Raw genomic sequence first — 142,930 nt, forward strand, 5'->3', positions numbered from 1 at the left:
CATTTGCGGAGATCTCTGAAGGTATGCCACTGTATTTGGCACCAAACTGTTAGCGAAATATCCTAAAAGTCATGGAAGTTTCAAGGAGGAGCTGCTGCAGATGAGACTCGTCCTTGCACATTCCCCCAACACCTCGTTGCCTGTGTTACAAATCAACCAGTCTTTACGTTAAGTGGTGACCGCCGGATGAAAACGTTGGTGGTTGCTGGTACAGAAATACGTCTCGTCTGCAACAGATTTTTTTAAACACAAATGCAGCTGAATATTGTATGATGACAACCCCAAAAAAGACACCAAAGACAAATTGGAGCAAGCATCAACCAGTTCCGTAAAACACCTCTTATGGATTAACTAGCATTTAATGTTGACTGGTGACCATTGGTTGATATTGTACGCTGAAATGTCTGCTACGTCTACTACTCCAATCAGTTTTCTCATTATAATAAGAGATATTAATTGTTTTCAACAGCTCCGGTAATCAATCAAATGCCGTTGACTGTTAAATTTGGCTTATGGTTACCCAAAAAAGACGTCGGACAGAGAAATTTGAAGTACGTTCTGCCAGTTTACAGAGAACACAGAAAGCACCTTTTACACAAACTTACACAAACTCTTCTGCTTTTCCAACAGTTTTCTTAACTCCAGTAATCCCCAATGATTTCGACTGACAGTCCGCAGTTCCGTCAGAACCGTTCGAGATTCTAGCTAGCTAGTTTTTATGTTATGTTGTTGTTACTACCAGCAATCACCACAACACTTTCAGCCAGTGGTTGCCAGTGAAGTAGTAGATCTGTATCACCAGTTCAGTGTATGGTTTGGGATTTGGTTTGGGTCTGCCTCTGACTGGAAGCACCCAACAAAACGTCTCAGAGAGGCTCCAGATTAGTTGTCTAGGCATGGCCGTCGTCAAATTCGCTCTGGTCTTCAAACCAACACACCGACTACAGGAATCAACTGTTCAATTACCATCTGATAAAATCCAGATCTTGACAGGCACCATTGTTACAAACATGCAACAAATCACTAAGTTCATCTGGCCTCAACCTTTTTCAGTCTCCAATGCTGTAATGAACATCAACCGTCAACTGTTTGTCCGTCCATTTTTTTCTTCTTCAGTATTTTTAATTTAATAACAACAACAACAATATGCGCTTGTGCAACAGTCTAACTGCAACTCTGTAACCTTGTTGGTCATGCTTGGTCATTTTGTAATGTTTTTGCTCGTGGTTTGAACACAGCCTTACGAGATAATAGTATTTACTTAATCTGTGAATGGCCGTACTGTTTTGGGTCATCTGCGTGTAGCGCAGGGAATAAAAGGACTCTTCACACTCAGTCAGAGGTTTCTGTTTCAGCCATTACAGTCGAAATGTGAATATATTAAAGGGGAACTACCGTTTTTTACAACCTTGACCTTATTTCTGACATAAAATATGATCGTTTACTCACCCATATAAGTTTGGTGTCATTTGTAGTCATTCGGGAGATATTTAGATTCACGTATATCCATATAGTGAGAGTGACTGGGGCACCATAACGCATTATCTGCCGCGAAACTCTATCATTTCACCAATATTTTATTCCCCGTCGAGTCCAGAGTAATCTGTTATCATCATCCGGGGTCTGTAGATTGACCTACTAACCTCTGACCTGAACAGGTAACTCTGGACTCAACGGGGAATAGCACTAGCGTGTCATAACAAAATATTGGTGAAATGAACGAGTTTCGTGGCAGATAATACGTTACTTAGAGGCTGCGTTTCGGTGCCCCATTCACTCCCACTATATGGATATATGCGGAACTAATCATCTTACGAACGACTCCAAATTACACCAAGGTTATATGGGTGAGTAAACGATCGTATTTTATGCCAGAAATAAGGTCCAGGTTGTAAAAAACGGTAGTTACCCTTTAAAGGTGCCGCTGTGGATGTTTTCTTCATATCATCCAAACTCACCAAACACGCAGACATCCTGGCATTTCTGCCACAGAACCAGGACTGCTCGCGGAGGTACTGGCTCAGAGGGAAGCCACACATACTGTGCAAACACTCTGTAGAGGGGACACACAGAGGTAACAGACGTATATTAATTGATTGGTTGATTAGTTGGGGCTTATTAAGTTTAAAAAAAAATTGCAGGGTGTATGAATTTTAAATATTTGCCAGCGAACCAAGTTAGCAGGGGGAGAATATCCTGATTCGATCCATAGCAATCTGTTTCACTGAAATACCAGCAGTCAGTTAAGCTTAGTTGAGCACAGATGTTCAACGTATGGAGAAACAGCAGGCCTAGCGTGACCATAATATTCACTATGGTTTAGGTGAGTCTCACAAACATCTTGTAAGATATTAAGTTTTAGAGATGCTGCAGTTGATACCTTTCGGAGAGCCGGGACATCTGTTTCCTTCTATTGTGCTAAGCTAAGCTAACCATCTCTTGGCAGTAGCTTTATATGAAGACAAAAAATATCCCTGCAGGAATAAAAACACAAAAGAATCTCCCAAAATGTCACACTTTTCCTGTTTTTCTGACTGTAAAATAAATTGGAATTGGTGACCTCGGACTATTATTGCAAGGAAAGGTGAGTTATTTTAACACAAACATACACGGATTCCCTGTGGGAGGGTACTGAGTGTGACAGCTAGGCATCCTTTTTATGTCATTTCTGAAAGGGTCAGTGACTAAGGCCAAGGCACGGTGAATCCGTAGGGATGCTGTCAAAGGAAGCACTAATAACATGTGCAGCTGTGGGCTCTCGCAGACTGCTCCGGACACGTTAGCGGACGGGGTCAGCGTCCCTTCTGTCCGGCACACGGATGCTGACAGGCACCGTGACTACGTAGCAGCTAAATTTGTCCAACATGTGAAATGGTCATGTAAATGCAATGAAATGTCTGGACAGGAACACAGGTTTGGGATGATAGGTACTAGTGAACAACGCACTTCAGGACTAAATGAGCATATGTATGACTAAGTTCTGCAACAAAGCTTTTCAGCTCTTCAGTTCCTTTTTTTTAGGGTGAGGCAGGACACCACGAGAGCTGGCCTGTTGCCCAGACTGCACTGTAAGACCAACAGGGGAGCGAATGTGTGTGCAAGTGCAAGCGAAGGCCTTTCGTTCGCTTCTCTGAGCGATCAGGTTCGAGAAACGAGCGCGGAAAGGACTGGTTTCAATCAGCCGTCATGATATCATCTGCCGCTCTTGGCTGACTCCGAGGCGGCCCGCAATGACGCGAGTGTCGAAGGTCGCGCCGTTAACAAGGGATGACGCGATGACGCGTCGGCCGCTCTCTTCGCAGATGCGCAGAGGCCACGGTCACAGCATGAGGACACATGTAGACCATTTCATACCTCATAAACCGCGGAGCTAGAAGGGATATCTGAAACAGGGGATGGTTTTCTGCGCACGATCCTGCGATTTGGCACCTGCACTAAGGGCCGAGCCATTTCTGCTTAGACGTCCAAAGTTATGAGTGAAGATGAAATACTACACACACCCTGCAGAATAATAAAGGTCAAAATAACTCTCATTTCAGAGGCTTTAAGCAGCCATCCTAAATCCATGAATTCACTGTAATGACTCTACCAGGGGCTTTCTGGGCTCAAGCTGATCTCCAGAGGGGTAAACTCGTCCAAGTCTCTAGACTCTTCATGGAATATTTGACTTGTTTACTATAAAATATGATTATAAGCATTTATGTGGGAAGATGACAGAACCATTCAGATAACATCAGAGCAGTGAGGAGGTGTCTGATGTGAGTGATTAAGAAAGAGAGAGAAAAACAGCCTGTGAGCTTTAGAGAGCTTTAGAGAGCACTGTATCTCCGAGTGTGTCGTTACCCTGTCCGGCGGGGTCAAACTCCTCAGACAGCAGGTGATAGCAGCAGCCCACGCTGCAGACTGCCGACAGCTCCGGTTTAGCCGCAAACATCCTCAGGGTGCTGGGAGCCAGGTCGCCGCACGTGTGCAGGCCGACCATGACCGCATCCTGGAGGCGTCCCGCGGCGAAAAGGGGAGAGCAGAAGAAGAGGCGTCGGGGTGAAGGGGTGGAGATCGATGGTGAAATTTATTGATGGTGACGTGCTGCAGATTTGGCGTCGCATTCACAACCCACACTCGCTCCAGTAATTCAAACTCCAGCCGCTCTGGCATGCTTGTAATTTTAGGAGCTGCTGTGGGAATCTTTGCTACTATACCGTACAGCTGCACCAACACACACCTCATTTACTTCCCAAATTTACTTCTTTTTCTTTTGGATTTGCTTACCTCTAACTCGCAGATGAGCTCTCGCAGCTCAGTTTCAGCAGTAACGTAAGATGTGAGCGGTGAGTACACGGCGCTGTCGGTTTTGTTCTGAGCTTTCCTCTCCAGGTTCTCCCTCTTCCTCCTCTCCCTCTCCTCAGCACTGAGCTGACTTGGGGGAACTCTGGGGGATGTAGGCTGTATCACATCCTCTGACAGGGCGCTAAGGAAGAGCTCCTCTGTTTCTGGAGTTTGCTCTGAATTTTCCCCTTCCACTGACGAGCTAATTAACACCTTCTCCTCCTCCTGGGATCCTGCTCCATCAACACGTAAAACATCTTCATCTACATTCAGCCCAGGTTTTAGTTCTACTGACTCCTCCTGAGAGGGATGCGTGTTCTCTCCTCGTGTCCTTGCAGCTTTGGTGTGTTTCTGGTACGCCCTGCTGAACTTCTTTAGCTTCCTGTTCCTCTCCTGAGCGCCATGGGTGTTAGTGCTGGAGGAGTCAATGCCATAGACCCGAAGGCCGTACTGAAGAGACAGAAAGGAGCTCAGGTAGCCTTTCCCTGAGCCCACGTCTATCACCTGGGGAAAAAAATGCAAGTTTAACGTTTTTGCAAGCAGATATGAACAAGAATAATCCAAATACTTAAAAATCTACCTGTCTGACTCCACAATGCTGGGCCAAACAGGCCACGACCTCCGACATGGACAGGACTTCATGGGATTTCTTAGAGTTCATGAACTCATCTGGGTCCAGCTCAGCACCTGGGTTACACGGAACAATGTGCATCAGGTCCCAAATCAATCCCATGACAGCACAGAGTTACGGTCAGGATTTTAGATGGACAATCCTTGACTGGTTTCCTACTCTCAGCATGCGTTCATTCTCTCCTACCTAACGCCGCTGGTGGAGCGCCAGAGTCGGACCCGTTCCCTCTGAGCTCCTGCAGTAGCTCATCCCTGCTCATGCAGACTCCAAGGCCGGGGAGAGAGTGGGCCTTGGCTGCCTGCAGAAGTTCATGAGTATCAACCAGCCGGTTTGTATCACTGCAAAACCCGTACGTGTTCCCGGACTGTTCTGTTGAAGAAGACAGATGTAGACATATTATGTAGACATATTAAGAGAAGTTGCACGAGAAGTTTATAGAAGATCCTAGCAATTTACACATTCATTCAAATTAGGCCACGACTGTTTTTTTTTTTTCAGACATGAAGACAGCTTTGCTCCAAGTACATATTTCTAATCTAATTTCACCATTGTTGATAATACAATTTAGAGAAAAAAGAAACAATAAACTCATTGTCACACTCACACTTCAATGGAACTACATTGGAACAACATTTGAACCCTATGAAAATATAATTCATGGGATTAGAGGTAATTGAAACAACATTTTCCATTAATCTTTCGATTTGGAAATGTTGTATTTATAAATGTGCCTAATTACTTAATTAATAGCTCTGTTGTTTAGAAAAGCAGCAAATGTTTACCTAAAAAAACACCACATATAATCGTTTTCAATGTATTTTTTGATTGACTAATTGATTAATCGACTGGCAGTTAGTTTTTCTGACAACTAAAAAGTTGTTGTAAAAAATAAATCTCTAATAATAATAATAATAATAATAAATAATAACAATAATAAAAGTTTGCCGTTTTATTTTTATTTTTTTTGTTCGCTGTCATCACACCAAGTGTATTTACCGGGTCCTTTGTGCTGCGGCTCCCTCTGCCGGTCGCTATGGGAACTCACGGCTGACAGCACCTCCTCTGGAGTCACGGCCACGAACCGTTTCCACACGTCCTGAGTGTAAAACTCCACAGTGTGAGCGTTGGCGATGGTTAGAGTCGCAGACAGAAACCGCTTGACTTCATCTATCTGTCGTTGAATTTCTGCGAGGCTGTGTGAGGAGGATTTCATGTTAAAAGGCGCTTTAAAGAGGCACCTGAGTGAAGCATGTAGGTCTCCTGATGGTGATGCACGCCAGGCATTAATAGTCGATAATACTTCTCGATGACTTAAAAAAAAATCACGTATTTTATTTATTTATTCATTATAAAATAAGCGTTACATTCATACAATGCTACACTTGCTCACCCATTATAAAGAACATAGCTAATTATGGTTTTTAACACTTTAAATTATTAATTAAATTATTTTGACCATGTTTTAAAATACGAGCTGATGTGTGCAGATGTCTGTTCTATATTAATTTAAAAATACCCTTGTATCAGGTGAAATTTACAGACTCTGATATGAATATATACTGTATAAGTTTATTTTTTTATTGTATTTTTTTCTTAGTTTTTATTGTTATTTATATTTTCAATCTGTGTATAGCCGCTGTTGGAGTCAGTGAAGCCTAATTTCATTCAAATGTGCACTGCTGGTGTATATCTTTGAATGACAATTCAAATTAAAAACAATAATGATTAAAAAAAAATAAAAAATCTAAGACCCGATTTTCTATTGTCGACCTTTCACGTCTGTTTATTTCTACGTCATCAACCGGCGCCTGGGAAAGGAAACGACATGCTGCTGTTGAGTCTCGCAAGAAAGTTGTAAACATTGCACGTTTCCCGATAGGACTGAGAGCTGAAATGGCACCGACAGATCAAAAAATGAAGAATAAAAAGTTTACAGCCAAAGGTGGCAACTTGAAGAGACCACAAAACACCGCACAAGGTGTAAAAAAGAAGAGGAAATGGGTCCCTGACCACCAGGTGTTCGAAGGCAGCATTAAGGAAGGTAGGGATTTTTGTCTGCTCATACACATAAGCTGCTGTTAAAGGACTAAAGACCAGTTTGTCTAGCTGTATAGAGAAAAATAAGCAAAACTTGGGAAGTCTGTGTACAAATGTATGCCATTTTTTTTTGTCTAGACAAACATTAATGTGCCTTCTTAAACCATTTTATACTTGCCTGCTAAGAAATCTATATAAATTATCCATCTATTAATTTTACTAAATAAACTATCAGCTTTCACCTTTGTTTAATGTGCCTTTATCTTCTGTCTCAGGTCAAGGATTTGCTTTGAAGAGGAAGCAGAAAGTCAAATATGAGTACAACAAACTGCTGCGGAAAGAGAGGAAGAAGAGTAATAATAATAATAATAACCCAAGTGAGTCCAAACTGCTGTACAAAGAGGAGTATCCGGAACACCTCAGACATCTGTACGTGGCGGAGGCAGAGAAGCTTAGGAACGAAGTCTGGACCAACAGAGTGAACAGGAGCAAGATGAGAATGAAAGGGCAGGGGAGAGAGGCGGCCGAAAATGACGATGATGAAGTTGATGATGCAGCACAGCGGACTGGAGCGGGCGATGAGGAAGTCAGCGGTGAATCTGAGCTGAAGGAGTCTGTGTCTGGGGACGCAGAGCCATCAGAAACTAAAGATAAAGAAAGGTGATTATATATAAGTTGTAGCTTTATTCTGGATATTAGTAATCAGCTGTGCATTTCAAACAGTTCGGGAAGCACTAAGTGAGTCTGCTTCAATATGTTTTTTACTCAGCCTTCCAATAAGCAACCGCATGAAGAAAAAAATGCAGAAGAAGACGTCCTACCAGAAGACGAAAGAGGAGTTTGAGAGAATCAAAGAAAAGCAACAACGGAAGAAAGAGGTGATGTGCTTCTTTTAAAAAAGGTCAAAAAAAAAAAAATATATATATATATATATATCAGGATGGAAATCTGTCTTTTGCTGACACCCTCTCTTGTTAATGTTGCCCTTCCAGGAGTACCTGAAGAGCAAGCAGCAGAGAGAAGAAGCCATTCAGAAGTACAAGCAGAAAAAAATGGAGACATTTCAGATGCTGAGCAAAAAGACCAAGAAAGGACAGCCCAATCTGAACCTTCAGATGGAGTATTTGCTTCAAAAGATCCAAAGAACTGACAAATGAATCCTCCTCAGATGCCCTAGCGTGCTATGTAAACCCAGCTGAGGACTGTTGCTCCATCCCCAGGTCAACTGAAAGTTGTTTTGACAGATCGGTAGTGTTTCATTCCGGAAAACTGCTGCGACTGATTTTAATCTCAGACCACAAGATGGCATTGTAAGATATGGAGACATGGGAGAATGTGGCACTGTATTTTTATGAATAAATGTATTATATCCTGCAAAGTGTTGTTATTTTAAAACGGGCACTTTTAGCTAATTCCCATGATGCAAAATTAACCTGGGTTAAGTGATAAAACGTTATGCTTTTATTAGCGAATAAAACTGAATTTGCATACAAATGACGTAATAAATTCTGAAAATGTCACTTTATAGTTTCTAATTAAACTCCTACAACGGTACAAACACATTCAAGGTGTTGGAGGGGGGGTCTGCTGTCGTCACAGCTGCAGACGGTGTAAACCTGTTGCATGCGTGCAGCTCGCATAAAGAGTTCAATCTGCAGCCCAGTGTGAAGCAGCGGGTGGACCCGGGCTGAAAAGCCTCAGGCCGCTTCCTCATGACATCACATGGTTGCAGAATGACTCGTCTAGCATTCATCTGTGAGGCAAGACTTCCTAAACACGGCGCGGCTGCCGCTCTGCTGATGCTGAGGGAGGACAAAGGCTACAGTTTTGTGTTCACGCTGAAGGTAAGACCTTTCCTTCTCTTTTCGTTGCCTTCAGTGCATCTTGTAGAAGATTGGGAAGATCAATTTGCTATAATTAATGTCGGCAAAGGAAGGCTCAACACTTTTCTTAAAGGGTAAAAATGTCTTTAAGTGGGCAAAAGCTTACATGAGCTCATAGTTAAAGGTAATTGACGTCATATTTTTAATTTTTAAAACTGACAAAGAAACAACCTTTCCCTGAATGAAAGCACATCTCACACTTAAAGATCACTCATCTATATCATATTTCTTTTTCATATTTCAAAAACCTCTGACAAGGCAAACTGCAATCGAGCTCCTAACGTTTTGCAAACAAAACCCTGCTTGAGGCACAAAGTTGGGATGAACATCGCTGGGCAGAGAGGCTGCACTATACAGTCATGAATTCATCTCTCGGTAATGGCCGCTGCAGTCTTGCAGGCATTACGCCGTCATGTGTTCGGTGTGGCTGGGTATTAAGATAATCCTTTACACTGTGTTTACATACCTCTGCGAGATATTAGAAAAGGGAAGTACTGTGGAGCAAGTGTTGCTTTAACCTCTTGCGTAACTTTTCTTAAAAAAAAAAAAACTCTCAGGGTTTTTTAGCACGAGGGTTAACCCTTGTGTTTGTTCTGCTTGTATTCTTAGGAACCCATTATCAGTTTTGGGTATTCATACGCCGCCGAGTTATCAGCCGTCATCTGATGCTGCTTCCTGCCTCTGTCGTCATGCCGACTGTCAGGGCCCGAGAGAACAGGGTGCAAGGCCAGTGAGGAGGAGGAGGAGGAGGAGGATCTCACCCCACGGCTGACACTGAAGTACACGCTACGTGTCTCACAAAAGGAGTTATGGAGGAAGAGGAGGGCAGGGTGAATGGCTTCGGAGTGAACCCAGGGAGGAGGGGATCAGACTGGGGTCGCATCGCCCTGCTGGACAAGACCAAGGAGTTCTTCCAGACTTGCGATGTGGAGGGGAAAGGCTTCATCACCCGCACTGATATGAGGGTTAGAGGCTTTCACTTTTGTAGTCTTCAGGCTAATTGGGGGTCCTACAGTAGTTTTTAGTCAATGCAATAACAGCTTTAGCAATCAAGCGATTATTTGATCCAATAAATGTCAGAAAACATTAAAACATGTCAGAAGTTCTTCAAAATTCTTAATTTTCTCCGTCTGAACAACATTTCTAAACCAAAATCTATTCTTTTTACTATTATATATAACAACTTATTATGGAAAAAAGAAGAGACTTTTTATATTTTTGTGGCAAAACCCAACAATTCTTCCTTCTGGTACTTGTTAATAAAATAGCAGACTAATTAGTTCGCCAGTAGTGCCAGTTTTATGTGGTTAATATTTCATTTAAACTAGTGGAGAGGTTTGTTTTTCCCGACCACACTCTTTAACGTCTCTTCTCGTCTGTGAATGCATTAAGCCTCGGCTAAGGAGAACAATGGGTCATAAGGACTCGCTTTTACCTGCGCCACAATTCAGTGCCCCGTGGGGCCGTAATAACGGTGAATAGCCGGCAGGAAACACTTAGTGTCGCGGCTCTCGCTCAATTCTACGATTTTACTTTACATTACCATTGTTAAAGACCTACTCTGTGCACTTGAACAGCCACAGAAGAGGAGAAACAGCGCCTTTGATGGAAATGTTTAGGAGTGTGATTTGGCTCACGCACGTATACATCATTTTCAAAAGCAGGAACAATACACACAATCATGTCTGAGCTGCGTCGTTAATTAGGTAGCTGTGAGCTTTTTTTTTTGTTTGTTTTCTGCATTGATGGTTTCCAAGAAAAGCGGTGTACAGTGAAGCAGCCACTTGCTGTTTATTCGGTGCAAGCTGTCTTTGAGTTATAATAATAATACAGATGTGACAGATCTAAGGCTTATCATGTGACACGTACTTATTTGGCTACAAGTACATTCTGCCGTACTTTCTCAACCCGGCCAGACAGTTCAGCTCTTTGCAGCAGCTTTTTGAAGTGTTTATATGTTTCTCCTCGCAGAGGCTTCACAGAGAGCTGCCTCTGTCTGCAGAGGAGCTGGAGGATGTGTTTGACTCCCTGGATACAGACCGCACTGGTTACCTCACACTGGAGGCCTTCTCCTCTGGATTCAGTAGGTCTCCAGTCTTGCTTTGAAATCCTAAAGCCATATTTGGCATATTCTTTGTCAAACTGACAATATTGTTTCCATGAATAATAATGCATGCTTTAGCCATGTTTTGAACTGAAAGCCTATATATGCTAACGGCCAGGCTATGTGATTTCAGCTAAACAAAGGCCACGCTGGCTGCAAGTGAATTTACGTTTTTAATAATTATGTCTAAAAATTTATGTATGATGGTGTTACAAGTAGGAAGGAGTTGTAAAGTAACTAATTGACTCAGTAATATAAGTTAGAGTAGCTGAACATTAGCCACCATATGCTACTAGTCATATGGGGGGGGAGTAATGCCACATTTCCACCACATGAACTTAGCACAGGAACTAGGAACTAGGAACTTTTGGAGTTAATCAGAGGAATACCATGGCAGCTCTAAATTAACTCTAAATTAAGTTCTGGAGAAATTAGTTCCTGCTAAGGGCTAGTACTTTTCTAAAGTACAAGAACTTTGGGGGTGGAGTTTGCAGAGCTGAACGTTTCTGATCGGTAAAGTACTCCCAGCATTTTGGACCTGTTGCCATGAGTTCTTCTCACTCAGTAGTCTCTGCAATAGCTTATAAAATTTATGAGCATACTTTTTATAACTTAGCCTCCTTCATGTTTACTGTTGTTATAGCGCCACTAGCTTAAATAGCGCTATTGTTGTTGCGTAGTCTTCAGCTATAAGTGCCACCTATGGGACTACAGTGGAGCAAGATGTTGTTGCAAAAATGAAAGGAACTAAAAAGGTTCGTTCCTTTTAGAAAAGAGTTCCTGGGACTAAAAGTTCCTGGGACCAAAAGGTACAGGTTCATTTGGTGGAAAAGTGGCTTCAGGCTAATGTTTCCATTTTACTGCTCATGAATTCAATCTTACATTTGTATGTAGAACGCGTTGTTTCTTCTTTCAAAGGTTACATATTCTCACTCTAAAATGATCTGCATGCCACTCTCCTGTGTTATTTAGTAGGATTTTTCCACTAGCTAAAGTGTAAAGATGGCAGAATGATGCCACCCATCTATGCTCCCACCACGGTTGGGTGTATTTCAGGTCAGTTCCTGCACGGCCGGAGATTCTCTGTGACTGATGACCAAAATCAGGCCCCTGGGCCTACCTGCAGGGCCAAGGAAGCCCTTTATCAGAGCCAGTGGGAGGCCAAGCTGTCGGTTGAAGATGAGGAGGAGCGTCATTTCTGTATGCTGCTAGAAAGCCTGGGAGCCAGTAATGTGTTTGAAGAGTGAGTGTGATCATCAGTTATGATTCAGGTCTCACACGGGGGAGATAATTTGATGATTTAATTCCCCCCTATTTGGGTCTTTTTTTCCCCAGCCCGGGCGAGGTGCGCAGTCTTTGGGCGCAGCTCAGACGAGATGAGCCTCACCTCCTGTCAAATTTTGAGGAGTTTCTGGCGAGGGTCACGCACCAAATCAAAGAAGCCCACGAGGAAAAGAAAGAGATGGAGAGCGCCCTCCAGAGGTAGGTGACGTTTTAATCCTAACAACCTTTGCGTTTAAGCGCGAAAATGGTGGACTGGAGAAAGTGACGCCCGGAATATGAAGGCAAAACATGAACAGGGATTAGGAAACTGTGTTTACTTAACGTTGAAACAGTGAGTGTTTATCCTGGATTAAAAAGGCCACATTTCTCAATTGGTTCCCACGCTTAAAACATATAAGTCCTCCACTTTTTTTTACCATAAAGCAACTATTCTTCTGTCTCATTAGCCACCGAAAGAATCGTAACAGCGGGCGTTGTGTGTCTTCATGTCCACATGCCATACGTGTTTGCATGGATTTACCTGTAATTCTCTATAGGCCAACGCCTTTATCCGTGTCAAATGACCACTAATCTCTGGAGGCACACTGACATCTGACCATGTTCTGGTGATAGGGAAACAAACAAATGCTTAGCCAAAAAGGAAATACACTATATCTTCAGTATATTATGCAGAGCAACATGCTTGATAATTACTGTGAATATGTAAAACTGCAGATTAACAAAACATAAGCATCACCGGGATGCAGGTTTACCCCACAGCGCTGCCTGGTACTGTGTAACAGCTTGTTATTCCTTTAGACTTTACTAATTGGCTGCTGGGGTCTTAACAATTGTCAGAGGGAATATAAATACCACTCGTCTGATAATGAAGCCCCGCCGCTGTTTGTGTGAGCGTTCCGAGTACTTACATGTACAGCAATTGCACAAACGAGAGAGAAACAGCATGGCCATGAGCTCAGTCTAGACAACAAGGTTGCTCTGTTTGCAGATGTTGTTTCTCGCTCACGTGTCTCTCGCGGATTTGGACATTAACGTGACACTGTTCCTCGGTGCAGGAAGGCCGCGACGCACGACAGCGAGATCCGGCATTTGTACGAGGAGATGGAGGCGCAGATCAAAAACGAGAAAGACAGGTTGATACTGAAGGTAAAAGGAACTCAAACATGGACAAAACGCAACAAGGTCACAAGACAATCATGAAACTTTTTAAAGCAAATTTACTAATTTTAATTTAAGCTATATTTCATAAAGAACCATCACAGCAGATTAGGACTTTAAAAACATATCATGATATATAAGGAATTGTCATACAGTCAATTAAGCCTCCATGCATTATATAAAAGCTGTAAAATCATGTTTAGAAGTGTAAGAACATATATAATTTATGGTGTGTAATGAATATTTTTATACTTTAAGTATATTTTTAAGTATATTTTGCCTCTCCACCCACTTTCCAGGTCATTTAGACCTCAGATTATTTAACAACTCTTCCTTAAGTAGACACTCAACCACCAAGAAGAAGATGATTTTCTTTTAAGCAGTTCAAAAAGTGTTGGTTTCGTGTATCTGCAGGCGCTTTTCCGGCCTTAATCATGTGCCTCTACTTAAACCGGTGACCTTTAACCTTTTTTTTTTCTCCTTGCGCACATGCAGGACTCTGAGCGTCTTCAGTCTCGCAGCCACAACCTGGAGCACCAGCTGTTTTCTAAGGAGAGGGAGCTGGATCAGCTTTTCCAGAAGCAGAAACGAGTGAGTTCATACGTACAACACGTTTGACGCTGTATGTGCTGCCGTATTTAAAAAAACAAATATAATATTGTGCAGACAACTAGATCCATTAGAAAAAAAAAAAGTCCACATAACTGTGTAAAAGTGGTATTAGATGTGTCACGGGGGAGGAGATTTAAACAGCACTCACCCTGCTCCGCGTCCCCCCGTAGATATCCTGTAAGTACACTCACCCGGCTTTAGTGCATTTTCCTTCCTGTGACTCTCATTCCTCTCCAGTTAGAGCTCCAGTGCCGCGAGCTGAGCAGCGAGAGGCAGGAGAGCCATGTGGAGAACGTCAAGCTGAAAATGACCAACGACGAGCTGTCCCGAGCGCTGGAGTGCACCAGCCAGGAGCTGGCGCTGGCCCAGGAGCAGCTGGCCATGCTGCAGGAGGAGGCGGCGCGGCTTCATCAGGAGAAGGAGATGTAGGTATATGCACACTCGTTTATGTGTTTATAGGGAATTATACAACGTTCACTTTGCTGTCAATTTATCTTTTATTCAGGGAAATGTACAGAGTCACTGAAGGGCTGCAGAGGGAGAAGCAAAGCCTCATGAAGCAGCTTGATCTCCTCAGGTATGATGAGGATCTCCCATGAGAACCCTGTTCAAACTCGGGTAGTAGTTTGATTTGTTTGGGTTCTGGTTCAGTTTACATTCACCTTTCTTTATATTTCTTCTAAATCTTTTCCAGAGAGATGAACAAACATTTGAAGGATGAGCGGGACATATGCTCCGGTGTCGTAAGTAGATTCTGTTTTACGATCTGAAGTGGCAGTGAAGTGGCGTCCATTGCGCCGTTATGAGACTCATGCGTAACGTGTCCTCTTTGTCTAAACAAGCCTCGAACCTCACTCAGAAAGAAGCAGAAGCAGAGGACGGGCCTCGCGAACATATTCGACGACGCCAGCCAGCCGACAAAAAGGTGATTCACTCATCGTCCCCGATACTCTTTTAACTCAGTCTTGTCAGATCGTTGCTGATGTGAGGAAAAACAGAGGATATCTGATTTTATACACTCTAGAAATGAACTAAAGTAATGTTTTAGTTTAGTTGAGATGATCAGAAACCTTTGAGGGCTTCGGCCTCCTAATTTTTTTCATCAAGTGAATTGATCCGATATATCCTCTGTTTCTCCTCTGTTCCCCCCAAGAGCCCCACTGTTGGTGGACGGGTCCTACCAGTCTCTGGAGGCCTTGCCCATAGAGCACCTTCAAATCGTGTTTGTTGCTTCCTCCTCCTGTAGTGAAGACGAAAGCACCACTTCTGCGTCCAAACCGGCCGCATGTATACAACGCCCTTCGGCGAAGAAGAACCTAGCCAACGGTTACGCCAGCCCGGCGCCAACTAAAGTGCTCGACGTGAAGGCGAGGGCCAAAAAGGCGCCCGTTAAAATGGCCACCGCCAAGAGGGTGACGGGGAAAACCAGAGAAAGATCAAGGAAAGTGGAAATTGAGAAGAAAGCCGGGGAAGAAGAGGACGGATTGGATGCCCCGCCGGATGGATGGCCTCTCCGGCGAGTCATCTCCATCGAGGAGGACCACCTGCCGCACCTGCTTCAAGGCGGACCGCAGCCCTTACTGCACCAGCTCAGCGAGGAGGAGGACGAGGAAGACGAGGAAGGAGAAGAAGCACCTCAGAGTGACATTGAATCTAGTGTTGTCACGGCTCCTGACCTCCCTGCTGCACGGCCATCCAGTCAGCTCTCAGTCTCGGCAGAAGCTCCTCCTGCGAGGAAATCCCGCTTTACCCGGGCGAAGAAGACACCATTGTCTTCACGGGGACAGCCTGTCGGGAAGGAGACCCAGCAAGTATGTCCCCAGCTTCAAGGGCTCAATATCTTTTTAATAAACAGATAAATCTGATATATGTCTTCTGCTGTTCTCATGTTTTATGTCGAAAGGCAAAAGAAGGAGCATTGTTTGCCCCAGACCGTCTCTTCAAGGTGGTCCTGGTTGGAAACTCCAGCGTAGGCAAGACGTCCCTGCTTCGCTCCTTCTGTGAGGGCCGTTTCCACCCCTCCACCACTGCAACTGTGGGTGAGAAGAGAGGCGTTGGCGCTGCGTTGTACAGTAACGTTTCAGGGGCAGATCCGAACGGCGTGTGTGTGTGTGTGTGTTTGCTGATGCTAGCGCAGGAGATCGGAGGGTGACTTAGCATCACATGAAAGGGCTTCTGAAGTCACACTGCCTGTTCAAGAGCCCTGGCACACATTGTACATCAGATTATGTCACTTCTGATGAATTTTTTCTCCTTCCTTTCATCTTTCCCAATCCTCATTTGGTCTTTGTTATCACCGTCTCCCTCCTTCCCCTCCCCCATTTGCTCCTCAGCTGGAGCAGTAACACACTCAGTCCCCCCCAGTGGTCATTCCTGTCATTGCTCATCTGTCCTCTGACATAAAATAAGAAAAACAGTCAAATCTAACTTAAATTATTTCATTTAAACGTTTAAAATACACAAGCATGTTTCCGATCAGGCATCGACTACAGCGTGAAGACGTTAACCTTGGACAACATGCAGGTAGCCATGCAGCTTTGGGACACTGCAGGTCAAGAAAGGTGCGTAACTTCAAGATACCTGCAATACCTTTGCAAGTTCACTAATAAACCACTTTTCAATTTAAATAATGAAAACCTTTAATAATTATTGTTATAGAAACCATGGAGGAGGATTAGAGTCACTGTAAAATATCTGATTTATGACTGTGAATTACTTTATTTTCATAATTCTGACCATTCACAGAATTGTTACATTTTGTCGTATAATTCCGACATTCTTTAAGAATATTGTAGAATTCTCAACACTGTAGTCAAGGAAAAGAACTGGAGGACAAATATTTAAGAAAAAAGTTCAGAATTCAGATTTTGCCGCCAAAACTGACGTTGAACATTTTGGCGGATTGTTGAAATATTGTTTTTGTTTGTCCCCCCCCCCCGAATACTGTCAAAGTTAAAAAACACAAACAAAAAAAACATTCGAAAAAAAAGGAAAAAAGTTGAGAATTTCCTCTAACCTCTTTTTCTCTGAACTATTAAAAAAACAGAGAAAAAAGTATTTTCACACTAAAGAATTCTTACATTACAGACAGAAGTAAGACATTTTTTACTCAGGACTTCGACTTCATTCACATAATCGTAAGAATAAAATTAATATATAATACGTACTGTAGTCTTTGTGCTTTCCCTTGTACAACACAGCGTATTTCTATGAACTCAAACATGATATAATGAGTAGATTTGACGCACATGTAATTTACCCAAAACATTTATTAGCGTGAACTTACTATTATTTACTGAGGAACACTTGGCATAAAGTCTACTAACAGTCGCATCATCAACACAGGTACCGCAGCATAACCAAGCAGTTCTTCCGCAAGGCAGACGGCGTGGTGGTGATGTACGATGTCACGGTGGAGGAGAGCTTCAAGGCTGTGCAGCCCTGGCTCACCAATGTCCAGGTCTGAAATCTTGACCTCTGAAGACCTTGCTTGGTTTATTTGTTGAGCTCTCACCCTTTGTTTTAAATTTTATGTTAGTCTAACGTTGATATAATTCATAAATCCATTTAACCCGGGCTTTCTTCTCTCAGGAAGCAGCAGGTGAAGGGATCCCCATTCTCTTGCTGGGCAACAAAATGGACATGGATGAGGACAGGGATGTGTCATTTAAAGATGCAGAGCAGCTGGCTTATGTAAGACTAAATTCTAGTTAATTTATGACTGATCTGGTGTTTTTTATGTGCTTTTATTGCTTCTTGCTTGATTGAGTTCAGTCTAAATAAATAAATAAAAAAGAATATGGTTGTTTCAGGACTCTCAATTTAACTTTATTTCTGACATTTTTCCGAAGAACCACCAGAGTATTTGACTCGTCTTTGTGTGCATATCCCGTGTAGGACAACAAGGTGATGTTCTTTGAGGTCAGCGCCTACACGGGGAAGAACGTGACGGAGTCCCTGACGCACCTGGCCAGGTAAGGCGACGGGCCGCAGAGCACCGGTGCCGCTAATTGCTGTCAGCTCACGTCGCATCCTCTCGTCTCTGTTTCTGTCTTTCCTCAGAGTGTTAATGGAGCAGGAGGACAGAGTGAGAGACACCACAGTCATCCTCACTGCTCAGCCTGTCAAGAAGAAAGCCTGCTGCAAGTGAAGAAACCCTGACTGGAAAAAAAATATATATATATCAAAACAAGGTATCAATTTAATGATATCTGGAACATCTTTTGGATGGTGGACATTTACAGTGTTTGAAGGAAAATGCAGAATCAGTATTGGATTTGTGTAAAAACCTAATTTTGTCTTCATTGTGGCCCAGAAGGGCAGCGCATGTTTAGGGCGACATAAAGAACTATAAAGCCAAACCTTTATAACTAGACCTACGGATGTTTTTATGATTTCATCCTCTTTACGTGGTTATTCCTTGGCCACTGTCTTGGCTTCTTCTGTCCATGCATTCTGCTACCTTGACCGCCTTATAATCACTTTCATCTTGCCATCAGTTCAAGCAAAGAAATCTCAACGTCAGTGGTTGCGTAATATGGAGTATTACCTCAAACTATTCTGATTCCTATTGCCTTCAATTTGGATTGAGTTTTACGGGGTTATCGTGAATGGCGCCCTCTTATGGTATAACATTTTCTCAAACATCGGAGTTCACGAGTTGAGACTTTTGAAGTTATCAGAAAAGGCAGAGGTGGATGGTAAGTGAATGTTGATATTCCCAATAGCCTCCATCTTGTGTCTTTCCTAAATTAGATTACCGTGTTATTGTTAGCTCGCTAAACTAACTTGCTAAAGTTATCTAGCAGCTGCGTTCTCATGGCTCAGGGCCGATGTTACCACTTGAAAGTACGACATTAAAGCGGCAAAATGTCCACTTACGAGTTATAAGTGCCACAAGAGGGCGCCATTGACATTTACACTACTGTTGATCGCAATAAACATGATCCCGTTTGAAGGCAGCGTTATTTTGAGATGAGGTTATTTCTAAAACAATGTGACAAAGCTCATATCAGTGGGGATGTGTTAGCTAGACATTAGTAGCTTGTCTAAAGCAAAAACAATGTTCTGAACCACTTCCTGTAAATAATGCTGTGTCTCTATATCACAGTCTATGAAAATCTAAATAAAAATCTTCTGTATTATAATTAGTTTGATAAACCCAAGAGCAAAATCATCAATACATTGTAGCTTTTTCATAACTGAAAGTTAGCTGCCTAGTGTTGATTTCCCTGTATTTGTGTATCACGTAGTACAAAAAATGAATAATGTAATTTTAAATGAAAATCACGTGAGAAAAATCTGATTCTGTGACATTTTATTCTCCATTTCTTTTTTCACGTTCTTTGCTCTTTTCTCTGAATTAACGTGGTACGTGACGTATTGCATCTGTGTTTGTTACAGTTCTGAGGCATTGTTCTGTTTCACTCTGGCACCAAAGAACAGCTGTTTCCTAATTATTGTTAATTAAAGAAATAAATACATTTCACATCTTTCTGAAATCAATGAACAGGGGGAAAAAAAAGACGTCTCACATGCAGCTAGTAAATAATTAAATAAAACACTATTAATTACTGTACGTCGTTCTACACACTTATGCCATAAACAAATCACTAAAAGAAAAATAGATAATGACTGCGCTGTGACCCTCTCAGCCTCATACACATCAAGGTTGTTCAATTAGCACTCAACAATGTAAAGACTCATTAATGCTATGTCGGTTCAAAAATAATTCCCAGAATCTGGTGACAAATCAAGTTCACGTAGGATGTTACGTTCTACGATGTGCCGGTCGCGTCGGCGGCACTAGAGCTGATGGTTGCTTCCCTATTTTGATGACATCACTTAGATGCTGGCTCGTCGGCATCCAGTCAGATGCGTCGGTTTTTGCCCTCTCTGGCCGGCCGCAAGTGCTCGTTGGAGAGCCTGCGCCCTCCCCCTCTCTGGTTGCGTCCCGGAGGGGCTGAGGGTCGGTGCGCACCAGGGCCTCGTTCTTGTTCCTAACGCATTTTGTAGTCGTGGGAAATGGCGGCCTCGCACAGCTGCCCCTTGAAGTCGAGCTCGAGGGTGAACTCCAGGTCACGCTACGGTAGATACATAGACAAATTAGAACAGGAAATGTCCGTTTTGTATAAAATTTAAAAGTGTGAAAACAACAGTTTCTCCTCACTGGAACTTCCGACAGCTTGGTATTTGCGCTAAGCCAACAGGCTGCTATTTGTGCAGACTAAATCCTCTCATGGCTCTCTTCCCTAAATGTCACTTTAAGTGAAGTTGTTGATGCAGGACACATTTCGAATTTAATATTTAAACTGTTTTCTTGCCACTCTAAGGATCTGATTTGCTCCTCCACGACAGTTTAAAACCTAAACTCCAGAAGATTCGAGCCTTACCACGTTCTTCTCATTGGGTCTGACAGCGACACTGCCGAAGATCTCCTCTCCCTTCTTGACAGTTAAGTAGTCCTCTAAATAAAACACTGTCTGCTTCCAGTGTGTGCTGGGAGCATCTGGAGCTGAAGATAAGACGGGTAGAGGTGAAGGGAAAAGTGAAAGGGGATAAAGAAAGAAAGAGGAGAGAAGACACCAGGAGGAAAAAAACAAAAAAACATGAGGTGAGTTGAAATATTTACAGAGGAGCTTGGATGGGCGCTGAACCGCTTTGGGCATGTTAACGTGGAAGAAATCTTAACAGCAAAGCGGCAGAGAGTGTCTCGCCCGTTGGGAGAACCACAGAGGCAGATAGAGAGAGAACTCCCACAATGATGCTCAGCCTCAGGCCCGGCAGACGCAGCCAAACATAGAACCTCCTCTACACAATATTACGTAAGCGCCGGATGCACGAATGTATTAACATTAGCTTACATAACAGCTCGGCTAGTCTCCCTGCAATAGGTGTTCTCAAGCCCACGTTTGAAAGTGCTCGGCGATTGCGTCGGTGCAAGCGGTGGTTTGGCTCGTGCGAGACCAGCAGAGTGTAGCCAAGAGCTGAGAGGGTGAAATGAAGGGGTTTCTCTTTAAAAGAGACTGATTTTACAGCTCGCAGTGGCTGCAGGGCGGACATTGTTTCTTCTAAATGGTGCATGGATTTTCTTCTTTGTGATGGATGTTGCGTACCAGGCAGGGGTTCTGTGTTTCTGTCTCTTTCTCTCCTCCCCTCTCTGTTTCTGTAGGTGTTAATTCCACAACTGGCTACCACCTGGGAAGTCTGGTCCCGCCTGTCGATTGGTTGGGACGCCCCAAGATTGTCCAATCACTACTCAGGGCCTACTTGAAAAGGGACCCAGCTGGAGCATCCAACCTTTGCTCTTTGCTGCTGCTCTCTGCCATTTACTTTGATTTCTGTTACTTGCCTTATTAGTTATTAAAATGTGTGGACCTGTGAGCTCTGTTTAAATAAGTTGTGGTGGAAGGTGCAGGCTATAGGTGAAATTGGGGTACCTTCTTCGTACCCTTTTTGTAGATTTGATAGTTAGGCCTTTTGTTTGTTGCTTTCAACTTATTTGGCACAGCCATGTGGCCCAATACCTCCCCACTGCGTATGCTTCAAGCAATTTTCAGTTAATTTTTATTTTGGTTTTGACTGAAACCTGTGAAGTTTGCCTTTACATCCCGACTTTACTTCATTGGTTTTCATGTGTTCGTCCGTAAATTCTCCTTGAACCACCTACAGACGTTAAAGCATTGCCCAAAATTTTGATTTCATTTATTCAGATTTTGAGATTTTAACCTTATTGGACACAATTCCTTTCATTGAAAGTAATAAAAAACAGAAGTTGTGTGAATTATCGAATGAAATGTGGACAAAGTTATAGAAAGGAAATGTTTCTTATGTGGATTTTGAAGACTACTAAAATTCCCTTAGTTTCCAAAAGTATTATTGCATCTACTCTTCCATATTTTATAGATTAGATTTTAGATTTTAAAAGTTTAGTTTTTTTACAGGGAGTTTAGCAGATATTTTATTCATGTGAATCAAAGTGAATAAATACTAACTAGGATTTCTCTATTCTGTTGGAAGTTTGGATCCATTTGAGGGTTGAGGAGGTAACATCAGAGACACTTTAAAAAATAAGTGAGAACATTTCTCATCTAAAAAAAGAAAAACCACTGTCCCAGCCTCACCGGTGGAGAAGCCAGTCTTCTTGTGACATTTGGTGAACTCTATGTTGAAATAAGTGACCAGAGCGTGGACGTAATCGTTGCGCTGGATCTGCAGACAGAAGGCGGAGGTGAAGGACAGGTCCTCTGGCTTCACAGTGTAGATGTCCACTTCCTGGAAAATGAATAAATAAAAAAAAATAAGGTTCCTGTTGCCGTGCTTTATTTGGTGAAGCTGATATTTTATTCATATTTTGCATTTTGATGCTGGAATGGAGGCACGGTGATGTACAATCACAGCCATAACTTGTCACCGCCGCTTGTGATGTGTATGTCGATCGCTTCTTGATTATTCACCATGATTATTGTGCATGCGCAAGTGTGTGAAAGCCCACAGGTTGAATCACGGCTGGCAAACGGAGCCTGCTCGCAGTACACATGCTGTGTGGGTGTCCTCCCTCCAGTCTGCAAGGGAGGGAGGCTGTGAGCATGCATGTGTGTGTGTTATATCAAGCACTGGCTTATGGCTGCAACCACAGATTTAAGTATGACTTTTTGTTACCAGCTTGACAACGCAGCGAGTCCAAAATAGAAGAGGAGCTGGTGTGTTTCTGCCCTGCATGTAGATGATGCCCTATTAAAAAGGAGCGATTTTACACCGCAACCTGTTCATCTCGCCACAGTTCACTCGGCCATGTGGCGTCAGCACGACAGATTGTGATTTAACACCTCTGTCCTTTCCAGTGATATCAGACCAGAATCATACACAGCGAACTGTAGGAGCACAGCGGGGAAAAAATAAAAAAGCCGCTGGGAGGGATTGTGTAATTTTAGCATGCAAGGAATGACTGGCGGTTCGAATTAAGGCGGGGTGAGGCGGCCGGTGGCGAGGGGGGGAAAAGAGAAGGATGAGCCCCGAACGCAGACGTGTGACAGAGTGAGAATTAATTTCCAGACGAGCATGTCAGTAACTAACGAGCGAGCGAGCGGACGGGCGGGCCCTCCATCCTTACACATAAATCACCTTTCTGAACACAAAAGGAGGGCCGCCCGCTTATCTAAGCGGCGGAGCGCCCGTTTCACTCCCACTGGTGACTCGGCCTTGTGTGTGACATTTCGCACATCACACGGCGGGAGACACGGAGCGAGGCCCCCCTGTTCGCTCAAGACTAGTGAGGCGTGACATTGAGAATGTGACCGGCGATGATGAAAGGAAAGAAGCGATTAAGGAGAAGAGAGAGAGAGACGGGGACGAGAATATGAGATAAGGGGGGGGAAAAGGGAATGGAGATACTCAACGTGGAAAGGGACATGATATAAAGCAGAGAAGGGAATGAAAAGAAAGGTAAATGTAGAAGGAAGCTATCTCTGAATGCTGTCATCCTCTCTTCGAGCAGCTGTTGTGTCTTCAAGAGTGGAAAAAGAGCTGGAGACTATTACAGCACTGTTAAGTACTGGAAAATAGTCTCAGTCGACAGGCTTTCTGGTGCATAAATTCCGCTAAGAGCTCGGGGGCTAGGAAGCCTGGCCTCTCCTTAATTATTCTGATCAGTTGGTCTACAGCAGGGGTGTCAAACATACGGTCCGTGGGACAAAACCGTCCCACCAGAGGGTCTAATCTGGAGAGTTACATAGAAGACAGCAATTTCTCAATAAAATTGGCATCTATTCCTAATTTCTCCACCATGGGTCGGGCTGTTTTAGTAAGAGTTGTCATTCTTATCCCATTCTTATATCATAGGGTTTAATATGACGTCGGCCCACCCTTTGCAGATATAACAGCTTCAACTCTTCTGGGAAGGCTTTCCACAAGGTTTTATGGGAATTTTTGACCATTCTTCCTGAAGTGCATTTTGTGAGGTCCGACACTGATGTTGGACAAGAAGTTCCTAGCCTGAGGTCAGGACTCTGTGCAGGCAAGTTCTTCCTCACCAAACTCGCTCGTCCGTGTCTTTATGGACCTTGCTTTGTGCACTGGTGCGCAGTCATGTTGGAACAGGAAGGGGCCGTACCCAAACTGTTCCCACAAAGTTAAGGAGCATTGAATTGTCCAAAATCTCTTGGTATGCCGAAGCATTCAGAGTTCCTTTCACCGGGACTAAGGGGTCGAGCCCAGCTCCTGAAAACCAACCCCACAACATAATCCCTCCTCCACCAAACTTCACACTTGGCACAGTGCAGTCGGACAAGTACCGTTCTCCTGGCAACCGCCAAACCAAGATTCGTCCATCAGTTTGCCAGATGGAGAAGCGTCTCCACTGCTCTAGAGTCCGGTGGCGGCGTGCTGTACACCACTTTGCATTGCTCACCCATGGAAACCCATTCCACGAAGCTCTCTACGCAGTGTTCTTGAGCTGATCTGAAGGCCACATGAAGTTTGGATGTCTGTAGCGACTGACTCTGCAGAAAGTTGGTGACCTCTACGCACTAGTGAATACTTTTGGCAGTATAGTGTATTTATAGGTTATTATGTTACTGATCCCCAAACTACAATGAGTTTGACACCCCTTAGTCTCCAGTTCATTCATGCTAGATGATCACGTTGTTGTGAAGACGTCTCATGTGCGCCCTTTGAACTTTGTCCAGGCAATGAGAGAGATTTTTCTCACTGGCTTGTTCTGCCAACAATTCATTGTGAAGATGGGACCAGTGATGAGGTTGTGTTCTTTCTTTCTCGCAAGACGAGATGCACAAATTAAATACGACGGACAAACCCTCTCGGATCTCCTCTCTGACCCAAGCCACCTCAGCTACAGACTGTTTACACTCCTGCCGTCTGGCCGGTGGTTACAGAGCAGCCGGACTCTTCAAGCCAGCAGGCTACTGAACATAAGCGCGTTTTAATGCATTAAATGATAAGGAAATACAGACTAACCTTAAGGAGGCAGGCGTTGGTCACCACCTGTTTGGGATCCACCACATCCACCAGAGGCTCTTTGATGGCCACATTCCGAATGCAACTCATGTCGAACCCGTACACATTCTCCCACCCTGCGCAGACAAAAGCGCAAAACTGATTTTCACTTCTTGAATTTTCATGCACTTTTGCAAAAGCTCTGTTCTCTCTCTCGCTGCCAAGCTGTCAGCACAGGAAAAAGGCAGCGGAGAAAATAAAACAGAGCTCTTTAACATCGCCAGGGAGACTCACGCTGTCTTTCTGACTATCCTGGCCCTTCAGGGAGAAAGACAAGACCTCCCGAAAATAAACCCCAGCCTCCTCCACTGTGTCTGGCAACCTTTATTATTATTATATATTTTTTTTTATACTTTGGGCTGAAAACACACCAAACAAGCCTTCCCTCCCCCATTCCCTCTGTCCATCCACTCCACCTTGTTTTGTCAGGGGTCCAAACACTAAGTCTGCATGATGAGAAGGTGGAATGTGCCACCGACGCAGAGAAACTAAAAATAAAAGTGTGAGGGTTTGGGCAGACTGAAATCTTTTGGGATTTGTGTGAAAGAATGTACTTCTACAGTATGTGCATGTGTAGATGTAATAAAGCGGAGAATGATACCTGTGCAGTAGAAGGAAACTCAACAGCAGGTATTGACCCAGATTCGATGCCAACGTAAGCACAAGTGTGACTGGCACCTTTTAATATCGGTGCCTTGATCTGGATCACAAGGTTAAGCTCAGCTCTCCAGCTGTGATAGTTATTTGAACACAGGGAGCAGCGGAGGTACCGTAGAGTAAAGGTAACACAGGGGTTTCATCATTTTGATACTACTTTTTAAGTTTTATCTTTTAGTTATAAGTGCTTTTTATTAGTTTACACTCTACGTCAGTAACGTTGCTAGCTTACCTAGACAGTTCAACCACTTCCGTATATCAGCTGCAAGTCAAAATCTACTTATCAAGTTACTGTGAACATTCACAAACCCAAACTTTTCAGGTTATTTTTGCTGAAGAAACCATGTCAGATTAAGAGTTGACAAGCACATGACCTTTGTATTAATGATTTCTCATTGTCCCTGACACACACCAGCTGTCTGTGACTTACAAATGGCCAAAAAGGCTCTTTCATAGTTCCTCCAGCTGTTAGAGAAAGTGCACCTTAACTTTAGAAGTTAGAGTAGGTAATTTTCCAGCATAAAAGGAACCTTTAGTGACACAAGGGCACCGTGATCTAGACATCAAGAGTAAGCCGAGTGGATGCAGGACCAGCATGCTAAACAACACCTTAAAAGAAACGGACTACTAGCCTGTATGATTTCTGAGGTTTTATGTCACACTGAACAACTCTAAGCGATGCTGCCATGCCAACCAGCAGCAAGCTTTTACATCAGCGCTCCTATTGAAAACCAAAAAAGAGAAAGCCAGTAAAGATGCGCAGTCCTCCCTATTGGTGTGAAAGCGCCAATTAAAGAAATTAAAGTTCCTCTTGAAATGAATGTGTAATATAATGCGTGGCTAAAAGTTTTATGGCCTGCCGTATCACAGTTTAGTTCTGTCTCAGATACAGATAGCAGCTATAATAAGTACGTATGATAGGTGCTCAGCAAGGAAGAAGTAGCTGGTAATTGGCTATAAGAAGTTGAAGAGACTACGATTTCCTTTAGCGGTTGGTGGAGACCAAAATTAAGCTAAAACAAGCGTGAATATTAAGATTTACATGATCATAGGCAGTTCTGCTGCCTCCAAGTGGCCAAAGTACTAATGAGTTAGGGTTTATGAACTTTGTACTCAAGATTAAAAAGTGATGTTGCATTTTACTTAGAGAAGAGACGGAGAGAGAAGAAGCGGATTGAGCAAATCTTCCTGAATTACTTACAATGAATCTTAAAGTCCTTGTACTGCCGGTCTTCAATGGCTACCACGTAGAGAGCCGCTCTGTCGGGGAACATCAGGCCTCCAGGTTTCTGAAAACAAGAAATAGTTCAGCTACACACACACACACACCAAAAGGCCATCCATCATCTTTATGGTTCACACACCTGGCATGTAATATAAGATCACATGTGGCGAGTTTAAAGCCTGCCGAGGTTAGAAACCAGATCATTCATGTATGACCCTAGCATCTGGGCAGCAGACACATAAAAGTGCGAGTACAGTAAATCCTCTAATTCATCACTGTCTGGTCTGTTTATATGTCAAATGCCTTATTTGTCCAGGCAGTCTCACACACACACACAGAAACACACATAAATCCCCGGCCTAACTCCACAAGCCTAAACCCAGCAGCAGCACCGTCGTACCAGCCACTTGTCCCGGGCGAAGATGACCGTGTTGAGCATGGACTCGTAGAAGAGGCAGTAGCCCATCCACTCGGAGATGATGATGTCCACCTTCTCCACGGGCAGCTCCACCTCCTCCACCTTGCCCTTGAAGATGGTAATGACTGGGCAGCCACAAAACAGCAGGCGACAAATTACTTCACAGCGGCTTCATCACATTAATGCAAGTCGGACAACAGCTCTGTTCTCAGACGACATCGCTCAGATGCCTCGGGATTGCTGTAACTTAATGCAGCTTAATTAATGTTGGTGCCTCACTTTTTGTTATGCATGCATCTCGCTTGTTTTCTGTTTGTTTGTGACCACGTTGACCCGTGATTTAAGGACATAAAGAGATTATTTTGGAAATGGAAGACTTTCAAAGTAAAAGAGGAAGTTCTGCAACTGAAATAAACTGTACTTTATCTGTAATTAGTTAGGATAAGTTATAATACTGCATTTATTTTATTCATTTTAAAGTTTTGGAAGCAAATGAACTTTGAAGGGAAAAACTGTGGTATAAGCTCTGCAAGTTTCTGAACTGTCCCAACTATGACAGGTTAAACCTGAAGTCCTTTTCAGACCAGCTACTGTAGTTTAGACCCATGAATGTCTCACCAGACTCCATTGACAAAAACAGTGATTTTACGGCGGAGACCAAGGGACGACTATATACTGCCACAACGCGTCAACTAAATTGTGTTGTTTTGTGATTTTGGCACGCTAAAATGTCAGTTCGGATACAACTTGACCCGTTGATCATACAGTGGTCGACCAACATCAGTGAATGTTGGTGGGAGTCATGAAGCCGCCAGGCTCCATTGACAAATACACTAATTTTACTTTGCAGAGAACAAAGTTGCTTGTTGGTCAATTACTGTATGATATTACTGTGTGATCTATCAATGGGTCAAGTTGGATCCGAACTAACATTTTAATGTGACAAAATCACAAAACAACACAATTTAGTTGACACGTCGTGGCAGAAGTCGTCCCTTGGTCTGCGCCGTAAAATCGCTGGTTTTGTCAGTGGAGTCTGGTGGCTTTGAAGGGAGCAGAGATCAACGTAACATCTTCAGTTCCCGGTCAGAAAAGGTGCTGGCTTCTGTTCGGTTTGCAGACCACGATCTATTGTAGGTGATAGATGGACTACGAATAAGCATATGGTATGACCCTGCTTCAGATATCAAATAACTTCATGTTTTAACAAAAAGCAAACTAGCACTGTATCGAATCTGCTTGGATACTTAATATTATCTGTCGTCGTTACTCTGTGAATTATCACGTCCTGCTGAGATCATCGGCTCAACGCCTGAAGCATAAATATAGAAGAAGAAATTAAAACCGGCCTAATGTCAAACGAGCAGGTTACGAAACCCGCCATCTGCTGCCAGTCCTCCATCTGTGAAGTTCAGGGTGGCATTTTACAATGGTAATCAGCCCCGTGGAGGGAATTCTGATTGATGGCAAAGATTGTGGTTATCTGACATCAGAGGCGAGCCGCCAGTTAACCGCCGGAGCCGTGACTAACATTGTCAAGTGTGAAGGTAATGATGGAAATATGCAGATTGTTCGCGCCACCTCCAACCCACAAGTCTTCTGCAGTGCGCTGGCTTTAAAGGCACACACACACACACATATATAAGTATATAAACTGTATATAGCACTAATGGAAAACCACTTACCATTGTGCAGGTGATTGGACTTGATGATCTTCTCTGAATATTCAGATATGCTTGAACATTCGATCTGAGGGTTGAGAGGAGGAAACTCACGTTGAGATGTCTTCTGAACTTGGAACTGTTGAGTGTTTGTTGCAATAATTTAAACTGGCTAAATCGTTTCATACGTTTTAATCGGTTCAAAATACCGAAAATAACCGGCAAGGTCATGACCTTTGAGGTAATGGCGAGAGGACGGGTCTAATCAAACCCTGCTAATCCCTCTAAATACTAATGTCCCTTGTGGTGCACCTCAGACCTCATGTCCCATGAAAACTAATACATCATTTTGCTCGGCCTTCCGTACGTCTAATACAGTCTATAAATCATACATCACTGTGGGAGACACTTCTGGTAACCTGGCTTACAGGCTTTCTCTTAAGATGTCTCTTGCAGATGGTCTGTGAGATATCACCAGTTTCTGGACTTACACCAGCCCTCAAGATATTAATACGTTATCTCAAGAAGAAAAAAAAAGGCCACGCATGAGAGCTAATGAGACAGCAGAGATCTGATTTTAATTTGAACCATCGGCTCGGGGCGCAGCTGTCCTCTCTCTCTCTCTTTTTCTCACAGAGCTTTAGACAAAAAGTATTTGTTTTTGCGGGGCGAGGGCGTATCCGTTCGTCTCACCCCATAGACGTGCTTGGCGCCGGCGTTGGCGGCGAACATGGAAAGGATCCCCGTGCCGCTGCCAACATCCAGGACGATCTTATCTTTGAACACGTGCTTGTTGTGGTACATGGCGTTCCGGTAGGTCAGCGTCCTCACCTCGTCTTTCAGCATCTCCTGCGCGAGAGACAAAAGAGGCGACAGCTGTGATGCAGGACCTAGAGAGCAGCTTCATTCACTGGCACGCTCAAAGGAATACATAATAATCGTATGTAATGGATGTAATGATGCTTGTGCAAGTTGCTCGTGAATACATTTATTTATTTTTTTTGACATTCAATTAGGCAGAGGAGGCTGCACCGTATTTAGGCCAGAAGCCTCGGCGACAGCGGCGGGGCTCCTTGAAATAGACAGGAGTACAACACAAAGCCTCCGGGGACCGCCTGGTATCCGTCTCCCTGAGCCCAGTCACACGCGCCGCTTTTCCCTTCTTTTATATCTCGGCGCTCTTCTCTAATCAGGACGCCCTCTTTGTCTGCGAGCAGGCAAAAAAGCTGACCCACATGCTAAATATGGACGCTATTTAAAAAGGTCTATATGTCCCGAAACTTTTCCACCACCTTGCCTTCGCGCATCAAGGTCATTAGTTAGGCTGTAGCTCTAGTAGGACACTGTGGGTGGCTGTGACAGTGGACTGTTACATGCATCAGGACAGATTACTCCATATCTTTGTTACTCTTAAAATCTGTTTGGTAGGTGTAATTGAGAATAAGTTGGACTTTTGTATTGTTATTTTAAACTTGATTTCCATGGATCACTTCTTTTGACATATCCTGCTGCCAGAGAGTCAAACCAACAGGGTATCACCATGCATCTGGCGTCTAACCCCAGCCCGTCCTGCCTACCTCATGGATGCCAAAGTGGGCATAGGAGTCGAAGTAGTAGTCCCGTGATGTCATTTCCTCCGGGCTGATGAACTTGGCGATCTTGCCTCGGCCGGGACAGGTGGCCAGGGCCGCTACGTGGGGCGTGTGGGGGACGCAGGGCACATGGTGGCTAGTAGGCACTGGTTTGGGCAGGGGGGAGGGCTGGGCAGACTGAGAGAAGGGGGACATGACAGGCTGCTGCTGCCGCTGTTGAGCATGGAAAAGGGGGAGAGTTTGCAGCAGGATTTAGACACGGTGAATAACAAAGTACAGTAAATTACAGTTTTGGAGTGAGCGGACGTGCCCTTCTGCTAATGCCGGGATTACAGAGTAATGATTAAATGCAAGCCGAGAGGCAGACACATGATAAGCTGGGGGAGAAAAACGACGATGCTGAGATACTGCACACTCAGGGAAGAGCCGGCGAAAGGTGCAGTTCCGTTTCAGCACCAAGGACAGCGGACACAATCTTCATGCGTCCATGCATGCACATGTCACTTAACATAAATGCACATCTCCCCCATGCATTCGCTCTATTCTTGCAACTGCATGCTTAGATCAGACCCGAAATTCTGCAGGACGCTGCACTTTCTTTCCAACATTTACTCTAAACGGCGAGACAAGGTTGAGACAAATAAAGACATGCATGATACTCAGGTCATATGCGTTGGCACCGTGAGATTAAGCACACTGACAGTGCCCCGGTTCCGCTAGTACCGGGCGCAGGACATCGCAAGGTCCCTACCTCCGAGCTGTCCGCCTCCGCCATCTTCCGCCGTAGCAGCAAACAACGCGACGAATGCCTCAGTCCCATGAGAGCCGACGAGATTTAGGCTACAACTCCTTTTTTTTTTTTTTTTTAAGTGATCCGAAATCCTAACAGAAAATAAAATAACACTCAACTAAAGACTGCATACGGAGCAGAGCGGGGGACACGCGAAGGTGAAAGTCATACTAAGAATCGCACTTTCCACCCAATTAGGTTGAAATCCATTCCCTCCGAAAAGTTGTTAAATGGACTAACGCGAGGCGAAACGTTCGGTTATCCATACTGTAAATGTGATACAGGTTGTTGAAGTGGGAGGACTCGCTGTGCCAGGGAAGTCTATTGGCTGGAGAGCGTACGCTGCGACTGGAAGGTTGTAGGTTTGATGCCAGCAGGAGTCAATCTGTCCATTAACACCCGCGCAAAGCTTAGGTTTCTGGGTAAGAGGAAGGACACGACCAAATAATTTATAAAAAAAATAAGGCATCCAGTTGCGCACAAGAAACAAAACTCCACAAAAAAAATGCTTCTTTCTCTTCCACTTCAGCGCTTGCAAAGACTTGACATCTTTTTTGTTTGTTTGTTTTTTCACTCCGACACGATCCCCATCTCCCGTTTTGCGCCGAGGAAACTCCTTAATCCCAGTTCGGGAGAAAGTTAAAGAGGGCTCGATTCAAACGAAGTGCGAGTGCGCACCGGCGTGCCGTTACGCACGAACCCTGCGGATGGCGTGCCGCGAACGGTGTCACAGAAAGGAATACATCTGCGCTTCCCAAAGACAGAGTGCCTTCTTACAACAAGAGAAGAAGAGCCCACGCTCTCGGGAGAACAGTGAGCTTGTCAGACGCTTGCTTTACATAACGCGGTTGTCTCATTTTGTGTAGGGGAAGAAAAAAAATATCTACCTACTTGCAATGTATTTTTTTATCCAGTGTTAAATAAAGCATGTAAAGTATTTCTTACTTTTCACTGCGATACACATACATGTTTTAATGAAGTGTATATGTGCAGTTTTAACTATACAGCATCTTAGAATGGAGCTCAGCCTATCAGAATCAAGGACCGTGCGTTCTAGAATTATATAAGAACCAATGAGCTTCAGGGCGACTCTATGGTCATGTTCTAATAGTTGATATTGTTAATTAAAATGAGTATTTATTCTTTTTTTTCCCACCAGAAAGCAATCTGTGTCAGGCTACAGTATCTTCTGTGAGACATGTTGAGTCCAATTAAAAATACAAAATGAAAAACTGAAAAAAAGAGCAAAACCGACACAGATCAGCAGAGGACAAAAAGTAATTAATGTATGAAACCTTGTGTAGGGCAGATTAATATTCTACAGTAGACATGGTATGGGAAATGTGAAAGCTGTGTTTATGTAGTGATAAATGGCACGTTGTTGGGTAAAAAGAATCGGCATGCGGGGCTCAAACGGCACACTTTTTACAACATTATACTAGACAAAGTGACAAGCATGAGGCTGGATGCCAAACCAGTGGTGGAACAGTGGTCTGGAACCCCTCCACTGGGAACTGATTGTGCTCTGGCAATAACCTGCCAATCAAATCATTTGGGTGGGCTTTATGCAGTGACAGACAGATGGCCAACAGCAACATACATGACCTAGGTGAAGTTAAATTAGTTCTCAACAAATTCTCGGTTGAAACACAACCCATAATGAAATCCAAATGGTTATGCCAGGCTAGATAAGCATTGTATTTGGCTAGTTTATACTTTGCAGTATTACTACTAAGCTAGTTCATTCATTCATTCATTTTCTTCAACTGTTTGTCCTCAGGAGGTTCGCGGATGGGGCTGGAGCCTATATCCCAGCTGTCAATAGGTGAGAGGCGGGGTATACCCTGGACAGGTCACCAGACTATCGCAGGGCTAACACTAACACTTACGGTCAATTTAGAATCACCAATCACACTCACGGAGATTGTGACATTTTGCATTACACTTACAATTTTGATAAATGAAACACATTTTCTCATCAGTCTTTCTGTATTTATACTTTTGTAAATCAAAATCAAATCCTCCTGCTAACTTTAAAGCTACAGTTCAGAAAGTATGTCTCCCCCTTCTGGCCGTCAGAGTAATTACACAAATATTACTGACGCACGCTCGCGATGTGCGTACAGTTTACAGTTGCCTCTCTTGTTTCAGTGTTCTCCGACAAGAAAAAGACCATCCAGTGGTGAGACGGTGAATTCGTAGAAGCGTAGCTACATTTGTAACTCTGGTTTCTCTGATACAGTTACCTAGTTGCAGTAGCCTACTTTGTCTCTTCAGCAGTTGCTCCCCTCTTCAGCTCTGGTAAACAGCTAAAATACACCGCTACAAGTGCCAGATTCGAAACGCGAAAATAATGGCCTGGCACTGATGAGCTCAATCTGCACTGTATATGAATCAGTTTGCAAAGGGCTCGAATATAATGAGTGTTATATTATATGTATATATTAAGATTTGTAATTAGACTTCCATGGTCACTTTGTGCTTTTCCTGCAACTCTATTCTCTTCATCACTTCGCTTTCACCCTTTATTTAGTATTAGGACCCTGTTGAAGCTGTATCATTACAAACACTTAGGTACCTTTCAGTCTTTCTCCATACCGGTCAGCGAAAGTGACAGCAGGCGCATTTCATCGGCGGCGAAAGTCAAAATACCCACCGTGCCATTAGTGACTGTGGAGTGGCTCGAAGCGCAACAGGCTTTGAATGAGAGCAGCATGGTTGGCCTTTTTCCTGGAGCTTTCCAATGTTCGCTGCCCTCTCCTGGCGCTGTTCAGGTCTTCCTTTTACAGCACCGGGGAGCACTTCCACTCCTATTTTTCATCAGCCTCATGTAGGGCTGACCCCTTTCTTTTCATTCTCCACTTGATTACACAGCTGGCTAGTGAAAGAAAGAAAAATGTGGGATTTCTGATCTATATTCTCTTCATCTAAGAAATAGTTTAATGCAATATTCACCATAGTATGTTACATTCATAGTGCTTTCGTCTTAGGAAACGACAGGATGTTTGATTCCCGTACCTGCTGCTCTATGTCTCTTTCAGTGCTAATTCATCTTGTAATATGTCAAAGGATTCAGTAGTAGCGAAAACTGGCTCGGGTCCCACTAATGAAAGACAAAACATGATGAAACACACAAGGTTTTTTGTCATCGGTGAGCTTCATAAGTGGTGCTCAAGAACGTCGGCCCACTCATCACACTCCAGGATAAATGTGTGCATCCACTTTATCGCACACACATGCACGAATCAGTGTGGGGGCAGGAGCGCATAGGCAGGACTCGGGAATGAAAGCAGTGGGCAGGCTGCTATTGATTGACTTGCAGGCCTCGCTAAGCTGTTAACGTGACAAAGACGTGTGAAGCTGATGCTCTGCTGAGATCCATCATAAACCTAAATTGCTGAAAGCTGCTAGCAGCCAGTGTCCTGACGAATTTTAAGCTGTGGCCGTATATAGTTAGATGCGTTTCATCTTGTCCTGTCTTTCCGGAGGTCGAGGCCCCACCTGTAGCCCGTAACCAGTATACAAAAAAGGTCAGAGCTGTCTCTATTTCATGTTCGACCAGACTGTCGTTGCCAGACCCCTCTTCTACACTGTGGTGTGCTGGGGAGGCCTTCCCCCTCACCGGCTCTCAGTACGTATTAGGACTGATTTTAAGATCTTTGTGTTTCCATGCAAATAACGTAACTCTGCTGTTATGTTCATTTCTCAGGAGCTGCAAAAATGCTCCTGGCCCAACTTGACCCGGGACATGTTCAATTACCTAAAAGTGTGTTTATATCTCATTATTAGCTCCATTACTAAACATTTTCAATCAATATTTAGTGCAATGGCGTTCTTTGCCTCTTCACAGATCATGGCTCAATGAGGATAAAAAAATTAAAAATTTAAGAAAAAGCTTGTTCAAATTTTAATTTTAATGTACACTGGAGAAACCTACATATCATTTATTTATTTATTTATTTATTTAATTTATTTTATATTTATGTATTCGTGTTTCCTGTCTGGTTTTACGGTTCTTGCAGCTCTGAATGAAAGGCACGTCGGTCATCCTTTGCTATCCTTAAATGAAACTTAGACCAAAGTTCAATAAGGAAGATCTGGCCCCTTCACGATCTTTTCCTCCTCCTAATGGAGGCCTGTCGCTCTGCTTCCGTATTTCTTTAATTTTCCCGCGCTGTCAAAATCAGTCGGTCCTCAGTTACTACGTCACTGCTTTGGTCCAATGAACAGATCAGGTCCAACAGCACCATCTACTGGTGAAAAGCGCAAACACTGTCAGGACACGCCCCTCCACACTGACAAGCAGCAAACCAGTTAGTGAGCTGACCGTGTGAAGCTGCTTGGACTTTCTGTGTGTTTCCCTAATTATGTGTGCGCTCTTGAGGAAATGTAAGTGCTTTCTACTTCTTAGTTATGGATAATTTGATCATTATTGCAGTTAGTGTTGTTATAGGGAAGTATATTGTGTGAGTTTGAGTTAGCTAAGTAGCCTGTGTCTCAGGAGTAGTTAGCTCTGCTTCTTGCTAGCACTGCTGCTAAATGTGAGGGCATAAATAGTGTGATGAATATTTGTTTGTTCCACTACTACTTTTACACCTCTGTTGTTGTTGTATTATGCAAGTAGTTTGCGCATAAGTGAGGGATATTACTGGTGAACCGTAACTTTCTGTACTCATATGGCAGCTTATTCAGGAATGTTTATTTGATTTAACTGCTGAATACTACACTGAGCATTTTTTATAATACAGTTTATTGCCTTTCTTTTTCTCAGTTATGTTAAAGCCCATCAACCTTCATTAAAGACGACAAATTAGATCTCTCAAGTGCCTTGATTCTCTAACCGGAATCATAGTCCATGATGCACCGCCTCAACCAGCCATCCTTTCACAGAGGCTCGCCCTCAAACAGAACTATTTGCCCGCCTTCTCCCAGCCAATCGCATTACACAATAATATATCATCAGAGGGACTGAACCAATACTTTTACTTTAACCACACTTTACTAAAACTAGTTTTACTTGTTTTGCATGCAGTTTTATTTGTAATAGAGCATTTTTTCAAGGCCGCAATGGACTTGGCGAAATTTGACAAGTCCAAACCCATGGACATCACCGGACTTGATATCTTCTCCAAGAATGTGGTAAATGATGGCTAAGAGAAGAAGCTTAAGTCAATTTCACTACTAAGCTACTGCGTTTTAGTCATGTTAGATTTTAGGGAGTGATGTCAAACTATTAGCACTTATGACTTAGAAATGATAGAGCTAATGATAAGAAAACTAGTCAGTTTATTCAAATGACACATCAAAGCACCCAAGAAACCAAACAAAACAAAGAATTTACAAGCGTGTGTCTTTTCTCCCAGTTATCCCCTTTCTGTTCATCGTAAACAGGACATCAAATCATGTGATTACACTTTACAGACAAAAACCTCTCCCATTGATCTCAATGTGCATAAAAAAGCAGCAACATATCTTGGTAAATTTGAACTACAATACTTGTACAATACTGGCAACTTTAATCTGTGTAATACAACATGATTTGACAATATTTCTGCACCTCATTGGTATCAAAAATACATTTCCATTAAAGTACATTATAAAATCAAGTCACCACTGATGATAATGCAATGTTACACTTGTCAGATCTCTTAGGGATGCAGTGATACGGAATATCCGTCTGATGCGGCGTTCAGGCACTTTGACTGTGTCCCCTAAAAGTTTTTAGTGGTACATGCTCAGTTTACTTTGTTGAGTGATCTGAAGTCAACAACCCAGATGTGGTATTGGAAAACCCAGAATATCTATCCATGAAAAAATAAGCAAATTTTATTACTTAGATGACATTTCAGAGGCGGTGCTGAGAGTAGTAATGAAGATCAGGTTTAATTTCTTTGTGAGCTCTAGAGGAGGACCAAAATAATCTAGTTAGTTTGAGGTACAGGTGTTATGATGAGGGGGGCAGAATTTAATCCATTCTCGACGTCCTGAGGGCAAAAGTATGGATAAAGTTTCTCTGTAAAGTGTTGGCTTTTGAACGAGTAGATGTGCGATCCAGAATCCGCATTATAGAAAGAAACCAATCCTTTATCATGGTCCACGAAGATGCCGACTATTTGAAGCTTCTCTTTCATATTGACTATAACATGTGGACTTTCACCTGCAAAATATGAATCGTCTAACCCAAAGATCCAGTAACCATCTGACACTGATAGCTTTGTATCTCCCTTTCTATCCACAGACTCTCTGACTACTCCCACGGCCCACTTAATCTTCTTTTTAACCTGCACCTCAAAGTAAAACTTCCCTCTTGTGAAGCCCTCCTTTGCCAGAACTTCTGGATATAACTCAAATCTCTTTGGATTGTTGGGAAGAGTTTGTTCATCTCCTTTCGCAACCTGTTTTCCATCTTGAGTTATGATAAGTGAGCATTGTGCTGTGTCTGGGTCAAGAGTTAAATCCACTGCATGTTCTCTCATTCTTTTCATTTTGATCTCAGGAATCTTTTGCACAATTTCATCAGTTGTGTGTTTCAACTCAGCTACAGCCCTCCTCACATCCTCAAAAGACACGTTACTCTGAACATTAACATTGGTCCAGTCTTTATCCAGAGGAGAGGACAGGGTTGGGAAGTTCTGGAGAAAACTGTGATGGTCCTCAGACTGCTCCAGCTGCTCCAGCTGACTGCTTCTTCTTTCAAGCTCAGCGACTTCCATCCTCAGTTCTTTGAGAAACCCTTCAGCCTTTTGCTTCGTTGCTTTGTGTCTCTCATCAATCACCTCAACAATCTCAGCCTGGCTTCTCTGAATGTAGGAGATGAAGTCAGAGAACACCTGAACACAGGCTTCTTTCTCTTCCTCAGCTTCTCTCTGGCTGACGTCAAGGGACTTTTCCAGCTCATCTATCTTATCAGATCGTGATTGTATCATCTTTTGGATATCTGTCTTCACTGCATCTTTTTTTACTATCACTGATTCATATTCTTCCTCTACAGAGACAATATCATGATTCTTGTGGTCCGTTTGGAAACATGAGACACAAACACAAGCCTGGTCAGTCCTACAGTACAGTTCTGTCACCTTGTTGTGCTTTTTGCACATCTTGTCATCAAGATCACTCACAGGATCAATTAGCTTGTGGCTCCTAAGACCTGGAACTCTCTGATGAGGCTCAAGGTGGACTTGACAGAAAGACGCCAGACACATCAGGCAAGACTTAACAGCCTTTTCTTTCACATCAGAGCAGATATCACAAAAAACGACAGGGAATCCTGGAAGCTGTGGCTTTGGAGCAGACGATTTGACTTGAATCATCTTTGCAAACTCAGCAGCTAGCTCAGACATGACGGTGTTGACGTGGAGTTCAGGCCTTGAAGAAAATGTTGTTTTGCAGAATGGACACTGGCAAATGGTGTTACTGTCCCAGTACTTGTTGATACAAGCAGTGCAGAAGTTGTGTCCACACGGCGTTGACACTGGCTGGGTAAAGACATCCAGACAGATTGAGCACAGGAACCTCTCCTCTGACAGCAGACTGCTGGCAGTAGCCATATCTGTAAAACAATGACAAAGTAAAAATTCAATCAGAATTCAACTCAGTGTGCAGAACAAACTGTTGTATATTGTATTTTTGTTTTCAGTAGAACCCAGAAAATGAATGCGAGCTTACCTGCAATTTGTAACAGCAGCTCAGAGAATATGGGAGCAAATGAAAGCTACAGTGAAAACGTGTCTCTTCATTTAGTTTCGTTTCAGCATGTTGATGCTGTTGATGGGTGGAACCTCTGCTGCTCCTTTTACTTCCTGGTAGAATTTAACTCTTTCCTCTCCACTGGCACTACAGGTATTTGTAACAATTGCCTTTTCAATTATTAACAATCATCCCTGCAGTCATTTGGTAATTATTATATTGTTATTTTTCTTACATAAGTTATACATGGTATTAATTCCTGACTTTGCAGTTGTAGCAGCTTGTACAGATGAAAGATAAAAGACCTATCTATCTATCTATGGCCCTGAGGGCTTAAACCACTCAGTTTCACAGAAAATACAATGAAACCCTGAAACTTACTTCAAATACACCAAGAATTTTAAATGTTGTCAAGCTGATTATGTTTTTATGTGTTAGCTTGTGTTTTGTTTGTTGTATCCAGAATGAACATAATGCATCGTTTACCTCTTTTACCTCGAATTCATTTTATTTATTTATTTTTTACCTGATATAAATTGATCAATAGACAAAATGAGGGATCACAATTTTTTTTAACGGTTCAGTTTTAAATTGCCGTGCGTCTCTCAAACAGAAGAGCTTACAGGAAGTCAGGATACTTGTAAGTTAGTCAGAAGATGTTTATTTAAGTGACATGTTAAATGCAAAGTGCTCAAGAAACCAGCAAAACGCTGAATTTACAAGCATGGGTCTTTTCTCCCAGTACAGTTCCTTTCTGTACATCATCATTTGGTTGTTTGTCAGAAATCATGTAAGTTTTCAGTAATGATGACACTTTACTGCCTAAAACCTCTCCCAGTGATCACAATGTGCATGATAAAGCAACAACATGTCTTGATACATTTGACCTACATGAGCCTTAGTCATTTCAATACATCAGGATTTGACGATGTTTCTGCAGATCATTGATATCATGCAAAAATTTACATTATATTACATTATACAAGGAAAACCACTGAGCATGAAAAGTTACACTTCACTGCAGCAATTTGAAGGCAATACACTGACACTGATTCTAACAAGTTTTGGACAGAATTGAAAATCAAGTTACAACAGTAATGTCACTATTAAGTTCCTATGTTGGTGCTTGGTATTGGCAACTTGTCAAATATCTGCACTTTCACACAATTTGACAGAAAGTGGTACGGCTACATCCCTCATGTCTATGCACGAAAAAGAAGGTTTTGCAGAGAGTAGTAATAAAGAGCAGGTTTCATTTCTTTGTGACCTCTGGAGGAGGACCAAAATGATCTAGTTAATTTGAGGTACGGGTGTTATGATGAGGGGGGCAGAATTTAATCCACCATAGCTGTGTTGAGGGCAAAAGTATGGATAAACTTTCTCTCTAAAGAGTGGGCCTATGAACGAGTAGATGTGCGATCCAGAATCCACATTATAGAAAGAAATCAATCCTTTACCATGGTCCACCAAGATGCCGACTGTTTCAAGCTCCTCTTTCATATTGACTACAACTTGTGGATTTTCAGATACAAAATATGAACCCTCATATAACTCCAAGGTCCAGTAACCATCGTAAACTGTTCGATCCGTGTCTTCTTTTATATCTACAAACTCTTTGACTACTCCCACAGCCCATTCTGTCTTTTCTTTCACCTGCACCTCAAAGTAAAACTTCCCTCTTGTGAAGCCCTCCTTTGCCAGAACACCTGGATACATCTGAAATCTCTTTGGATTGTTGGGAAGAATTTATTTGTCTCTTGTCGCAACCTGTTTTCCATCTTGACTTATGACAAGTGAGCGGTGTGCTGTGTCTGGGTCAAGAGTTAAATCCACTGCATATTCTCTAATTCCTTTCATTTTGATCTCAGGAATCTTTTGCACAATTTCATCAATTAAGTGTTTCACCTCAGCTACAGCCCTCCTCACTTCTTCAAAAGACACGTTACCCTGAATACCAACGTTGGTCCAGTCTTTATCCAGACAGAAGACATCCAGACAGATGGAGCAGAGGAACCTCTCCTCTGACAGCCGACTGCTGGCAGTAGCAAAATCTGTAAAATGAACCAATTAAAAATTCAACCAGAGTTCAACTCAGTGTGCAGAACAAACTGTTGTGATGGCCCTCAGCCATTTTGTGTTTTGCTGGCCTCTCTGTGTTTCTCCCATCCCAGGTTCTCTCTGCCTGTTTCCTCGAACCTCGTTCAGGGAGATCCACCCCACCTGTAGCTTCATCTATAAAGGCACGTCCTTTCTAAGATGGCGCTCTCTCTCCTTCCTGGATGACTGGTGAACCCAGGCACCCCAGTGTAGTTTTGTTTGTTCGGTTTGGTTGTATTCTATTGGCTCTTTTGATTCCTCATAATTACATACACACCTTGCACATCCAGCACCTTTCATCACAGCACTGATTACTGACCTACACTTAAATCCTGTTCTTTAAATAAATTTACGGTTAATTTATCTGGTCGCTGTGCGGTTTTCCTTCCTTGGTTGTACTCTTGAACGAGTTGGGCATTACACTGTTGACATTGTATTTTTGTTTTCAGTAAAACCCAGAAAATGAAGTAAATCTTACCTGCAATTTGTAACAGTAGATCAGAGAAAATGGGGAGGAAATCAAAGTTACAGTGAAAACGTTTCTCTTCATTCAGTTTCGTTTCGGCATGATGGTGCTGGTGATGGGTGAAACCTCTGCTGCTCCTTTTACTTCCTGGTAGAATGTAGCTCTTTCCTCTCCACTCGCACTACGGGTATTTGTAACAATTACTTTTTTAATTATGAACATGTTATTGGTTCCTGACTTTGGATTTGTAGCAGCTTGTAAAGATAAAAGGTCCTGAGGGCTCAAACCATTCCGTTTCACAGAAAATACAAGAACACCTACACAAGAGCTTCAAACAAAGAAAATACAACCGAACAGCAAAATACGGAAACACAGTGAAAAACTGAAACTTGCTTCAAATACACCAAGAATTTTAAATGTTGTCTCGCTGATTATGTTTTTATGTTTGCTTCTGTTTTGTTTGTTGTCTCCAGAATGAACATAATGCATTGTTTACCTCTTTTACCTCAAATTCTTTTTTTTCTTTTTTTTTTTTACCTGATATAAATTTATCAACAGACGAAATGAGGGATCACATTTTTTTTTAACGGTTCAGTTTTAAATTGCTGTGCGTCTCTCAAACAGAAGAGCTTACAGGAAGTCAGGATACTTGTAAGTCAGTCAGAAGATGATTATTTAAGTGACATTAAATGCAAAGTTATCAAGAAACCAGCAAAACGCTGAATTTACAAGCATGTGTCTTTTCTCCTAGTGCAGTTCCTTTCTGTACACCATCAACAGATCATTTGGTTATTTGTTTGTCATAAATCATGTAATTTTTCAGTAATGATGACACTTTACTGCCTAAAACCTCTCCCAATGATCACACTGTGCCTGATAAAGCAACAACACGTCTTGATACATTTGAATTACATTAACCATAATCATTTCAATACATCAGGATTTGACGATATTTCTGCAGATCATTGATATTGTGCAAAAATTTACATTATAGTACATTATACAAGGAAAACCACTGAGCATGAACAGTTACACTTCACTGCAGCAATTTGAAGGCAATACACTGACATTGATTCTAACCATTTTTGGACAGAATTGAAAGTCAAGTTACAACAGTAATGGCAACTTGTCAAATATCTGCACTTTCACACTATTTGACAGAATGTGGTACGGCTACATCCCTCGTGTCTATGCATGAAAAAGAAGGTTTTGCAGAGAGTAGTAATGAAGAGCAGGTTTCATTTCTTTGTGACCTCCAGAGGAGGACCAAAATGATCTAGTTAATTTGAGGTACGGGTGTTATGATGAGGGGGGCAGAATTTAATCCACCATGGCTGTGTTGAGGGCAAAAGTATGGATAAAGTTTCTCTCTAAAGAGTGGGCCTATGAACGAGTAGATGTGCGATCCAGAATCCACATTATAGAAAGAAATCAATCCTTTACCATGGTTCACCAAGATGCCGACTGTTTCAAGCTCCTCTTTCATATTGACTGCAACTTGTGGATTTTCAGACACAAAATATGAACCCTCATATAACTCCAAGGTCCAGTAACCATCGTAAACTGTTCGATCCGTGTCTTCTTTTATATCTACAAACTCTTTGACTACTCCCACAGCCCATTCTGTCTTTTCTTTCACCTGCACCTCAAAGTAAAACTTCCCTCTTGTGAAGCCCTCCTTTGCCAGAAGATCTGGATACATCTCAAATCTATTTGGATTGTTGGGAAGATTTTGTTCATCTCCTGGAGCAACCTGTTTTCCATCTTGACTTATGACAAGTGAGCTGTCTGCTGTGTCTGGGTCAAGAGTTAAATCCACTGCATATTCTCTAATTCCTTTCATTTTAAACTCAGGAATCGTTTGCACAATTTCACCAAATATGTGTTTTGCCTCAGCTACAGCCCTCCTCACATCCTCAAAAGACATGTTACTCTGAACACTTACGCTGGTCCAGTCTTTATCCAGAGGAGAGGACAAGGTTGGGAAGTTCTGGAGAAAACTGTGATGGTCCTCAGACTGCTCCAGCTGCTCCAGCAGACTGCTTCTTCTTTCAAGCTCAGCGACTTCCATCCTCAGTTCTTTGAGAAACCCTTCAGCCTTTCGCTTCGTTGCTTTGTGTCTCTCTTCAATCACCCTAACAATCTCAGCCTGGCTTCTCTGAATGGAGGAGATGAAGTCAGAGAACACCTGAACACAGGCTTTTTTCTCTTCCTCAGCTTCTCTCTGGCTGACGTCAAGGGACTTTTCCAGCTCATCTATCTTATCAGATCGTGATTGTATCATCGTTTGGATATCTGTCTTCACTGCATCTTTTTTTACTATCACTGATTCATATTCTTCCTCTAGAGAGACAATATCATGTTTCTTGTGCTTAGTTTTAAAACATGAGACACAAACACAAGCCTGGTCAGTCCTACAGTACAGTTCTGTCACCTTGTTGTGCTTTTTGCACATCCTGTCATTGAGATCACTCACAGCAACAATTAACTTGTGGCTCCTAAGACCTGGAATTCCCTGATGAGGCTTGAGGTGGATTTGACAGAAAGACGTCAGACACGTCAGGCAAGACTTAACAGCCTTTTCTTTCATACCAGAGCAGATATCACAGAAAACGACAGGGAATCCTGGACGCTGTGGCTTTGGAGCAGAGGATTCGACTTGAACCATCTTTGCAAACTCAGCAGCTAGCTCAGATATGACGGTGTTGACGTGGAGTTCAGGCCTTGAAGAAAATGTTGTTTTGCAGAATGGACACTGGCAAATGGCGTTACTGTCCCGCTGCTTGACTCTGATTGGGTAAAGACATCCAGACAGATGGAGAACAGGAACCTCTCCTCTGACAGCAGACTGCTGGCAGTAGCAAAATCTGTAAAATTAACCAAGTAAAAATTCAAGCAGAATTCAACTCAGTGTGCAGAACAAACTGTTGTGATGGCCCTCAGCCATTTTGTGTTTTGCTGGCCTCTCTGTGTTTCTCCTGTCCCAGGTTCTCTAAATTACGGTTAATTTATCTGGTCACTGTGCGGTTTTCCTTCCTTGGTTGTGCTCTTGAACGAGTTGGGCATTACACTGTTGACATTGTATTTTTGTTTTCAGTAAAACCCAGAAAATGAAGTAAATCTTACCTGCAATTTATAACAGCAGCTCGGAGAATATAGAACGGAAATCAAAGTTACAGTGAAAACGTTTCTCTTCATTTAGTTTCGTTTTGGCATGATGGTGCTGGTGATGGGTGAAACCTCTGCTGCTCCGTTTACTTCCTGGTAGAATTTAACTATTTCCTCTCCACTCGCACTACGGGTATTTGTAACAATTACTTTTTTAATTATGAACATCTTATTGGTTCCTGACTTTGCAGTTGTAGCAGCTTGTAAAGATAAAAGGTCCTGAGGGCTCAAACCATTCCGTTTCACAGAAAATACAAGAATACCTACACAAGAGCTTCAAACAAAGAAAATATAACCGAACACAGGAACAACACTCGAAATGTAGAAACACAATGAAAAACTGAAACTTGCTTCAAATACACAAAGAATTTTAAATGTTGTCAAGACGATTTTGTTTTTACAGGAAGTCAGGATACTTGTAAGTTAGTCAGAAGATGTTTTCTTTAACTGACATGTTAAATGCAAAGTGCTCAAGAAACCAGCAAAACGAAGAATTAACAAGCATATGTCTTTTCTCCGAGTACAGTTCCTTTCTGTACACCATCAACAGGTCATTTGGTTATTTGTTTGTCATAAATCATGTAATTTTTCAGTAATGATGACACTTTACTACCTTAAACCTCTCCCAATGATCACAATGTGCATGATAAAGCAACAACATGTCTTGATACATTTGAATTTCATTAACCTTAGTCATTTCAATACATCAGGATTTGACGATGTTTCTGCAGATCATCAATATCGTGCAAAAATTTACATTATAGTACATTAAACAAGAAAAACCACTGAGCATGAAAATTTACACTTCACTGCAGCAGTTTGAAGGCAACACACTGACACTGATTCTAACAATTTTTGGACAGAATTAAAAGTCAAGTTACAACAGTAATGTCACTATGTAGTTCTTATAACCCCTTTATTTCACCACATTACCCCCATACTACAGCATCTCCATTGGCTCCCAGTCAAACTCAGAATCGACTTCAAAATCCTTCTGCACACCTTCAAGGCCATCCATAACCTCGCCCCTCCCTATCTGTCAGATCTCCTCCATACTGTCACCCCCTCCCACTCCCTGAGATCCTCCTCCTCTATTCACCTCTCTGTCCCTTCGGCCTGCCTCAGTACCATGGGGAGCAGAGCCTTCAGTTGCTCTGCTCCCCAACTCTGGAACTCACTCCCACCGGACATCCGTAACATTGACTCTTTCCCTCTCTTCAAATCCAGACTCAAAACACAAGTGTTCCAGAAAGCATACTCACTGTGATTGCACTGTTCCATTTTATCCTGTCTTTTTTGTTTGTGTCTTATTGTTCTGTCTTTGTAAAGTGTCCTTGTGTGTCCAGAAAGGCGCTTATAAAAACAATGTATTATTATTATTATCATTATCATTATTATATTGGTGCTTGGTATTGGCAACTTGTCAAATATCTGCACTTTAACACTATTTGACAGAAAGTGGTATCGCTACATCCCTGATGTCTATGCATGAAAGAGAAGGTTCAGCAGAGAATGGTAATAAAGAGAAGGTTTAATTTTTTTGTGACACCTAGAGGAGGACCAAAATGATCTAGTTAGTTTAAGGTATTGGTGTTATGATAAGGGGGGCAGAATTTAATCCACCATTGCGGTACTGAGGGCAAAAGTACGGATAAAGTTTCTCTGTAAAGTGTTGGCCTTTGAATGAGTAGATGTGCGATCCAGAATCCACATTATAGAAAGAAACCACTCCTTTATCATAGTCCACAAAGATGCCGACTGTTTGAAGCATCTCTTTAATTTTGAGTGCAACTTGTGAATTTTCATATGCAAAATATGAACCCTCATCTAACCCAAAGGTCCAGTAACCATCGTAAACTGACATACTGTTTCCCTTTCTATCTACAGACTCTCTGACTACTCCAACAACCCATTCCGTCTTCTTTTTAACCTGCACCTCAAAGTAAAACTTCCCTCCTGTGAAGCCCTCCTTTGCCAGAACTTCTGGATACTTCTCAAATCTCTTTGGATTGTTGGGAAGATTTTGTTTGTCTCCTGGAGCAACCTGTTTTCCATCTTGACTTATGACAAGTGAGCAGTGTGCTGTGTCTGGGTCAAGAGTTAAATCCACTGCATGTTCTCTCATTCTTTTCATTTTGATTTCAGGAATCTTTTGCACAATGTCATCAGTTGTGTGTTTCACCTCAGCTACAGCCCCCCTCACTTCCTTAAAAGACACGTTACTCTGAACACCAACGTTTGTCCAGTCTTTATCCAGAGAAGAGGACAAGGTTGGGAAGTTCTGGAGAAAACTGTGATGGTCCTCAGACTGCTCCAGCTGCTCCAGCTGACTGCTTCTTCTTTCAAGTTCAGCGATTTCCATTCTCAGTTCTTTGAGAAACCCTTCAGCCTTTTGCTTCGTTGCTCTGTGTCTCTCATCAATCACCTCAACAATCTCAGCCTGGCTTCTCTGAATGGAGGAGATGAAGTCAGAGAACACCTGAACACAGGCTTCTTTCTCTTCCTCAGCTTCTCTCTGGCTGACGTCAAGGGACTTTTCAAGCTCATCTATCTTATCAAATCGTGATTGTATCATCTTTTGGATATCTGTCTTCACTGCATCTTTTTTTACTATCACTGATTCATATTCTTCCTCCAGAGGGACAACAGTATGACTTCTGTGTTCAGTTTTTAAACATGAGACACAAACACAAGCCTGGTCAGTCCTACAGTACAGTTCAGTCAACTTGTTGTGCTTTTTGCACATCCTGTCATCAAGATCACTCACAGGATCAATTAGCTTGTGGCTCCTAAGACCTGGAACTCTCTGATGAGGCTCAAGGTGGACTTGACAGAAAGACGTCAGACACATCAAGCAAGACTTAACAGCCTTTTCTTTCGCATCAGAGCAGATATCACAAAAAACAACAGGGAATCCTGGAAGCTGTGGCTTTGTAGCAGAGGATTTGACTTGAACCATTTTTGCAAACTCAGCAGCTAGCTCAGATATGAAGGTGTTGACGTGGAGTTCAGGCCTTGAAGAAAATGTTGTTTTGCAGAATGGACACTGGCAAATGGTGTTACTGTCCCAGTACTTGTTGATACAAGCAGTGCAGAAGTTGTGTCCACACGGCGTTGACACTGGCTGGGTAAAGACATCCAGACAGATGGAGCACAGGAACCTCTCCTCTGACAGCAGACTGCTGGCAGTAGCCATATCTGTAAAACAATGACTAAGAAAAACTTCGATCGGAATTCAACTCAGTGTGCAGAACAAACTGTTGTATATTGTATTTTTGTTTTCAGTAGAACCCAGAAAATGAATGAAATCGTACCTGCAATTTGTAACAGCAGCTCAGAGAAAATAGGGAGCAAATGAAAGTTACAGTGAAAACGTGTCTCTTCATTTAGTTTCGTTTCAGCATGTTGGTGCTGTTGATGGGTGGAACCTCTGCTGCTCCTTTTACTTCCTGGTAGAATTTAACTCTTTCCTCTCCACTCACACTACGGGTATTTGTAACAATCGCCGCTGTTATTTGGTAATTATTATATTGTTACTTTTCTTACATAAGTTATACATTGTAATTGATTCCTGACTTTGCAGTTGTAGCAGCTTGTACATATTAAAGATAAAAGGTCTATCTATTTATCTATCATTCAACTACAGTGGCCCCAATGGCTTAAACCACTCAGTTTCACAGAAAACACAATGAAACCCTGAAACTTCAAATACACCAAGAATTGTAAATGTTGTCAAGCTGATTATGTTTTTATGTGTTAGCTTGTGTTTTGTTTGTTTTCTCCATACTGAGCATAATGCATTAAACAGAAGAGCTTCCAGGAATTAGTCAGAAGATGTTTATTTAAGCGACATGTTAAATGCAAAGTTCTCAAGAAACCAGCAAAACGCAGAATTTACAAGCATGGGTCTTTTCTCCCAGTACGGTTCCTTTCTGTACATCATCAACAGGTCATTTGGTTGTTGGTTGATACATTAGAACCACATTAGCCTTAGTCATTTCAATACATCAGGATTTGACGATATTTCTGCAGATCGTTGATATTGTGCAAAAATTTACATTATAGTACATTATACGAGGAAAACCACTGAGCATGAAAAGTTAAACTTCACTGCAGCAATTTGAAGGCAACACACTGACATTGATTCTAACCATTTTTGGACAGAAATGAAAATCAAGCAACAACAGTAATATCACTATTAAGTTCCTATGTTGGTGCTTGGTATTGGCAACTTGTCAAATATCTTTCACACAATTTTCACAGAAAGTGGTATCGCTACATCCCTCATGTCTATGCACGAAAAAGAAGGTTCTGCAGAGAGTAGTAATAAAGAGCAGGCTTCATTTCTTTGTGACCTCTAGAGGAGGACCAAAATAATCTAGTTAATTTGAGGTACGGGTGTTATGATGAGGGGGGCAGAATTTAATCCACCATAGCTGTGTTGAGGGCAAAAGTATGGATAAAGTTTCTCTCTAAAGAGTGGGCCTATGAACGAGTAGATGTGCGATCCAGAATCCACATTATAGAAAGAAATCAATCCTTTACCATGGTCCACCAAGATGCCGACTGTTTCAAGCTCCTCTTTCATATTGACTGCAACTTGTGGATTTTCAGATACAAAATATGAACCCTCATATAACTCCAAGGTCCAGTAACCATCGTAAACTGTTCGATCCGTGTCTTCTTTTATATCTACAAACTCTTTGACTACTCCCACAGCCCATTCTGTCTTTTCTTTCACCTGCACCTCAAAGTAAAACTTCCCTCTTGTGAAGCCCTCCTTTGCCAGAACACCTGGATACATCTCAAATCTCTTTGGATTGTTGGGAAGAATTTGTTTGTCTCTTGTAGCAACCTGTTTTCCATCTTGACTTATGACAAGTGAGCGGTGTGCTGTGTCTGGGTCAAGAGTTAAATCCACTGCATATTCTCTAGTTCCTTTCATTTTGATCTCAGGAATCTTTTGCACAATTTCATCAACTATGTGTTTCACCTCAGCTACAGCCCTCCTCACTTCCTCAAAAGACACGTTACTCTGAATACCAACGTTGGTCCAGTCTTTATCCAGACAGAAGACATCCAGACAGATGGAGCACAGGAACCTCTCCTCTGACAGCAGACTGCTGGCAGTAGCAAAATCTGTAAAATGAACCAATTAAAAATTCAACCAGAGTTCAACTCAGTGTGCAGAACAAACTGTTGTGATGGCCCTCAGCCATTTTGTGTTTTGCTGGCCTCTCTGTGTTTCTCCCATCCCAGGTTCTCTCTGCCTGTTTCCTCGAACCTCGTTCAGGGAGATCCACCCCACCTGTAGCTTCATCTATAAAGGCACGTCCTTTCTAAAATGGCGCTCTCTCTCCTTCCTGGATGACTGGTGAACCCAGGCACCCCAGTGTAGTTTTGTTTGTTCGGTTTGGTTGTATTCTATTGGCTCTTTTGATTCCTCATAATTACATACACACCTTGCACATCCAGCACCTTTCATCACAGCACTGATTACTGACCTACACTTAAATCCTGTTCTTTAAATAAATTTACGGTTAATTTATCTGGTCGCTGTGTGGTTTTCCTTCCTTGGTTGTACTCTTGAACGAGTTGGGCATTACACTGTTGACATTGTATTTTTGTTTTCAGTAAAACCCAGAAAATGAAGTAAATCTTACCTGCAATTTGTAACAGCAGATCAGAGAAAATGGGGAGGAAATCAAAGTTACAGTGAAAACGTTTCTCTTCATTCAGTTTCGTTTCGGCATGATGGTGCTGGTGATGGGTGAAACCTCTGCTGCTCCTTTTACTTCCTGGTAGAATGTAGCTCTTTCCTCTCCACTCGCACTACGGGTATTTGTAACAATTACTTTTTTAATTATGAACATGTTATTGGTTCCTGACTTTGGATTTGTAGCAGCTTGTAAAGATAAAAGGTCCTGAGGGCTCAAACCATTCCGTTTCACAGAGAATACAAGAACACCTACACAAGAGCTTCAAACAAAGAAAATACAACCGAACAGCAAAATACGGAAACACAATGAAAAACTGAAACTTGCTTCAAATACACCAAGAATTTTAAATGTTGTCTAGCTGATTATGTTTTTGTGTTAGCTTGTGTTTTGTTTGTTGTCTCCAGAATGAACATAATGCATCGTTTACCTCTTTTACCTCGAATTCATTTTTTTTATTTTATTTTTTTACCTGATATAAATTGATCAATAGACGAAATGAGGGATCACAATTTTTTTTAACGGTTCAGTTTTAAATTGGCGTGCGTCTCTCAAACAGAAGAGCTTACAGGAAGTCAGGATACTTGTAAGTTAGTCAGAAGATGTTTATTTAAGTGACATGTTAAATGCAAAGTGCTCAAGAAACCAGCAAAACGCAGAATTTACAAGCATGGGTCTTTTCTCCCAGTACAGTTCCTTTCTGTACATCATCATTTGGTTGTTTGTCAGAAATCATGTAAGTGTTCAGTAATGATGACACTTTACTGCCTAAAACCTCTCCCAGTGATCACAATGTGCATGATAAAGCAACAACATGTCTTGATACATTTGAAATACATTAACCATAATCATTTCAATACATCAGGATTTGACGATATTTCTGCAGATCATCGATATTGTGCAAAAATTTACATTATAGTACATTATACAAGGAAAACCACTGAGCATGAAAAGTTACACTTCACTGCAGCAATTTGAAGGCAATACACTGACACTGATTCTAACAAGTTTTGGACAGAATTGAAAATCAAGTTACAACAGTAATGTCACTATTAAGTTCCTATGTTGGTGCTTGGTATTGGCAACTTGTCAAATATCTGCACTTTCACACAATTTGACAGAAAGTGGTACGGCTACATCCCTCATGTCTATGCACGAAAAAGAAGGTTTTGCAGAGAGTAGTAATAAAGAGCAGGTTTCATTTCTTTGTGACCTCTGGAGGAGGACCAAAATGATCTAGTTAATTTGAGGTACGGGTGTTATGATGAGGGGGGCAGAATTTAATCCACCATAGCTGTGTTGAGGGCAAAAGTATGGATAAACTTTCTCTCTAAAGAGTGGGGCTATGAACGAGTAGATGTGCGATCCAGAATCCACATTATAGAAAGAAATCAATCCTTTACCATGGTCCACCAAGATGCCGACTGTTTCAAGCTCCTCTTTCATATTGACTGCAACTTGTGGATTTTCAGATACAAAATATGAACCCTCATATAACTCCAAGGTCCAGTAACCATCGTAAACTGTTCGATCCGTGTCTTCTTTTATATCTACAAACTCTTTGACTACTCCCACAGCCCATTCTGTCTTTTCTTTCACCTGCACCTCAAAGTAAAACTTCCCTCTTGTGAAGCCCTCCTTTGCCAGAACACCTGGATACATCTCAAATCTATTTGGATTGTTGGGAAGATTTTGTTCATCTCCTGGAGCAACCTGTTTTCCATCTTGACTTATGACAAGTGAGCTGTCTGCTGTGTCTGGGTCAAGAGTTAAATCCACTGCATATTCTCTAATTCCTTTCATTTTAAACTCAGGAATCGTTTGCACAATTTCACCAAATATGTGTTTTGCCTCAGCTACAGCCCTCCTCACATCCTCAAAAGACATGTTACTCTGAACACTAACGCTGGTCCAGTCTTTATCCAGAGGAGAGGACAAGGTTGGGAAGTTCTGGAGAAAACTGTGATGGTCCTCAGATTGCTCCAGCTGCTCCAGCAGACTGCTTCTTCTTTCAAGCTCAGCGACTTCCATCCTCAGTTCTTTGAGAAACCCTTCAGTCTTTTGCTTCGTTGCTTTGTGTCTCTCTTCAATCACCCTAACAATCTCAGCCTGGCTTCTCTGAATGGAGGAGATGAAGTCAGAGAACACCTGAACACAGGCTTTTTTCTCTTCCTCAGCTTCTCTCTGGCTGACGTCAAGGGACTTTTCCAGCTCATCTATCTTATCAGATCGTGATTGTATCAACTTTTGGATATCTGTCTTCACTGCATCTTTTTTTACTATCACTGATTCATATTCTTTCTCTAGAGAGACAATATCATGTTTCTTGTGCTTGGTTTTAAAACATGAGACACAAACACAAGCCTGGTCAGTCCTACAGTACAATTCTGTTACCTTGTTGTGCTTTTTGCACATCCTGTCATTAAGATCACTCACAGCAACAATTAGCTTGTGGCTCCTAAGACCTGGAATTCCCTGATGAGGCTTGAGGTGGATTTGACAGAAAGACGTCAGACACGTCAGGCAAGACTTAACAGCCTTTTCTTTCATACCAGAGCAGATATCACAGAAAACGACAGGGAATCCTGGACGCTGTGGCTTTGGAGCAGAGGATTCGACTTGAACCATCTTTGCAAACTCAGCAGCTAGCTCAAATATGACGGTGTTGACGTGGAGTTCAGGCCTTGAAGAAAATGTTGTTTTGCAGAATGGACACTGGCAAATGGCGTTACTGTCCCGCTGCTTGACTCTGATTGGGTAAAGACATCCAGACAGATGGAGAACAGGAACCTCTCCTCTGACAGCAGACTGCTGGCAGTAGCAAAGTCTGTAAAATGAACCAAGTAAAAATTCAACAAGAATTCAATTCAGTGTGCAGAACAAACTGTTGTGATGGCCCTCAGCCATTTTGTGTTTTGCTGGCCTCTCTGTGTTTCTCCCGTCCCAGGTTCTCTCTGCCTGTTTCCTCGAACCTCGTTCAGGGAGATCCACCCCACCTGTAGCTTCATCTATAAAGGCACGTCCTGTCTAAGATGGCGCTCTCTCTCCTTACTGGATGACTGGTGAACCCAAGCACCCCAGTGTAGTTTTGTTTGTTCGGTTTGGTTGTATTCTATTGGCTCTTTTGATTCCTCATAATTACATACATACCTTGCACATCCAGCACCTTTCATCACACCATTGATTACTGACCTACACTTAAATCCCGTTCTTTAAATAAATTTACAGTTAATTTAACTGGTTACTGTGTGGTTTCCCTTCCTTGGTTGTGCTCTTGAATGAGTTAGGCATTACACTGTTGACATTGTACTTTTGTTTTCAGTAAAACCCAGAAAATTAATGAAATCTTACCTGCAATTTGTAACAGCCGCTCGGAGAATATAGAACGGAAATCAAAGTTACAGTGAAAACGTTTCTCTTCATTTAGTTTCGTTTCGGCATGATGGTGCTGGTGATGGGTGAAACCTCTGCTGCTCCTTTTACTTCCTGGTAGAATTTAACTATTTCCTCTCCACTCGCACTACGGGTATTTGTAACAATTACTTTTTTAATTATGAACATCTTATTGGTTCCTGACTTTGGATTTGTAGCAGCTTGTAAAGATAAAAGGTCCTGAGGGCTCAAACCATTCCGTTTCACAGAAAGTACAAGAACACCTACACAAGAGCTTCAAACAAAGAAAATACAACCGAATACTGGAACAACACGCGAAATACAGAAACACAATGAAAAACTGAAACTTGCCTTAAATACACCAAGAATTTTAAACGTTGTCAAGACGGTTATGTATTTACAGGAAGTGAGGATACTTGTAAGTTAGTCAGAAGATGTTTATTTAAGTGACATGTTAAATGCAAAGTTCTCAAGAAACCAGCAAAACGAAGAATTTACAAGCATGGGTCTTTTCTCCTAGTACAGTTCCTTTCTGTACACCATCAACAGGTCATTTGTTTGTCAGAAATCATGTAAGTTTTCAGTAATGATGACACTTTACTACCTAAAACCTCTCCCAATGATCAGAATGTGCATGATAAAGCAACAACATGTCTTGATACATTTGAAATACATTAACTATAATCATTTCAATACATCAGGATTTGACGATATTTCTGCAGATCATCGATATTGTGCAAAAATTTACATTATAGTACATTATACAAGGAAAACCACTGAACATGAAAAGTTACACTTCACTGCAGCAATTTGAAGGCAGTACACTGACATTGATTCTAACCATTTTTGGACACAACTGAAAATCAAGTTACAACAGTAATGTCACTATTAAGTTCTTATATTGTGCTTGGTATTGGCAACTTGTCAAATATCTGCACTTTCACACCATTTGACAGAAAGTGGTATCACTACATCCCTCATGTCTATGCACGAAAAAGAAGGTTTTGAAGAGAGTAGTAATAAAGGGCAGGTTTCATTTCTTTGTGACCTCTAGAGGAGGACCAAAATTATCTAGTTAATTTGAGGTACGGGTGTTATGATGAGGGGGGCAGAATTTAATCCATCATAGCTGTGTTGAGGGTTAAAGAATGGATAAAGTTTCTCTCTAAAGAGTGGGCCTATGAACGAGTAGATTTGCGATCCAGAATCCACATTATAGAAAGAAATCAATCCATTATCATGGTCCACCAAGATGCCGACTGTTTCAAGCTCTTCTTTCATATTGACTACAACTTGTGGATTTTCAGATACATAATATGAACCCTCATATAACTCCAAGGTCCAGTAACCATCGTAAACTGTTCGATCCATGAATTCTTTTGTATCTGCAAACCCTTTGACTACTCCCACAGCCCATTCTGTCTTTTCTTTCACCTGCACCTCAAAGTAAAACTTCCCTCCTGTGAAGCCCTCCTTTGCCAGAACTTGTGGACACATCTCAAATCTCTCTGAATTGTTGGGAAGATTTTGTTCATCTACTGGAGCAACCTGTTTTCCATCTTGACTTATGACAAGTGACCTGTCTGCTGTGTCTGGGTCAAGAGTTAAATCCACTGCATATTCTCTAATTCCTTTCATTTTAAACTCAGGAATCGGTTGCACAATTTCACCAAATATGTGTTTTGCCTCAGCTACAGCCTTCCTCACATCCTCAAAAGACACGTTACTCTGAACACTTACGCTGGTCCAGTCTTTATCCAGAGGAGAGGACAAGGTTGGGAAGTTCTGGAGAAAACTGTGATGGTCCTCAGACTGCTCCAGCTTTTCCAGCAGACTGCTTCTTCTTTCAAGCTCAGTGATTTCCACCCTCAGTTCTTTGAGAAACCCTTCAGCCTTTCGCTTCGTTGCTTTGTGTCTCTCTTCAATCACCCAAACAATCTCAGCCTGGCTTCTCTGAATGGAGGAGATGAAGTCAGAGAACACCTGAACACAGGCTTTTTTCTCTTCCTCAGCTTCTCTCTGGCTGAGGTCAAGGGACTTTTCAAGCTCATCTACCTTATCAGATCGTGATTGTTTCATTTTTTGGATATCTGTCTTCACTGCATCTTTTTTTACTATCACTGATTCATATTCTTCCTCTAGAGAGACAATATCATGTTTTTTGTGCTTGGTTTTAAAACATGAGACACAAACACAAGCCTGGTCAGTCCTACAGTACAGTTCTGTCACCTTGTTGTGCTTTTTGCACATCCTGTCATTAAGATCACTCACAGCAACAATTAGCTTGTGGCTCCTAAGACCAGGAATTCCCTGATGAGGCTTGAGGTGGATTTGACAGAAAGACGTCAGACACGTCAGGCAAGACTTAACAGCCTTTTCTTTCATACCAGAGCAGATATCACAAAAAACGACAGGGAATCCTGGACGCTGTGGTTTTGGAGCAGAGGATTTGACTTGAACCATCTTTGCAAACTCAGCAGCTAGTTCAGATATGACGGTGTTGACGTGGAGTTCAGGCCTTGAAGAAAATGTTGTTTTGCAGAATGGACACTGGCAAATGGCGTTACTGTCCTGCTGCTTGACACTGATTGGGTAAAGACATCCAGACAGATGGAGCACAGGAACCTCTCCTCTGACAGCAGACTGCTGGCAGTAGCAAAGTCTGTAAAATGAACCAAGTAAAAATTCAACCAGAATTCAACTCAGTGTGCAGAACAAACTGTTGTGATGGCCCTCAGCCATTTTGTGTTTTGCTGGCCTCTCTGTGTTTCTCCCATCCCAGGTTCTCTCTGCCTGTTTCCTCGAACCTCGTTCAGGGAGATCCACCCCACCTGTAGCTTCATCTATAAAGGCACGTCCTTTCTAAGATGGCGCTCTCTCTCTCCTTCCTGGATGACTGGTGAACCCAGGCACCCCAGTGTAGTTTTGTTTGTTCGGTTTGGTTGTATTCTATTGGCTCTTTTGTTTCCTCATAATTACATACACACCTTGCACATCCAGCACCTTTCATCACACCACTGATTACTGACCTACACTTAAATCCCGTTCTTTAAATAAATTTACGGTTAATTTATCTGGTCGCTGTGTGGTTTTCCTTCCTTGGTTGTACTCTTGAACGAGTTGGGCATTATACTGTTGACATTGTGTTTTTGTTTTCAGTAAAACCCAGAAAATGAAGTAAACCTTACCTGCAATTTTTATCAGCAGCTCGGAGAATATAGAACGGACATCAAAGTTACAGTGAAAACGTTTCTCTTCATTTAGTTTCGTTTCGGCATGATGCTGCTGGTGATGGGTGAAACCTCTGCTGCTCCTTTTACTTCCTGGTAGAATTTAACTATTTCCTCTCCACTCGCACTACGGGTATTTGTAACAATTACTTTTTTAATTATGAACATGTTATTGGTTCCTGACTTTGGATTTGTAGCAGCTTGTAAAGATAAAAGGTCCTGAGGGCTCAAACCATTCCGTTTCACAGAAAATAGAAGAACACCTCCACAAGAGCTTCAAACAAAGAAAATACAACCGAACAGCGAAATACGGAAACACAATGAAAAACTGAAACTTCCTTAAAATACACCAAGAATTTTAACAGGAAGTGAGGATACTTAGTCAGAAGATATTTATTTAAGTGACATGTTAATTGCAAAGTTCTCAAGAAACCGGCAAAACAAAGAATTAACAAGCATGGGTCTTTTCTCCTAGTACAGTTCCTTTCTGTACACCATCAACAGATCATTTGGTTATTTGTTTGTCATAAATCATGTAATTTTTTCAGTAATGATGACACTTTACTACCTAAAACCTCTCCCAATGATCACAATGTGCATGATAAAGCAACAACATGTCTTGATATATTTGAATTACATCAACCTTAGTCATTTCAATACATCAGGATTTGACGATGTTTCTACAGATCATCGATATCGTTCAAAAATTTACATTATAGTACATTATACAAGGAAAACCACTGAGCATGAAAAGTTACACTTCACTGCAGCTATTTGAAGCCAAAACACTGACACTGATTCTAACAATTGGACACAATTGAAAGTGAAGTTACAACAGTAATGTCACTATTAAGTTATTATATTGGTGCTTGGTATTGGCAACTTATCAAATATCTGCACTTTCACACTAATTGACAGAAAGTGGTATCGCTACATCCCTCGTGTGTGCATGAAAAGAAGGTTCTGCAGAGAGTAGTAATAAAGAGCAGGTTTCATTTCGTTGTGACCTCTAGAGGACCAAAATAATCTAGTTAGTTTGAGGTACGGGTGTTATGATGAGGGGGGCAGAATTTAATCCACCATTGTGGTACTGAGGGCAGAAGTATGGATAAAGTTTCTCTGTAAAGTGTTGGCCTTGGAAAGAGTAGATGTGCGATCCAGAATCCACATTATAGAAAGAAACCAATCCTTTATCATAGTCCACGAAGATGCCAACTGTTGGAAGCTTCTCTTTCATATTAACTGCAACTGGTGAATTTTCATATGCAAAATATGAACCCTTCTCTAACCCAAAGGTCCAGTAACCATCTGAAACTGACAGACTGTCTCCCTTTCTATCTATGGACTCTCTGACTACTCCAACAACCCAGTGATTTCTTCCTTTAACCTGCAGCTCAAAATAAAACTTCCCTCCTGTGAACCCCTCCTTTGCCAGAACTTCTGGATACTTCTCAAATCTCTTTGGATTGTTGGGAAGAAATTGTCGTTTTCCAGGAACAACCTGTTTTCCATCTTTACTTATGACAAGTGAGCAGTGTGCTGTGTCTGGGTCAAGAGTTAAATCCACTGCATGTTCTCTCATTCGTTTCATTTTGATCTCTCTTTTAATCTTTTGCACAAGACCGTCAACTCTGCATTTCACCTCATCTACAGCCCTCCTCACATCCTCAAAAGACACGTTACTCTGAACACTTACACTGGTCCAGTCTTTATCCAAAGGAGAGGACAAGGTTGGGAAGTTCTGGAGAAACCTGTGATGGTCCTCAGACTGCTCCAGCTGCTCCAGCTGACTGCTTCTTCTTTCAAGCTCAGCAACTTCCATCCTCAGTTCTTTGAGAAACCTTTCAGCCTTTTGCTTCATTACTCTGTACTTCTCGTCAATCACCTCAACAATCTCAGCCTGGCTTCTCTGAATGGAGGAGATGAAGTCAGAGAACACCTGAACACAGGCTTCTTTCTCTTCCTCAGCTTCTCTCTGGCTGACGTCAAGGGACTTTTCCAGCTCATCTATCTTATCAGATCGTGATTGTATCATCTTTTGGATATCTGTCTTCACTGCATCTTTTTTTATGATCACTGATTCATATTCTTCCTCTAGAGGGACAATATCATGACTTCTGTGGTCAGTTTGAAAACATGAGACACAAACACAAGCCTGGTCAGTCCTACAGTACAGTTCTGTTACCTTGTTGTGCTTTTTGCACATCCTGTCATCAAGATCACTCACAGGATCAATTAGCTTGTGGCTCCTAAGAACTGGAACTCTCTGATGAGGCTCAAGGTGGATTTGACAGAAAGACATCAGACACGTCAAGCAAGACATAACAGCCTTTTCTTTCATACCAGAGCAGATATCACAAAAAAAAACAACTAATCCTGGAAGCTGTGGCTTTGGAGCAGAGGCTTCGACTTGAACCATCTTTGCAAACTCAGCAGCTAGCTCAGACATGACGGTGTTGACGTGGAGTTCAGGCCTGGAAGAAAATGTTGTTTTGCAGAATGGACACTGGCAAATGACATTACTGTCCCAGTACTTGTTGATACAAGCAGTGCAGAAGTTGTGTCCACACGGCATTGACACTGGCTGGGTAAAGACATCCAGACAGATGGAGCACAGGAACCTGTCCTCTGACAGCAGACTGCTGGCAGTAGCCATATCTGTAAAACAATAACTAAGTAAAAATTCAATCAGAATTCAACTCGGTGTGCAGAACAAACTGTTGACATTGTATTTTTGTTTTCAGTAAAACCCAGAAATGAATGAAATCTTACCTGCAATTTGTAACAGCAGCTCGGAGAATATAGGACGGAAATAAAAGTTACAGTCAAAACGTTTCTCTTCATTTAGTTTCGTTTTAGCATGATGGTGCTGGTGATGGGTGAAACCTCTGCTGCTCCTTTTACTTCCTGGTAGAATTTAACTACTTCCTCTCCACTCGCACTACGGGTATTTGTAACAATTACTTTTTTAATTATGAACATCTTATTGGTTCCTGACTTTGCAGTTGTAGCAGCTTGTAAAGATAAAAGGTCCTGAGGGCTCAAACCATTCCTTTTCACAGAAAATACAAGAACACCTCCACAAGAGCTTCAAACAAAGAAAATACAACCGAATACTGGAACAACACTCGAAATATAGAAACACAATGAAAAACTGAAACTTGCTTCAAATACACCAAGAATTTTAAATGTTGTCAAGTCGATTATCTTTTTACAGGAAGTCAGGATACTTGTAAGTTAGTCAGAAGATATTTATTTAAGCGACATGTTAAATGCAAAGTGCTCAAGAAACCAGCAAAACAAAGAATTAACAAGCATGGGTCTTTTCTCCTAGTACAGTTCCTTTCTGTACACCATCAACAGGTCATTTGGTTGTTTCAGAAATCATGTAATTTTTCAGTAATGATGACACTTTACTACCTAAAACCTCTCCCAATGATCACAATGTGCATGATAAAGCAACAACATGTCTTGATACATGTGAATTACGTTAGCCTTAGTCATTTCAATACATCAGGATTTGACGATGTTTCTGCAGATCATCGATATTGTGCAAAAATTTACATTATAGTACATTATACAAGGAAAACCACTGAGCATGAAAAGTTACACTTCACTACAGCAATTTGAAGGCAATACACTGACACTGATTCTAACAATTTTTGGACAGAATTGAAAGTCAAGTTACAACAGTAATGTCACTATTTAGTTCTTATACTGGTGCTTCGTATTGGCAACTTGTCAAATATCTGCACTTTCACACTATTTGACAGAGAGTGGTATTGCTATATCCCTCATGTCTATGCATGAAAAAGAAGGTTCTGCGGAGAGTAGTAATAAAGAGCAGGTTTCATTTCTTTGTGCCCTCTAGAGGACCAAAATAATCTAGTTAGTTTGAGGTATTGATGTTATGATGAGGGGGGCAGAATTTAAGCCGTCATTGCTGTGTTGAGGACAAAAGTATGGATAAAGTTTCTCTGTAAAGTGTTGGCCGTGGAAAGAGTAGATGTGCGATCCAGAATCCACATTATAGAAAGAAACTAATCCTTTATCATAGTCAACGAAGATGCCGACTGTTGGAAGCTTCTCTTTCATTTTGACTGCAACTTGAGAATAATTATATGCAAAATATGAACCCTCATCTAACCCAAAGGTCCAGTAACCATCTGAAATTGACAGACTGTCTCCCTTTCTATCTACAGACTCTTTGACTACTCCAACGACCCACTCTGTCTTTTCTTTCACCTGCACCTCAAAGTAAAACTTCCCTCCTGTGAAGCCCTCCTTTGCCAGAACTTCTGGATACTTCTCAAATCTCTTTGGATTGTTGGGAAGAGTTTGTCCTCCTCCTGGAGCAACCTCTTTTCCATCTTTACTTATGACAAGTGATCTGTGTGCTGTGTCTGGATCAAGAGTTAAATCCACTGCATGTTCTCTCATTGTTTTCATTTTGATCTCAGGAATCTTTTGCACAATTTCATCAACTCTGCATTTCACCTCAGCTACAACCCCCCTCACTGTCTTAAAAGACACGTTACTCTTAACACTAACGTTGGTCCAGTGTTTACCCAGAGGAGAGGACAAGGTTGGGAAGTTCTGGAGAAACCTGTGATGGTCCTCAGACTGCTCCAGCTGCTCCAGCTGACTGCTTCTTCTTTCAAGCTCAGCAACTTCCATCCTCAGTTCTTTGAGAAACCCTTCAGCCTTTTGCTTCGTTGCTCTGTGCCTCTCTTCAATCACCTCAACAATCTCAGCCTTGCTTCTCTGAATGGAGGAGATGAAGTCAGAGAACACCTGAACACAGGCTTCTTTCTCTTCTTCAGCTTCTCTCTGGCTGACGTCAAGGGACTTTTCAAGTTCATCTATCTTATCAGATCGTGATTGTATCATCTTTTGGATATTTGCCTTCACTGCATCTTTTTTTACTATCACTGATTCATATTCTTCCTCTAGAGAGACAATATCATGATTCTTGTGATCAGTTTTAAAACATGAGACACAAACACAAGCCTGGTCAGTCCTACAGTACAGTTCTGTCACCTTGTTGTGCTTTTTGCACATCCTGTCATCAAGATCAATCACAGGATCAATTAGCTTGTGGCTCCTAAGAACTGGAACTCTCTGATGAGGCTCAAGGTGGATTTGACAGAAAGACGTCAGACACGTCAGGCAAGACTTAACAGCCTTTTCTTTCACATCAGAGCAGATATCACAAAAAACGACAGGGAATCCTGGACGCTGTGGCTTTGGAGCAGAGGATTCAACTTGAACCATCTTTGCAAACTCAGCAGCTAGCTCAGACATGACGGTGTTGACGTGGAGTTCAGGCCTTGAAGAAAATGTTGTTTTGCAGAATGGACACTGGCAAATGTTGTTACTGTCCCAGTACTTGTTGATACAAGCAGTGCAGAAGTTGTGTCCACACGGCGTTGACACTGGCTGGGTAAAGACATCCAGACAGATGGAGCACAGGAACCTGTCCTCTGACAGCAGACTGCTGGCAGTAGCCATATAACAATGACTAAGTAAAAATTCAATGAGAATTCAACTCAGTGTGCGGAACAAACTGTTGACATTGAAAATGTTTTTGTTAATAGTTATATTAGTGACAAGAAATCCATAAAGTGAAGTAAATCTTACCTGCAATTTGTGACAGCAGCTCAGAGAAAGTAGAGAGGATACACCTGAAAAGGTGTCTCTTCACTGAGTTTCATTTCAGCTTGTTGACGTTGTTAAAGGGTGTAACCTGTGCTTATTGCTTTATTATTATGCACTTCCTGGTAGAATTTAACTCTTTCAACTCCATTCACACTGTATAATTAACATTTTACCTGACCCTACAACAAATGAAATAAATGCTCACACGTTGATTACAATTCATCTGTTAAATCAGACACCTCTATGCTTATGTAGACAATTGCATATTACTTTGAGATTGACAATTATTTTATTTTTTTAATCCAGCTTTTATCCAGTTTCCTAACACCGTCCAAAACATGCCTCTCGTCCAATGACAGCTGGGATAGGGTCCAGACCCCCCTGCGATCCTCCAGAGGACAGGCAGCTACAGAAAACCAATGAATGAATGAATCTGGCTTCAGTCAACTCTCCTCAAATTCCTCACATTTCTTTTTTCTGAAATGGTCAATTGATGCTGTGTCTGTGGCCCAGAATGCCTGTACACAGATTGTACTGTTAGAGGGGAAGACTTCATCCCAAGAATTCACTGTAAGAATAGCGTCTTGGTTAGGGAAATTCTCTGGCTCTCTTTTAATATAACTGATATATAATCGGTTAATTCAGGCTTTTCCTGATCCGTCAAGCACAAGTAGCGAAGGATTCCTGCACTCGTCCGCCATCTAAACTGTGCTGCAGATATCACTCTTGTTATCATCTCTCCTTAACTCTGTCAGCCTAGCACTGTGCTACAACGCTGAAGAGGCCAGTCTGTCATTTGGCTTCCAGGTGAGTCTGACCACAAGAGGTCAGGCACAACAAGCATCTGAGTGGCTCAAACTGAGAGCTGTCCTGAGAGTTGAACCGCCACATAAAACTACACACGCTAAAATAGTATAGTTTCCTTACAGTACAGTTAAACCATTGTAATAATTTTCTCCTTTCTGCACAAATGGCTCACATCCAAGCAAACAGGTGTTAAAACTTGGCAAACACAACGCAGAGTCAAATCTGAAGTTTCTTTGTTTCTATTTTTACACACACACCTCGTATGCCTTTGCCACGCACTCCAGCGCACGACGTGTTTGCTTTCCCCTTCACCAGCTTGTATTTGACACGCACGCTCGGTCATGCCCTGCTCCCACTCCCCACCCCCCAATGTGGGAGAAAGAATTAGAGAGCCTAGCGGGGTACAAAAGCGGCGAGAGGCGATAAACTAACTCCAGGAGAATGAGACTGGACATAGAGGCACTGGCTGGGCATAGAAAGTAGCTGGCTTTAGGGAGAAGCTCACACTGCACGTGCACTCTATGAGAAAATGATGCTCCGAATTCCTAGATACATAGCTATCATATCCTGTTTTTGTTTTTTTTTGCTAATGCTCTGGTTAGATGACATCTGCTTAGGGAAAACCTGACTAGATGGAGGAAATCCACTGCTAAGTAATGATGATTTTTCAGTAGACTGTCCACTGGAGAGGCCTGCAGCCATCATCCACTCCTAATAGCTTGCATATTGAATTACCGAGGTGGAAAAAGAGGCAAAAACAAGAATTATTACTACATAAAAAACAAATCACTGACCACATTGATTGGGCAGAGGTGCTTTTTCTTTCACAAACTTCTTTCCCAAATAAATGTCAGCCCGTCGGGCAAAGTCTCCTGTGCGTTTATTGATCATTTTTGCAAGCAAACCTTTGCATGCGGGTTTGAAGCTAAGTTCACAGTAAGCCGTGCTTTTTTTCTTCTTTATCTTTGTTTGTTAGTGTACTCCTCATTGGGAAATTCTTCAGGGTGTATGTGTAACCTAGGTTATTGGCTCAGTGTGTTCCAGCCTATCTTGTGGTGGAGGGTGGCAGCAGCTCCATTTACTCCATTTACTAGTGCAGCCTTCACGGACTGTCAGAAATATAACAACTGAGCCTATTAATTCAATACTGTAGTAATAAAGCTTAGATTTATGGAGGTTATAGTATTAAGCATTTGTTAATTTTAGTTAGTGGGCTAGGCTAGTGTTTTTTTTTCGATTGATGCGCAAAAATTTTTCTATAGCTGTATGACCGATTTCATGTAAGCTTTCCTTTTATTTCTGAGCAAACTCGAAAATACGAGCTGCACCCAAAGGCACCACCCTCGCTAACTGACAGAGGGACAGCCCGAAAGCAACAAGCTTGACTGGACAAAACGCCCACTGCTGCAGCTGCAGCGCCATACACTCTTGATTTAACAGGAATAGCTGGATATTTTTTTCAGCAGTAAACGTCGGTCTGGTGAGTATTTTGTCTGCGATGAGACAAAATAGTTAGTTTGTCGATGTAGCCGTAGCATAATCTGGTTTAACTTTGCCCTGCGCATCAGCGACGCAGGTGAAGGGATGTTTGTTTTTCAGGATGCTCGGGTACACTCCGCATCCTGAGGAAGGGACGGCTAGAAAGTTTGGCTTAAACCGTAAAAGGCACGTGTTGACTTTTATTTATGGGTAGATTGTGCAAGCGAAGGAGTCCAAAATGTCCGAGGCAGGAAATGTCCCAGAAGAAACCATGTTAGTAGTGAACTGTCGTTTTCCAGACACTGTATCTGGACATACATAATAAAGATGTCATTAAAGAGCATGGAGAGGCCTTGTTAGCGAACAGTTATTTTAACAGGAGGTTGCAAGCCAGTATAATAATTTGTTTAAATGCTTTTTGGGTGATAAAACGTCTCTAAATGATTGTGTCAGGTATTAGTTGTCAGCATCAGTTTGACCTTCTGGAAACGACACCAAAATTTACATTTGGTCCTTATGATATCCCAATTTATTAAATACAAACAAACAAACAAACAAACAAAAATAGGAATAAACTGTCAGCTAAATGAATTTGGATACTGTAAAAAATGGAAAATGTTAGGTAAAAGTATGGATAAATTGTTGGCTAACAGTTAAAGCTAAAGTGTTAAAGCTAGAATTAGGAATAACCGTTGTAAACCGTTGGATAATTATCAGTTAAAGGTTTAGCTAGCATTTTAAACTGTTAGCTAGGAGCGGCTACACAGCAACTTCAAAGTACGTAGAAACAATTAAGATACTGTTAGCTCAAATGCAGGATAGAAAATAGTAAATGTTAGCTAAAAGTATTAAACAGTTGAATTATTAAATAAAAATACGCCTGGAGTAGAAATTAGTAGCAAAAGATATGAGAATGTGAACATGTCAGCTAAAATTATAGGAGCAAATATTTGGCTAAAACTGCCAGACCTTGTTAAAAGTGGATAAACAGCCAAAAGAAAGAAATACTCAGACAGGTGGTTAATTGTTTGCCAAGAGTACCTATGAACAAATACATTTTTAGACAAAACATAAAGGATATACACTGCTTAAAAGTGCCAGAATCTGAAAAGACTAGGTAGAAATATAAATAAACAATTCCAAAGGGTTAGCCGAAAGCACTATGGATAAACTGTGGAACTTATTTGTTTAAAGTATGGCTAACAGTTGGAAATGTTAGCTAAAGCTGGACAAAATAGCAACTTTAAAGTAGTTAGCTAAAAGTTTGAATAAACAGTTGAAACTGTTAGCTAAAATTAGCAACAAACTAGCCTGGAAGCAAGAAAAACTTCCACAACCACAATCTTTCCTTTTTTTTTTTGTGATGGAAAGTTTTTCTCTGTAACAGCAGATTAACTTTTGAAACTTTAGGCTAAACATGAACAAACCGCTGCAAAACTAGCTAAAAGTATGACTACACAAATTTAAAAGGTTTAGCCAAAATACTACGGATAAACTGTCGAATTCTTTTGTTAAAAGTATGGCTAACAGTTGGAAATGTTAGTTAGATGTGGACAAAAAAAGCAAGTTGAAAGTATGTAGAAATAAGTAGCTAAAAGATTGAATAAACAGTTAAAATTATTAGCTAAAGGTACAGCTAACTGTTGAAATTATTAGCTAAAGTTAGCAACAAACTAGCCTCGACGCCAGATAAATTTTCCTGCACACAATCTTTTTTCTTTTTTTTTGGTAGTAGAAGGTTTTTCTCTGTAACAGCAGATAAATGGTTGAAATTGTTAGCTAAAAGTGGACATAAAGCTGCTAAACTGGCTGAAAGTATGAATACAGATTTGGAAAATGTTATGAAAAAATCTGTATGTCAAAGCTTGGGCAAATAAAGTTTTTCTCATGGAAAGAAACAATTCACATCTTTCCGACAGACTCAATACCTGCACTGTTTCCTTTTGTGATATCCACTGAAGGGCTACCTTGACCTGCCGTGTAGATCAATTTTATGGATCTGAAGCGCTTCCCACCCCACGGCCTTTTATTTACAGAACAGAAGCTGTACGCTCAATTAATGATTCAGAGAGTTTATGGTCTGTTCAGGGCTATGAATAATTTAAAGAGGTGGTTTGTGATATAACAAGAGGACATTTTAATCTGGACTGCATCACTAAACAGCTAGTAAGATGCACTCCGGGACAGAGCTAGCAGATGGAGTCTCGGTTAGAAAATATTCAGAAGTAAAAGTTGCAGTGTAGCGACAGAAATGTGACTTCAGCTCGTTAGTGTGATCCAAGCGTCTTCAGCTATACCCAGAGGCTCTTTGACGTTGCCACTTGATAACTACTGCGTGATCAGAAGGGAGCTGGGAGAGGGTGCAACTTGGAGGTGTACAAAAAGTACTTTCACCCGCTGTGAGACAAATTTTATGCAGAGCTGTCAAATGTCATTGATTAGCTGTAACTAATTTGGACTGGAATTTCATTTATTTTTTTTCTCCCATTGGATAAAAACCATGGCATTTGGGTTGCACTCGTATATGAGAATTAGAAAGTTTGTTTTCCACACTTTCAATTCAGCCAGGTTGTCAAATGTTCCTCATTTAATTTGTCATGTACACCAATCAGGCATAACATTATGACCACTGACAGGGGAAGTGAATAACACTGGACATCTTGTGGCAATACAGTGTTCTGCTGGGAAACTTTTGGACCTGACATTCATTTGGATGTTACTTAGACATGTACCACCCACCCAGACCAAACCAGGAACCCCCACCTCATATCAATGACTGCGTTTAATGCCTAACTTGTTCAACGGAGCGAGGTGGAAAACCAGCGTCATGTAGCTTTTCCGCAACAGATTTGAATACATAAGCATTTCTGTGTTTTCTGCCATCTAAACACGTCCTTATGTTTAGTTCTTTCATTACTTTAAGGGAAAATTCTGTCTCTTCGTCGCTCCAAAAGTGAGAAGTTCTCGTTGCCGCCATGTTGTTTGTATATCTTGTGCTTCACTTGGCGTCACTCGTGCCTGCGCAGACAGTGGGCAGCCATCAGAAATCGGGATAAGGTGTATACATGCTCCAGTATCCCGGCTTCTATCGGAGTACTCCAGGTAGCAAAACCGGGTTTCTTGAAATCGGGAAATGAGCATATCCCGATTTCTGAATTCGGGATATGGTGTTTACATGGACAAACACAAAAACGGGATACTTCAAAAACCCGATCAAAATCGGGATACTAAAGACCATGTAAACATGGTCAATGACACTCTTTGATGGCAGCAGCCATCCCCAGCAGGATGCAGCCTGACACACACACACAACAATAGTTTAGGAACAACTAAAAAAAAAACATGAAAAACAGCAAAAGGTGTTGACCTGGCCTCCAAATTCACTAGATCCCAAACTGATCAAGTATCTATGGGATACCCATAGGCCCCAAAGGACCCCACTAACAACAACTTGTTGCCAGACACCACAGGACATGTATTAGGCCGGTGGTGAAGATGATGTTATGCCTGATCGCTGTATTCATGTATTTATTGGCATGTGTTGAGAACTACTACTTTCTTTTGCATTGAAGAGAACATGTCTGCCCTTTTCAGGAAAGAAGATGTCGGCGGTCTATAAAGATGACCAGGAAGACTGGCTGACCGTGTGTCTCAAGTACCTGCTCTTTGTTTTCAACTTCCTCTTTTGGGTAAGTGGCAAGTAAGCAGTTATCTTTTTAGATAGACCTCTAGATCAAAGGGTCATTGTACAAATGCCAGTCTGACGAGGAAGAAATATGAGGCAGAACTACCATTGAGCAACGTATGAAACTCCCACTGTTCTTTGTGTGTGAACAAATGGATTAGGTATAAAATGAAGAGTTTCAAATTTGCTTGCGTGTAAACATGAAGACAATAAAGATGCAGAAGAACAGAACATTTTTTTCTTAGTCAAGTTTCATCTAGTGAAATCCCAATTTTTTAAAATGCTCGTTTAAAGCTTCAGGTTGAAAGACCTTCAGCGACGCAGAATATTCTAAGTCTAAAAAAGCTGCGGTATGGACTCAGCCCAAAGTGAGTCATAGATTATTTAGAGCCTGTCAGCATACGACGGGGAAGAGTGTATCAAACCTGCTCGCTGGCACAACACAGTGTTACTGCAGTTTGTTACTAAAGCCATCCATGGGCTCACCTAAAAACATTTTCAAAGATGGAGAGACAGACCTGTTTGTGTGTGTGTGTGTGTGTGTGTGTGGGGGGGGGGGAAAGGGTAAAAGGATAAGAACAGGGATCAAGCTTTATCTTTTAGGCTTATCGCTGACATCGCTCGAGGAAACATTGGATTCTTCTCCTTTGTGGGCCACTGGCTCTCATCTATATTTTCCTCACAGCGTTTTTTTCATACTTGTGATTTTTGTCCACATACTGTGGTACACTATTTTGGCAGCACATCGTGTCTGTGACCCCCTGCTATCGTCAGAATTAGTTTCCTACAATATTGATAATGTGCCGTGTCTGGACTCTGCTTCGATTTGGACTGGCTCCAGATTGACTTGTTTATGTGTTGTGTGTCTTCGAGTGACGTAAATCAAATCTTTCTCTTGCTGAATATGGATTTGGGGTCTACACTTTGTTCTTCATTCTCAGTAGCATATGCCAACCTGCATCTCAGTGGGCCCCCGTTTATACCTAAGCCTTGCCTCCTTTGTTGGGCATGAGTTGCCGCGAATAAGGCGAGCTTGCTTTTGAAGGAAAGGGATGGGAGGATGAAGGGGAGAGACTTCTCAGAGGCATTTCCTATTTGTTCGCCTGTGTGACTCACGAGATGGGAAGAACAGATCTGCGCGTCACCCTGGTTCAGTTATTCAGGAAGTGGCCATTATGCCCCAAATTGACCTGTGAAGTTCCAATGCTGCAGCGACTGTTATTCTTCATACTTTGCATGTTTTCCTTTCTATTTCCTGTTTTTACTTTCTACCACTTTCATCGCACCCTTCCACCCTGCTCTTATGTTATTGGTTTTTATGTTTGATTCATCTAATTGGATTGAACGCACTTCCTGTTTGTAACTTCATGCCAAGAAAAAGATCTATACTTGTCTGGTTTGTGCTACTGTTTTCTTTTTTTTTTTTTGTTTGTCTTCCCTTCAGAATTAAACTGCAATGACACAGTGCCTTGATCATGTTTTATTTCGCTGCTCAGGGTATCCACACCTCCACCTTTCCCGTTTCATGACTCATCCTTTTACTTTTCCATTTGCTACGCTCGCATCATTTCTCTTTACCTTTATACTCTTGATATATTCTTCATGTCTTATTTTCCCAGGTGGGTGGAGTTGCTGTTTTGGGCGTTGGAATCTGGACGCTGTTGGAGAAGAGCGACTACTTGAGTCTGCTGGCTTCCAGCACCTTTGCCGTCTCAGCGTATATCCTCATCCTGGCAGGCGGCCTGGTGGTGGTTACGGGGTTTCTGGGCTGCTGTGCTGTCATCCGGGAGCAGAGAAGCTGTCTATCCACGGTGAGACGGGAGAGACGGGAGACGCAGACTGGGGGGTTCTGCTGAGATTTCTGTCTATGTTTGTAGCTGTAAATGTGTGGGTAGGTCGTATAGTACTGAAGTATAGCTTACAAATGTGATCTTTTACAAAACATTATATTCTGTTAGCTCACATGCTTACTAGTAAACGAGTGAATGAGTGTAGTTTACTCTGAGAATCTGAAAAAGCCTAAATGCAGGTCAAAGTTAATCCTAAAGATGGTATTTTATTGTATTATTTGACAGGGAAAAGTAGACACAGCCATGACATGTTGGGAGATGGAGCAGTAATGACATGCAGTAAAACTCTGTCTGCCCAGGAGATGAATATATAGCAGCACTGTAAATCAATGGTTCAAATCAGTTTTATTTATATGGCGTCGATAACAGACGCTGGTAACAAAAAAACTCACTTTTAACTGGAAGAAACTATGAGGCACACCGGTCAAAGACACATAAAAATGGGACAGAGGAGAAGAGACTAGCAGAAGGAAGTAAATTAATTCATACATGCATCTGGATAAAGCCCATGTGCTGCATATGTACATGATACACACAGGGGTACATGATACTAGGAGATGCATAACGCATGGGAGTTTGATCATGGGACAGTGGCCACAGCGACAGAAGCCCGCATTTTTATTGGGAAGCTGACGATTTCTCTATTTCTTAATTTTCTTAACGACATTGTTGCAAAAAATGTTTGTGTTTTAACATTTAGTATTGACTTAGACTTTAATCATCCACAAGGGAAATGCTTGGTCACAGTAGCTTAGTTGCACATAAAAAACACAAGTAGAGAAAGTAAAAAGAAAGATTAAATACAAGTGAAATCAAGTGAAATCTAATAAACATAGTATAAGCAAAAAAATTACAGAATTAGCATATGAACAAATGTACAAGAAATAGAGACGGAAGAATATATGTTATATACATAAGAATGATAATAAGGTGCAGTAGTGTGCATTAACATGGAGTTATCTGTAGCAGAAAAGGTGAGTTGTTGTGAAGTTGGATAGAGCAGTAAGGTATGAATGAAGTCCTGAAGTGGGAGCAGAGCTGAATCAGTCTGTTGGAGAATGAGCTCCGCTGTCTGGAGTAGTGGATGAGATGGATTGTCCATAATGGAGAGCAGTTTGTCCAGTGTCCTCCTGTCTCTCACTGAGACAAACGTCTCCCAACTCGCTGCCAAAACTCTTGTCGTCATTGACGGGAGTCAATGATGACCATAGAGCTGCAAATTAGGAATGCTCCCTGAATATGTAAAGAGGATTTATGAAGAGTAATAGGTTAGAGTTTTGCTAAGTTACACATTTAAAATACTGCTGAGCCAAACTGTCACAGGTTATGTAATAATACCAGACTACTGGCCACAGACTGTCATGTCTACACGGAGAGTCTAGATGCTCTCCGACACGTACGCCAAAGTTTGATTTCTCTGCGTAACTACACAACACCTATCCAGCGACATAACACGGAACTCATCCCGTGCTAACCCTGGTCCAAGGTCTATCACCGGCTGCTGACAAATGGCTCCGACAGGGCCCTTACTGTCCTCATTATTTTACAGAGACGGGGCCCAGTGGGAAAGAAGCAGGCGGGAGGTGAACGTTCTCTGCCGCAGGACTATTTATAGGTCTGTCTATCTGCTGCTGATGGATGGAGCAATAGGAGAGAGAGGGAGAGAGAGAGAGAGAGAGAGTAAGGGGCTTGCAGGAGTGAAGAGGTGAATGTGTAGATCTGGATCCAGAATCTGTGGTGCAGTTTGGTTTTAATACAAACTGCATTGTTGTGCTATTTATAGTTAGTTTGGGAGACCGGTGGTACGTGTGCAAAAGAAGCAGTGAAGTTTTGTGTTTTGTGTGGGCCGACAGAGAGTGTTTTTATTTTATTTATTTATCTCTAACCATGAGATACAAAGCAGCCTGCATTTCTTCATGATACAATTACTGTTATAACTGCGGGAAAAGAAGGGAACATCTGTTTAAGGGTGTTATAAAAAAAAAAAAAAAAAACATGTTTTCACCGAGTTCATCGCTTCCCCGCAGCTGTTTGTTACCATTTCTTTGTTTGGTGTATGGTGCAGGTTGGGTAGTAGCATCTGTCTCTGTATAATGGTTTTCGAGTGAAGCAGAACTGGCGCTGTGGTCACACTGTTGTATCCCGCTCTCTGACAGCTGGCCCTAATTAGTTATGTGTGTGTGCGTGTATTGCTTCGTTTGTGATGATTGTGGTATATGAGGCACTTCACCAACAATGGAAAGTTTGTCCCGTAGCTTTGATCGTGCTCATTCTGCAACAGCCTACCTGAGCTCTGTAAGTGTGTGGGCAGTCTGTTTGCTGCACAGTTTACATAACTATGCTCTGCATCTCAATACGTACAGTTCTTGTCATTAAGGATAAATCTGACAATTGTAGTTTTTATCGTTAGCTCCTCAAGGCTGGATTTTGTATTCCTAATTTACCTGAGGAATACAAACAAAGGTTTACTCGGCGGTAATGGCAGTATTTAAACCACCTTAATTCAGGTTTGTTTGTTTTTTTTTGTTTTTTTTTTTGCCAAGACGTCTTTTTGAATTCAATTATGATGCTTTCAAGCAGTGTGGAGAGCTCGGTGAAAGATCCCCGGGGGAAATCTGATTCTGCAGCCTGTCAAATTGCTTTCTGCTTGTCTCATTTCGTGCAGCATTGCCATCTGTGTTAGAAGTGACAGATGCGGCGCGGTGGCAGTTGATGGAAGTTTTATATCGGGCCGACGCAAGCGCGAGTAACTTGAGTTAGCAGCGAGCAGTTCGCCAGTATTGATTCCCTTCATGTTTCTCGTCCACAGTATTTCTTCTTCCTGCTGCTGATATTCTTGATTGAGCTCGTGGCTGGAGTGCTGGCCTATGTGTACTATCAGAGGGTAAGTGATCCCTGCTTGTTATCTACTTGAGATCCAGGCTGCCAAAACAAGAGTCAATTCTCACTGCAATTAAACTTTTTAAATAACAGTTCAGACTTTAAGTGTCAATCCTTGTATTTGAAGACGGTGTCAAAAACTTCTATCTATTTCTTCTATTGAAATATTCTTAAAGTTAAGACGCTCTCTTTTACCGAGAGTTTTACCAAGAGTTTTACCGAGAGGCGGTTTGAGTTTTATAGATTATGTTTTTGCCCTCTGGCTGTGCGTTGAAGAGCAGCTCCTTCAGCAAAATAGCTAAAGCTCTGTTGCGAAGAAAAGTTTGAAAATGCTCAGTTGCCAAGATGGCACTAAAGAAATAAGGCAAATGCTATAAATAAACTAGTACTTGACATTTATCACGTCTTTTCCGCTCACTTTGACTTGAATACATTTTCCTAGTGCACTGAGGCTTCTGCTGATGGCTAGCTAGCAATTGTCGGTAGCTGCGTTTAGCTTTACCTCTCAGGGCAACAGATGATTCTATATTAAGGGAGACTCTATGATTCTGAGCTCTCTCTCTTCTGTTGAGTGGCTGAAATTAAAACGGCATCCTCCCACAGAAAGGGTTCATGCAAGCCTCTGCACCTGGATAGTGCTTTTCTACATTTGGAGCACTTAAAGCACTTTCCAGTGTTTCTCTTTTTCCATTCACACACAAACCAATGACAGAAGCTGCCTCGCGAGGTGCAAGTTCAGTGTCTTGCCCAAGGACAGCCTTGGGTCATCCAGTGATTGAACCACCAACCCCGCGAGTGGTAGTCGACACGTTCAGACGCCTGAGCCACAGCTGCCCACAAGTTAAAAGTGAACGACGGCTAAAATCAGAAAAAGAAACCCTTTGGTTAAGAAGTTTTTATGTAACTATTAAATTGTTTACAAAATGTTGCATAAAAACCGTTGAATCAGTCACGTAGGTGGGTGCCTGCGCCAGTGCCGAAAGTTGGATGATGACAAAATTAACGAGACGTCCAAGCTGAACTGCGAGAGAGCGCGTGGGATTGTACAGGCCGCTTTTAAAGCAGCCTGGGGTGAGTCTCCTCTGACGACTTGGCTGTCTGGAGTGTGTCGAACACGCAGGCCCCAGCATCTTGTTATCTCGTAAATATCTGCCTGTCAGTCAGCCAGGGCTCAAAAGAACACCGTGTTATCTGCAGGTAAGCTCTGGGATTTATTCTAACAGGATAGAATCACTTTAAAGATAAGAGTTCTCCTCCCCTCTGTGTTTCTTGTCGCCTTTTGTGTAATGTCTACACACACATCAAAAGCTATATTTAGAGTCTTTTCAATCGCAGCACTCTTGAGATGTGAGCTACCCACCTATCATGCCCTAATCCTCCCACTCACTTCAGGACTCACCTTTATAGTCTGTACTCTTGCGATTTATTTATTTATTTATTGTTCTCTGTGTACTGGCTATGTTCCCCGTGTGATAATAAATTAGGCAGCGTGTGGTGTGGTTACAAAATAGATTTTGTTCTCTCCAAAGAATGATGTTCCTCCCCTCACTTCTCCCACCGTCTCAAACACACCATTTGTCACTGTGTACATCTGCTGTCACTCCGTTTGCTCCTGTTTCCTAGCTGAGTGAGGAGCTGAAGCTGCATCTCAACCAGACTATGACGGAGAACTACGCTCAGCCGGGGAGGGAGTCCATCACATTAGCTGTGGACAGACTGCAGCAGGATGTATGGAATGAATTTACACAGATCTGAGATTATATAGTGGTAACCTCAGCATGCATGGCAGCATACTTGTTATAAATGTATTTCTCATTAGCCAGTCTGCAGTAAATAGTTTGAGATGTTGTAGAATAAAGCGCTCATTGCTCTATGTATCCCATCTGGATTTACACAAAGCATTGTTCCAGAAATGACAAGTAAAATAGCCAAAGCTTAAGTAGACCCTGAGAGGAAAAGGATGTTTGCAGAATATTAATGTTAAGAATAAACTTCTCTTGCAGTTATTATGACACATGAAACCAAACGTGTCCCATTCATCTCTTTCCTCTCCAGTTCAAATGCTGTGGCAGCAACAACTCCCATGACTGGATGCTGAGCGTGTACATTACCTCAAAGCAGGCTGAAGGCAGGGTGGTGCCTGACAGCTGCTGTAAGACCATCACCCCTCACTGTGGCAGGAGGGACCACCCCTCAAACATCTACAAGGTGGAGGTCAGTGGACTGCACGCTTTTGGAAAACCGCTAAATGTCAACGATCATGTTCAGACAGGTCTGTTTTGGATTTTTCGAAAGTGGTTTCTTGATGAATAGGACCGTGGATAGATTGCCCGTGTCTGGATCCAATAACTGCACTTGAACACGCTGCAGGTGGCAGTAGTCTCTATTTGTAATTTAGAAGAAACCAGAAGAGGTCGTTTTAGCTGGGAGGCTAGGAGCTACAAACTGTACAGAGCTGGCATTCACTGAATCTTGGTGATAAGTGGTTTATTCGTTCTAGATGATCATGTTGTTGTGAAAATATTTGTGTATTTGAATATCTCGATGAGATAAAGATATACACCGATCAGCCACAACATTAAAACCGCTGACAGGAGAAGTTAATAACATTTAACTAAAAAAAAATCATGAAGAACAGCACAAGGTGTTGACCTGGCCTCCAAATTCACTAGATCCCAAACTGATCAAGTATCTTGTTCTGCACATGTGGGATGCCCATGTTGTGGATGAAAACAAGTCATCACACACCTGTACTGTATGTCTGTACAGGAGGAGTAGTACATTTATACCATAGACACAAACACGGTGCAGCCCTATTCTGCACATTAATGATGATGTTCAGAATAGGAAGATGCCACCTTTTACTGTTCCCTTTGATCTCTGCAGATTTATGTCACACCGACTTCATTCATTCAGCAGCTTGTGTCAGACGTTGTTGTTCAAAAACGGTGTCACGGTCCTTGTTCTTTTTTTAGATACCATTTGTGAAACTAAATTATTAGACACTGAATAAGTTCCACTGTGTTTTGGGGCTAAAATATTCACCGGACTGGCTGGACTTGCCGACAGACAAGCAATATCACTTGAGTACCTTTGACGCTTCATGTCTCAAAATAAAATGGAGAGAAAGCACTGGAAAACAAAAACATTGTAGTCTGAAACGTTTGCGCTCTCTGGAAATGAATAAAAGATGAGCTTTTGAACGCTTATCCGCGCTGCACAGGGGACGTTTTCCACCTCCTCGTGTCAAACCTCTCAGTTCCCCCTCTTATCGCTCACAATGCACCGCCTGCGTCATGTGGAAAGGCACGAACATGAAGAAGTATCCTGAGAATTAGGGAAAAATATCACACGCCGTGGATGATAAAGGTATCCCTCGTAGGGTTAGAATGAAAATCTAAAATATCTTCTGTCATTTTTTTTGTTATCTCCATCTCTTTCCGTGGAGTGATGAAACAGGAAGAGGAACGTGGGGTTAAAACGGTCTGGAAAGCTTGATCCTATCGAGTATAATAAACATTTCCTGCAGGATGTGTTCTTGTTTACTACAGCAGTTTAGATGTTAGTTAGCCGTGCAGAAGTGCAGACAAAGCAACATTTTTAAAAGTGTCTTTATCTGTTCAATAATATGATTCTCAATTTTCTCTCTGCAGGGTGGTTGCATCACTAAGCTGGAACAGTTCCTGGCGGACCACCTGCTGGTTATTGGTGCTGTAGGGATTGGCGTGGCCTGTCTGCAGGTAAGGAAAATATAATGTGTATTTCAGATGGAGGTTGAAGAAGCAGAATACTCCATGCTTTATTTAAGCCCAGTAATTATTTCATAAAAAAACGAGGGACTGCTTTTATCTTTGTGAATGAAATGCTGCCCTGAGCTGAACACAACCTCACAAAACCCAGACAGCTGGGTTTTAATCTTTCCATTACTGAAAATTTCAGCGTGGCAGGTCAGCAACCTCTAAATGGACACTTCTTTTCATCTCACTCTCGTCTCTCTGTCTTCATTATCTGATTTTGTTCATTCCTGTCATTTGATTTGTTCCATTCTGAGACGTACTCAAGCTTTTAAGCCTTGCAGAGCCTAAGGAGGCATACGTTGGTGCTTTTTAGCGATTCCGTGCAGACTCGCTGTGCTTGTAAATTAACTCGAGGGAAACCTGACACAAAACAAACCTGCACTGCTTCTTTTTCAATGGTGTTTGTTACACCGATAGGCCCTACAGTGCTCACCGTTTTTTTTTTGCGTGCTGCTCAGTTTCAGTCAGGAAACTGACGAGAAAGGCAGAATTACTCTGCCGTAATTATCGAGACTTGCAGCAGCAAAAGATGAGAGAGAGATGACCGGTCACGTAATCTCGGCATTAGCTGGTGCTGTGATGTCAAAATGGTCTTTCATCCTCAAATGATCAGAAGGGACTGAATATATAAAATGAGATGTTGAATGACAAATGTTTTTTGAGCCTGTTTAGTGTAATTTTATAATCTAACCAAATGTCTTTTTGTACTGTAGGCTTACTTTATGTCTTCTCTCTCATTAGCTTAAATGTTTGCGTTCTTTCTTGTCTGTAATATGTGTCATACTGACTGAACTTGTGTGTCTGTGTGTTTAAATACATGTTAGACTAGATGTAGTTTTTGTCTATAGATCTGCAGCATTAACTCTATTTATTGTGTTTTGTGTACCACACTAATCTGTCTGCGGTGCATTGTACTCTGTGTCTTTACCTGTGTGTTTGGTGTCACTGTAGCTGGCCGGGGCACTCTTGACAGCCTGCTTTATCTATCTGCTCTATAAAGAAGAGGAAGAGGACTTTGGTGCATTGTAATTTGGGTCTAGAGCACCTTGGTGGTTTAATCTAAAGAAGGTTGGAGGGCATTGTGGATTTTTTTCTTTTCTTTTTTTTAAACGCATATTCGTGCTTGTGTGACTGGCCGCTTTGTGCTAAACGTGACATCCGCAGCGTGCATGTGTACGGAACGAACGTATGCGACGAAGCATGCGGCTGCTCGGCTTTGGCTGTATATCACAGCTTGCTGCTATGCATGTGGAAAGGATGTGCCGACTTGAGAAAGGTCAACGCATCTTGAGAGTGGCTTGAATAATCACGTCTGAACCACTTAAGCGCAGCGCTGTTGTTCACGAGAGCCATGATGTGTATATTTAAACAGCACTGCTTCATTATGTGAAGCTGACAAGAAAAGGGAAAAGGCTGCAACGCTCGCTGTATATCTCCACCAAGATGGTATGTAGGTGGTGTGATGTGCACTTTTAGGTTATTCTATTTTATTTTTAGAAAAGTTGGAGGCAAGATTAATTATCTAACTTTGATGGATTTGTTTTTTTTCCCTAAATTAATGAAATAGACAGAATAGGTAATGCATAAGCATTAGTGTTGTTGCTATAGTAACTTGAAATCTAATAAAAGACGAGGTGACTATGCCCAGAAATACAGTTAAATATACGCTGTTCATGTTTGTATTATTATTTTTTTAACACAGTTACATGATTGCGTTTCAGCATCTTCTAAAATTGGGCTTCAAGGAAACAAATTTTTTTTCCTCATCTTTCCACCTCATATTATTCAGTCATATACCGGGCTTCTGCATATCTGTCACTGGAAGTCGGGAAGTAAGGAGACGAGCTGAAAGTTGCTTGAAGAGAGACTGTGAGGAGTCGGTGCACAATGCTGACTTCGCTTGGCTTCCTCATCGAGCTTTTAGAGACTCAAAGATGGAATCTGGGCTCTTGCCTGTTTCCATATCCATCATCAAGCCTGGCGGGCTCAGCGGCTTCAGTTAATATCTGTTCTGGCTGCTCTTACTTTTGTTTTTGGATCTTTTCTATAGTCATGAGTAGCAGAGCTTCTGTAAAGTAGCTTTTACAATCTTGTGGATTCCTTATGGTTCTGAACACATGCGCTCAACACAATGTCAAGAGATTAGAGCATCGGATCAAAAGATCAGTTTTAAGACATTTTTTAACACAGATTCCACAAATTTTCTGTGCAAAAACTATTTTTATCCAGCACACGAGTCAACTTTTTATTGAGAAAGCTGCTGCAACTATCTAGAAGGGAATGCAGTCTGCATTTGTGAAATTGACAACACATAATTATACATATTAGTATCTGTGCATGAATCTGCTTGTTCACCCCACACCCAGCTCCATTTTGTCTCTGTTTATGCAAGTCTGTGTGCACACATGCTGCTGCAGTATACCGACTGCTTGACTCCCGACGTCCCCATAGTAACCAGCAACGTCCTTTCCAGCAGCCTCTAACCCCCCCCCACCTCATCACCTTTAACCCTCCTCTACCCCGCAGTCAATAGCATTCAAGCTTCCTGCAGCCTTCCATGGTGACTGAACGGCACCCTTTGACCCCAACGCTTCCTGTTTTCAGATCTGTGGGATGGTGTTCACCTGCTGCTTGTACAGAAGGATCAAGATGGACCCTTACTGATGCCCCAAACACTCCACTTTCAACATGCAGTTGGAACCTGAGCTGCTGACACATACCTTCAACCTCTGAGTCTTGAATTCTGATCTGATCACCAAGTGTACACACACAGTACACGTTCCCGGCCTCTGACATTACAGTTCCAGTCAAACAGCTGTAACTCAGATTTAGGTATTTTCTGATACCAGGACTTAAAAAAGGAAACTACAAAATTCATGTTGCATTGTTCACAACTAATGAGGATGCATATTGATTTGCCATCTTTTCAATGTGCAGATTTATGTAGGAGGGTTTTCCTGACCTAAGGGCACCGTGTACACTTCTGTTACTGTTAATGAAGAAAGGTGATTCGTGGTTGTGTCTTTGGTAAACACAATGTGCCTCTTTCAAAGCTCTACCGGTAAATAATCATGTATTAAGCCTGTGCCTGAAACCTTTAAAGGGAGCTGACGATACACTGTGACCAACTGCAGCAAATGAAATGGGCTATCTTTATATTTGTAGTCATGGCTTTATCCCTGACAACAGCACTACATGTCGAAATGTGTGACTAATCAAATGTAACTGAATATTATGGCATTTAAGGAAAGTCATTTTCTGTAATGGCTCCTAGATCTATGGCTGTATAACTCCACCTAGTGGTCGACACGGGTACTTTACCACATCACGTGTCGTACTTCAACTGCACTGTTATTCTGACAGTCATGGCACCCAGATTTCTCTGCACGTGTGAGACTAAGAAACACACATTTCAGATGATATTTTGAACGTTTAGATATTTCTTGAGTTTCACTTGAGTTTTGTTCTCTACAGTAAAGAAAATGACCATTCTGAGCCAAAAAAAAGAGTAAGGGACCATGTTGTCATCCCATCTATCACTTGCCAATCCTTTTTTTCCCCCCCTCCTTTATCCACCATAGTCTTGAATGTGTAGAGTGTCGACGCCATTGCCAAGAATTTGTTCTCTCGATTTGCATTTTCTCTGATTGACGTCCACAAGAAGGGTGCTAATGTATGTGGCTGGTTGTTGATGAAAGTATGGTAGAACTATGGCATGTGCTCCAACTACTGAGTGTTGTATCCCAAATATTGATGTCATAAATAAATGTTTAAATATTGTTGCATTAAGAAACGTTGCTTTGTATTAAAGAAAATCAAATAATTAGCCTATTTAGTTCATGAGATGACAACGGGGGGCATCTCATGTCTGTTCATGCGGCCACAGTGACAGTTTTGAATCATCCAAGGGATCCAAGGAATGTGTCAGCTTTGGTGGTTGACCACTAGAGGGAGACAAAGGTTTTCCAGTTGCAGTACTATGCACCATCTCAAATAATCCTGCTGCTTTGCTGAGGTCATTATTGACAGTGCAACAGAAAGCTACCAAACTGCAACTAACATTTGAATATAAACCTCACGTATGTCGTTTATTAATCAGTTGTATAACAAAATCCTTCTCTGATACTTGCCATATTCATTGAGCTATTGGATTCATGTTAAATTATGTATCGCTAAACTGCTCCTCAAATCTAGTTTGTTCTAAAACGTTGCTTGGTCCCACAATGAGGTGATGTGTGCTGGAGAGACTGTTAGTGTTATCATGTATCGTGTGGGCTTCAGTAGGTGGATGCTGTGAAAGCACTTGTTACGTGTGGGGTCTCCCACAATCCCACATCGGAAAATCTCCCGGTTTCAACCACATTTCCCTCTTGTTGTGCAGCTCTGTGTGGTTTGTTGAGGAAAAGTCTCCGTATATTAAACACATTGCCGTACAGATGCGCGTTGCTGCTTGTGCCATATTGCTGCCATATGACCTATTTGTCTTTGAAGCACAACTTTTGCCTTTGTTTCACCCGCTCCAGATTTACTTACAAGACGCTGTGTCGGTTCAGAGCGATTTATCTTTGTCACCCATTTAGAAGGAGAAAAAAAAAAATGGGGAAAAGTTTTTAAAGCGTTTGGATGTCGTCCAACATTTTGCCTTCAGCGAGCCTATAGAGTCTGTCAGTCCCTTTGTCTTCATCAGCTATAGGAGGATGGCTCTCATTTCCTGCAGATGTCACACATACTACGATGCAGAGATACTGACAAGATAGACACACACACAACTGAGGGGCCGTGCACATTAGCATGCGGTTTATACCCTTTGCCAAAGCGGATCCATGAGGGAGAATTGAGAGCAGCTGGAGCTTCACCAGTCCCCATGTGTTGAGGCCTCTTTGCATCCCAAGCACTCAATGCTTACGCCCTCCCTCTTTGTCACCAGTGTAGCCGTGAGGGATGATATTTCAGCAGGGCGGCTAAAGAAGATACAAGGGAACGCGCGTTGCAGTGTGATTTATCTGCTGACTGTGTGTGTTTTCACATGCACATTTGAGTTATGGGTTTTCTTTGTCTGCGCTGTTTGTTGAGCTCTCATAAAACATTTTGGCACAACAGCGCCTTAGCCTCGGGAAGTACACCTGCGTTCAATGTGTGCAGGACTACTCGAGGCTTTCGATCGCGGTGATTGAGAGCCGCCGCGCCTGCAGTGTAATAGGCGCGCGAGGGGAGAACTGCTGTAACACATTTTGTGTTCGGTGTAACAAGCCCGAAGGTGCACGAGTGTGGCTGATACTGATTCACTGTGCTCGCATTGTTCTCGAAAGCACATCTGTTTGCGTGTCCAGAGGACAAAGAGTGTCTTATTGAAGGGGAACCGAATCATTCTCCTCGAACTAGGTCTTTGCCTGGGCACTGCAGCTGGCTCGACCTGTTTAAAACTATGCCACCATATGGACAATATAACGTGAACAGTTCTTGAGGAAGTTAAGAACATCGCAGTTGGACACACAGCTACAGAGGCGGGTCAGATTAAATTGAGCATCTGTCAGCATTTGTTAGCTAATGAAAAGAAAGCATCATGACCATAGATGGTATAAAGATGGAACAGCTCCTCAAAAGTGAAGCCAAAGCAAGTAGAGTAGGTGATTGGCTGCAGTATAGGTCATAAGCTCCACCCCCTCCATGTTAGTAGATGGGACTTGGACCAAACTAAAACACTAAAGTACAAGTGAAATATTTTTTTCAAGGATGGTTTCTACGCAGAGCGCTCTTGGACCGTATTGCGCAGATTCTGGCTCCAAACTCGCAAGATGGCGCCGCCCGTATCCCCAGGAAAATAGCGTCCGTTTGGCCAGTGCAAGGAAGTGGGGATGCATTGTCCATATTTATATACAGTCTATGATCATGACTAAGAGGCTCAGTTATCTGAACTCAAACTTCAGAATTGCATGCAAACACCCTCACAGAGAGATCCTGCTCTGCCTTCCCAGTGTTTAACCATTTGCCGTGGAAGTAGCAGCAACATTCATGAATCATACTTGATGCGAAATGTAGAAATTCGAGTCAGGCACAGTCCCGTCCAGATCAAAACCACTTCTGTGTCAAATTTGGTTCCTAAATCTACACTGACCTTCATGCTGTGACTCACCTCTCGCCGAGTTTGCCCCCGGCCTGCAACGCATTAGCTCTGGCCATAAATGTGTTTGACAGATTTCTGCGTGGATCAAAGGCACAGGGGAAGGAGATGGCGTGTTTAGATAACTGCGCAACTGGACGTCGAGGCTTAAGGAGGCTGAAGAACGGCACGCAAACACGAATCGAAACCTAATATCTGAACTCGGCGAGCAAAAAAATAAATAAATATGATTTTATTGGCGTTTAGAAATGAGCCTAGGTGCAGGCGTGGACATGTGTGCAGAGGCGCATTAGGTTGCATTTCCTCCAAAGACCTTTGGATGCTCACATTGCACTAAATCAATAGGAAATGCTTTAAACTCTCTCTGGAAATGCTAAATCAACACTTCAGTGACACAACAAATTAGGCCCTCAGTTGTCTTTGAATGTGAGCCTTAGCAGGGAGATTTCTGAAGGGGAGCTGGGTGGTGGGATCCTAAATGACACAACAGGTTAGGAAAACAGAAATATTCTATGACGCAAACTTTATATCTTGAAATGAGTGATTTGCATTATAGTTTAAACTCCAATTAAAATACAATAACCTGTAACAAATGAGACCCTAGTGAGGTTTTACGGCGCTACGAGCCAAAACCCAGGCAATTATTTAGGTTGTCTTTGGCTTGGATTACATTTCTTTGCCATCAGACGAACTGCAGCTTATTCTAACATGGAATTTGTCAAACTAATACATAACAAGACCTAGATTTCTGCACTGATCAGACATAACATTATGGGGGTGCCTGGTCTGGTCTAGGTGGGTGATACATGTCTTGGTAACTTCCACATGAATGCCACGTCCAAAGGTTTCCCAGCAGAACATTGAATTGTCACAAGATGGTCAATGTTGTGGCTGATTGATGTATATCTATATTAAATATCCTCTCTTATGGGTGATGTCACATTATATAATCTAAAGTCTAGTCGTCTAAGTCTAAATTGAATCAAAAACTCCAAAGATGAGTCATTTTTCATCATAAAAGCCTCCGTTTCCGTAGTTAATCAAAACAAGTTTAGTTTTCTAGATGAACTGACTGAACCACAGACTTTTATTGCGATGTTTAAATAAAACTATGACATGGCATGTAGTCATTTGAAAAAGGGGGTTTATGAGTGCCCACCCCAGACGGCAAAGTGCTTCTCACTTGCTTCCCCACATTTGAGAAAGCTGTGGTTTCCGAGGCATCTGTGTATGTGTGTGTGTGTGTGTGTGTTTGACTGAGTGTGTGGGAGGGTCTTTGTCCATGGGAGAATGAGTTTGGATGGAAACAAACTTCAGAAAGTGTTTCAAGACGGCGTTTCAAAAGCCTTCTGTCTGATAATGATGATGAGCGTCACGCCGATGGAGGGGGGTGGGCCGGGCATTGATTGATACCAAACAGATGCCGGGGGTGGTCGCGGGGTTGCTCAAGCGCTCTGTGATGTATCGAGCGTCCGGCGCAGGTACCACAGCGTACCGTACCGTAGGAATTTGTCACGAATAAGAAGCCGCGCCTTCGGGCTTTGAAAGTCAGACCGACGTCCTATTGTGTACTTGACCAGCATCAACCACTGTGATGAATACTGACAGTTAAATCAGACTGCTTACTTAATCTAGGTTTGTGTATCGGCGTGTTTGTGCAACACCCGTTCTTTGTACGGGATGGATTGTTGTGATTTGTGGTACGTGATCAAATTTGCTTACATTTCAGCATACTTGACGGACTTGTTTCCCAGCGTGGGTCGAGGAAAAGTGTGTGTCGGCTGGAAACAAAAAAAGAAAAAGGGTTTCAAAGTGATGGATGTTGTGTTGCTTGTATGTGGCAAAGGAGACCATCGAGGCGGTGGAATTTCATGCTCCAAGTGTGTCGAGGGGCGCTGGACTTTACCATGGCTCCTTTGGCATTTACTGATGGTGTCTATAGGCTGTAATTTATACGAGGCGAGTGGTGTTTCTGTTTAAAGCGAGGGTTGGAGTCTGTAAACTTTTACAAGCTGGCTGCAGTCTTGTCTCTGCACCCTATGGATTGTTCTTTTATTTGGTTAGCGTGCACAAACAGAAATACAAAAAAATGAATGCATAAAAAAGAAAAAAAGCCACTAGAAAGCAGACGTGCAGAATAAACTGGAACAGTTTGCCTTCAAAACTACTTTTATTTGGAAAAGACATTCTTTTTTTTTTCTGCGTGAGCCCGCTGCGTTGCACGTTTTTCTTGTTGACAAGTGACGCACGTACCCGCTTTGTGTGTGTACGATTCCCACGTGCTATCAATCAGGTCTACCTTTCTGGTGGATGAAAAACATTGACTGACAGTTTTCCAAAAATCAAGAGAAGCTGTGTTGGTCTAAACACGGAGCCGTGAGCTGGAAAGGATAAGACTTTTGTATAAAAACAGATTAGTCCGTCAACCTGTGTTTGTTTACGCTCCAAAGATGAATCGTAGAGGAAGAGGCGGATATGATATTTGGAGGGAGAACGTATTAAATCATACCAAAAATATGGGGGGCACAGGAAGAGAGTAGCGTGAGAGGAAGTTATTTTTTTTTCTGTTTCCGCTGAGATTGATGGCACGGAGGAGAGCATGGGAGCGACCTTGACTCGGTCCTGAGAGCGGCGTGAGGAGGGCGTGTAATCAGTAAGCTGGCTCTCGAGTGCCCTTTAGGAAGTAAACACACAAACATTAGGCGCGCCGCCATTATAGCGTACGGCCTTGAGAGTTAAGATAGGGGCAATAAAGACAGATGGCAAATCGGCTGAAAGGGAGGGGGAAAGAAGTCTGGACTTCGAAAACGAGAAACAAAATTGAGTAAATGAGCATGGGCATCGCGCTGGGATGCAGAGAGCATTTTGCTAAATGGTATTTTCTGCAAACCTTTAGGCAGATTTTGAAACATTCACCCAAAAATTCCCGTTATCTTTTTACTTTTTTGTTGTTTTTATTCCTAAATGTCACTTTAAGGCTCAGACTTATTCTCAAATAGCGACGGCATTTTTCTTCTGCGAATGCGGGATTGCCAAATTACAATGATTTAGAAGATTGTGTGTAATACAGTGGACATAAATATAAATTCTTAGATTTTTATACCTTGTCCTACCAGGAATTCCACATCATCTTATACAGCTAGGTCTTTTTAAGGTTCATACTTTTATATTTTCCTCTCTCAAGTGTGTAACGTTGGGTTTTCATTGGCTCTGCGTAGATTGTAATTTTAAAAAAAAATTTCGTAGACTTTTTAATTCCAATAAATATCAGGTTAAACATGTTTAATTTCATTTTATTAGCGAAAATCTGTTTATTAACCCTGTTTTAGAATGCATTATTAATTTAACTTTGAATGGCAATAATGTTCAAAGTTCTCCCATCCCTCCCAACATTCAATATTGTCCTCTCTTGCTTCTCGAACATCTGTCAACACTCATATCTGTCTCTACCGCCTGGATTACCCTGAATTCCTTTGTCTTAAATATGTCCAATAGAGCATACAAAAGAACTGCGTGGCTATCCTCGCGCCGCGGCCGACCAGGAAATGATGTGTTTACAAAAACTAACATCCAGAGCAAGAGTTCCACGGCAGCGATGCACTCTGAGGTATTTATTTTTCATCTTTAGCCTCGGCGCGAGCATCATTTTGACGTTTCTAAATCCCCGCTTTAGAAACATAAACACGGTGTGGAATTTCATGGGAGTGCCGTACTGTTTATGCATTCGTCTCTTCGAGCGTCGGCCCTAATTTCCGCCCTTGCAGACGGAAAGGTGCGTGTGAGGCCTTAAGGTGTGCAGCTGTGGAGTCTCTGGATATGCCTTTCAACGCCGGCTCGGGTGAGATGTGTCTCGGTAAATCAGGATTTATCCCGCGAACACGATTTTGAATGTTGCGGTGGGTCGGCCCTGGCTTCTTGATGCGTCCCATCTGTGGAACATATAAGTAAAACGATTACAAGCTGATGTGATTTATAAGCGGAGCTCGCATCAGTTTCATGTAAAAAACGTATATGATATGGATATGTAGGTATCAAGAAGCTTAAAAAAGTGCACTTAAAACCAAAACAGTAAATGACTTCCTAAACTCTGTATACATGTCTCACTATACCTGGTGTTAACATGTGATCTAACATGGGGATAACTTACAGTATGTGGATCCGGGAGGGAAACTCATATTAATGCAAGGTGTAAACGCATGCAGAACAAAACATCGGTACCACATGTGGAAAGAACTCCAAGTCTTCCTGCTAACACAAGGAATTCTTGATGAATGCTACATGTGGTACCAGTCAGCTAGAAAAGAAAAAGAAAAAAAAAAAATGGATGAAGCTCGTCCATGATGTAAGAGACGAGCATGTGGCCTGGCTTGATTAACACTGTGCAGACACGGTAAAAGTGGAAACTTGGTGCTCGAATTGCGCAATTTATGGCTTAATGTGAGTGGGAGAAAAGCTGAATTTGATCCCAAAACTACACTAATACAAATATATATATATATATATATATATATATGACATAAAAACCATAACATTTTGACTGACTGCTCATAATCATGGTGAAGTGATTACACTGATTATCATGTTATCGTGGCGACTGTCAGTGGGTGGGATATATGTAAGGCAGCAAGAACAATTTGTTAGAAGCAAAATAAAAATAGCCAAGTGGACCGACTTCAGCTCTTACGGGATGTTCTGCAGTGGTTATCAAAAGCAGATAACTAGTGATGGGGTTGTGGCCGGGCGAGGCTCTTTGATGCACGTTGGTTGGATCTAACAGACTGCTGAAGAAAGTTTTGAGTCACAGTTTGCTTTGTATGGGGCTGCGTAGACCAGTTAGGGTGTCCATGCTGACCCCTGTCCACTGCTGAAAGCACCTGCAATGGGCTAGAAGAAGCACTGTTTTTCTTTTACATCATGTGGATGATGCTTACCTGAGGAACGCATAACACCAGGATGTTCTGTGAAGGTTCTCAGTCATCCAGGTCATGGTATATCCAAAAAAGGTTCAAAAAAGGCAACTGGACTTGCTTGTTAGTATAACAAGCAAGGTTTTCAGGAGGAGTACCTATTTAAACCTCAGACTTCCCACCAGTCCCCTAGAACTGAAGAAGCTACTCGGATGAGTGGTGAAACGTCTTCTCTAAAAATCTACAAGTCCAGTTGCCTTTTTTGAACCTTTTTTGGACATAACACCAGGATGCACTACAGGAAGAAGGCAAGTAGGCGGAGGTACTGTGATGCTTTGCGCAATGATCTGCTGGAAGACCTTTGGTCCTGCCTTTCATGTGGACGTTACTTTGACACGTACCACCTACCACTGATGTACCTTCCTACTTAAGCACTGTTGCAGACCATGCATTGCAGTGGCCAATAATATGGCCTGTCATAGAGCCAAAAAGGGTTCATGAGTGGTTTGAGGTGCACAACCGATCAAGGTCTTGGCATGGCTTCCAAAGTTCCCCCAGATCTCAATGCGTGCTCGACAGACACGTCCTATCCATGGAGGCCGCCCCACCTCGCAACTCGCAGGACGTAAAACGATCTGCTGCGAACGCCTCGGTGCTGGATACCACAACACGCCTTCAGATGTGTAGTGCAGTTGGTGGTCATGATGTTACGTCCGATCAAATGCAGCTGATGCTTTAAGAAGTCAACTCCTCTTCTCTTCTTGGTTTCCCCTCTCAGGTGATTTGAACCGCTGAAATGCTTTCGGGACAGTTTGAACTCGGAGTGCGGTCTGGTGCTCAGACAGTTGAGCAGACACTGGTAAGCTGTTTCTTCTGTGGGGCAAGGAAAGTTTCACCAGTTGTACGACCGCAAGAGTGTGCGCCTGTCTCTGTGTCTCTCTGTGTGTGTGCGCAAGAGAACCTCTGGATGACTCCTGCACACCATCAACACTCACTTCTTTTCCACTTCCAGAATCGAATTCATGCTACACGTTACAACGTGGACGCTCTCTGACAACACATGCCTCACATTAGCCCTGGCGTCTTCCTCGCTCCCCGTACATGTTTGTGTATATATGACGGAGGCTTATCTATGCATAAACATGAGGAGCTCCAGTCCAATTTGCTCTACTTGCATTAAAGTGTTGGCTGGAGTCTTCTCCGGACGTTAATATAATAAGATTAGGGTAAAATGACGCTGCAAAGTGGAACGTAACCTACGTGCGATTCTCCATTTCTCCACCAGATGGACTCGGTGCTCTAAATGGCCCTGTCGGCGCTTGGCTTGCAGGCATTCCTGTCTAGCCTCTCTCCTTGCAAGAAGTGCAAGCCTTCAACTTGGACCGTGTGTGTGTGTGTCGCCGACTGTGACGGTGGCGTGCATCGATGTCAAACATGTGAATCACGAAAAAGCAATTAGGCACTGTTTGTTCCCTATGTCTTAGTCACGGTATTGTTCTCATTTATATCGGAGAAGGCTGCAGAAACTGGAAATAGTCATGTGGCTGTGAATAAATAATAATTTTATTTTTTATTTTTTTACACATGGAACAAACAGAAACAGATGCAAGGGGCAAGTTCACACGGGCACTAAAACAATCACCATGGAGACAAGACTTTAAGTGCGTTTGCATGTGTGTGTGTGTGTGTGATGTCTGTGGTGAAGGCTCATGTGTGATGTTTTACAAAAGCTGGCCTGACGTCTATTACAGAAGTGTCTCTCTGCGTTACGGACGAGCACGCCTCCGTTTGGCGAGCTAAATCACCCGTGCCCGTCTCTGCCCAACTGGTGTCGTGTGATTATTATGATGGAAAAGCAGAGAACGTGTTAGCGATCGCCGCACGGGGACGGAAACCGGAGGCAGAAATGTATTTATGTGCGGAAACCTGCTTGAAGTCTTTGACCATGATCAGGTTTTTTTTTGAGTTGCTGTGACAAATCCTTCACAGCAAAAAACACGCACGAGGCGCAGTCGGGGGAATCCTCGACTGGCTTCGCCCCGGCGCTTATTGAAACGCTTCCATTTTAATTCAATATAACCACTGTGTGCCTCTTGAGACAAAGAGTGTCACCGCCTGCCGCAGATTTCTGCCAGTGCTCATTATGCAATCCTAAGCTTTGATAATTCCTCCAGTGCACTGTTTAATTAGAAACACATGCCCCCCCCCCTCCCGAGATCGCAGAGGAGTACAGAGCTCCTAATGTCTATACAGCCTGCGCCATGAGTAATTGTTTCTCCCTTTGCTAGTGCCGAGCCATTTTTTAACCTGCTGACAGCCGGCAAAGCAGGAGGAGGAGGAGGAGGAGGAGGAGGAGGAAGGAGATGAAGGAGAAATGAAGAGAAACATTAGATATGAATGAGTTTTTCTTTTATATTGTTATTATTTGGTAAAAAAAAAACGCGAGGGCGGGTGTCTCCTCGCCTTTATTCCTCTTCTCCTCATTTCCTCCCAGCCAGGAGTTGTTAAGAGTGAGGGAGGTCCCAGGTGAGCTGGAGACCGATGGAGGCTGACATCATGACAGGACACTTCATCAAAGCTTGCGGAGGCTGTTTGGATACCTGCCCGGGTTTCGGGAAGAACTCATATAGCTTCTCCTGTATTCTGCCAGGCGGTGCAGGAACGCTTCAGCTGATGCGAGTGTGTGATGGGATGTAATAGAACATCTGTGTGTGTGTGTGTGTGTGAGAGAGAGAAAGACCAATTCGGCGGGTTATCATGTTGACATTTAATCTTTTCCCGTAAGTTGTCACGCCTTTCGTCTCTGATAATTGATTTGTTGCCACGGGTATGATATTACTTTTTGGGGTTTTTTTGTTGAGAAAAAGCGTCTTGATTCAGTTCACACACACACACACACACATAAAACGCGGCTCTTAAAGGATGATTGATAATACAGCAAAGGACTGAAAGTATAAAGTCTTTCGCAACTCGTGGTGAGAAAGGAAGAGCAGACGCACTTCTGATGCCAGCTCCTGTATTTCACTCAATCTCCATTTGGACGCGGTTAAACTGAAGTTATAAGACTTCACTTCCCGACACTTTATCATTTAGGGAGATTATCAAGCATTAAAAAAAAAGTCTAAATATTTGCAGATTTCTGCTTCGGTTAAGTGCTAATCTGCTGCTTTTCTCTGTTTCACGATTTTCAATTGAATATACTCCAGGTTTTGTCTGTTTTTCATACGTAACAACATCTGGACGAGCTGTGGATGTGAGAAATTGTCACTATTTTCACATTTTTTAGAGTCTAAATGAATAACCGGTGATTTAACGGGTGTCATTTCCTCCAAGGCGTCAGCGCTGACTTCAAGGCTACAAGGTTTTGTTCTTGCTGGGCGGACTTCTACTCTCCATTCATGCCGGTGTCGAACTTTGCCACGCCGTGCTCCGCGCCTATCTCCTCTTTGTCAGATGTCAGTCATTCGCGGACGGCGGCTGCTGCCCCGCTGGGTGGTGTGTAAGCCGGACTCAAATACCCACAGCTGTTCGCAGCCATTTTATACAGAAAAAGAGGAGGGGGAGGGAAGGGAAGAGGGGGAACTTGTGAACTCGTCCCGGTCTTTCTGCTTCTCTCTGTGCCCTGTCCAGAATAACCATTATGTCGCTGTGGTTGGAATCCCGGCTCCTCACATGACTCAAATCCTCCGCGGCCCGGAGCTCACTGTTTGGCACCCGCCACATGTGGGATGGTGATGATGTCACCGATCCGGGGGCCCCCCTCCCGGACTCCGGCTGATGTCAGGGAGAAACTGGCTCGGAGCTAGAGCCACCGACGGACAGCTTGGTGTGTTTGTGTGGCGCAGATGGTTGGGGAAGGGAGAGGAGGAGGGACCCGGGTGCCAGCATGGAGGGTGGCAAAGACGCTTCTTATCAAGTGGTGCCACATGCGGGCTCTGATGTGCCATTGTGACAGGACGTTTTTCTCCTTTTCATCTAATTCCGTCTCCTATTGTCTATTTTCTCCCTATTGATCCTCTTTGCCTCATTCTTCTCGGAGTCGCTAATTAATTTCTCTTTGCATTTTTGCGTCTTCTTTGTCTTCCTCTTTCCAGCCCGCTATCTTTTCTCCATCTCTTTCAATTTGCCCGCTGTGTGTTTGTGGTGGTTTATCTGACTCTCCCATCAGTGATCTCTTCGGCTCTTCCCTGCGCCGTCTCATCCATTTCTAATTGGACTGCTTTTTAATCCCTCTCTTTGTCCGCCTCATGTGTCCTTTCCTTCTTGCTCTCTCTTCTCCCTCCCTCCTTCTCTCCATCCCTCCGTTACTCTTTGTCTGGGATTGTCTTCTTCTCCTTTGTGCGCTCTGACAGGCCTCTTCCTCTCATTGATAGTGATGGCAGGCTCAGCCCCACTTCATAATGCTGCCGATATTTTTCCCACTGGAGACCCCACTGTTGCTGCTGCTGCTGCTGCTGCTGCTTGCACCCCCCCCTGCACCCATCCCTTTAAAAATGGACAGACACCCCTCCTCTCTCCCTTCCAGTCCATACTCCTCTGTTTCCTCTAGCTCTGCCAAGCTTCTACTATTCAACAGTGGAGCAGCTCAACAAGACTGGTTTGTTTTGGAGAGTCACAGGGCCCCGGCTTCAGAGATTAATGCTTACACAGACGGAGATGACATTTATGAGGCATGGACTGGAGTAAAAAATAGAACAAAGGGAAATGGTACTGGTTAATGGTGTTGGATCAAATGGGATCCTTTTGCCGATGCCGCTTCAGGAGGAGACAGCTAAAGGACTATTGTGTGTGTTTGCAGTGCAGAGAACGAAGCCCCGTCAGTGCATATGATGAAGTTCCCATCCTTGTATTGGCCGCCTCAGCATCATTCACCGAATCGCCGGCGGTCGTCCTGATTGATGGCGACAAACTCATCTGAGTGTTAACCTAATCAAAGAGCTCATTCCTCAGCTATTTTCTTCAGAGTCACTGCACTTGAACACACACGGCATCCATACACGTCTCCAATTATATCTGCCTTTAGCAGGAATGATTAATACCGCTCACCGGCCGTTTGCTCCGCTCTCTGGCCTGACCTGCACAACACGGCGCCACAGAAGGTTCCAGGGGAGAAGTTATCAATATAGAGGTAAATTAGAATGGATCTGGGAAGAATTAGAACATGCATACTGCTCCCACCCCGCGCCGAGGTCCATCACTCTTCACCGCCGCGTGATCAATGAGTCTGAGGCGGTGTAGGCCAGCCGCTATCCATTCTCATTACTGACACCGCGGTCCGGCGCGCTGTTTCTGCCTTCTCCTCGCTGTCCGCCAGAGGCTGAGAGCATGTGTGTGTCTGTCATCTGTCAGGATTGTCAGAGTGAATTTGCAACACGGTTGGAGGGAGTTTTAAAGTTGTTGTGTGCGAGCTCCGGCTGAGCCGTGTTTCTGCGCTAAAAGTAGACACTTCACATTTTTGCAACAAGCATGGTAAATGGTTTTCTTGCTCTAAACATTTCAAAATATACACTCAGTGGCCACTTTATTACAATCTAATGCAATCAAACATAACGGCGATTTGTAACATCTGTATTTACAAAGTTCATAATGTTGCGTTTTTGGTAATACTGTTGAGGAATGTGTGGAGTCATGGTTAAAGGAGGTTTCATACGGGACTATATTCGTCACACATCAGTTTACTTCAGACCACCACAACTATTACCTCAATGCAAAAAGCTAGCATGTGTTTAACATTGCAATAATTGTGCCAACAAAAGTGGAACATCACAAAATTGTAGTACTGGCATTAGATCAGGGGTTTTAAACTCATTTTAATTCATCGGCCACATACAGCCCAGTCTGATGTCAAGGGGGCCGGACCAATAACGCGATTTAGCATATTTACCAACAACTCCAAATGTCTCCTTCCAAATGTTTCCCTAAATCCCACATTTCTTAAGAAAAAGAAATGCAATTTCTGTTTAGCTCTAGGTCTCAGTTGTTATGTCCACAAATATGTGTGAACCCTTGGAACAGCAGTTACTTTGATTGGAAAAATTGCAGTTAGTGTCTTCAATGTAATTTTTGCACTACGCAAATTTATCCCGCGGGCCAAATTAGACCCTCTGGCGGGCCGGTTTTGGCCCCCGGGCCGTATGTTTGACACGTATGCATTCGATGATCCACCTGGACAGAGTGTCACGCCAAAAAGGACATATTGGGGTCATTTTCGCACATCTTTTGCAACACTTTTTATGCTAAAGTAGCTGCTGGAAAACTGGATTGAAAGGGTAAATAGTTTTTTTTTTCTACAAACACACCAGAGTGCCGTTGTCATGTATAAAACTTAATTGTTTTGGGGCCAAGAGAATTACTACTTGGTGCGTTGTCTCGCGTTGTCAATCTCGTAGCGGTTTAAACAGCCTGAGACATTTGATTTGAGTTTAAGAGCACTAGTATGACATATGGCACGGTCCTTAAGGCTTTGTGGGAAATTCAGTCATGCCAGAGGTCTTGGGAATTGCCAATTGGTAATGCTCCATACTGACTTATCTTTTCTCTGCAGAATTTTTTTTAGCATGCTCTTGTGCAGAAGACATATTTATGTTAGAGTGACCTTTTGAAGCAGCACTTGTGAGGCGATTCATATCTTATCCACGTTGCACCTGTGAATAAGGCCAATATCATTACTCACCCTAGAGAAAGAGTAAAGTAATGAAATCTTGCATCTGGAACTTTCTAGCGAAACAAACCGCCGAGCACCGGTGAACATAATATCATAATGTGTTGTCAAGTAAATATTTTCATGTAATCTGACAGAATTCATCTTTTATTAATCCCGAGTGAACTGTTATGACTGAGAAAAGTCCACGGAGGGAACAATGAGCGTGAAAGGTGATATCGATTTTGATGAATGCCAAATGCGCGCCGCTGGAAATGGCAGCGATTTCACGAGGGCCGGGGGCCGCATTAAAGCGCGGCGCGTCTCCGGTTTCAACCAGTGGTTCATTTGGGAAGTCGCTGCGCTCGGTTCATTTGTCCCCGCGTGTCGTTTTCCGTAGACGGGCGCAGGTTACCGACGGCTGTGGCGGCGGAACAGTCCTCCATCACGGCTGACGGGTGTGACAGTAATGCAGACTGTAGCTGCTAATGGGGCCACTGGGACTTTCTGCTGCGCGCGACATCAATCAGGGTCCCCACTCAAATGGCCCTCCTCACTCACTCAACACACAACAGATGTCCCACTCTGATCCTCCAGCACACGTATAAATAATGCCAAATGCATGCTAATGACGTTGTTCTGTTGCATTGGCGAAACAAATCCAAGTTGCGGCTGCCAGTGGCTGTGATGTGTAGGCTGTGTTCTCGCATTGTGTCCAGTGCTTTTTTAACAACAATTTCCACATTTTTTGATTTTGGTTTAGTGTTTTTAGATCAGTTTAGACTAGACCAGACTTTTAAGGGTACAAGACAAATGGGTTTTCATAGAACATGTAACACATTCACAGAAACTTTGGGTGTATTGGTTTCTGTAGCTGTAGTTACTGTATAAGCCCTAACATCTTGTCTTGAGGTCTTGTCCGGCTTTCACTCTCTCTGTCGCCTCTTTAAATAGTATCAGCTCAACATGTAAGCAATGGAAAAATAGTTTTCACTGTGTTGTCTTAAGAGGCGTACACACTGGAAAAGGCTTGCTATGAGGTGACAGTAGACCATGGACTTGATGTGAGTAGCCTCCAAAACAGTTGTGACTCATCAGAGAATGGACATGGGCCTTCTGAGGGTGTCCTGTGGTGTCTGGCAACAGAATGCTGTTAGTGGGGGCCTTTGAGTCCTGTGGATTGAGGGTAGGGGCCTCTGTGGATCATCCCGCAGATACTTGATCAGTTTGGGATCTAGGGAATTTGGAGGCCAGGTCAACACCTTGTGCTGGTGTTCCAAAACCGTTTTTGTGTGTGTGCCTGTTGGGGAGCTGCCATCAATGAGTGTCATTGCTTTGGGTTGGGGGTCCCTGGTCTGGTCTAGGTGGGTGCTACATGTCTAAGTAACATCCACATGAATGAAAGCCAGGTTCAAAAGTTTCCCAGCATAACATTGTATTGTCACAAGATGGTCAATGTTATTTACTTCTCCTGTCAGTGGTCATAATGTTATGCTTGATTGGTGTACGATGCAAGTACGATACAAATTCACAATGCACATATTTCTTTTTTTTAATACAGTTTGACTCACTATAATGCATTATGTGCTTCCTTGAGATCAAACAAGAGTTTTTTGAAGACCATTTCTTTACTCATAAAACACATGCAAAGCCATTTTTCCTTAAAAGTACAAATCCTGCATTTTCCCCTCTCCATTTTTACGAGTTGAACAGTCTTGTTCTGCTCTCGCCTTCGTTGCTACATTGCTGCCTTTCTGGGTGCGTCACCGCCACCTGTAGATCCGTGGAATGGTGTGAAGCCATTGACGGGAATGTGTAAATGCGATGCAAACAAAACAAGGAGCAACTTGTGAAAACATTCCTCCGTGCCGGTCAGAAACTCCACGGGGTTCCTCCTGCTGACTTGGACCGAATCGTGTATTTGGATTGGAATCGGTGGACGGGTGGTTAATATTTGTAGGCAAACATTGAGCACACTGCAAGATTTGCCTCCGTGTCGGACTCTCACTTTACCGCATTGTTCCTTCAAAGGACAGAACCTGTCTACGGTTCTCCCAGGGGTCCCTGTAAGCTATAAAACGACTCACCTTCACAAATGATGCCATAAGTTCTTCAGAGTTGGTTGATGTGTCGCTTCATTCCCGGTTACCTTGTCCCTCTGGCCAGGTGCTGAATCGACACAGCAGCGCCTGTTGGAGCGGAGCATCGATCCTTCCCCCCCAGTCAGCACGTCCTCAGGGAAGAAGAAGAGAGAGAAGAGAGCGATATGCTTAGAGCAGCATCGCCCCTCTTGTACTAAAAATGCTGAGACAAGAGAGGAGATGCGCTGATCTGTGTAAGATACACTCCTGAACACTGCATGATCGACACGATAGACTGTAACCTTCTGGCAAAGTTTCAAGGTGTTCAGTACATCGGTGGCTTTGGATCCGCTTGTGGTCATACAGGCTTTTATTCTGATAGTCCCAACAGCTTCACCCAGCTGCCTTTGTTTACTCACTCATAGATTTTTGTGCCTTATTTTAGCACTACCTGTTTTCCACGGCGAGTCTTTTCCCTTGTGCACCTACTGTCAACACCCTTCAAGAGCAACGCGGCCCTTTTGTCTAAATGCGCTCGCTCATTTCCTCCATTTCCACAGCGACACCGGATTAAAGCCCCGCAATTTCTCCGCTGCCGTCGCTCCTGCCCCCCCCCCCCTTCACGCGGACAAGGGAGGGCTTTTTGTAGTTGGTCCCATCCCCCTGTAGGCTGTAATCACCCCGAGAATGGGGTAATTAGGGCCACTGTAGGGTAATTACCAGAGCTTGAGTTGTTTAATTACGGCCTTCTCTGGAGCTGTCTGATGCCGGTGACAGTGGAGGCGCCACTCACTGATGGAGCGATTTCATCCTCTTGACTGCAGCAGCCTGTGAGGGACACGGAGAGGAGACGCGGTAATAGAATGAGTGGGCGTGAGTGGGAGGGAGAGATGTATGCGAAAAGCAGGAGATGCTGGGGTTGATAAATGTACACAAACGCAACGGCGGAGCAAGCTTGCTTCTGAAGAAGACGTGTACAACTACGTGATATATTTGACCCTTTGCTATTTTATCTTTTGCCACGAAAAGTTATAGATTAACTAATAATGAAAATAATCTTTAGCACCACCCACATGCTTTTATTGTAGACATGAAAAACCCAACAGGAATAAAGCCAATAGATGTTGTTTGCTTTGGTGTTGGAATAATATAGACCATATATGTTTTGTTCAGAAGATAAATAGACATGTAGGTGTTATTTGCACCTCATGTTGTGAAATTTGAAGTTCATTACAACATTGCAGAAGAAGAAGAAGCATCCCAAAGGCAAGAAAACTAATTCGTGACTGACTGACTGACTTTTGCCTCTCCGACGGCCATCTTGGACTCCCAACCTGAGGACCTGAAGATTTGTGGGGCAAAGGTCGGCGGGTCAATCCCCAAACTTGGGGTAAAGGAATTCACACAGGCAGCCTGACATTCCCGCAACAGGAAAGACGATTCTGTCTGCGCAGTGTCTCAGACCAATCCCAAAATAGCGCGTGGTGAGAAATTTCCCACCACCCACACGCCATAACTCCGAAATCCTAACCAGACTCAGATTAACAGGCATGTTTCAAACCGCGTCTTAATATTTTGACCACATGAAGAAGGTCATCAGCGAGAAGACGACATCACAGCTTCTTATTTAGCTTGTGTGGAAGGGTGGAATTCGCCTCGGAGAAGTCTGGTGGACGTTTTTTTTTTTTTTTTTCTTTGCATGCGTGTTTACTAAACATCGACCCCTCCAGATTCTTCGTCTTTACGACTGGTGATTGAGTGGCTCTTTGATGGTGCGATGACCTGTTAAATCTTTGTTGGGATTCCAGGGAGTTGCATGTGAGCCGTGTTTGTATTTCCACTGTACCAGAGACCCTCGTAACTCGGAAACACCAGATGAAGACGTAAAGACTGAAAGTATTTCCTGACACATGTGGCGATTGACAGTGGCCCTTTGACCTTCTGAACCTTGATCCCACCCCTCCCACTTTGGGATACTGGGTGAAGCAGCGTTGACCCCCTTTTTTTTTTGTATTTTCTTAACTGTTTTTGTTGTTGGTTGCAGGAAGTGTTCTCTCATCCCAGCTCCTTAGCACCAGGCTGTAATTCTCCTCGTTCTTCGGGGTTGACTGACAGACATCTGTTTCTTATATCGATCTTCAAACAGATAAGTTACAGTTGCCGTGTACAGTGCAGATGTGACACGCTATCAGTCTTCAAGATACTCTGCTCGACAGATGTTACGGTGTGACAGTGGAGGTCCGCCGGGGACGAATGGTGATAGATGAACGGAGGGCGCTTTACCCGGCTGACGAACCGCAGCAATGCGGGGAATCTACCTCTGCTAGAAGACGAGCATGACTTGAGTGTGGCACCTTATTTCAAAGACCTTAAACCCATAACTCACTCAAGATCTCATTGAGCTTTTATTTGTTTTCGGAGAGTGTGTATTAATACTCTGTGAACATCGGCCAGGTGGAACCGTCGGTCATATGAGTGTAAAACGAGGCGACCCCAAAGGCTTGTTGGGAAGGGCTATTTCCAGACGGCCTCACCCTCCCTGCTGGTTACGAGTCGCATGGACATCTCTGCACTCACTATCTCTGTCACCAAGTCCGCTAATGTATCTTCTAGAAACATGCGTGCACGTAGTTATTGTTCAGGATTTGTTTGGGTTTCATTCAGAGGAAGGACACGGGAGCTTTGTCAGGGCTTGACAACCCGAAGCGCTTCTTTCTCCGAAGGGCCCGTCCATGTGTTTTGGATTACATGTGATGTGTTTCCCATGTGTGGGATCCGCTCATAAATTAATGAAGACGCAAGCTTTGAATTGTTATGCATTTATTAACTCTCTATTGCTCTGTAGAAGAATTGAAACAACAAGAGTCAAAGCTGTTTGTGTGCAGTTGCTTTGATTGGCGGACGATTGATTGCTCAACATGTAATTAGGCGCTTCCAGCCTAGTTGCTCTTTCAGCGTCGAAGTTCCCACACAAAAATAACTCATCTGTATTTAGAATGAATCTCTTTTGCCAACGCGTTTTGCGACTTACGCGCGGTCACCTGGCAGTTCAGTGATGTCTTGCCGTCTCGCGGGATATTTTTAGAGAATCGAAACGGTTTCAAAGCGTTTGAAAGAAAACGAGACGCTTCGTATCAGTGACCTTCCTCAGTTCCAGCTATCCCCCTCATCCTGCATCTGTGAGTCTCCTCTCCAATTAGCGAGAGAAAAACAACCTTTCGCTGAGACAAATCCAATCGTGGAGTGAAAAAAAGCAGCCTCTGCGTTTGATCTCTGCAGGCACCGGCATAAAGAAACCTTCACCGAAACGCGTTATCTTCTGAATAGACTGCGGCCTCACCTCCTCCACCTCGGTGACCTTGTCATTTGGCTCTCCATCTTATCAGAGGAGGGAGTGATGTCGGCACTCATCTCTTCTCACCATAACAAACCAGACTCTCCTGCAGGCGCCCCTGTTAGAAATAAGTAAAGTGGAGGTGTAGTGATTTAGCAGGAGACCGCGGATCGATAGCAGCTTGTAGTGAAGTCAAGACTGAAATCGCTGGGTAGGTTTTTGCAGGAAATAAAAATAAATAAAAAGGCCTCTCCGTGGATTCTGATGTGTTTCCAGCGTCACATGAGGGTCTGTGTAATGCAGTCTGCTGCCAAAGTCTGCTTTTTAATTGGCTCCCTTGTGTTGATCATTGGACTGTTCTCTCCTGGACTCCTGAAGCAGCGGTACAGTGCTACTGCCTATTAGACCTGACAGTTTAGCATCCATCACTTAATGCGTCCAATTTCTCATCCTCCCGTCTCACTGAGAACTCTGGCTGCTCTAGTTTCTCGTTAGTTTTTGCTTTGTTGTGCTTTTGTTTCGGCTGTATGGACGTATGCAGAATGGCATTAACCCCATCTCCTCTCGTCTGTCAATCAACACAGTGCCTGTCCTTTGTGCGTCACGTCACTTTTTCCAAACGGCCTTAGCGGAGATGAAAAAGCCACCTGACCCCCTTTTTCTTTTTTAAAGCGTAGCTCCGCTTGCAGCCCTGTGATCGCTCTACCATTTGCGGCGTTCCCCATGGTTTGCGTTTGCCCCCACATTTCATGGCTTCAGACACTCTCGCTGAGATCAAACTCCCGAAAGTCCCAGCCCCCTGCTGGGACTCCCTCTGAAAGTGCTAATGACCCTGTTTGTCTGAGGAGGTCTTCTCCTGCGCCCGCCTCCCCTCCAGCCCCGCCGTCTTCACTTTATAGTGATTGCTTTGCCACTTGTGCCCTCCTCGCGCGACCTCAACTGCCTTTAGGGCGGAAGACAGCTGAACTTTCACTGTAGGTCAGTGAGTTTGGTGGGAGAATACTGCTGGTCTGGTTTTGTGGGGAACAGACAGTGCAAACACCTGCTGACCTGCCATTGACACAGGTGTTGACATGTGAGTGAACACGTCACATAGCGAAGATTTCTATATTAATACTTGTTAGGCCTGCAGCTTCGTGGTAAGATTTACTCAAGAAACTTTTTACTGTGTCAGTTTGATAGACCCACGCGGACTAAATACTGTCAGTAGGAGGGCTATTAAATGTTGGCCGGGTGTTCACACCCTGAAAATAAATCAAAAATTCTGTGTAAATCCATCCTCTATCACAACATGACAAAGGAGCAGCTGTATCATTTCCATCTGGCCGTGTTTCAATAACACTAAGTATTTAAGGAATCTGATATGAGAGCTGTGGCTGTGTATCCGGTGTTTTGCAGTGATGCGTCTTTCCTCTGTGTCAGCGGTTAGGATCGCAGAGAGATCATCTGAACTGTGATGAAGCTTTTCTGGGCTCGAACCAACTCAACATTATCCACGACGCACGAATTTGCTGCTCCCCACCCCCTCAGCTCCAGGCCTCACATTACCATGAGCCCACAAAGTAATTTGTAGACAGATAATTTCAATGACCTCTGACAGCACAACACATTGTTCGCTGTAGTCCTCGTTTGGCAGAATTACTCTCAAGGGTTCAGCTCTTTGCTAGTACTGGGGGAAGCTGGCAACAGTGTTTGCGGTAGCCCAATTAGTGGTTTTGGCTGACGAGGCAAGGGGGATCAGTATTAGGGGAGCACAATAACGTGCTTCATAATTCCTCAGAAACTTAAGATAACAAGACAAAGATGAAGACGCACTCTAACGTCGAAGTAAGTGAATGTGCGCAGCAGGCCGAGCGCGGGCTGGACGCCACGGAAATCTCCTGCTCAAATAACAGAAACGGAGAAGCCGGAATCAGATGAGTTCATGCCTCAATCACTTGTGCAGATGCTGTTTGTTTTTTCAGTTGTAATCTTTAATGGCGGGTTTATTTGTAGACCCCTCGCCATTTTGGAAACACATGTGAACTCTGCAGTGGGTACCTTAATTAACTCCAGCCCCAGAATTTAGGCTGTGAAGGATAGAAGGCACCCAGACTTGTAAGAGTCCTATCGCCAGTAACCAGTATTTAGTAAGGGCTAATGGATAGTCCCACTGTCTTTGGAGAAAATACCCAGTTCCGCCTAAAGGCTTTTTCTCATTTTGTACTGAGCAGATTTTGCAATGAGTGTCTCAGTGGATCTCTCCTGCAAAAACTCTATTAATTTCTTACATGTCATAACCACTAAATAGCTCTGTCCTCCCTAAGACATTTAAATCAATAACATAAAACAAAAGTCTTTGCAGGTCTGATTCAGCAATACTGTCTTAAAGATAACATAGTATTGCCTTAATTTATTGTTTGACAGTTATTTCTAGGCTTTGTGACATCCATTTCCCCAGATCCCCCCTGTAACATTTTTGCGGATGTTTTTATGTGTGGGCAGAGCTGCTCCTGAAAAGCCAGCCGTTTCTTTTTTCGTCACTCTCTCATCATAGTTAAACAGTCACATAGTGGTCAGTATAAACTCGCAACACGTCCACAGTGAGCATAAAGGCTTCATTTTGTGCGCAGAACGCTATGGGAAAAATCAGAAAGCCAGCGACCGGAATGCTTCTTGGCAGATGCACTGATTTCGCAGTAAAGGGCTGCCTGTGAATGAGTCAAAGCCACTGCTCATTGCTGCTCTGGTACCTGTGAGAAAACCACTCACCGCGCTCCAAGTCTCCAGCCTGATTAGTCAAAGGTTCGGGTTAAGCTCTCCAAATACTTGTGGTTTTCAATTTAAAGCCTTGACAAGAATCCAAATAATCTGGTGCCAGTCCCAGAATAACTTCTTCACTCGGTGAAATCTGTGTAAAAGCAGAGACGTCCGACGGTTGATTTCATGCCCCCACCTCCACTTGTGTGATTAAACAATCAGTCAGTGATGAGCCATAGGAAAAGTAAACACTCTCTTCTATACAACAATATAACTTCCACGAGCCAAAGCTTCAGATGGCTTCCTCCTGTCAGGATGCTTTTAATCTAATTCCAAGTGCAAATTATTCTGACATTGTGATTAATTTATGCAAGATGAATAATTTGTTGAAACGTTGACCTTTAACATGTTCGTGTACTATATAAAGACTGGGAAAGATGAACGGGGCTCTTATTCTAGCATCTTTTATTAGCTGCATACAATCTGTTGTATCAGTGGAAACAAGGCCATGGAAATCTTCTAACCCTAACAGAAAATAATCACAGGCATCAGCAGAACACGAACACTGTCAGATTGCAGATTGGTGGTCGCCATTATGTGGTTTTAGAAGAGTTTGACATTGTTTTCTGACAGTAGTGGTTGAATTGTGAAGGCCATTGAAAGTTAGGTTTAGGCTTCTGCATTGGCTCTCTGCCGTGTTGTGCAGACCGCAACCACTGTGGTAGGTCCAAGAGTCATGTCCTCGTCCAAGTGTCTCAGTGGCCGAACAAGCGTGTTTCACCCTTTTCTGCCTCCTGTACACAATCTACTCAAACATCTTCTCTCTTTTCTGCACTGCAGTGATTTCAGTAAAAGTAACTGTTGTTCAAAATCTGTTAGCTCCCACTCCTACATGGGGAGGGGGACGAGGGGAGGAGGACAGAGGACACACAGCAGTTAACATGTTATACAGTAGTAGCACAGAATTGCATGAATACTAATAGAGAAGAAATTAGAGGACAAGAGCTCAGGGCCAGAGAAAAGAAATTAGAGGACAGATGCTTAGTGCAAGAGAGTAGAGGACAAGAGCTCAGGGCCAGAGAAAAGACATTAGAGGACAGATGCTTAGTGCAAGAGAGTAGAGGACAAGAGCTCAGGGCCAGAGAAAAGACATTAGAGGACAGATGCTTAGTGCAAGAGAGTAGAGGACAAGAGCTCAGGGCCAGCGAAAAGAAATTAGAGGACAGATGCTTCGTGCAAGAGAGTAGAGGACAAGAGCTCAGGGCCAGAGAAAAGAAATTAGAGGACAGATGCTTAGTGCAAGAGAGTAGAGGACAAGAGCTCAAGGCCAGAGAAAAGAAATTAGAGGACAGATGCTTAGTGCAAGAGAGTAGAGGACAAGAGCTCATGGCCAGAGAAAAGAAATTAGAGGACATATGCTTAGTGCAAGAGAGTAGAGGACAAGTGCTCAGTGCATCGTCCCCCAGCGTCCCAGGCTTATTGCAACATAACTAAGGGATGATTCAGTCCAGCCCTAACTATAAGCTTTATCAAAAAGGAAAGTCTTCCAGTTGCCACTGTTTGTGGATTCAAACTCGGTATAGATAACTAGCCACTGACTAGCATTTTAGCGGCACCTGCGCACTAGTATGAATGCTGACAACGATGTAAAACCCTCACATGGATAGATAGATCATCTGACCCAGAATCAGGTATCTAGTTTTAACCTTTTCACTGAGGCAGGACTCATGACCATGGTACCCAAGAAAATGTGTGACAAGCTCATAGAATTAAGTCATAGGAGTTTAGTTGTGAACTACTGAAAAGGAAGGTAATAATCCAAAAAATGGGGTCACAGCTATGTGAAAAAAGGAGATTCAGGACATAAATCCCAGTCTCCTGGGCAAAGGGTAAAGGTACGTCAATTTGCCATTATCCAACGATCCTCTGAAAGTGGACTTACGATATACATTTAGTTTCTGCAAACACTCCTATGTCAGCAGTTGAACTCTTCTGTCATTTATGCACGAGGCATTGCAACAAACTTGTTTAATTTGCGTAGATATCGGTAAATTCGACAGTCTTTGTCCAAAAAGACTGAAATACTTTTGTGTTTTTGCATGCATTAGCCTAGTTTGCGTGATCGTGTCATAGCTAAGACATTTCTCAATATTTTGGAGCCTGTTTTTTTGATATTTGATTGTTGTATGCCTCTCCTCGCCACAAAAGAAACAACAGTGGTTAAAATGTTAAAGAGATTGAAACGGCGGGTGTTTACGTAGTGGTCCCATGCATGGAAAATCTTCCGTCACCATGGTAGCCAAGAAAATGTTGAGAAGCTTTTTTTTAATTTTGCAGATCAGAGAAGTTTGCCTTGTAACATGTGTTTCTGAAATGGTCTCTGTGATGTATTTCTAAACCCAATCAAGTTGTTTTGCAGCTTAAATTTAACCAAACAGAAAACTAAAAAGAGGAAAGTAACCCTCCGACTGAAAGTCTGACATTTGACTCATGCCACGTCTAACCCTCCTCCTCTTAAAATTGACTCAGTCACTCTTTATAAAATCTCGCCTGCCCGCAAATTTATGAGCAGTCGTACGTGGCGTTCGTGTATATCTGTTTTGGCTTCGTAACACTTAACCAGTGTGTAAATTTTTTAACTAATATGGGTTAAATTGAAGCAGTAGGCGCATTTATTGGCCTAAATACTAGAGACCATGGGAAAGAAACGCTGAAACCAACAATTCCAGAAAGCAACAAGCTGCCTTTTATGCTTCTCCTGCTGCAAGTACTTATTGGCTAGTACAAAGACCACATAAAGTAATAAATATGTGCTTAAAGCCAACACAAAAGATGACCAAAATCCAAGTAATAGATATTCACATGGTTAGGGAGATATTGAACTTAGTCTCCTTGCATTGGCCTCCTGAAAAGAAATGAATGTTGCTTGGTATCTTGAACAAAATGTTTTCGAAGTTTGTTAATCAGATATAAAACATGTCGTCTTCTCCCGCCGGGTTTTCGATGCTCTGAGCAGCGGAGAACGCCCCCCCCCCCCCTCCCTTTCCCATCACAGCTGGAATCAATAACACTTTTCCAAAGAATGTGATGCATGAATAGATGATTACAGTCGCTATGGCACGGGGAGAACGTCAATGAGTCGCTAGCGTTCTGTAATTACTCTTGAGCATGTGAAAATGAGAGCCTGCAGTGCCGATTCCAGGGCTGCGAGTGTTGGTGTTAAAGGTAGCCGATAATGCCTGGAGAGTCTCTGCCAGCTCGGAAACACAAAAAAAAAGTAGGTTACAGACAAAATATGCGAGGAAGAGCTGCTGAGGTGACAGCAACACTGTGATGGTGTTTTGATTGTACTAATTATTTTTCCCCACGTGTTTCAGACGGATTTATTTTGGGTTTGTAAAGTTATGGTTAAAAAGTTTCTGAACCCAAACAGTGAAAGCTTTTTGGTTGAATAGAAAATGTTTGAATAGAAAATGCTCCAAGGGGTGAATCAGGGGTGAAGGATGAGGACTGAACAATGGGGCATTAGTCATCGAAATTCCCCCATGTGCAACTAACATGGGTGGTATCACTCTACTGTACTGAAATGTATTTATTGGTTAAATTGTGATTCAGCCATGTATCTGTTTTGTTTTACTCTTGACTAAACGAGAGGACGTCAGAAGTCTCTTCTCTTCGAGTGTTTTCATGACGCAACTGGCCAACTTGAGCATGACGGCCAAGTGCAGCCGCAGGAATCCATTACAGAGGAAGACAGGCTGATTTTAGACATGGCTCGGCGATGCATAGATGAAAAATAACCTTCCGCAAGCCATGCGTGTTATCCTCTGGGATCCACTCCGCCATTGTGTGTTTGCTGGATATTGTTAGGAGAGACAATCAGAACCCAATTTAGTGCTTGAATTGTTTTCCTTCAGCGAGAGCCAGAGTCTTTTCCTGCAGGTACACGGGTTCACTCTCCCACCAATAGAAGCCTTTTGTTGGGTCGTAGCGGCTGTCTTGTAGCTGTGCAGCGATATAACAGCTCTCCTGCGGGACACTGATTGAGTTTGAAATAGGGCAGGTTAGCCTTGAGGTATCTGAACAGGTCTAATGGAACTGCAGGAGCCCCCCCAAGGGGAAGGCGGCAAGTAAGGGTCAAGAAGGGGTCATGTTTAGTCAGTGCATCTTGGAGTGTGCCAGAAAGCCACGTGGTTTCTCCTTGTCCCCCTCGCTCAATTCACCTACTCTGTGTCTTCAGGCCTGAGTGACCGTAAGCCGGGCTCAGGCCACATCTGGATGCAATTCCCGCTCAAGCTGACGCTGAAGAAACCCTGCAGAAATTCTCTAAGCTGCAGGAAGCAGGGAGATTTTAATATAACCAAAATGGATGGAAGACAAAATTGCAAAATGGAACTGCTGTTTTATATTTATATATATATATATATTTGTTATTTATTTGTTTTCTCAGTTCACCATGGTGTGTGTCAGCCTTAAACGATGGCTTGTACTGTGGGCTGTCAAATCTGCAGATTTTGACAAATGTGACACATTTATATGGATATTTGTAGACTTGTGGGATTAGGCGGGGGGGAACGCTGTTCACATTTGAGGCCTGTTTAAAATGGGCAGTCACATTTCATTAAATTCAGACAGATTTTGGAGTACCTGCCAATAGTTAACTACACTTTGCGAGTGATGCAATCGGGGAAACGGAGCGTGCGCGGGACACGCAAAATTTGGCAATGCATGCATGACTAAAAAAGGAATAAGGTGAGAGGGTCGACCAGCTTTCTTCGCCGCGGCCTGGTCTCTGGCTCAGTTACAGTAAAAGCAGTGTACGATGCTCTGCGAAGACTTGGCTCTCATCTGCCGTGTAAAGCCATTAAGCTGTTATTAAGCTGTTAGCTTCGCATTGTATCAATACTTGGAGGAGAACTGGGCTGAAAAATGGGAATGTGTTCATCATTAAAAATCTGAAACAATCCATTCACCACAAAGTTAGTGGTGACTGGGAGCAGGGTTTACAGCGTCGTAAAATGTTTTACTTTGCACAATTTAGTGTCAGTAACAGAAACATTATTCACTGAAGTACTGTATGAAAGGAAATGGATGCTTTTTTGTAAACTGTAGCGATTTAGCCAATTTAGCCAATAGAGATTTGTATTGGTTTACAGTTGAGCCATATGTTTCACGGAAAAGAGGAACACTGGAAAAACGCAGCGCAAAACCGAAATTACGTTTTGTGAAGGTTACTGTGATAACACATTATTTTTAAGATGGGCTCAGATTCCAGAAGCATTGGGTCATTTTATGCTCAAATTCATGCCTCCTGACTTTAAGCGATACTGAGGTTCAGGCCAGATTATCCAGTAATTTAAGGATTTCCAGATCTGCACTTATGCGCACTTTATACCTCGCCCAAGTTACGGCATCAACCCAGATCTTAACGCCGTAGCCTGACGTGCACCTCCCAAGAAATGTAACACGGAGCTTGAGGGCTGTTATTGGTCCGCTTGGTAGTAGCTTGTTTCCACTTTAGTATTTCCGGCTGCTTCTCCATCTCCACAATTTTTTAATTTATTGTTTTGGATCAATGCAGATGGAACAAATCGAGGAAAGGTTAACCGAGGTTCGGAGATGCAAACATTTGTATGACTTGTCAAAATTTTGGCGAAAGTTTCAGTCGCCATTGTTGAAAGTGACGCAGGAAGTAGAAAAACAAATGAACCCGACTGGCAAAAAAAGGGACACCGGCTACTAGTGCTTGGGTGACATTTTTACAGAGTGAGCGAGCTATGTGCGTAGGCTACGGACGCAGTTTACGCCGTCTGTCCCCCGCAGAGGTATAAACTGCGCGCTACGCATCCCGAACCGCTCACAGATTCATCAGGCACAATGGACGATAAATGGTGAAGGATTTAAATCAAACCTGTTTAATAATTAGGATTTAAAATCTTACGTACTTTCGCAAATGCAAATTAGAGTAGCAAGTCTGGCAAGAAGGACACAGAGGAGAAGGACCAAAGTTAGCTAGCATACTACTGTACACAGATATTAAAACTTACATTTAAAGTCTCATCTCAGGTTCTCTTTATAGAAGAGATAAACTATGTTGACTTGTTTAGCTTTAGTTTTCTTCTCACTTTAACATTTTGCAAAGTTACACCAAGACCACCGTCTTCTTTTGGATTGATTGGTGGTTGGCAAACCTGTGTGCAGATGCATTACCGCCACCCACCAGGCAGTGTGGATCAGTAGATTTGCAGCAAGTTGTTTTAACCATAGTCTCTGAGATCACATGGGGTGTTGCGTTCACATCTCCCTGATCTGATCAAATCTTGTAGTGTGTGCAAGTTTACGATCAGAGGCAAAAAGATCTGTTTACTCTTTAGGCATGTGGTGCAGCCTGATTCAAAATCTGGCAATACTGAGCCTAGCATTTTTAAAAGCATCTAAACAACAATCATTATTTTGCCTGAATGACGTTCCATCTAAATATTTTTCTGTTTCTCTTCTAAGTCCACCTTCTTTGTAAATCAGTCTTGATTTATCTGGAATAATCTTATTAAGTGGCTATTATGTGTTCTCAGTAGGTCAAACTTAATTTGTAGCCAAAGTACTTGACTGACTCCAAATCTCACAGAAGCCGATGGCTACTCAGTTGGAGTCACACGTAGTCTGAGTGAAATTGCTTGTGAAAGCTGTACATTTGCATCGATGGGCTGTGAACTTCCTCTAACCCTTGATCCAGAGAGCTCAAGAATGCAACGCCCGTTTACTTCAAATAAAGGTACAGACTTGAGGCTAAAATGCCTCTAATGTGGAAAAGGATATATCTGCTAATATATGGTGTTGGTTTGCAATTGTTCTGGGGGTATTTTAGCTCTCATATGTGTCAGCACACATGCATACCATCACTAGTATTTTTGTGCACATGCAAGTGTATAATTCAGGGACTAGAGTGGTCAAAACCCCAGCGGTCTGCTGGGATTTGCAAGGTATCATGTTCAGGCTTTGTGATCCGGTGTAAGGCGCGGGCTGACCCGCTAAGACAGCAGGAAAATCAGAACCAGCTGGGAGACGTCACTCATTGTTTACTGATATTTATCGGTGACTCACGCTGATTACATGAACGCTATCAAGGAACGGGCGAGCCGGTGAAGTGGAACGAGTCTGTGAGAGAAAAGTATCCGACAGGAAGGATTTGGTGAAATAAACGGCGTGGGGGGAAGGAAACGGAGAATGTGCGATAGTTGGAAGTATGAAAGATGAGAGGAGACTTTAAAGGGTCGTTTCGCCCGCATTACCCTGATGGTTTTTCCTTCATCTGTTGATGATCTGAGATATTACTGCCACAGCCCAAACATAGTGGATGAGCATGGAGGTTTGTTTGGGATGATGAGAAGAAAGATCTCCAGGATACTGCTGTTAGGGCTACAACAAACAATTATTTTTTCACTGGATCAGTCCTTTGGTTAACTTACCACTGAATATTAACCTTATAAACCTATAGCTACAACTTCTACCATCTATTTTTCAACCTTTTATTCAAATATTTTCTCACATATTTTAACATGAATGAAGAAACCATTTCCAAAAAGTGGACCTTAGTAGGAACATTGCGGTTTATTGCAGACTGTGTGCTAATTAATAGATTCTGCCATTAATTAGCATACAGTCTGGGGTATAATTACATTTTTTTGTGTGCACTGTAATTTAAAAACGCTGTATTATTTATCTGCAAAAGGTTTTCTTACACCACCCAAGAGCATAATGGAAACCTTTCATTTTGTTTGCTTACAACTTGTAAATGCATCTGAAAGCAGTGTTGCCACATTAGCCATTAGTATCAATCCGACGGTCTGTGCAGCTGTGGTGGCAGGTTTCATTTTTCCGTAACATGCATCTCATTGGGAGCCTCTGGAATGAATTCAAAACAGGGTTCAAGCTTTTTCCTGTCGTTTTTAACATGTCTGGCGGCGGGAGCCGCTATTATATTACTCAGGATGAACGTGAAAATTGCGACGCGTCCATTTCTTCTACTTAAACTGCAATCAACATCATTGATTATGTTGACACTAGGTTGCAGCCCTAGTTGCTTTTAAACATTTATTTTTTAAATTCAGGCATATTTTTGCCATAATGTTTTAGTAAGCTAAATAAACTGATCGTGCCTGCAGTTCGTGTTAATATAATCAAGGCTTTGTTTTGTACCACTTTAAGCAATGCAACACAAAGGCTGGCCTATGCAAATTCAGATTGTGCACTCAAGCATCAATGGCCTATTGAAAGTTTTGTCTCCCGCAGCAAATAAATGTCATAATAAACAATATATTAAAATGCTGTAGAGTGATATATGAGGAAAAAAAGGGAAGGAACTGACCCTTATAGATTCAGCTTAGACATTTATTGTTCTGCAGTTGCATGCTGGGTTATCCACACCCCTCCTCAGCCTCACCCTCCCATCAGATTAGATGTCAAGGGTCCCGATCAGAGCATTTCTTCTCTCTCTTTTTTCCCTGTCCTGTCCAGACCTGAACATTATCAGGTCTGTCAGATCCACAGACGGCAGAGGTCTGGGACCCCCGTCCTGACCTGTCCGTCGGCTCTCACAGGAATTCCACTAATGAGGCGCTATGGGGAACAGATGCAGAGAGGGCAGCCCGGGCGAAAACAACCTGCCACAGTCACTTAATGATAACACGCGCGGTTATGTCATCCGCTCTTTCAGGATGGATTGTTTGGATGTGTTTCTGTGTATCTGTTTCTGTTTTTGTGGATCTCTGCAGCATGTGCGCAATTAAGTCGACAAACTGTTTTTACTCATCTGCCATGTGCGCTCTCTTTCATGATTCATTCCGGTTAATTTGTTTTTCCCCCCTCTTTTTTTACGACACAAACATTTCACTCGGCCTGCGTCAGTGTTCGCTGAGGCCACGTTGAGACGCCGTACCTAAAGAAGCGAGGTTATTGTCCTCCGCAGAGACGTCCTCAGCATCTGGTGTGTAATTTCAGGAAGGGACTCCACTGTCCAGAACTCGCTATCCAACAGCTCGAGCGGTTTATTATTACATTAAGTAATATCAGATGTGATGCGTCCACACCATGCGTTGAAGCACACATGGTCACACGCTCTTGCCCTTGCGAAACTTCCACTCATTCCGACTCTCGATGACTTCGGGCCTCGACTTCAATCGTTGCTGTAAATGTTAGGACATGTTTGTGTTTGTGCAATCGCCTCATGTATACTCCAGAGCATGCCGTTGTTTGCATCAATTGGGGTTCGACAGGATTAAAGGGCCAGTTCATAAAAACAAGACGACGCTGCCAAGAACAAACAAGAGAATAAAAGGAGTGGTGTCTGTGCCAGAAACTCTCAGACTGTAAGGAGTTGGTCTCATGTAATTAACATAGTTAAGCTTTATGTCTGTCACGGTCAGTCCTCTTCATGATTAGTTTTCTGTTTAATGAGGTATTACAGAACTGATACCAGATAAAGGGCGTATAGGAAATGTTTAAGAAGGGAGGAGGTAGTTTCAGAGTGGGAAGGAAGGAGTGTATTTGCTCCAGATGTGTGTTCACACACTGTCAAGTTGTGTGATTAGGTACATGATGCTTGTCACTTTTTGTCTTCACAATCTCACTTGTTACCTCCTTCCCTCTTAACTTTCCTCTCCGGACCCTTTCTCCTGTTGTACCTCCCGTTCTCCGGCTTCCACCTCATGAGTCTTTTGTGCGCGAGAGAAAGATGACCCAGACAATGGAAATGAGCACATACCAGCTGTTGGTAGCGATCAGCTCACGCTTACCTCAGCCCCAGATCGGGCCGCAGATTAAATACGGAACAGAAACCCCATGCTAAATGCATCTGGATGCTGATTCCTTTTCATGAGATCTCGCAGCGCTTTTGGCACGGCATCAGCAGAGGCCCCTCTTTCATGTACATATTGAGATTTATAAAGTCCGAGCGCTTGGTAAAAGCTGATTTATAGACTTCCACAGGTACAGACTGCAAAATACATACTAGGGTTTGTGTTAGAAATAGTACAAGGAATCATTTGGTTGTCCTTCTTGACTGGAGGGTACTTCAGTTTCCAAACTTTTACGACGTTGTTTTCTTATTAAAGCACACATTTTGTCTCCTTGGCTCTTTCTATCGCTTTCTAATATGTATCGGGTCCAAATGTCTCTGACTGTTCCCACAGCTTATCGGTTCCTCCCTTAACAGCACAGTTTATGTGTCTAGACACATTTATAATTGTTTGCAGTGCCCTCCATTTACTAGCATTAGCACTTTCCTGGCGGGAAACAGGAGCCCAAATGCCAACTGAACAGTGTGGCACAATGAAATCAGCCCAGAACAACTGAGCCCACCCAATTGAGAGCTGTTTAACAACGTGAAAATGGGACTGTGACAAGAAGGTGCTTCGTAGGTGCCTTTAAGTGTCTCAGGGGAAAATATGAGCGCACTAAGGAGTGGGTTGATTAGGAGCTTAGCAAGCTAAGTTTGGTCATTGCGGTTGAACTTGCACAAACACGACAAGCTCCCAAACCTCAGAGGAGCCTTAGCTAAACCCCCCGGAGGTTACTGGAGTGAGACCTCGAAGACTGACAACCTACAGGCACCTTCATGAGATGCCCAATCAGCACAATTCAATTGCGACAACAGCCCTGTAATCTTATCGATCGGCCTCCAGGTCCGAGGGATCCACATTGATTAAGTCATAAATAAGAAGCATGTCTTAGTAAGAGGCATTATAGAACAAACAGCCCTCTGAACCTGAGTGTTTGAAGACGGGCGGGTTCTGTAAAACTGTGGGGAAGAATGACCCGAGGGCTGGACTTGGAAAGTACAATCTCCGCGCCGAGGAGGTGTTTGGGTCGCCTCCTTGATTGAATAATCGAAGATGCACCGGGAGGAAATGAGGGAATCAGTTTCGAGGGATTGGGTTATCTAAGTAGAAAATTACACTATTGATTTTCATTAAAACGCCAGGGCCGGGTGTTAGCGAGTGAATTCGCTAAGAGGAATTCTTCAGTTCAGTCTGTCCACACGTGTTTCTTTGCAGCCGAGAACACACTGAGAACATTTGTAGCATTGAAATATTTCATTTCGACGCCCATCTTTTTCCAATTATGCGGTTATTGCGTTGACAAAGTTTAGTTCAAGTTGAATTCAACAACATTTCTCATGTTATTGTCTGTCAGATGTCTGATTTCTTAGACAAATGTCTGGATATTTGGCTCAATTTTTCTACCTGATTTTGAAGAATATGAATAAATTCTGCGTAAGTATTAATTTGTGATTAAATTTAATGGATCCGTTTGCACCTTTCAAGAGCTCTCTAGTCAAATCCTACAGGTGAGTTCAGTAGGCTTGTGTACGAGAAACATGAGCAGACGAGGAATTTCTGTGTAACACTCTCCTGCCAGAGAACATTATCAGACTGTCAGCTTAGGTTTCTGATCTTCAAAGCCTCGACTTGCATTCCTTTGTCATTTTTTAGGGAGAATATTTTGTGTCTGCAAACCTTCCCACCTCCGTGTCCGGTTTCGTGTTTCCGCCCATTACTGAAGCCTCCCTCGTAGCCGAACATGACTGTCGGGACGGCGCTAAGGCAAGGTCGCTCATACCGAACCTCTGGCGGAGATCAAATCCCCCCGCGGCACAGTCACCACACATCACGGTCTTGACGTGTCCTCATTGTACAGTCGGACAGATTATTATCAAAGACATGCTAATATTAAAGGCTCTTCCAAACACAATGTGCCCTCTGTGTTTTTTCGCCTGCGCGGAGAGCCCCCCCCTTTAAAGCCAATATCAGTTTCACAGCAGGTTCACTTTGTATGATTTTGATCCAGCGCTAGAGGGACAGTTGCAGCTGAAGGTTATGAGGAGTTTTTTTTTCTTTCTATTTTTTGTTGAAATAGATATTTCAGCGACCGAGCTGTCTTTCTGGATAGGGTGTTTGAACAGCTGGATAAAGGGCCTTTATGTGTTTTGCCTGTAACCCCTGCAACCCTTGCAAAGTGTCTCCTCGTCGGACTTCAAATACCAATAATTGAGCTTAAGTCGAAGTGATAGACGTCTTAAGCAGAATGATGAAACAGCACCTTCTGACCTTTTGTCCGACCCCCTCTCTGTTTTACCGTGGCAGCAGGGCGTAAGTCAAGATGTCAGCTTTCCCTGAGCCGGCGTCCATGCATCTTACGCCGCACGAGAGCCGTCCCCTCTCAAACCCGTTGACCTCAGCGCTAATACAGGTAACACCGTGGTAATACCGGTATTGAGGCGGCTTTGGATGTAGGTATTGAGAGGAGAGCCAGGCAAACAGAAAAGTGCTTGGCTGGGGCATGGGAATCAATGGCTAGGTGGACAGAAGGCCAATGCAATCAGGGAGCCGATTGAAGCAGACTCCAACCCTGCTGAGCCAGCACCATTGCAGAGGGAGGGAGTCATTTGGATCTGGGTGCCTTCTACTTGTCCTCTGGGCTGCACACGCAACAAAGCTACAAGCTTTACAAGCAACACTACAAGCATTACATTTTGCCCCGTACTTAATCATCACGTAGGCGCACATTTTTACACTCAAACCGTGGCCTGGCTGTATTTATTAATCAGAGCCTCTGACACAGAGATGGATGAGTTCCATTTTGATTTCAGTGCAGTTTTATTTGTTAGGGAAAAATCTTCGCCGCAGGAGAAGAAGAAAAAGCACATTTTTTTCATAAAGAGAACTGCTGGTGAAGGAGAAAAACATCGAGGTATGCGCAGGTTGAGGTCACTTGGACGGCTGCGCGGTGGCGTAATTTCTTGCCCTGAGCGCGTGTCCATGTGGGAACGGTTGTGTGTGTTTGTTTGCATGCTGCGTGTGTTCGCATGTGTGGGTGCATTCTGCAGAGGCTTGTTAAAAGCGGTGACTGAACTCGGCTGGATTTCCAGGTTCACTTGTAAACACCAGCACATGGACGCTCTGCAGCTGCAAACTCCCTGCCTCGACACGAAAACAGCGTTTCGGGAGAGCCTCGGCGAAGGTGCCTGGTGGGGTGGTTTGCTTCATATAAGGACTCGAGCTCCAACACTTTTCTCTCGGAGCTTTCTCTTAAGGGTGGTCCGGTCAAATTCTCTGAGGTCACCCCTTTCATTCATGTCCAATGAAAGCATGGGTTGTGTGGTTATTGCAGACCACAATCAGTAGTCGTTACTGTAAAGTCAGTCAAAGACTAAACAGGCCTTGCTCCAGAACGGGCAAAAATGGCCAATACAAGCTCCTCCGCTTGGAATAATATGAGACTGTTTTCTTTGTGAGATGTCTACTGGCTGGCCCAACGTGCTGGCATACGGCTTTCCTGTTAAATCACAGCTGAGGCCGCTGTCATCTGGCCCCTTTTGTGTACGCAGCCTCATCTGTGAGCGCAGTGGGAGCTTTACATGAGCTCGACGTGTACGGCGGAGATTCTGTGTGTGTGTGTGACCTTAAAAAATTTGCATGCACAAGGAGAATTATATATTTGTCTGTGCTGCAGGCCAAAAACCTGACCCCGCGCAGGAAGAGCCATTGTTGTTTTGACATTTTCTACGGAAATTGGAATTTATGAGAATGGGTTTCAAGAGAGATAACCTTCAGATAACCTAGCAAGAATCTGACTCTAATTTTAACCTGAATGACCCCACCCCCCCGAAACACACACACTTGACACTTTGTCACAAAGAAATTCGAAGGTTGCCAGCAGTATTTAAATATGTATTAATAGTGTTTTCATTGTTGTATTTGCTCAAAAGATATTGTAAAAAAAAAAAAAAAAAAAAAAAGGTTTTGTGTATTGTCCAGAAATGGTTTTACCTTTATATGACACTCAAAAGGAAAAAGTCATTTAAAATAGTAGTGTGTTGAGGATTGTCCACCACTAAAGAAGGTTTTCTTAGCTTTACATAGGAGACATACACAAAGGAAGAGAAAAAGACCATGGAACATTTTTTATTTATTTATTTATTTTTAAATGTGAGTTGGAGCGATAATAGGCAAAAAAGCCTTCAGCGACACAAACTGGGCAAATACCAATTCGAACTAATCGCAAGTTTGTCGAAGTGGAGATTGCGACCAGTCAGTCTGATACAGCTCACTGATGCAAACACAGAGTTCCCCAATCATTTAACACGAGGAAAGACTGTCCACGACTTTAAAAATTCACCATGTTGACAGTGGGTTTGGAGCATCAATTTAACCCAGATGGAGTGTTGATAGCGTAATCCCGATTGTCACAGTTGGGGTTTCTTGGTGTACTAGTTAGCACTCTCCAAACTACTCCCCAGGTGCTGCACTGGTCCACTGTTGTGTGGACAACTGACTGTGTCCAATGCAGAGAAAGAATTTCCCCATGACCAATCAATAAAGGATACAAATAATTAATAGTGCTATTTTCTTCTCAAATAGAGAGTTAGAGAGTGATGACAGCGGCTACTCCCATGCATACATTAGCAATATTTACACCTACGAGGCATAACATTATGACCTATCCTAATATTGCGCAGGTCTCCCTTGTGCCTCCAAAACAGTTGTGACTCATCAGAAAATGGACATGGGCCTTCTGAGGATGTCCTGTGGTGTCGGGCAACAGCATGTTGTTAGTGGGGGTCTTTGGGTCCTATGGGTTGAGGGGAGGGGCCTCTGTGGATCATCCCACAGATACTTGATCAGTTTAGGATCTAGTGAACTTGGAGGCCAGGTCAACACCTTGTGCTGTTCTTCATGATTTTTTGAGTTGTTCCTAAATCATTTTTGTGTGTGTGCCTGTGTCAGGCTGCATCCTGCTGGGGATGGCTGCTGCCATCAAGGAGTGTCATTGCTATGGGGTGGGGGTGCCTGGTCTGCTGTAGGTGGGTGGTACATTTCTAAGTAACATCCACACAAATGCCAGATCCAAATGTTTCCCAGCAGAACATTGTATTGTCACAAGATGGTCAGTGTTATTTACTGCTACTGTCAGTGGTCATAATGTTATGACTGATTGGTATATGTTCTGGTTGTTTCTCTAGGAAACATTTGTGGAGTGGGAAATACACAAGGGGGTTACCTAGGCAACCAGAGCCTGGAATGTCCATTAGCTACCAACCATCAGCTACAGAGCGATTGGCGACTGGTATCATGGCTTTTTTTGTGTTCCACAAAGACTTGTTTTCGTGCTTTTACACCATCAATACATTTATTTTTGTTTGTGTGTATACTTAAAATTAGCTGGTACATTGTTCCCTGCCTGTTGCCAATTGTAAAATGAGAATGTGCCCTTGTTAAACCCAGAGTGACGTAATCTAAATCCTGTACAGTATTTATGCTGATGACATACATTGGAAACTTGGCTTTCTTATATGTATTTTAGCAGAACTTTAAATCATAAATCTAGACTGGGTTGCTTGTATGTCTAACATTATGCTGAATAATGATTATGGTTTTTGTTACACACTCTCAAAGCGCATCTGCTGAATTGCACAGGGATGTGTGTGGTAGAGCGTGTGTGTGTGTGCATGCCGGGTTAAATGACCGACTGGGCAGTGTGAAAGCACATTGTGGTAACTCCACTCAGGTCAAACTCTCTCCAGGGACTGGAAGTGGAAAGTGAATGATGCCAGTTTGGACATGGGGCTATGACAACTGCTCTCGGCAGCATCTCATCTGACAGACCTATTAGCATTGACGCCAACACACAAGCACACAAACAGCAGACAGACGCACAGCGGTATAAACACAGAGTACAGTACAGAAGGAGGAGGAGGAGGATCTTGGTATATTAGAAAGTGAGGCAAAAAGCCCTGCTTGTGTTTCTTAAATACACACTACGCCCGCAAGTACACGCGTCACAAGTAGGTATCGAGGGCACTTTTCATGCGGTGCCGCCTTAAACACATCACAAATCTGGGACCACAGGGTGAGAGAGGCATTTGTGTTTCATTTCCGTTCACATTGTATTCGCCAACGGCCACCTCTTGCCCACAAAGAGGAAATTGAAACATCAAAACCCTGCGATTATCCAAAATACAATTATTTCCAATCGATGTACGGCATCAAGAAGTACGGTCACTCTCGGGTGAGGTGTAATTGGGTTTCATGAAAAAGACAAGTATAAATTAAGAAATATCCGCTTACACCGTTCCAAAACAGTCTCAGCGACTCAGGGCAGTTAGTGAAAATTGCCCGTGGCGCTTTCAAATCTTGGTTTTACCCAACGCATTTCATTTCATATGGAGGGTGAAGTGTTTGGCAGCGCTGGCCCGGGACAAGTTCTAATCCTTCTGTGTCACAGTTTACGTCACAATCAAAGGACGGAAAATGAGGACAGTCACTTGGAAACTCAAATATATTTAATAATCTTAGCAGTTTGCAAATTTCTCTACCTTGAATATTTCAGAAAGATTCATTCATAGGTTCTTATTTGTGGTTTTTAACTTGGATCTTGGTAATTTATGCAGACTTTTGTGGTGAATGTTTACTACCAAGTATTCAATTAATGTGTTCAGTGATTGCATTGTCTTCGATGGTGAGTTTCGGGTTTCGTCCCAGCACCGCTGGGTCAGACATTCACGCCCAGCTCTGCACTGTGTGATCAGAGGTCGACGACTCGCCGCCTCGCTCTCAATCATTGATTTTGGCTTTGATTTGCGCGGCTGACGTTGGTTGCCCAGACACCCAGGTGTTTCTCATCAGTTCCGTAAGAGGGAGTTTACAACTCACCTAAACCTTTCCATACGCAGAGCTGCCCCTTTTTTCCTCTGCTCGGGTTTCAGCTTACTGCCGCTGATGAACCTCAAACAGAAAGCTGTGCAGCTTTAGACCTGGTAATTGTTAGGGGTTTAGAAAGAAATCTAAGATGGAAGCAGGAGCTGTGGAGAGTTGTTGCGATCTGTTAGTTGGAAATGACTCCCGGTCTACTACTCCCTTCACTGACTTCTGTGTAGGTTCTGGTTCACATGGAACTGGAAAATCATTCTGCCACTGTTTCTTTTTGAGTTATAGTGGTAAAATTACAACCTGAATTGATTAATTGAATGTTAATTCTAGGATACATGCATACATACTTACCACACTGCTCAAAGGTTTGATGTACTTTAAATTCTTGTTGGAGAAAGTCAACGACAAAGTCAATCTGCTCTGTTCTTTAGGTGCATAGATGCTAAACGCTATCTTACTGGACTGAAATTGTTCTGGGCACATGGAAAAGATTGGCACCTTGTGACCTGAGAGGGTCTGCTGGGATTGTACTCTGAGAACATCTGAAATGTACTTTACAACCAGGCCTTTAGGGGCTTCGTCCACACGGGTGAGGATTTTAAGTTGTATCCTCCGAGCAGTTTCCTAGGCCTGGGATCGCATATTCTTGTTCTAATTGGAATTCATGCAGCTGTGTTCTCGATAGGATGCCGTCTGCTTTAGTTGGAAGGGCCGTAAACGGAGAGTAGCAACTGTACGATAAATGCAAACTCAAGTTTCATCATTGTAAAAATCCTTCCTGGGCTACGTCCTCTTATTTCTGCCAAATGTTATGAGACTGAATCAATCTGCCATGTGTTCTAATGGTTAGCAGGCACCTGTCAGTAAAACACCACTCAGTATTGTGAGAGAGGGCACTCAACCTTCACGGGGACCACTGGCCAGTACTTGAAGCTATAACAAAGCCTGGCTGAAATCACGCCTCTCCATTTAACAGCCCTTGGCCCTGCTTTCAGGAAAGCAGGCCCGTCCTTTTCATTGGTGCACCTGGAGCAATTTTATTTGGCTCGGCTGGAAATATCCAAGGTGCAAGGAAAAGGGACATTTGTGGAGTCGTGGTGGAATGAGTCTCTTGGCTTATACCGTCCTGAGATATGCCAGAGCACTTTTCTTTCATTACTTCCTCAAACATTCTTCTGTTGCTGGGTTTCGTTGTTACACAGAGCAGCTCTGAATACATAGTTTAGCTGCTGTGAGAGCATTTTTTTGGGACGGTCCTTTATATAAGACTGCTGTTTCATGCAGGTCATCCATGACTGAATTCTTGTGCCTATCCTTTGTTACGGAGATGTGAATCCGGGATGTCAGGCTTTGACATATTTTCTTCCTTCTGCGTGGCTTGTTGTGCTGAGTCAAGGTGCATTTTTGGACATTTTCTGTTCCTATTAGCCTCTCTTTCCCTTTTCCCAATTGTCTTACTCATTTCATTCTTTCTTTTAATTGTGCTTCTTTGCAAGCCGCAAACTCTTTAAAAAAAAAAAAAAAAAAAAAAAAAAAACACTGGCCAGGCAGTGGCACGGTCGGCAGTCTTGAAGCAAGCACTACATTTGCACACACACACACAAAAGGACACACTCACGCACACATCTGGTTTCAGTTTCAAATGCCTTTCCTTATATATTTTCCCCGTTCATCCTCACACACACACACACACACACACACAATAGTCTTTTTATCCCTTCTAAATCTGGCCCGGCTCGACCACAGCCACCGCGTCCAAATATGCCGGCGAATTCACAACATGTCATCAGCATAATTAAGCCATTTCGCGCAGAGATTGGTGTCTCATGCATTTCAAACGATGCCCACTGCTTCCTCATACGGAGCAGGTAAAGAATTTTAGTTTGTGAAAACCGGGGAGGAAGAGGAAAGAGAGTCTTCAGCGGCTATGGCATTTCACAAAAGGCAATTACCATCAATCATGTTGAATTCTGTGTCAAGGTGGCCTGGAGTTGATTCCTGTGCCGTGGGGAGAGCATTCTGACAATGACATAGGATCCTCTGTTGGCTACGAGCAAGAACGCAGAAGATGAAAGATTCTATTGGACCTAATGGGGGCCACGGTCTGAAATGTAATGCATGGCCATTGACTATCATTATGCCCTTGAAAAGCCAATAAACTGCTGTAGGACACAGGCCATTATATGTCATTAGAACGCAGCTCATACCCTCCGTCCAAACACATTCAATTATTCTGCACCCCTTTTAGCAACCCGCACTGACTCTTGGGGAATAAAAAGGTGCTTTTTTAGTAAAATAAGAAGTTGACTAATGCAGGAAGGGGATCATACCTTGGACAAAATCGTACCACCCCAACTACTTCCCTTTTTCTCGTCATCTCATTGTTTTCCACTTGATGCTGCACTGTACACATGAGTGATTATACACTCATAACAATCACCTGTTTTCAAGCATCTTCCCGTGAGTGTTTATAGTCACAGCGAAGGGAATTGACAGATCCCACTTCTATTTTTCTCGCCCTCGGCACGGGGCATTCCAGCGCTCCGCAGAGGTGTTGGCTAATTAGTCGGCTGACCTCAAAGGTCAGAGGTCACCGGTGCACCTAGCCTCGGGGGAACCCAGTGATATTTTAAGGAGTTTTGACTTTGGATACTTAAAACAGAGAAATACCCTCAAGGCTCCATAGGTCGTCCTAAGTGCATTACCTGGGTCATATAATGACAGGTGATGGGTATCAAGATGGAGCTTTTGTGTTTTCTTGACCCCTAATGCTCTGATTCCCCCAAAGCTCTCAGGTAAGGGAAAGAGCTCGCATTTGATGATGCAAGGGGAAAGGGGCAGTTCTTCAAAGGATGACCTAAAATAGATGCTTTGGGCCGGTTTTGGGAGTTGCAGCATGTTCCCTGCCCGGACTGTAGAGGCCCAGGGGACTCATGTGATAACGGCTCACCACAGCACCTGCAGCCTAATCACAACATCTTCTCTTCTTTTAATGTTTCACTGTAAAAAAATGCACTCACCAAACAAAAACATTAAAATTAGAAGTGAAAAAAAAAACAGTTTTGCTTTGAATCTATTGCTTTAAAAAAGTTCACCTTAATGCGGGTCTGGAATTAGTTGGCCCATCTACAAACCAAACCCCCACACACTTATTTTCCACCTCAGTACTACTACTACTTCCTGACTGCTCACTACTCACCACTACTTCCCACACTGGAGGCGAACAAACGCACTGGTCGTAAATCGTGAGGTGTACATTTGTCTAATATAGACGTCATTCCTGGGGATACTGGGCTGTAAAACTGATCCCACACAAAATCTGAGTCAAAGCCAAAAGCCTGTAGTGCTTTGTTATTGTTGTCACGCCTGTCAAGCTTCCTGTTCTCAAATGGCACACATGCAGTTTACAGTGGTTATGGGGGTAGATTTGTCACTCAGAACTCACTGTAATAGGTATTTTTATAAAACCCAGAAAAAATACGCAGTTTTGGTCTATAGCCTTGGAAGTAACTCCTCATATGGTATGAAATATTGCTCTTAATACAAATCTATCCATATGCCTAAAGCATGTGCAAAAATCATAGCTTGATTAGCCTATTGTGCCTGGTTATCATCTGTCATTGAAAGATAACCCAAGTCTTCATGACCTATAGTGTTTTTGAAGCTCAATGTGGGTGGCACAGGCGACCGCCATCTTGGCTGTGCTTCCCTCCACCTAAGTCCCAGCCAATACAAAAATGGGCAAAGAGGTGGAGCATGAATGGGAATGAGGTTGGCGGTGGACACCTAGAGAGACAGTAGACCACGCCATAAATTATGTATAACTTTAAGCCTCACTAAAATTTAAATGGCCCATAGAATTAGCATGAGTGGAGATTAGCTAATGAGACCAAACCATGTTTATGTCTGCTGTATAGTTTTAACATGGAGGTCTATGACGATTGACTAAGCTTTTGGAGCCAGCCTCAAGTAGCTATTAGAGGAACTGCAGTTTTTGGCACGGAATTTACCTCTTGGTCACCATTGCTAGGCTATGATTAGCAATGGTGATTGCTATGATTAGCAACTAACTGTTTGAAGGAGAGTCTGAATACTGTAAAAGTACAATAATAGCTAAATAGCTAAAGGCCACAATGTTATGTTAAAAGTATAAGTAACAGTGTTTTGCCGGGGGACTCTTCAGTCATGGGGTTCATAGAAACACCTCCCCACCAAAGACCCGAGCACAGATAGTGATGGAGTAAGACAGAAGACAGGTGTGACAAAGTGGGGGGGGAAAGAGCCTTCTCCCGCAAATATGGAAATCTCATTTACAAGCCCTGGCCTCTTTATGACGGATCTCAGCCTGTATATCTTCCCACTTTTTGACAGGTGATACCTGACAAGCATAAATGCGTAACATTCTTTCCCACTGATCTCCCACTGTATCTTTACCGCTCGCCACCCAGGTGGAAAATCTAGTTATACTGGAGCTTTTTGAAGGAGTCCTCTCACTCTCCTTTGCCTCGAGGCTGTTTGAACAGATGACCCGCCACACCATTAAACTCACCACGCTTTCCAGCGGCATTTTTGGGCGTACTGTGCGCAAGCTGTGGTTAACTCAGGCTTGTCCTGATGCATATCGTGATTTGTAAAAGTGTCTCACTTCACTATAGATTATACACCGATCAGGCGTAACATTATGACCACCTTCCTAATACTGTGTAGCTCTCCTTTGTGCCTCTAAAACAGTCATCAGAGAATGGACATGGGCCTACTGAGAGTGTCCTGTGGTTTCTGGCAATACAATGTTGTTAGTGGGGGCCCTTTTGGTCCTATGTGTTGGGGGGAGGGGCCTCTGTGGATCAGCCTTGTTCCAATACTGATACTTGATCAGTTTGGGATCTAGGAAATGTGGAGGCCAGGTCAACACCTTGTGCTGTTTTTCATGTTTTTTGAGTTGTTCCCAAACCATTTTTGTGTGCTTACCTCCGTCATTGCTATGGCGTGGGGGTGCCTGGTCTGGTCTAAGTGGGTTGTACATCTAAGTAACTTCCACATATGCCAAGTTTCCCAGCAGAACATTCAATTGTCACAAGATGGTCAATGTTATTTACTTCTCCTATCATAATGTTGTGGCTGATCAGTGTATAATATACAGAATAGAAATAAATGCTGTGTTTAAGACATTTAGAGAGGTTGCACCAGTGAAATTCACAGGATTATCAATGATAAATATGGACGTGCTGCAGAAATGCATTAACAGTGACGAGCAGGGTGACAGCCATCTCATGAATGGATCCAACATTGGTAAAAGGCACATTAAGCCGACCCTCGTCAAAACTCCGCCGTCCGAAAATAGTACCCACCGTGTGCTGAGACCACAGTTTCAGTTGCTGGTTGTTTATGATTTGTTTGCCTTTGCAGTGCTGCTGCATCCTTGATAAGTGTCCTTGTATTGTTCCTGCAGCCCCAGTCCTTCTGTGGTGACCGCAGTGCAGTGCATTGTTTGATTCGCCGTTGGTTGCAGAATGTGTTTGGCCATTGTCCTTTCAGTTTATTAATCCTCTGGCATTAGAAACAAAACGGGAACAAAGTGAACAAGTGCAGCCAAAAGCGGTCAGTTGAAGGGCTCTCCGTGTAATTCAACACTATTTTCATTATTCATCACTTTCTACATATTAAATGTGATATGAAAACTGTTTTTTTATGTATGTTGTCCAGTGTATTACTGAATGTGTCACCACTGACCATTATAATTTGCAAACCATAAATATATCCTGCCCCTGCTCCCTGTACTGTAAGCCCGGGGTTTGCCGCCCACTGTTCCTAAATCCATGTGTTGTTATTGCGGAGCAGCAGGAGGTTTACAGCGGGTGTAAAACATTAGGAGGCCACACAGACAGTAATAAGTCAGCTCCATCTTGACTGATGGGTCCACTTTACAAACAGGGAGTGCTGGAGTCCCCTCGAGGGACACATACCTATCTGCATGATGGATGGAGATTTTAGTCCCAACCAAAACCCGGGTTCGCTTTGGGGGGAAAGTTTTTCACTTTTATTGAGGGGTACTTTTTTTGTTTGGCCAGTATGTGAACAATTAAAGTTGTGGAGGGAAGTCAGGAGTTCAAGCTGATAAGATGTTGGGGATTTGGGGGTAGACAGGTTTCGCAGGGTGATTTGTTTCCTCTCCGTCCACCGAGGATTCGAGTGAATAAGCTCCACTGTGCGCAGAGGCCAAGCAGTTAGGAAGTTTGGAAACTGTGAAAGTAAGTTGGAGGTGCTAAGTTGTCAACCAGGCATCAGGCAGCAGGGTGGACGTAATGAGCTCAGTGTGTGTGTGTGCTTTTGAGAGGGTGTGAGACAAAGGAGGTATTTTTGATGGTGTCTGCATGATTGAGTGTGTGCGCGCATGTATGTGTGTTCAGCGGTCATTTCTTTTCCCCCCGTTTCTCCCGTCCCACTTCAACACAACCATTTTAAGAGAAGGAGAACAAAATCGCTAACCAAACACTGCAGATTTATCAAGCCTGACTACTTCGCCGAGCCTTTGTTTGCTCACTAATCCCTGCGAATACAGGATCAATGAGCACATTACAAGTCACGCTAAACTTCATTTCCTGCTTGTTTACAGTGGCCTACTGCGAAGAACATCAATACCAGAAAGGCCATCTTTTCTATAGGTGTCGGTCTTTGTTGTGATTGTTTTGAGGTCCTTGAACGGAGGTCACCGCCGCCGTTGGAGCGTGGCTTTGCATATCGACCCTGGAGAATGTTTGAATACATGACTTATTGATTCATATTAGGTTGTTAGGTTTATAAAGGTCCCGCACTGATGGATGGCGATGCGTGGCTCAAAAACATGTCAGTCTGCCTGATGGATGCTCGGCTTGGGTATCATGTCAGTATTGATAGGAAGCAGTGGAGGAATTCTGCGCTAAAACATTCGCGCGTATTGATTCGTTGATGCAAATGAACCCGGCGCGAGGGTCAAAGAGGGCCCTCGGGGTGGGGAGGGGGGGCGTGAATGTCACCCAAGGTTGGCTCCTCCAGTCATTCTGCAACACGTGTTTGGGAAGCGCTGGAGCGGGCGGCTGTGTGAGTGTGCAGCGTTGCACCGTAGATCTTTTTGAGCAGAGATACTTGTTCATAGTCGGCGTAAACATCTTTTGCCACTTCATATTTGAGCGTCTCTGCGGTGAGCACCAAACCAATTTCCTAAAACATTTCCCCCTGCGCAGTCTTTCAGCTTCTACATCGCAGTAAACAAACACAGACTAACTGTAACTGCATCGCTATCAGTCCTATGGCACGCAGCCACACCGAGACAGATTTATTGAGATTTCTTTCAAATGATTGTATCCACTGTATTTCAGATGTCATCTAAAATGAACCACTGACATCCATCAGAAGTTACATTACTCTCATAGTTTGTAAATTGTCAGTAAAGCGGTAAGCAATTTTCAAACCGTCAACTCTGACTTTGCTTATGTTGGAAAAAAAAAAGAAAAAAAAAACACAATCACAAAAGGTCGAGCTGAAAGTGATAGATGCTGTTGTAAATAAAATAGGAGAATACCAGGGAGGAATTTTCCATTAAGTGCTGTTATAGTGCGGGCAGCAGTTCTCTTTGACTTCTGCAGGCACCTTGAACTGTTCCCTGATTCATGAGACCTTGAAGTTGAAATGGGCGAGCCCGCCGTCAGTAGGAAGGTTGACACTTTCATTTGGTAAAATAAATAGTTATATGTTTTAGCTCAAGATCATGCCTTGCTGTATTGCATGCAGGGGGGGAAAAAAAGTGCCAAACTAATACGATTCATCATGATAAATAACAATTCAACACTGGCAAAGACATTTTAGTACTCTAAATGCACGTTTACAAATCTGTAGGACAAACTGTGAGTAATTTCACAAATGCATTTCCCAGTCCTCAAACAAATACCAACCAGCTGTGGAATATAAAGCCATAACGTATGAAGCTGGAGCATTCTGTGTGAAAATGACTTTCTTAAATATTGTATAATAAAGAGCTGAAAAGTAGTATTGTATATTTTGGAAAAACAGCTTTCCCACTTAAAAGAACACACAAATGGATATAAACTACAAGATCACTCTCCTGACTCACCCCATGCTCTGTGCCAAGATTATCTGGTAATGTGAGGTGTTTACAACCAGATCTTAACAAACAGCAGTAAACAGGCTAGCCGTTGAGGCTAATGTTAGCCAGCACGGAGCATGGAGATTTATTGTTCTGTTTCCTTAAAAAAAAAAAAAATACAGCGTGTTTCTTCTTTTACTTTTGGCTTTTGGGGTGGAAAACCAGCTTACATGTTCAACCTACTGACAGTTTGGATCAGCAAGCAGTTTCACCGGCTTTGTTTACATCCAATCCCCACGATAATCTAAACAGTAGTTTGTGCGAGTTTAAGATCAGAGAGAGCAATATCTTAACTTCTGTCTGATTTCAAAACGGAGTAGGATATTCATTCATTCATTCATCTTCTGTAACCGCTTGTCCTGTGAAGGGTCGTGGGGGGGGGGGGGCTGGAGCCTATCCCAGCTGTCATCGGGCGAGAAGCGGGGTATACCCTGGACAGGTCGCCACTCTAGGAATAGGATATTATCTTATCTTACCTTAACTCAGTCCTCATGTGACGGGTAACCCAATAACACAACAGACATTAATATGCACTGGCAGCAAAAGAATATACTTATTTGTGCATGAAATGTGTTATTGTACCAATATGGAGAAACTAAGATGCCTTTTCCAGTGTTGAAACGTGTTTAAATCATATTTTAAACCCCAGAACTGTTTTGATTGTAATCCCATAACAGCCATGGAGAACGGAACATTTGTCACACCCATCTATTGCTATCACGTTTTCAAAATCTTAAGTGTGGTGTAGATTTTCACTGATATTCCTTCGGTAATTGCTCACAGAGTGTCGCTAATGTTCCGCTTGTTGTGTTAGTTTTGTCATTATAAGGCAATTAATCTTATCTAGACAATCCTCCAGACGACGCAGCTCTGTTAGATATCGTCATTCGATCTTGGTGAGCTCACACTCTGGGCTGTGATCGCCTGATAACTGTTTCCAATGAACACAGTTCCTGTTTGGACAGTATGAACATCTAAATTGTGCTACGCTATTGTTCGCCGTGATTTCTTTTTTTGCTTTGAGCTCATTTGTGTCTTCACCTTAAAGTCTTGTGTCTTCCGTGTGACTTCTTGGTGCCAAGCTGGGCTAACCTTTCAACTTCAGCATGCCTTTGCATACTGTTTCATTTCCCAAACCTAGAAAGAGAAAGAAGGTGCCGCACCATATGCCTCTCTCATCTTCACACCTGCACCCGCTGTAGAGAAGAGTGGGAGGGAGGGAGAGGGAAAAGCAGCGTTGGATCACATGTCTTCATGGCTGTCCAACAGTAAATTAAAACGAGGAGCAATTTCCTGAGGCCCAATTAGCAGAAAATTGGTCCTGTCTGTTGGAGTGACTCCCTCGGGAGGAGAGGGGGGAGGCGGTGGGGGCTGTAGCCGAGAGAAAGAGAGAAGGCACACCGCTTAGACTGTCGCATTACAGTGTGTGAACTAGGAATAGTGTGAGACGGTAGTCGATGTTGGTTTGGCAGGTAAAAATAGACTGATAGAGAGAGCAAGGTTGAACTGATGTAAACAGAAAACATGACAGGGAATCTAACGAGGCTGTTTATGTGGGAAAATAACTTTCATCCACACTTTTTCTTTAAGACATTTTCATTAAAGTCTCTAAAATGTCTGAGATCTCTTCTTGTTTGGCTACTGCAGTATCAGGCCTAACTCCTATTCTCCCGATCAATCCAAGCTCCCATCAGTTATCTATTACCGCGCATCCTCAGAGGGTAACGGGGGTGCTGGACCCTATCCCTGTTGATACCGGATCCTGAACAGGTTCCCAGTCTATTGCAGGGATAACGCATGAAGAGCAAATACCTCTGCACACTCACATGTACACCTATGGCCTATTTAGAATCACTAATAATCTGTAACGCTCCCATATTGAGTTTTTCAAGGTATTATAGATGGCAACTATCAAACAATTCTTCTAACTCTTTTGATATATGTAATCCCTTGACAAAATAAGATTTAGCGCACATTATTAGAGACATTTGGACTGTGCTATTTGCTGCCTTCAAATCGATCTCACAAGCTTGTGATTACGAGATGGGAAGTCCTGTACACAAAATGCTTGGCGATCATATGCAAACGTCAGCTGTAAATCATGAGAACACCCCTGCTAGGCAACTGTTGACACCTAGAAGTCACTGAGGCTAACATTTTAGCCAGCTAATGGCCGGGTAACGATAATGTAGGAAATGCAAAGCCGTAAATTTAATATTTTCCTGAAGCCAAGTGATAATGTCCCCATTATGTCGTGAATACTGCAAGAGAAGGTTGGACTTCTTTTTCGTGAAGGCGGCAAACACGACCACATTTGAAGGCAGCAACTGGCTTTGCTAAACTCTAAAAGGAATCATCGCAAAGGCCATTTTCTTCTTACAGTAGTCACATGGCAGCTGTCGCAGTATGACCATTTTTACATTTAGCCATCGAATGCAAAGGCATTTGACACAAAAAGGGCAACTCTGTCTCCAATAACAAAAAAGTCACTTAATACACAACACATTTGTTTTAACGGTAGCATTTTTTAGAGTGAACAAAGCGGTTGGCTTTCCACAACAAAAGACGTTTGGGGTTGCATTTATTGAATGAAGTTAAAACACTACTTTTTCAACTACGACCATAATGTTTCTCGAACAATAAACAAATGCTGTGATTCCCGAAACCATAATAGGAAAACAACGTTTCTGTGAGACCCAGTTTGGTAAGCAATGGTGAGAAAAGAATGCTGGAAATGAGCACTCTAGGAATAATCAACATCACTGAGAAGCTGGATTTACTTTTACTCACAAGGAAATAAACACTTTCAATCTACTTTCATTGTATTTCCACTTTTTAAGTGAGACAAAAGTCAAGAATGTTTTTGCTCAAATCACTGAACAACCACATAACTAATGAGGCAAGATGGGTGGGATTCTTCTGAGCTTTAGTTTAACCATAATGGAGAATTGATAACAGAGGCGCATAGTGATGGATGTGGGTTTTTGGATGAGGTCCAGTGCCTCCACAACTAATACTCTGCATGTGCTCTCCACAATCAATTCACACACGTTTCCCCTCTGGGGGCCTCGGCTATTGGCGGCGGCGATGATGGACTTGGGTTGACGCAGGACTCGTTCAGCGACTGAACTGGGTCAATGTCAGTCCTGTTTCGAGGATCGACCTGTCTCAAACGCCCATCACTCGCCGTTAATGAAAATTCGATCGATCCCGGTGCACGATAATGTCACCACAGCAGAACTCATCGACCCAACTAAAGCCATTGACCGCCAACAGCCTTTGTACTTCCTCTGCTAATTAAGTAAACATTTATATGAGCTTGTCGTTACGGGTTTGATTGGGAGATGGAAATTAAGGTCTTAATTAGAATTGTAAATCTTTCCGGCTTTTTTTTTTGCACCTGAGGTTCACAAACCTATGTACAATTTAATCAAATTAAGTTCTGGATGACCTAACTGAGACAAAGAGAAAAATAACTGAAACTGCTCATCACTAACAATGGACTGAAAATTCAGTTTCAGTTTCTTACGGTATAAAATAGGATTTGTCATCAATGATTGTACATTTCATGACAAATTCATTAACACTTAAATCTTTAATCTGAAGTTATTAATTTGATCCAATAAAACAATGTTTTTGCCTAAAGTTAGGACTCTTGAGGAGTGGTGTGGTTAGAACTTTTTATAGTGTAGCCTACTTCTGCAGAGTTTCGAGAATAGATTCAGCCCAGACGATCCCCTTGGTTCATTCATCCCCGTCCTTTAATTTAAATAAATGATGGTCTGTGCCCTCTTAATGAATTTAATCCTATCAAAAAATCATCGCCCTTCTCTCTGGACTGAATTATCGCGTGTTTCTAGAATCCGAGCCAGTCCTTGTGGCCCAAAATGAGCCCCTCAGCCACAGGAAACCAAAAATAAATCCTCTAATACCACACAAAAAAAAACTGTGGCTAATATATCCGAAAATGTCTAAAATGCAAAGAGACATCTGTTCCAATTAGACACTGCTAAACACACTTTTGACAAATTGTTTTTGGAAGCTTTGTAACAACGAATTTAGAATAGTTTACCCACACAGTGAATGTAGGACAAAACCTTTAATGTGCCTGTTGCGTCCGTGGATCCAACAAAGGTAATCAAATATTGCCTACTTCCTTGTTGTTCCTTGCTGATAAGATTCAGCTCTCTATCTACTCATCCATCTAATTATCTGTCTACCTGCCGGCCCCTGTCCATCGCCACCCCGCTCTATTGTTATTCACTCCAGGCAAGACAAACATGACATGCTGACCTCTGGCCATTAGAGACCTTCCAAGCAAAACTCCTTTTACCTATAGTGTTCAGGGTCATCGAACGCCACTGTTTCAGTGAAACATGCCATTATATTGTTTGAAAGGGGGATAATGGAGGTTTGCTGTTGCCAAGTTTCATAGCCTAAACTCCGAGAAGACAAAAGCGAGATAACCTCAACTGAAACCGATTGAAAACCGACCCTCTTTTTAACATCGCTGAACATAAGGACAGGGCTTCTCCTGCACTTGGGGGTTAATAATCACAGGAGTTCCTTCCAAGATCTCAAAGACGCAGAGGGGAGCTTGACCTGGATTTCTGTAAAGCTCTAACTCCGGGCGATAGTCGTACTATTCAGCGATATCAAGTCTTATCATCTTCTCTTTTTTTTTCTAAGTAGGATCGCTTACTTTCTTAAAAGCTCTGGCTTGTAACAATAGGTCTTATTCTCTTGGTGATTGAGGTGCGGCTTTATGCTATAGCCCTTGATGCATAGGAAGGTAATTTCATGGCTCCTTCCTGCAGACACAAATCAGACACAGCGCTCTATTATCTGGGTATTATGCTCCTAGGTAAGGGGATGGAGGTGGAGGGGATATTAAGCCCCAAAGTGTGTGTACGTGAGAGCGTTGGAGGCCAGGCCTGAGAGAATGTATGTGGTCTTCATGAAGCAATAGAAAGGGGACGGTGAAGGTAGGGGCGGAGAGGGGAGGGGGGGCTCTTTTGAATGATGTATCACGTTGCCGACTGTGTGGCTGCTGCCATCGCATCAAAGAACAAAGGGGTGTTTATGTCAAGCCTGACTGATTTGGTTTTTATTAATGTCTTACCTCCCTTTCTCCCCATTACCATCAGCTTCCACACATCACTCCCCTTCCCCCATTATATTAACTCCAAACGGTGCTTTGGAGACCACGCTGGTTTCTTTTGCATTTATCTCCCACCTTCAACACACACACACCCACCAACACACACATCCACACTGTGCAGGGCTCTTGCCCGACTCCTGTCTCAGCTGGGGCCTCCCTGAAATGTGCCATGTATTCTCCCAGAGTGGATGAAGCACACATTCGTTCCCACTTGACTTCCTCTTTTCCCCCCCGAGCCATTTACACAGTGGAAAAGGTTAATTGCTTGAAACACCAGCGGTGTTATTTCAGCTGAATCCAGAAGCGTTGCATTTGATATTAAACAGACAAGAGATTAGTGTGATGATAACAAACTGTGCACCAACGGATTATTTAAACATGCGAATGGGATATGCTTTAATTCTTTGGATATGTTGTAGAAATAACTGTCGGATAAAAGGCACAAGTAATACACTAAGTCTCTTGTTTGCTTTTTTATATACGTGCCAGTCACTGTACAATAAAACGTGGTACGACAAAAGAGAGTTCAGAGCAGATCCAAAGCAGTTAAATCATTTTCTGTTAAACTGCCTTTACTCTCAGCTGTCCTCACCCGTGAGTGATGGGTCCATGTGTGGAGGGAGAGTTCCTCTAATCCCTCACGACCGCACTGAGCGCCGTATCGTCACCCCGTGAAGACTATTAGCATCGTAGCTGTGGGTGATTGGTTCCTACAGCTCTGGGTCAGCGCTGGGTTTACTTTGAGGTAGCAGGAGACTGGAAGAAAGAAAGATGTGGATCCGAGTGAGATTATTAAAGGAGGAGAAAGAGGACAGGCACAGAAGGATTAGTTGAAACAAACGTTTAAGTTGACAAACCGGAAACCCAACCTACAAAATGCTGACGGCTGAATTGACCAAATAGTTTCTCTTGTCTGATTTAATGTCCTCTTATCACTGAAATCTCCCATGCTTCATTCCAGCTCACTTTCTCACTATGAATTACTGTCATGACATATTACATGCTGCTGCTGTTATGTGTAGGCTTACATTACTTACTACTAGCTTTGACTAGCTCTTCCAGATCTGTTTCTGCAGTGCATCAGACTGAAATGATATGTAACTTAATTTTGAGCTTTACTGATTGCGTAAAAAAGTAATGCAATCTAAAACCAACAATGGAAGTACAGTAAAATGCTGTAAGCTAAAAGCTAATGCAAATGCTCACAGTGGTAATGCAAAGATGGTGGTATTTAGCTGGTAAAATTCTTACTATGGTCAACATCTCAGTTATCGTTTAGCTTAAACACAACAATAACAATAGAAGTTTGTTCTGTGCAGCATTCTTAAGCTAAATGATAACGCTAATGCTAAAACGGTGATATTTAGCATGTAAAATGTTTACTATGTTCAGTAGCTTAGTTTTTTTGTGTTAGCATTTAGCTCAAATAGAAAAAAACAATATGAGTTCTGTTAGACATAGCACTGCCTTAAGCTAAATGCTAATGCTCACAGTGGCAATACTAAGATGGTAGTATTTAGCAAATAAAATGTTAACTATGTTCAATATCTCAGTTTTTTTTGTGTGTTAGCATTAACCTCAAACTCAAAAAACAATAAATGCTAATGCTCCCAGCGTTAATGCTAATATGGGAGTAGTTAGCAGGGAAAAAGTTGAATCTTTTCAGCTTCTTACTACTTGTTTGCTAGCTAGCCCAACACACCAGTTAGGCTGAAATCTGAACAAACACAACTAAGCTAGCACCTCTGTCAAAAACAGAATAGTTTTGAGCTAAATGCTAACAGAAATCTTCTAAGTGCTAATGTTAACATTGTGATATTTGGTAGAAAAGGTATTAGCATGCTAACTATTTGCTTGCTAATGAACACAAAACAACTGCAGCTATGGGAGATAGGACAGGAATTGAATGAAATCTGAACAAACACAACTATGCTAGAAGCTATCTCAGAAGCTATGTGTTTTGACCTAAATACTAATGGAAATGGTCACAGTGGTTGTGCTAACGTGATATCAGCAGGAAGAATGTTTACCATTTTTAGTTTCTTAGTTGAGAATGATCAAAGAGTCAGGACAGAAGTAAAGGAAAAGTCAGAGGACCACTACAGTTGGTAAGATCCATCATTTGCTAACGATGCATGTCTAAACTAAATTTCATAGCAATCTGTTCTGTAGTTGTGGAAGATATCCTTCTGGACTGAAGTGACAGATTGACTGACGCTGCCATACGCACAGCCATGCCACTATAATAATAGGCATCCAACATTACAGCCAGCTTCACAGAAACATTAAAAACACCTTGTTAATTATTTATTTCCAATATATTTTTGTCTCTTCAAGCCTTCATCTTATCATAATGTTTAATTAAACCCAAGATTATAAGTGCTGGCACAATTGTCTGCTGCCTCGCCTCATGAATTAGTTATTTTCTCTGCATTCAGTTTAATCATTTTTATGCTCGAAGCAAAAGAATATTCACCGTGCATGTGTGTGCGCCGATGTGTGCACGTGGGTGTATGTGATTCTGTGAACGCATTAGGTGTAAGTGGCGTCGGAGAGACTAGCATCGTCAAACAAATTACACAAAGAGAGAGGTAGCCTGCGCTCTCAAACACATCGCAGTGATTGAGCTTGAGAGGTAGAGTGTGGCATTCTTTAAACACAGTGTGTTTGGGGAGAGGTGGCGTATTCAAACACATTATGGATAAGAGAGATGGGGGTCGTGTAGCAAAATGCATTACGGAGTCGGAGAGGTTGAGGGAGTGCAACATTTCTAAACACATTATGCTGGAGCGGTGATGGCATGCTTAAACAGAGTGTTGATGGAGAGTGGAGAGAGAGAAGGGGTCAAGAGAGTTTCTGTTTTATTTCGGCGAGGTGTGTGTGCTTTGTCTCTCTATTGAGTGCTGACTGAGTTTTGACATCGGCTCAACCTGGATACACAAACTTACCAGACTGATTCATTTCTCCTCCGAGCACACTTTGGCACATACAGTCAAGAACTCCATGGCATGCACGTTTACATGAAAGCAAATGTGAGAAGAGTCAGAAATTGACATGCACACTCAGTTTTTCCGTTTTTTTAAAACACGAGGCTTCCACTAAAACCAACTTGAGAAGTCACTCCCAGAAATACACTTCTAACCCCACCGATAAAGCCCGTCGTGAAAGATTAAACTCAGATCCAGGAAAACACTTCAAGACATGTCCCTCCATACTTTATCTTGGCACTGTGTCCGGCCCAATTAACCTTACAAGCAGGCCCTTTTTCATGTTGCCAACTCTGAAGCAGCAGGGGTACCTCATCCCTGGCATTTTTCTGCGCCTGGCAACAGAACACCTTGAACAATGCAGAAAGAAAACACACAAAAAATGCCCTCTTCCACTATTCTGTTCCTGTGGCGGCACTCAGGTCGAATCTTTTCAATTAGCCAGGTTGACTTTGCATGGCTAATTAAGTCCTCATCCTTGACGAGCTGTCTGACTTCTCCTCCAAGCCTCTTACTGGGGGCTTACAGCCCCGCAGGGGCCACCGGCCAGACGGATTGTTGTCCAGCTGGAATGGGATTAGCGGCGCGCCAGGGGCCTGAGGCCCACAGTCCCTGAGCCTTTGTTTGAGTCTGAAGTGTCGAGTTGGAAGGGGTGAAGGAGGCAGAGAGGATTGAGGTAATCCTCTCCTCTTCAGGACTGCTCCCCAGAGGAGTGAATCCCCAGTAAACCACTGAACGCTGTAGACCACCAACCACCATCGGAGCCACTGTTTACTCATCAACCCAGCAGGTAGTAGGCCAACGAAGAGTCTCCCCCGTCCAACATGAATTAATGTATGTTCTGAAGGGTAATGTTCATTGGCCCTTATCAAAACATGTTGTTTCTTGGCCAAGCGTAAAATATAGGAGTTGTCTGGAAGGATTAGAGGCTTCACGCTGTGTTGGAGCAGGTTGTGAAACCCACCTGGTCTGCTGGGATTTTGTTGAGCCTTGTTGTTTTTGTAACCAACCACTGCCATCTCAATAGTTTTATCAAACAGCTTTAACAATGATCATTTAAAAGAGTAATTAGCTTGCCCACAGAAAACACGAGGACAAGTAATCCCTGAGCATTATTTAAAATCACTGTTACAAACATTTTCCATTTCAAACATAAATCCATAAAACGAGTGTATGTTAGAAGGTTGCATTCAAACACACCTGTGGCATGCAGGTGTAAGTCGACATGTCCCTGCCTTAGAGCGTGTACAGTAGGATAATACAGTGTTGGTAAAGTTAATACCAGATGATTCAAACTGCAGGCATTTCGTCAAAGGCCCTGTCTTGTTTTGTGAGGTGGGCTTTGCCGACATATTTGTCTTGACAACTGTTGTTTTAATGTAATCCCGTATATAGAAGATGAGGTCATGCTAATCACAAATAGCTTAACTGCGGAGGCTAAACTTGTCAAGTTTGCAAAATCCGACAACAAAGAACACAGTGACTAGTTTGTTTTAAAATCTCCGCCCTTTTAGAGGATTGGGGGGTAAAAAGAAACCAAATTCAGCAAATTGTCAGTGAGTTGCTGCAAAATCAGATGTTACGTGTCTGTTTTTCCGCTGTCGGGTGAATTAACAGAAATCCACATTACACGGCTAATTAGTTTCTGAATTTTGAATGTTAGCTGGAGGAACAAGATATTGTTTGTAGATGGAAATGCACTGTAAGGCTCGAGGCCCTGTGGCGCGAATTCTCCTCTCTCATGGTGCACCTGTGCCTGTGAGTCAGCCTCAGCATTGAGCCAATACCAACAGGCTGTCTTTCATCGCAGTGTGACAGAAGCACACGAGATTAGAGCAGAATCCACCCAAAACAACCAGACTGAGCTCGCGGATAATCCAGAGCCCAAACATCAGAGGGAAACAGGAGGACACTGCTTCATCCATCATCCGACAAGAATCCGCCCCGAAGAAAAACACGGGGACGAGATGAGCTGCTATTGTCCGACCTAGCTGGCACGGGGGAAAAACAGGATGGGATGAGTTTCTACGCCTCGGGTGACTGGTGAACCACCGTGGCACCAGCCTGGAAATGTTATTGGAGGAAACGGCTCCAGTTATTCATGTTCACATAAAAAACTTTGTCCTTTTGGAAGCAGACGAGCGTGTTAAAGATGTTGGAGCAAACGCAGCTTTATCTGCGCATTAACATGAAGCTTTGAATTGATTCCAGGCTTCGGGGCATTTGCAAAAGTTGACTGTAGCCGAAGAAAAGGCTGTGCTAATTTGAACAGTGAACCATTATGCTCCATTCACCGCTCAGGTGACTGATGTGGTTTCTCATACTGTCAATGCTCTACATCTAATTTTACAGTCAGGACAAAGGCTTTAGTTCAAAGGCATGATTCGGTGCCAGAACATATGCAACACAGCTGTTTGTGACACTTAATACACTCATATCATCTTAATCTTTTCTTTTTATCACCTATCAACGCTGTACCCCACACACACACACACAGACACACACAACTCCCCACTTATGTACAGTATCAAGTTGGCTCTCCCGTCTGAAAATGCAAAATGGCTCCAGCACAGTGAGCTTGTATCTATGGCCTTGCGTGATGTGATTGTGCCTCGAGAATGTGTGTAGCGAGCGTTGCCCAGTTCTCACCAGCAGGAACAGAGGCTGTTTTTAAAGCTGCGCTCTTGCGTCAGTTCTCCGAGACATCGCGACTGACGGCTCTGAGAAAAGGAGCCTCCGACCGAAGAGGAATGAGACTGATCCCTTGCCAGACAGCCTCAGCTGGGGGCCACCATCCACTTGATTCCCCGCCTACACAAACCATCCACCATCCGCCCACTGTCCACCCTCCCCACATTCATTTCTGGACATGCAGTGATAACAGAATTTCCGGAGAACTGTCCAAACAGGCCGCCCTGTGCTGAAATGTGCACTGTACGGGGACGTGGCATAAATCGAGGGTGGATGACTATCGCTTGCGTCTGCATTGTCAGCACTTTACCGGGGCAAAGAACGTTCCTGTTTGTGACATTGAATAATGGAACAAACCACAACTCGATATTTGTCCTGTACGTTTATTGTCCTTCTATCTCATTTCCTCTTTGGCCAGATACAGTAGATGTTGGATCTTAATTCGTGAGCTTAAAATATTTTCCTACCAGATCCCAGATGGACTGTGTTGATTCGTTGAGCAGAGCACACAAACGAGAAATTAATTTTAACATTGACAGACACAAACTGATGATAATTATACTTTCATTTTCTCCTAGATCTCTTTCATCGTCTGTGTCTGTTTGGTCAGCAGAGGCGACGCCTCAAAATTCAGCATTCAACCTCCGGATCTTTGGAGACATTCTTTAAAGACATTTATAGTTAGACAGTAAAGAGTAATGGGGTGTTTCATTTGCCATAATGAAACCTAATCACCCTGTGGGACAGTGCTTTGAATCCGTTTGCGCATCGGTTTAATAGTCTGAGTTGAGCCCTGCAGTCTATCAGGGAAAGCGGCTGAAGGAAAGGTTTCCTTTACATCTTTAAAGTGTGAATGATGAGATGGGTCGTAACGCCTTTTATTTTTTCCCAGACAAATGCTGGTGAAGAAAAATCAAAAAGGGCCTTTTCTTTGGTGGGAAAAGCTTTTTTTTCCAGACCTGATTGCAGAAATGGCAGAACTTTGCGTCCAAACTGTACGACTCTAACCTCTAAAGCCTTCCTGATAGTGCTGGCACACAAGAGAAATCATTAATTGTACTGGGTGTGAACTCCACTACAAAAGAAGCGGCTCGCAGACAGGAGACGATGGTCCTGTATAAATAGGCCTTTTCAATAAATAGTTTGCTAATGGAGAATTAGCACTCTTTCTTCTTTCTCTTCAGTGCTATTTTGTTTAAATACACTCTGAACAAAACCTTTTTTTTCTTCCTGGAGCTCACCTTATTCATATTAAGAAAAGCTGAGCCTCCAAATCTCAAACACAAAAACACTCACTAATCTGTACTCATGTGGGTCTTTGTACTTCATGATGTTTGATTCAGTGTTTGGATCCAAAACTGTTATTAGCTAGCTTTCATCTCACATTTTGAAAAAGCCAGAGGTAAGGTAACTCTTAAGATACAGCCTTACTTTCTTTTGTCGTGATGAGTCATCTGCACTTTTAAATTACTCATGCGTGCGTTTCATAGTGATGCTCTGACTATAGACAAAACGTGGGTGAGCTGGGATGAGCTCGTCAACTAGCTGCGAGCCAACCTGAAGTACCTCATCGCAAAGGTGTGGCTCGATAACTAGCCTACAAGTTTTTCTTAAACGTTTGAAGACAAATGCTTTTGATTATCCAGTAAGTGTGTCATGTGAATCTAGTTCTAACAACTTTTCAACCTCAAAGCAGAGAACAAATGCTACGTTCACACGACGACGAAACAGTCATCGTTGAAGTGCTGCTCAAGTGCTTGTTGAAGCTGTTTGACGCTAGCGTGAACGCAGCATAAGGGGTGCTCAAACTCAAGGCTGGGTTTTAAAAATTAGATTTTCCGATTGATAGATCTGACTAATCTAGATGGCTGACTAATCTAATTTTGTGGTCTCGCGCTGTGAGGTTAGTCCATGTGTGAGGGAGATCCAAATCATGACAGAAGCACTGGTCTGAAAGCTGATTGGATTTAAAAAAAAGTATGATGACAGAGAAGAGCCTTTACAAAAACAAAGCCAGAGACTAAAATATTGTGGAAATACCACAAAACTCTAGAACCAATTACAACTTTAGTCTTAGTTTTGGGGACTTGTGAATTGGAATCAAAGAAATCAGTAGCTATACCCAGCCCTACTCAAACTCCAGATTGTGGACTTTGGCATTAGATTATAAAGGATCTTATCTTATCACCACCAAACTTCAATGTGGTTTACTCGTGGGCTTTCTGTTGTGAAGAAGTCTTTAGGCTTCACTTTTCACGACTTGAATTAAAGACTTGGATGTACACAGGCTTCGCCAAGGGACTGTTAATGTAGTGAGAGTGATATTGGCTCGATCCCCAAAACTCCCATTAAATTATCAATTATCTCCTCTTTCCAGCAGCACTTTTATCTCTACTTGTAAATCTTGCTCGGCGCTATAGTGTACAGCCAAGAGTTTTCTGTTTAGAGTCCGCCTGTGTTATTTGCCAGGCAAGTGTGAAAGATAATTGGTCACCTAGGAGGGTTTTAATGGAGCTGCTTTGATGGAGTCATTTAGTCGCACCGCTTTGCATTTCATCACTCCTGTCTGTCAATTATACTTGATTTACGGGGTGTCTAAGGGACAGCGAATGTGAAGCATCAATTTGCGAGTGGGTGATTGCGCTGGAGAGAGAGGAGATGGCGGGATATATCATTCATTAACATGGCAGGTTGTCCTTCAATTATCCCTTGTCGAATTGGAGTGAGTCATTTCCGCCTTTATTCGTATCAGGGACGACCTCTCCCAGGTACAAAGTGAGAAAAACGCATGTGTGACTTTTATAAGAAGGTGGATAGCCGCTTCAGAAGCTTGGGAGTCTTTTCCAGAGGCCTTCTGCTTACGTACAGGTGGGACTCATCGCTCACCATACTCTCCGGTCAGAAGTCGGTGTTTACACAGATGGCTTGTATTCACCCAGAGCCCTTTATGAATGCTGCAAAGCTAGCGGCATACGAAGACTTTGTCTGCGCGGTAATGAATGGCGAGTACATGACAGTTTTGCTCTTAGCGTTACATGACAAGGGGTCTCATAAAGAAGTTAAAGGTGACAGACACGAACCACTTCCCCCACACAGACGAGGCCGCGAAGGTTGCCTGACGTTTCCCAGGTTTGCGCCTTCGAGCCCCGATAAAATTCAACTGATAATACTGTGCTAATGGCTTTAGAGCGCTGAGACAATAAATAAGAAAAGGTAATTAGGGCTGAAAAGAAACAAAAGGGGCCATAACTCTTGTTTAGGTGTGTGGTTTTTATCTGAAGTGACGAGAGGCGCGATACGTTTCGGCGCTCGGGCGAGGCTACAGCAAAGTGTGTCCGCGATGATAAAACACAGAATGCTTCTCCCTCGGCGTGGCTGCGTCGGCCTGTTCACACAGCTGGAGCGAATCAAATGTATGTGGTGGCCGAGCCTCCCACACGCCACAATGCATCTATTATGTTAAAAGGAGACTTTCAGCAAGCGGGCTCAAAATCTAATCTAACTTTCGGATGGCCTTCGCTGAAATCACATGAACGTCGGGCTTCGTCCTCCTCAGAAGAATGATTGTTCTCATTCATCGTACTAAAAGGAATATTATTATTTTAATTATTAGTCCCAGGAGGCAGTGATTTATTGTGCTTTTGAGTCAAACTTATTAAACACCCCCAAAACTGACTTCTTCTCCTGCTCCCAAAAATGAGCGTTATCTTATTTTGCTTTCAATGTGAGTGATCAGATATAAAAATTTTAATTTAAGACTATAAAAATCCAATAGTCTGTCCATTCTGTAATAGAAGGAGTGAAATTTGATGAATATTTTTCCAGATGCGGTGGCAGGTTTTTGCATAATTCATCTCCAGATATACATCCATGTATCTTCAGGGGTGACACTTAAAATTACTAATTTAACTGAATTAAACTTTGTAATGTCACTGCTGACAGTGTCGTATTGCAAAGCGAGTAATTAGATTATTGGCTGATGTGTTATCTGCCAGCCTGAGGGACACAACACTGAGTCACGGTCACCGCATTTTGAATTATGGATCTGTTTAAAAATAAGTTCGTAATGGGAGCAGAAACGCGGAATCCCTCAGCTGACTTCCCTTCACGTAATCTATT

At 42.8% G+C, this 142,930-nt stretch overlaps 10 protein-coding genes and 2 pseudogenes across 16 annotated transcripts in view; 3 read left to right on the top strand and 9 right to left on the bottom strand.

Annotated features, from left to right (window-relative positions):
* The window catches only part of mettl25 (methyltransferase like 25), a 12,610-nt gene extending 6,402 nt beyond the window's left edge, over positions 1-6,208 (bottom strand). The window contains exons 1-6 of the mRNA XM_084573483.1: positions 5,954-6,208; positions 5,144-5,326; positions 4,907-5,013; positions 4,270-4,830; positions 3,844-3,991; positions 1,959-2,053 (exon numbers count right to left, since the gene is read on the bottom strand). Coding sequence (XP_084429609.1) covers positions 1,959-2,053; positions 3,844-3,991; positions 4,270-4,830; positions 4,907-5,013; positions 5,144-5,326; positions 5,954-6,170 — 1,311 coding nt within the window. The 5' untranslated portion in view covers positions 6,171-6,208. The remainder of the gene's footprint in view (positions 1-1,958; positions 2,054-3,843; positions 3,992-4,269; positions 4,831-4,906; positions 5,014-5,143; positions 5,327-5,953) is intronic.
* Positions 6,103-8,548, top strand: ccdc59 (coiled-coil domain containing 59). 2 transcript variants are annotated; one of them, XM_084573485.1, is made up of 5 exons: positions 6,103-6,208; positions 6,837-6,998; positions 7,270-7,654; positions 7,764-7,872; positions 7,987-8,548. In XM_084573485.1, the coding sequence occupies exons 2-5, from the start codon at positions 6,851-6,853 to the stop codon at positions 8,149-8,151; spliced, it is 807 nt and encodes a 268-aa protein (XP_084429611.1). In that variant the 5' UTR covers positions 6,103-6,208; positions 6,837-6,850; the 3' UTR covers positions 8,152-8,548. The 2 variants fall into 2 exon arrangements, with proteins under 2 accessions (XP_084429611.1, XP_084429610.1); XM_084573484.1 differs by lacking the exon at positions 6,103-6,208 and having other exon boundaries at positions 6,758-6,998; positions 7,987-8,547.
* Positions 8,549-9,686: 1,138 nt separating this feature from the next.
* cracr2ab (calcium release activated channel regulator 2Ab) lies at positions 9,687-18,185 on the top strand (the record flags this gene model as incomplete). Its single annotated transcript, XM_084573093.1, has 17 exons — positions 9,687-9,842; positions 10,849-10,960; positions 12,038-12,224; positions 12,317-12,463; positions 13,321-13,411; positions 13,919-14,014; positions 14,273-14,460; positions 14,541-14,612; positions 14,730-14,778; positions 14,878-14,960; positions 15,189-15,846; positions 15,939-16,074; positions 16,515-16,596; positions 17,381-17,495; positions 17,627-17,728; positions 17,933-18,009; positions 18,098-18,185. The coding sequence occupies 17 exons, from the start codon at positions 9,687-9,689 to the stop codon at positions 18,183-18,185; spliced, it is 2,439 nt and encodes an 812-aa protein (XP_084429219.1).
* A 602-nt stretch (positions 18,186-18,787) lies between these two features.
* LOC311508602 (protein arginine N-methyltransferase 8-B-like) lies at positions 18,788-31,421 on the bottom strand (the record flags this gene model as incomplete). 4 transcript variants are annotated; one of them, XM_084573438.1, is made up of 10 exons in its annotated part: positions 18,788-20,118; positions 20,428-20,549; positions 22,159-22,309; positions 25,010-25,125; positions 26,907-26,994; positions 27,331-27,473; positions 29,034-29,097; positions 29,703-29,858; positions 30,587-30,805; positions 31,353-31,421. In XM_084573438.1, the coding sequence occupies 10 exons, from the start codon at positions 31,419-31,421 to the stop codon at positions 20,035-20,037; spliced, it is 1,212 nt and encodes a 403-aa protein (XP_084429564.1). In that variant the 3' UTR covers positions 18,788-20,034. The 4 variants fall into 4 exon arrangements, with proteins under 4 accessions (XP_084429564.1, XP_084429563.1, XP_084429562.1 ...); XM_084573437.1 differs by having other exon boundaries at positions 30,587-30,808; XM_084573436.1 differs by having other exon boundaries at positions 30,587-30,811.
* A 5,494-nt stretch (positions 31,422-36,915) lies between these two features.
* Positions 36,916-39,116, bottom strand: LOC311508305 (E3 ubiquitin-protein ligase TRIM39-like). The gene is made up of 2 exons (XM_084573016.1): positions 39,057-39,116; positions 36,916-38,940 (listed from the first exon to the last, which is right to left on the bottom strand). The coding sequence occupies exon 2, from the start codon at positions 38,936-38,938 to the stop codon at positions 37,313-37,315; it is 1,626 nt and encodes a 541-aa protein (XP_084429142.1). The 5' UTR covers positions 38,939-38,940; positions 39,057-39,116; the 3' UTR covers positions 36,916-37,312.
* Positions 39,117-42,860: 3,744 nt separating this feature from the next.
* Positions 42,861-44,706, bottom strand: LOC311508883 (zinc finger protein RFP-like; annotated as a pseudogene). Its single transcript has 2 exons — positions 44,661-44,706; positions 42,861-44,507 (listed from the first exon to the last, which is right to left on the bottom strand). The product of its transcript is annotated as a zinc finger protein RFP-like (transcript).
* A 359-nt stretch (positions 44,707-45,065) lies between these two features.
* On the bottom strand, positions 45,066-48,301 carry LOC311508596 (E3 ubiquitin-protein ligase TRIM39-like). Its single transcript, XM_084573427.1, has 2 exons — positions 48,123-48,301; positions 45,066-48,006 (listed from the first exon to the last, which is right to left on the bottom strand). Exon 2 carries the CDS (start codon positions 48,002-48,004, stop codon positions 46,388-46,390), a length of 1,617 nt encoding a protein of 538 aa, XP_084429553.1. The 5' UTR covers positions 48,005-48,006; positions 48,123-48,301; the 3' UTR covers positions 45,066-46,387.
* A 366-nt stretch (positions 48,302-48,667) lies between these two features.
* Positions 48,668-49,954, bottom strand: LOC311508664 (E3 ubiquitin-protein ligase TRIM39-like; the record flags this gene model as incomplete). The annotated part of the gene is made up of 1 exon (XM_084573559.1): positions 48,668-49,954. A coding segment is annotated over one exon (768 nt), but the record flags the coding sequence as incomplete, so codon positions are not given.
* A 1,111-nt stretch (positions 49,955-51,065) lies between these two features.
* LOC311508885 (zinc finger protein RFP-like) lies at positions 51,066-55,997 on the bottom strand (annotated as a pseudogene). Its single transcript has 2 exons — positions 55,659-55,997; positions 51,066-53,359 (listed from the first exon to the last, which is right to left on the bottom strand). The product of its transcript is annotated as a zinc finger protein RFP-like (transcript).
* Positions 55,998-58,148: 2,151 nt separating this feature from the next.
* Positions 58,149-59,804, bottom strand: LOC311508431 (E3 ubiquitin-protein ligase TRIM39-like; the record flags this gene model as incomplete). Its single annotated transcript, XM_084573181.1, has 1 exon — positions 58,149-59,804. One exon carries the CDS (start codon positions 59,802-59,804, stop codon positions 58,176-58,178), a length of 1,629 nt encoding a protein of 542 aa, XP_084429307.1. The 3' UTR covers positions 58,149-58,175.
* A 637-nt stretch (positions 59,805-60,441) lies between these two features.
* On the bottom strand, positions 60,442-62,659 carry LOC311508432 (E3 ubiquitin-protein ligase TRIM39-like; the record flags this gene model as incomplete). The annotated part of the gene is made up of 1 exon (XM_084573182.1): positions 60,442-62,659. One exon carries the CDS (start codon positions 62,657-62,659, stop codon positions 61,034-61,036), a length of 1,626 nt encoding a protein of 541 aa, XP_084429308.1. The 3' UTR covers positions 60,442-61,033.
* A 2,159-nt stretch (positions 62,660-64,818) lies between these two features.
* Positions 64,819-81,084, top strand: LOC311508572 (tetraspanin-11-like). Its single transcript, XM_084573393.1, has 8 exons — positions 64,819-65,093; positions 68,687-68,781; positions 70,397-70,588; positions 73,437-73,511; positions 75,131-75,235; positions 75,563-75,721; positions 77,161-77,247; positions 79,909-81,084. Exons 2-8 carry the CDS (start codon positions 68,695-68,697, stop codon positions 79,966-79,968), a joined length of 765 nt encoding a protein of 254 aa, XP_084429519.1. The 5' UTR covers positions 64,819-65,093; positions 68,687-68,694; the 3' UTR covers positions 79,969-81,084.
* The last annotated feature ends 61,846 nt before the right edge of the window (positions 81,085-142,930 follow it).

This window comes from Chelon labrosus (genome assembly GCF_963514085.1).
Source record: "Chelon labrosus genome assembly, chromosome: 23".
Lineage (NCBI taxonomy): Eukaryota > Metazoa > Chordata > Actinopteri > Mugiliformes > Mugilidae > Chelon > Chelon labrosus.

Coding starts and splice junctions, on each gene's coding strand:
- LOC311508596 (XM_084573427.1), bottom strand. CDS start 48,004: ATGGCTACTGCCAGCAGTCTGCTGTCAGAGGAGAGGTTCCTGTGCTCC.
- LOC311508572 (XM_084573393.1), top strand. CDS start 68,695: ATGTCGGCGGTCTATAAAGATGACCAGGAAGACTGGCTGACCGTGTGT. Junction 70,589..73,436: donor AGAGAAGCTGTCTATCCACG/GTGAGACGGGAG, acceptor TCTCGTCCACAG/TATTTCTTCTTCCTGCTGCT. Junction 77,248..79,908: donor TTGGCGTGGCCTGTCTGCAG/GTAAGGAAAATA, acceptor TCCTGTTTTCAG/ATCTGTGGGATGGTGTTCAC.
- ccdc59 (XM_084573485.1), top strand. CDS start 6,851: ATGGCACCGACAGATCAAAAAATGAAGAATAAAAAGTTTACAGCCAAA. Junction 6,999..7,269: donor CGAAGGCAGCATTAAGGAAG/GTAGGGATTTTT, acceptor CTTCTGTCTCAG/GTCAAGGATTTGCTTTGAAG. Junction 7,655..7,763: donor GAAACTAAAGATAAAGAAAG/GTGATTATATAT, acceptor TTTTTTACTCAG/CCTTCCAATAAGCAACCGCA.
- LOC311508305 (XM_084573016.1), bottom strand. CDS start 38,938: ATGGCTACTGCCAGCAGTCTGCTGTCAGAGGAGAGGTTCCTGTGCTCA.